Source organism: Giraffa tippelskirchi, chromosome 2 (genome assembly GCF_054371585.1).
Source record: "Giraffa tippelskirchi isolate mGirTip1 chromosome 2, T2T-mGirTip1v1.2.pri, whole genome shotgun sequence".
NCBI lineage: Eukaryota > Metazoa > Chordata > Mammalia > Artiodactyla > Giraffidae > Giraffa > Giraffa tippelskirchi.
In genome coordinates, this window is record NC_137276.1 from 134372351 (window position 1) to 134516529 (window position 144179).

The 144179-nt window shown below is 34.3% G+C and overlaps 1 protein-coding gene and 2 pseudogenes across 1 annotated transcript; all 3 read right to left on the reverse strand.

Moving 5' to 3' along the window:
• Window positions 1–7172: 7172 nt before the first annotated feature.
• SI (sucrase-isomaltase) lies at window positions 7173–109146 on the reverse strand. The gene is made up of 47 exons (XM_081572977.1): window positions 109029–109146; window positions 107707–107801; window positions 105743–105860; window positions 105336–105445; window positions 104254–104405; window positions 102898–103069; window positions 101564–101663; window positions 100349–100461; window positions 97569–97694; window positions 94965–95096; window positions 94760–94879; window positions 92797–92910; window positions 86514–86598; window positions 83404–83521; window positions 81818–81989; window positions 78827–78943; window positions 76778–76932; window positions 75755–75839; window positions 74819–74875; window positions 73955–74079; window positions 72071–72159; window positions 68977–69026; window positions 67836–68006; window positions 62806–62961; window positions 52795–53001; window positions 49356–49510; window positions 47749–47917; window positions 46040–46136; window positions 45801–45913; window positions 45589–45714; window positions 43977–44105; window positions 43149–43259; window positions 41308–41370; window positions 39261–39377; window positions 37749–37836; window positions 36649–36787; window positions 33014–33147; window positions 32061–32095; window positions 31857–31973; window positions 28791–28939; window positions 26752–26836; window positions 26613–26669; window positions 25885–26009; window positions 22683–22771; window positions 10639–10688; window positions 10002–10169; window positions 7173–7241 (listed from the first exon to the last, which is right to left on the reverse strand). Exons 1-47 carry the CDS (start codon window positions 109144–109146, stop codon window positions 7173–7175), a joined length of 5442 nt encoding a protein of 1813 aa, XP_081429103.1.
• A 15837-nt stretch (window positions 109147–124983) lies between these two features.
• On the reverse strand, window positions 124984–125664 carry LOC145539593 (zinc finger CCHC domain-containing protein 17 pseudogene; annotated as a pseudogene).
• Window positions 125665–133722: 8058 nt separating this feature from the next.
• On the reverse strand, window positions 133723–137673 carry LOC145539594 (securin pseudogene; annotated as a pseudogene).
• Window positions 137674–144179: the final 6506 nt, after the last annotated feature.

The following is a 144179-nucleotide window of genomic DNA, read 5'->3' on the forward strand; positions in this document are numbered from 1 at the left end:
ATTTCTTCTGCATCTGTTACTTTCCTTTTCTGTGTAACCTAATATATTCTAAGGTTCAGAGGATAAGGACATGGACATGTCTGGGGTGGGTATTATTCTGCCTACCACAATTGGATATAAAAAATGACCAAAGATAAAGATTTTAGCTAACTAAACCTTAACTAGATGATTATCTGATTCAGTTCACTTGCTTAGTCACGTTCGACTCTTTGGGACCCCATGAACCACAGCACACCAGGCCTCCCTGTCCATCACCAGCTCCCAGAGGTTACCCAAACTCATGTCCATTGAGTTGGTGATGCCATCGAACCATCTCATCCTCTGTTGTCCCCTTCTCCTCCTGCCCACAATCTTTCCCAGCATCAGGATCTTTTCAAATGAGTCAGTTCTTTGCATCAGATGGCCAAAGTATTGGAGTTTCAACTTCAACATCAGTCCTTCCAATGAACACCCAGGATTGATCTCCTTTAGGATGGACTGGTTATATCTCCTTGCAGTCCAAGGGACTCTCAAGAGTCTTTTCCAACAGTTCAAAAGCATCAATTCTTCTGTGCTCAGCTTTCTTTATAGTCTAACTCTCGCATCCATACATGACTACTGGAAAAACCATACCCTTGACTAGATGGACCTTTGTTGACAAAATAATGTCTCTGCTTTTTAATATACTGTCTCTGTTGGTCTTAACTTTCCTTCCAAGGAGTAAGCGTCTTTTGATTCCATGGCTGCAGTCACCATCTGCAGTAATTTTGGAATCCCACAAAATAAAGTCTGACACTGTTTCCACTGTTTCCCCATCTATTTGCCATGAACTGATGGGAACAGATGCCATGATCTTAGTTTTCCGAATGTTGAGCCTTAAGCCAACTTTTTCACTCTCTTCTTTCACTTTTATCAAGAGGCTTTTTAGTTCTTCTTCACTTTCTGCCATAAGGGTGGTGTCATCTGCATATCTGAGGTTACTGATATTTCTCCCGGCAATCTTGATTCCAGGTTGTGCTTCCTCCAGCCAAGCTTTTCTCATGATGTACTTTGCATATAAGTTAAATAAGCAGGGTGACAATATACAGCCTTGACGTACTCCTTTTCCTATTTGGAACTAGTCTTTTGTTCCATTTCCAGTTCTAACTGTTGCTTCCTGACATGCATACAGGTTTCTCAAGATGCAGATCAGGTGGTCTGGTATTCCCATCTCTTTCAGAATTTTCCACAGTTTATTGTGATCCACACAGTCAAAGGCTTTGGTATAGTCAATAAAGCAGAAATAAATGTTTTTCTGGAACTCTGTTGCTTTTTTGATGATCCAGTGAATGTTGGCAATTTGATATCTGGTTCTTCGGCCTTTTCTAAAACCAGCTTGAACAGCTGGAAATTCACAGTTCACTTATTTCTGAAGCCTGGCTTGGAGAATTTTGAGCATTACTTTACTAGCGTGTGAGATGAGTACAATTGTGCAGTAGTTTGAGCATTCTTTGGCATTGCCTTTCTTTGGGATTGGAGTGAAAACTGACCTTTTCCAGTCCTGTGGCCACTGCTGAGTTTTCCAAATTTGCTGATATATTGAGTGCAACACTTTCACAGCATCATCTTTCAGGATTTGAAATAGCTCAAATGGAATTCCATCAGTTCCACTAGCATTGTTTGTAGTGATGCTTCCTAAGGCCCACTTGACTTCACATGGTAGGATGTCTGGCTCTAGGTGAGTGTGAGTGATCACACCATTGTGATTATCTGGGTCATGAAGATATTTTTTGTACAGTTCTTCTGTGTATTCTTGCCACCTCTTCTTAATATCTTCTGCTTCTGTTAGGTCCATACCATTTCTGCCCTTTATCGAGCCCATCTTTGCATGAAATGTTCCCTTGGTATCTCTAATTTTCTTGAAGAGATCTCTAGTCTTTCCCATTCTATTGTTTTCCTCTATCTGATTACTATCTGATTACTATGATCTTATTTGAGCAAATATGCCAAATTTCCCCCCCCCAAAATATATTTGCTATGGTAATTTTTGTGATGATAGCAGTGGCAGTGTTTTGGGGGGGCTTCAATATTGTAAATATTGAATGTAGGAGGCAGTTTCCAAAGTTTTCATTTCATAACATTGTTCCTAGCAAGGAAATTTCTGTTTTTATTAAGAAAATGTCTATTTTAAAAATTAACCGTATTTGAAGAGATAAAATACAATTCTGAATTCTGTTTTACACCAATTTACAGCTTTTAGAATATGTTGAACTGAAAAAAGAAGCATTCATATTTTCAGCATGTCAAATGCAAATCTTTTCTGTGTCTTGATGTTTCAGAGGGTGACAGTGCTCCTTGGGTCAGTTAAATTTTACCACAGACATGTCTAATTATATACAGAAGCCCCTTAGTGCCAAGGTAAATAATACTGATTGCTGTTTCCTTATAATAGACATCATTTAAAATAGAAACAACGAATGTCTATGTAAAATAGTAACCATTCTTTTGGAGGAAACACATTCTTTTCTGCCACTCCTGATTCAAGCAAATGCATGCCAGAGTATCAAACCAGAATACCTTGCAGCCAAAATAGCTGAGATTCAAATCACTGTTCTGCCACTTTCATGCTGGCTGACCTTAACAGTCAGATTCCTCATTAAAAAAAGTAGAGACAATTATATAAATGTTGTGTCGTCAGGAGATTTAAAGAAAGTGAATTGATTTCTTCAAAAATGTTTATTATCTGTTCGTTGGCAGGTGCTTTTATAGGAATTGGGCATCAAAGAGGTCACATTCTGGGGGCAGGTAGACAAGCAGGTAGACAAATACACAAATAAACATTATAGTGCATTTTACGGTAAAAAAGTGCTAAAGATGAACCATTGAAGGGGGGTAGGAAGGAAAGCAGTGTGGTCAGAGATGATCTCATTGAGAAGGCAACCACTGTCAAGCATCTAAAGGAAGTGAGGGAATCAGATGTACTATTACACATAGAGAACAAGAAGTGCCCATAGAGGGACTTCCCTGGTGGTCCAGTGGTTAAGACTCCACTGTAGGGGGCTTGGGTTTGTTCCCTGGCCAGGGAACTGAAGTACTTCTTGCTCACCCGTGTTGTCCCTCAGTCGTGTCCGACTCTTTGTGTCCCCATAGACTGTAGCCTGCCAGACTCTTCTGTCCATGGAATTTTCAGTGCTATGAATACTCAAGTGGGTTGTCATATCTTACTCCATGGAGATACTGCATGCCATACCCCATGGGGGTAGGGGGTAGTGTCCATAAAGAAGAGTATGTTCAAATACCTCAAGTTAGAAGAAGCAAAGCATTTCTAGGAACACAAAGAAGATAAGTATAATTGAAGCAGGGAAAGTGAAGGATAGTGTGACAACAAGTGAGTATGGAGAACCAGAGCTATACCATATCAGAAAGGCTCATGTGAAGGCTTTATTTTCACCCTAAGAGAAAAGGGAAGCCATTGATGAGTAAGCATGATGGCAATGTAATTGTATTTGTTTTTATTAAACATGTTAGCTTTTGTAAAGAGAATGGGGGAGGGGCAAGAATTGAGGAAACAGAGGAATATAGAGTAATTAATGGACCATTATGGTATTCCAGATGAGCCATAAAAATGACTTGTACTATGTCAGGAACTAGAGAGATAAAAAGTTGAAATAAAAATTTAGGACCTAGAATCTACAGAATTTGGGGACATATTAGTTCTAGGGTATAAAGAAGAAACCACTGTCAAAGATGACCTCCTAATTTTGGCGTGAGATACTGGATGAATGGTGGAGCCATTTCCTGAAGTGAAAAGGGGTGGATGAAGAGCTAGTTTGGCAATTAAAGTGGAGTTGAGAAGTTGGGGAAGATCGTGAATTCAGATATGAAAAGTTCACATTTGCAGGGCTTGTGAGATGTCCAAGGAACTACTGAAAAGAGTTGCATACACAGGTGTGAAGCCCACATGGAGTTCTGGCCCGGAGGTTCAGATTGCTGAAGGTTGAAGCAATAAAGCACTAGAGAAGCAGAGCCATGGGGGATCAGTGAAGCTTTCACTAAGGATAACAAAATGTGGTGACGGAATATTCTGAGCAGTGGAAGGATCTGGTCATTTACTGACTGTGAAGCTAAATGCCCCAGAGAATGAGTTGGAGGTAGAGGAGTAAATACCTGTGAAAGGAAAAGGATGTAGCGAGCATTTGAGGGATATGGAATGCCTCTGAAGTTAATTTACATATTTCTGCTCTGAACCATTGCATGTTGATTTTAGAGACATCTTACTTCCAAATTCTTAAAATTTATCTTACCATAACATCTGTGTATTGATAATAGCTTTAACATTTAAATTATCACATCAGATGAAATTTAAGAGTAAATGTTTTGATTCAATGCTATTTAATCTTATTGTACTTCTAGATAATTATTTTTCTCAATTCATACACAGTGACTTCTTTGAATATTATAGCATAATATATCAGATATTTCAAGTAAGGATTTCACCTACATGAGATATAATTTTTTCCCAAACTCAGTGTTGAGAAATGAAATATTAGTTGATGATGTTATAAAGTTCACAGTGATGAAAGGATTAAAAATAAAGTAATAGATTTGTTTTTTTTTTCCAATTAACCTATTTCATTGTAATCTCATTTTAAAATAAAATGGCATGTGGTCACTACATATTATTAGTATTCAGATAAAAAGTGAAGCAATTTTCATATCCATAGTAAACACAAAATATTTACTAAAATGACATTAAAAAATGAATTACATATAAGAGAAAAAGCTTAGTCAGATGTGGCAGTAACATACATTAGGAACAAAATGTGGAAGACCTGTGTAATTCAGGAAATAATTATTTGATCAAATGGCTGATAATTTCAAGTCCTATATGACATGTCAAGTTTAAAAAGAAACAAACTTACATCCAACTACTCAGATAATTTTCAGAATTACTGTAATACCTAAAAATATAACAAGGTGCTATACAAATAGACAAGAAGCAGAAGAAAACAAATTTTATGAAAGAATAAACTTCAAATAATTTCTCCAACAATTTCATTTAAAGAAATTATAAGAAGAGAAATATTTAAATTTTGAGAAGAGAAAAAGATTTCTTTTGGACAACCCGCAACCTATAGTACTAAGTAACCATAAGATACATTGCATGCTCTCAAGAGAAACTGTGAGATTTGTTTTTTGATTAGTTTGTGACTACATTCAAGCTCTGGAGTCTAAGAGTTGTTATCTGGAAAAGTAAAACATATATAGAGTAGTAACATAATATTTCATTTCCCCTAATGTTATGCAAACTGTATCAATTTTGAAACTTGTATTCATAAAAATTTGTAATGACAAAAGATAAAAACACCACAATCTCTTTGGCAATCTTTCAACTGCTCAAAAGATGTCTCAACATTTCCTTCCTAGTTTGAACCAGAAGATCTCCCAAGGAGAGTCCTCTGTATGTAATGTGCAGTTGCTCTCACACCTTTGATGTAAGTTAATAAAAATATTAACTTCAATTAGACTATGTATATAAGTATATTTTGTTCCCTGCAGAGATCTTGGTACCAGTTAGCTTGCTCCTCCTTTAATCTTGTATTTCTTCTCATCTAGAATGACTTTCTCAAATCTATGCAATAAAAAAGCCACTTTCTTTACATTTATTCAAAATTGTATGTATGTACTTTTTTCTAATTTATCACCCACCAACCAACAGTCTATCAAAGTTTCCTTTTGTCAGCATCCTCTCCAACACATATTTCTTGTGTTTTGGATTATAGCCATCATTATCATTATGGCATCCTTGTATTCTGAGCCTTTTGGCTAAGATCAGGTGTAACATGGGGCTTCTCTGGTGGCTCAGTGGTAAAGAATCCACCGGCCAATGCAGGAGACACAAGAGATGTGGATTCAATCCCTGGGTAGGGAAGATCTCCTGGAGTAGAAATGGCAACCCACTCCACTATTGCCTGAAAAATTCCATGGACAAAGGAGCCTGGTGGGCCACTGTCCATGGGTTTGCAAAGAGTTAGACACAACTGAGCATATGACTGAGTGATTCTGAGTTACGAATTCTCTTAAATATTTCAATTATAACAACATTTAAAAATGTTTAATTAGGAAAAATTATATTGTTCCAGATATTAGTTGGTTAAGTAGATTCAAAGAAACCTAAGTGTTAAAAAATACCAATGAATATTATTTTAAATCATGAATTAGAGAGTCATTCAACCAGAATGAATGAGCTAAGGTAATTTATTCAGCTAATTAAATAAATAGATAGTAATGTGTTTTTTTTTTCTCCTATCCATAAAGGAAAGCTAGAGGAAGAAATCTGGATTTCTGCTATGGCCTGAAGCTTATGTCCCCTTCCCCCAAATTCATATGCTGAACCCCTAATTTCTGACAAGTTGGTATCTGGAGATGGCGTCTTTGGGATATATACAGTCAGGGTGGAGCCCTCATTAATGGAAATAGTGTCCTATAAGAAAAGATGTCAGAGAGCTCAGGTTCTTTCTCTTTGCTTTCTGCTATGTGGGGGCACAAGGAGAAACTGGCTGTCAGCAAAGCAGAGAGGGCTCTAACCAGACACCAAATCTGCTGGTGCCTTGATCTCAAACTTCCCAGAACTGTGAGAAATACATTTTTATTGTTAAAGCCACACAATCTATGGTAAATTCTTACAGCAACCCAAACTAAGACAATTTCCTTTTGGAAAATAAAGAAAAATGTACATTATTTATATTTTTATACATTTTATTTTTTGTTTTCTAATTAAATGTACAGAATAATAAATAATTAAATCTGATGACAATTGGTGATATGTAACTTAAATCTACTAAACATTGAAGAAAATGTCATATAAAATTACAAAATTTTTGCTTAATTTAAAAATCACCTGTTTTAATTATATCTTAGTCACACACACATGTATTTAGTAATTAGATTACAGTTTCAGGTGATACTTGGTAAAAGCAACTAGAACCATTAAATTCTACTAAATATATTTAAAAATTAAATCTAGGCCATATTAATATTATACAATTAGTATTAATATTGATGAACACACTGCAATAACTTTAGATAGATGTTATTAAAATCATATTTTACACAATATAAGAAACAAATGAAGAGGGTAAATTATAAGTATGATGGTGAAACTTAAATCCAGATGTTAATTTCTCTTTGACAACTCGGACTGATGGTGATCTTCATGACCAGTTGACTTCTATTGGTTCATCTAGAGTAACATTATTCCCTGTTAGATCAATATCTAATATCTTAAAAAAGAAAAAAACAAAAACAGTAATTAATTGTTTAATCAGAACTGTGTTTTTTTTCAACAAAAAATAATTCTATAAATAAATGCTCTATAAGTAAACACATTATAGCTTCTTTTTCTTTCTCATTTTGATGAATTTTTACTTCAGAGTTTCCAACCATTTCAGTGGTACTTCCAGCCAACCCACCCATTACACAGATGATGAAAATAAGTCTCAAAGAGGGAGAATAGCTGTCAAAACACAATTAGAAGCTGAGACTATTTGCCAGTTATTCTTATTTCTACTACTTTTCTCTTTCTCTATGACTCTTAAATTCTCAATTATAATTGCACTACAGATACCTCTACGCTTTCTGCCCTCAAATATTATACAGTCATCTACACACAGAATTTAGATTTTAGTAATATGTTTTCTTTTACATCAGTCTCAAAGGGCTTTATGCTGAATTTATTGTCAATGATTTCATTACATGTATGTTACTTTCACTGGAGAGAATCTCTATCAGACCATATAGGGACTAAGTAGGGGGGTGACTAATGAAGCAGTTGTACTTAAATAATCATCTGTAATATAATGAATTCACTAGACTTTTCCATTGCTCTGATACACTCACATGACTCTCAGTGCCTTTAGCTCAGAAAATTGGATTCAATCATCAAATATGCAAGAAAAGAAGAAGAAAATGAGCATTCCTTTACTGCTAACCAAATACCAAGTGTGTACATAGGGACATTATACAATTTATTCTTTATTAAAGCACCTTAGAATTTCCCACACTTTATAACAGAAGAGTTTAAAACGTAAAAAGTAAATAATGTTCTTAGTATCTAATGGCCAGATTTGAAACTGATCCATCTTATACCAAAACCTAACAAAATTTTTTTATGTCAAATGTGAAGAACAACCCATGCATCTCATAGCTCTTAACAGCTGCATAGATGGCAACTAGGTGTAATTGTTGCTGGGTAAATATTTTTAAAATTGCACTGATACAGCAGTTAAATCATCTTTTGTATGTAATTCCCACACCCATGAGCAAGGGTCACCAAGATAGAGAAAGAAATCGATCACTCCTTCCTTTCCCCATATATCTACAAACCTTAGAAAACAGAAGGTGTTCGTAAATATTTGTTTTATTTAAATGCACTTAGAAGGGATTGCTCCATTTTTTAGTAAAGTTAACATCTTCTTTTACAATATTGAGATTATAAAATATTAAAAAATTATTCTTAATACTTAAAATTCTTTGTGAATGTTTGATAGCAGTGGAATGAACTTTTCTTTAAATAGTGATTTTTTTTTAATGCCAAGTATTTGGTCAAAATTAACTTGAAATGATACTTGATATGTTAAAATAGCTTATTTGACATTGCTTAACTGACTGTATTTAGTTTTACAATAAAAGTTGTGAGCTTTATTTTTCACCATTGTAGTAGTAGATAAAGAACAAGAAAATAAATAAGGGAAACCATCATTCTTTAATCTCATTGAAAACTGGGTTATTTAAGAAAACCTGATTTCTAATTATGATGGATAATCATTGACTGTTTATTCTTGGGGAATTGATTTTCCCCTTCAAGCTCAGTTCCTTAGACTATCATATAAGACTACTGGACTAAATTACTGATTTCCATACTTTTCCATACAGTAAAATTTTAAGAAGAAGAAAAAAAATGAGGGTGAGGTGCTAAGTTATCAACTTTTATTTTACCATAGATGGACACAAAATACATAAAACTCTAATTTCTCAAACTCAATAGAGTTTGAAGAAATTTAATGTCAAAGTAGTAATTAAGACTTAATTATATATGAAAGGGGAAATTCTGATTGCCTATGGAATTGCAGTAATAATAGCATAGATGTTAAATTTCAACAGGATGAAATGATTTTTCAGGTACTGTTCAACTTTCACATCTTGTAAAATTTATGAAAACCTAAAATTGTGTCCAAGACACAATTATTTTCTTTTTCAGCTGTAGTCGGCCAAACAACTAGCTGTTTTGTAAATTATGTTCACTGACGTGGTCAGTTGATTAAAAAGCTAGTTGTTTTCATTCAGCTTTAAGCACAAAACAGGTATGTGTACACACACTCAAAGTTTTAGCAGTATAGATGTAGCCTTAGACTTGGAACAAACAAAACAGTTCATGGATTCTAAAATATATGTTCTTTAAAATCTACTTTTGTAGAATTTAAGATGAGAAAGAGTTTAAGAGATTATTTACCTGCATATTCTTATTTAATAGGAAAGAAAAAGAAGCACTGAAATTATTTACTCAAAGCAAAAAGCTCATTACTAGTGGCAAAGGGACTTTAACATAAGAATCCTGACTCCTTATTTAATGTTTGTATGTACTGTACGTCATAGATGCTAATAGACAATTCTATTAATTTTGAAAGGACTTTCAAGTATATTTTATCCAAGACATATTAAACGTTCAAATGTGAGCATTTTGTTTTAGAAAAGTGTTAGGTTTTGAGGCACTTGACCATAAAGGGATGAAAATAATTTAGAGATTTAATGTTAATTTTGCTTTGATTATGTCAGAACAATTATAAAATAGATTCCATTGGTTGATTTACATGACAAGTTACCAAGGATGATAATATAGAAATAGGTATGAAAGTTTAATGAAAATAAATAAATAAGGATGGTAATAGTTATAATATTTTTTTTAGGTCTAAGAAATGTAAGAGGTTCACATAGATACTTTGAATAGTTCCATTTAAAAAGAAACACTTTCTTCTGTCAATTACCTCCAGGTTTGGGTCTTCAGTAAAATTAACAGACTCTTTATTTCCGTTATGTATGAGAGTAACCTCACTAACACGCATCTTTTCTTTCCCCCATATGTGGATATATCCAAGCCTCATTTCATTTCTGTTTATGTAACCATTTTTCAGTATAGTGCTTGTCAAGATGGTCTATGAAGACAAAGAAAAAGAAATCATTTTAACCCTTCATCTAGTAAAAGCAATTAAATCTTTTGTTTTTGTTGTTTAGTTGGTAAGTCATGTCCGACTCTTTGTGATCTTATGGACTGCAGCCTGCCAGGCTCCTCTGTTCATGTGATTTCCCAGGCAAGAATACTGGAGTGGGTTGCTGTGCTCTCCTCCAGGGGATCTTCCCAACCCAGGTATTGAACCATGTCTCCTGCATTGGCAGGTGGATTCTTTACCACTGAGCCACCAAGGAAGCCCCACTAAATATTTAAAAAGCATAGATCTGTTAATCAAAATGTATCAATATTTCATAGTATACAGATTGTTTATTAGTATATTTAAAAAGAGGTATATTATATAATATATATAGTATGTAAATACAAAACATGGCATAAAACTTCAAACATTATTTGACACAATTTCATATAAATGATCTGTAATGAATACATACCTTATTTAAATTAAATTGTACCAAGGAATATAGGTCTCTTTCATAGGTGTCTATAGGGAAAAAAAAGAGTGATGTATTTGTATTTCAAAAAAATAATCTATAGTAAATACTAGCATATTTTGCTTTTCTTTCACAGTACAAAGGATACCAAATACTATCAATGTATATTTAATTCTGTCTAAGTTTACGTATCTTATTCAAACACAGTCAGAGGAGCAATGAAATATGAAGAATAAGTCATGTATCCACGTAGACAGAGTATGAAATATGAAGAATAAGTCATGTATCCACGTAGACAGAGTCCTACATGGATGGGTAGACTGATGTGTGCATGTTTGTGTGTGGGAGAGTAACTCTAGAGGAGACACAGATCTAAACACTTCTCTAGGAAGGTGGAAGAAGTGTAACAATAAACCAAATTAGATGTGATGATCATCGACACTTTCTGGCCATCTTGATGGCTGAGAAAAACAATATAAAGGAAAAAGAATATGATGGCAACTTATCCTAGTGTCATTTGAGAAAAATATTCATTGTTAGAGATGATTAACAGGACAACTGAAATCAAATGGATAAATCATAGGCTTTATATTCATCACTTTAAATTAGGTATAATCTTGCCATATTGAAAATCAATTGAAAACATAATCTTAAAGCTAAAATTTATTTAGTATCTGTCAAATTCTAAGTACTTTATCAAATGCTGTAAGAGATGTAATATTATTTTTCCTACTGTATAGAAGAGAGAAATGAGTCCCAGAGAAGTTAAATAAATAGCTCAAAGTGAAACAACTAATTAATATCAAGTCTGAACTTATGTCCAGTTTTCTCTGATTTCTATGATTGTGTTCACATGTAAAACCAAACAAACATGTGTAAGACAGAAAGGCAAAAGTAGAGTCAAAGGCATGATGAAAACAAGTATAAGGATAACATTGAAAAAGTAACAAATTTTAATTCCCTCTACCATTACACGTGCCAGCATTGTATTCATTAATTCTCTGAAAAATAAAATGCTTAATTTGAGAATAATTATGTTTATGCTAAAATTAAATTATATTCTCTGTAAACTTTTTTTCTCTATAAATAGATTAATTCATATATGACTATTTAATAATGCATTTTGAGGCAAAAAATTTACACTAATTTTAAAATACATAAATATAACAAGTTTTTAAGAGCAATTTTTAAGTACAGATCTATGAGATAAAAGATAGCAAAAGTGACAGCTATTAAGAACATATGAGCAGTTTTTTTGTTTTTAATGAATAAGAGAAAGATACCACATATAATCTTACTTCAGGGTAGACATATGTCTATTTCACTAAGATGAGTAGGACAAATTAACATTTTACTAAAGTACAACCTTATTAGCTAGAACAGTCAAAATTTACCTAATATACCCACATTTCAAAATAAGTTTATTTTGCTTCATCTTTTTTTGTTTTTTGAGAAAAATACATGTCTACAAATAAAAGTGATTGGGACAGAGGAAAGGGACCAAATAGATGATTAAATAGTTAATTCCACTAGGGAATTCTAAGTAAAAAAAAAAAAAAAAAAAAATCCTGTAAGCTAATGATCACTCAGGAAAATAGATTTGCTTAACTACAAAGTCAAACAGTCTTGCTTAGCAACAAAACCATACAATGTAAGCATGAGACATGGCCCAAAACAATAAAACAGTAGTAAAGTGAAACCCACACTCTGCTCCGTGAGATCAGTAAGTTAATGATTCCTAGGACAAGCTTTTCTGCACACACTAAAAACAAAAATATAAGGAAAAGATGACATTATACTGAAACCTGAAATAATTGACTATGCTTTAGTACGTTACCCCCTTTTTGCTCATTTCCATTGTGCTGCAACAGTCCCTGTTTGACCATGTAGGGACAAGAAAACTCCCTTCCTTGCCTGACGTGGAGGAAGAGCTGATGTTGCAAGCTTAATGTCTACTCAAGAATGAGGAAGAAGGTGGTCTTTTCTTCCTCCCCACCTCTCTTTTGATTATAAAACAGTAGCCCACTAAGTTCTCAGTGCAACACCCTCTTGCCTACCTGCTTATAAATCTCACAAGAGTCCTATTCTTGCATCTTATTAAGGATCCTCTTGCTTAATTCTTTCTGCTCTGAAACATAAAGAACTGGAGTTCCCTGGAGCCTCCTAAAACACATTTTTACAGTTTCAATAGTATTCCTTAAAGTTTAAATGTACTTAAAAGAAAAATTTATTTAGATACCTAGTTTATTGGATACATTGGCGAGCTTGCTGTAAGAGAAAACTTCTTCGAAGATTCTGATCTAATAAATCCAAAGATTCCAAGCATTTGCTATGCATTGTTGTTGCTGTTCACTTAAGAAATTTCAGAGGATTTGCTGAAACCTTTATAGTTAATTATAGCAAATATACTGAGATTGTGAAATATAACCAAAATAGTAGATATAATGGGTCAGAACAACGTTGTATGTTTGCATACAAAGAACATAGAGAAATATATGAATTCTGCTCACGTTCCAGTGATAAAACAAAAGAAAAATCTTCCATGAAACTTCAATAGAGTAAAGGTTTTGCCAAGATCTTTCATCTATATCTTAGTTTGATAGAAAGAGCTGTATAAAAAAAAAAAACTAAGAGAAGCTGTGTCTCCCTTACTGTTAAAATGAATTAACTAAATTTGCTCGAGAGTGAGATTCAAATATCCCATGATAAGCATGCAAATTATGCATAACTCAACTTTACACCCCTGGAGAATTGTAGGCAAATTCAAAGTGCCTCCCAGTGAGGAAGAAAAGCTGTAAATTTTGTAGAACCTCAGTTAATGTGTTAATGAAGTTCAGGGCTCTGAAAACATAGGGTTTTATTTAACTAATAGCAGTTGAGTTACTCACATTCTAATTTGCAAAATACTAGGAAGACTTATTTATTTATTTATTTTGAGGCTTGCTTATTACCATATGATTCTTATATCACTTTCTGATATAGATTACTTACTAATAGATTCCTATTTCTTATGGTTGTAGAATATTAACTATGATTAACCTGAAAAGATGAAAGAAAGTTGTATTTGATATTAATGAAAAATCTCTCATCTATGGATAATGTATTTAAATTGTGGTAAACTATCCTACAGCTCTACACAGATGTTAGTTGCTATGACTAAGATCCATGTCAAGAGAATGCTCAGATCCCCATCTAGGGGAACTGACACTACTAATCCTCTAACAGTGTTTATTTAACAGTGAAATAATAACCTTGGGGCATTTGACTCAAAGGCAGATTTCTGGGCCTCTCCTTAACTTAATGGAATTTGGATGGCCTTAGAATATCCATTCTTTCCAAACTACTCAGGAAGCAGGGCACACACTGCTAAAAGTTTAGCAGTTCAGTCTGATTTTGAGGAATAGCCATAGAGTAAACAAAGATTTAAATTTAAATCCTTAAACTTTTCATGTAAAAAACTGTAGAACATTAAAAAAAATAAAATAAAAAAGCAAAATCTATAGCCATAAAGCACACAGACTAAGTTTAAATATGTTTCTGAACCATCTCATGTTTTAAAGTCATCCGTTGTGCATCAATATTTGCACATGGGAACATGGCTTTTCAACTCAGCTGACCTCACACATACTGAATGTCTATTATGCAAACAGAACTGGCTAACTTCTTGAAATACAAAGATGATCAATATACCATCCCTGTCCACACAAATCTCTTTGTTATCTAGACATTGATCATAGGTATTACATATATTTAAGATAAGAAGAACATCTTTAAATATTTGTAAGTCTATTTTTAAGTTGATTCAACTATTTATTAAACTATTTTAGCTCTCAATAATATTGGCTTTTTTTTTCAATCAGCTTCCAAAGCACAATAATCGGTAACCAAAAATAATGTGAGATAATATGTATGTTATCAGTCATATTTAATCTTCTGTTAAGTAGTTAGAGGAGGAAAAAGGAGTCCAAAATAGCAATGGCTAAAAGACAAAGAAAGGAAAAAGCGCACAAAAATCAGTCAAAGGAAGGTCTGAGGACCCAGGAGTGAGAACCTCAGGTGAAGCAAACAGCCCTCCTGACTAACCTAATTTACATAGGGAAGGCTCAGGGTGTGGGAAAAAAAACACATAAAAAGAGGAGCCAAAATTGAGCCTCTGGCTTCTCTTCTCTTTGCTTCTTTTGGGTGGGCCTGCCCTCAGGTCTGCCCTCACACTTTGAGGATGTATTTTCCTTTGCTTGCCAAATAAAACTGAGCTAAAACTGAGCTGTAATACTGATCTGTAACAACAGTCCATCCGTTGCTTCAAATTTTTGCTGCGGTGAGACAGAACCAAGGAAATTACATACTACCTTGACATCTCTGGTGCTGTTTCTCGGATTTAACCTGGCTGAAACAACCTTGGCCTGGCCCCCGCAAGGCAGAGACCAAGCACAGCAGAAGCCCAACTTGGCGAAAGCTCCCATGGTGGAAGCTGAACACAAAGAAAACCCAGCACAGTGGAACTGACAGGAAGCCCAGCATGCTGGAAACCGGGACAGTAAAAACAAACTTGGCAGAAAGCTCACGTGGTTCAGTCTCACATTTCAAAAGACCCTGTTAAGGGGTTAAAGTAGAAGATCCTCGATCCTATGGCTGGAAGGACACATGGCTAACAAAATCTTAATGTTGTGGTCTGGGTGTGGGTTGGAAAAATAAATTCCAGACACGAGGCAGAATGAGAGGAGAATAAAGTTTATTAGAATGGGAGACACTGTTAGAAGAGCGGGCCAGCTCAAGGGAGAATCAACGTTGAACAGGGGTCCTTAGTCCACTTTTATACCCATGGTACAATGAGTCAGATAGGGGTCTTGTGGGTCATTTGCTGATTGGATGAGGCACATATACTGGGTGGGGGGTGGGGAAGAGTAAGGCAAATATCTTCTCGCTATGGAGTAGGAGGGGAGACAGGTTATACTGCTCAGCAGGACCTGGAATCTGTTAATAGTTACAACATGGGGGAGGGAAGGACGATAAGGGTCCTGTTTTTCCATTCCTACTTTCCAAGATCCTCCTTGGTTTTTTCTGCTCTTTTGTCCTTGGGTCACCACACTTAATTCCTTTACAATCTCTCATTTCTTGTTTGTTCAAACCCCTTGCAAACAGGCGAGCAGCAGTGTGTGCAATTGAGGGACTCTGGCAGGGGCTACTTAGTAGCTGTTGCCCAAGCAAGTGGGGGTTCTTCTGTCCTTAACCTGCTTTGTGCCAAGGATCAGGCCAATTAAAACTGTGAGCACAGGTCAGGTATTTAGCAGATTTTCCAGCAGGTTATGAAGGGGATTCCTTGGCATGATTTTCCCACTACTTTTTCCTCCTGTTCCTCAGCTCCTATCTCCATCTATGCAACTGTTTACAAAGTATTGGGAAGGTCATCATCTTTCTATTTTTGAAGGTTGTGTTTGAAACTGATTACCTAAGATTGGGACTCAAATCTACGTGGCAGAGACTCCGTGCTATGCTTAGTCAGTTGCATCTGACTGGGACTTGAGCCTAGCCAAAATGCACAGTGCCTGGTCTTAGGACCTAATGAACCTCAGGCTCTTGATGTCTTATTGCAAAAAAGTCAGTGCGAGACACAGTGATAGGTAAGAGGTGGATTTGTTTGGATTTAGAGAGGAGCACACTCCACAGGGTGTGGGCCTTCGCAGAGGGCAAGTTCCAGTGCTGTGGCCATGGAATGTGGTGTGGTTAGATTTCCTGAGCTGGGTGATTTCATATGCTAATGAGTAGGAGGATCATTCCAACAATTGGGGAACCACCCACTCCTCAGTCTTTTGACAATGCCTTGGAACAATCCTGATGCCTCTGGGTGTGTCATTTAGCTTACAGATTGAGAAGCAAGGTTTAGTTACATTTGACTTGTGTGTCATCTTGGACCCATTTGATTTTAATCAGTTCCTGTTAGGCCTTGGGCTATGTCATTCTTTCAAAGGTTGAGCCCTGCTCCCTTTGCTCCTGTTTCATCCTCTTTTCCTGAGCCCCATCAGGGCCCGCAATGTTGCCTCTACAATCTCCTGGAGGGAAAACCAGAAAATAGCTGGCCCTTGGGGGGAAATACTGTATAATATCCAATCTCTCTAGATATTCCAGCCTTCATCTTCCATGTTTCCTACAACATGTGCAACAACAGTATCTCTCAGTGAACTCGCTAGGGCTGGTGACAGGCACACAATGCCTGCTAGAAGTCTATCTGTTAGTGGCATCCCTTTAAGGGCAATTGGGCTTCCAGAGATAATGTTTGCCACTTTGGGAGTTAGCCTTGCAGGCCGTTTGTGCCCAAACCCTTACTACCTTTCTAAATTTACAAACGTACCCCCAGATCAAATCTCCACTCCACTTTTATGGAACATCTAGTCTTTTCCCTCTTACCAATTTGTTCTTAAGCCACTTACTAACTCCTACAACCAGAACCTTGCCCCCTTGTAGGCACCATTGCTCCACTCCACCTATGATTAAAATATTCTTAATGCCCCTAACAGGACCAGATAACCCAATCCTTTGTCATTACTTGTTATTACCTAAAGTGCGTCTATGACAATGAAATATTTACCATTGGAAACACCCTAAACTATGGAGGGCTAGAGGAAGAAATCAGTGACTTACATTCCCTCAGAGCAATAACAGGATAAAGCTTATGGCTATTTCCCCAGGTTCCCAGTCTCAGGCCACAGGCTTGTATTGCTTTACATCATGGTATCTATTCCCATCCATGGTGGACAAACCGGCAATGAGTTAAGATTACAACCCATTAATCCTACGCAGCACTAGTCATGCTGGATATCATGGGGATGTCCAACTCCAGCCTGGGGTCCCAGGAGGTTGATCTGCCTCAACCTGCCTAGGGATCTGGTCCCTGGGAAGTTGTCACTCCTCAGTCTGCCCAGAGATCCGCCAGTCTAGGGGTTCCAGGAGGCCGACATGCCTCAACCTGCCTGGGGATTTGATCTTCAGGAAGCTGTCATGTCTCAGCCTGTCTGGGGATCTGCACCCTGACCTGGAGAAGCCTGGCTCTCAGATTGCTACAGAACTTGGCAGAATAAGTTTCAGAAACATTCACCCCTAAGGACGTCCACCCATAAAAATAGAAGGAAGCCTATTCTTTTTTTTTTTTTCCTTCCTGTCATCACTATCTTTCAGGTGGGAAATTACCAATCCACTTCCTGACAGACACCCTTGAGATGCATCCTTGATAACCAGAAGCTGTTCAATCCTGTAACCTTAAGAAGTCGCTTAAGATTCTTTTGTGCCACTGCCTGGCCATGGTATCCTCTGGGGGATAAGGAACACTTGTCTGAGGATGGAAGTTTAAATTACAATACGATCTTGCAGCTAGACTTATTCTGCAAAAGACAAGGGAAATGGACAGAGATACCCTGTCCAAATCTTCTTCCGACTAAGCGATAAGAAGGAACTCTGTCTTAAGTATGGGATTGTTGTATACCTAAAAGTGAGCCTACTAGGCAAATGGTGTTAGGCACAGCCAACCAAGAGAAGGAAGCCCTCCCCCCCCCCCCCCATGAAGGCTCACCTCCCATGGCTCCTGAGTTGCCTGGTGCTCCTTCCTTGTATTCAAACGTGCCCCCATAGCCAGGAGCACTCCCTCCACAAAAGCCAACTTGAGTACGTCCCTTAGCTGAAACTGGAGGAGAATTCAGACCAACCCGGGTCCATAAGCCCTTCTCCCTCTTAGATCTAAGACAGATCAGACAAGACCTAGGAAGCTATACAGATGACCCAGGCAAATATACAGATACATTCCAACACGTTACCTTAGGCTTTGATCTGACGTGGAAGGACATCATGGTCATATTTAGTCAAACTTTATCTGACCCTGAGTATTCTGGGGTCTTAAAGGGAGCCTGAAGATATGCTAGGGGGCTTCACAGGTCAAGTGATAAATACCCAGTGGGGGAAACTGCGGTCCTCTCATCAGGTCCTAATTGGAATTATAATAATATATAATATGGGAATTATAACAACCCTGAGCACATCTGAGAAAGGGATCATTTTCTGATCAGTGTAAAGGCAGGACTAAAAGCAGCCCAGCAAAAAGTAATCAGCTATGCCTGATTACTCAAGAGACCAACAAGAACACCATTGCCTTTCTGGAAAGGCTAAAACAGGCCCTCCAAAAGTTTACCAATCTGGACTTAGACTCTTAAGAGGGACAGGTGATTTTAAAGGACAAATTCCTGTCCCAATGTGCATCAGACATCAGGATCAAGTTACAACAGCTACAGCAGCAGGACCCTGCTGCCTCTTTAGATGAGAAGGTCCAGACAGCCACCATATCTTTATAGCAGGAAAGGGAGAGCCAAGGCCCAGGAAAGGGAGAAAAGGAAAGAGACAAGTCATGCCCAGGTGCTGACTGCCCTCCATGGAAGCCCTACAGCAAACACCCAGTCCTTAAAGGACAAGGCAGGAGGCAAATACCTCAAATATAGACAGGTGGGACATTGGGCCAAAGTGTCCAAACCATGACAAGTCTCCTAAAATGGCTTGCTACAAATGCCATCAGTTGGGACATTGGGTGGCACTCTGACTTCAGGACCCAAGAGCCTCAAAGTCAAGCACCAAACCTTCTCTTATGATGGTCCAACAGGACTGAAACAGCCCACTCCAGCCAGCCCGCATGTCACAGATAACCACCACGGGGCTGGAGCCAAGGGTGCAATGGGATATGGCAGTAGGTCCGAGAATTCCTTGGTTGACACAGGGGCTACCTAGTCTGTCCTGATCTCCTATTCTGGAGCCTTCTCCTCCCAAACTTGTACCATTTTGTGTGCTACAGGAAAAGCAATTACAAAATGATTCACCTGAGCACTTCTTTGTTGCTGGGATGAACAAATATTTTCCCACCAGTTTCTGGTGGTCCCTGAGCATCCTACTCCCTTATTGGAAAGAGATATTTCCCTGCCTTTGAAATCTTGCAGCTATTGCAGTCCTGATAGAGGATGCTTTAAAACTCTCTTTTGAGGGCAAACTAACTATTTTTACCAGTCACCAAGTGAAACAACTCCTGAATGGGAGAGGTCATTTATGGATGTCTGATCAAAGGATCCTCAGTAGTATCAAGTAGTGATACTACTTGATCACAAGTAGTATCAAGTATCAAAGTATCAAGTAGTGCTGATGGAAAATCTAGGCCTGACTATATCCCCTTGTGAGGTTCTTAACCCAGCTACCCTCCTGCCTACCCCTGAGGGCTCTCCCCACTTTCACTCTTGCCTAGAAATTTTGGACTCCTGACAAAAACCCGAGAGGGATTGTCAGAAGATCCTCTGACCAATCCTGAGGAAATCTGGTACACTGATAGAAGCAGCTTTGTCTTGGATGGAAAAAGAAGAACTGGATATGCAGTAGCCTCCAATTTTGAGACCATAGGTGCTAAACCTTTGCCACCAGTTGCTTCAGCCCAATTAGCCGAGCTCAAACCCCTGACTTGAGCTTTAGAGCTGGGAAAAGGAAAAAGAGTAGCCATTTACACTGACTCCAAGTATGCCTTTGTGGTGCTACATGCACATGCTGCTATTTGGAAAGAAAGAGGCCGCTTGACCACCTGAGGCCCCCAATCAAATATGGTGATCAAATCCTTAGGCTCTTGAAGGCAGCCCATTTGCTCATTGAGGTTTCAGTATCCTACTGTAAAAGACATCAAAAAGGGAGCACGGAAGTGATACAAGGGAACCAAGCAGCCGATCAGGCAGCTAAAAGAGCAGCATTACAGAACAATGAACTAATAGGTGTTGCCACCTTAGAGTCGCAGACTAATTTGCCAGAAACTCCTTCGCATACTGAAGGTGAGACTCTTAAAGCAAAGAGTGAGGGCTTTCAAAAAGATCATATGGGTGGTTCCAAAAGGAGAGACTCCTTTTTCTGCCTGGGAACCTTCAATGCAAGTTGGTTAACTCCTTACATGCCACCACTCATTTAGGGGAAAAGGCCCTCCAAACATTACTAGAAAGATCCTTCAGAAGAACAGGCCTCAAAACAACTAGAAGACAAGTGGTCTCCTCTTGTCCCACTTGCCAGTTAAACAACCTCCAAGGAGCTTGAAGACCCCAGCTGGCCCAGCCTGCCCAGCGACATGGTACCTACCAGGAGAGGACTGGGACTTTACCCAGATGCCAGTTTCTCAAGGGTATAAATACCTATAAGTCATGGTAAACACATTCACAAGATGGATTGAAGGCTTTCCCGCCCAGACTGAGAAGGCTGAGGAAGTGGTAAAAAAAACTGTTCTATGAAATCATTCCGAGATTTGGTCTGCCCAGATCATTACAAAATGACAACAGGACATCATTTCCTTCTAAGGTCATCCAAGGGGTCTCTAAAGCATTGGGCATTACTTATTATCTCCATTGTGCCTGGAGGCCTCAGTCTTCAGGAAAAGTAGAAAGAGCCAAACAATTCTTAAAGTCAGCGATTAAAAAGATAACCCAGGAGACCTCCCTGGGATGGAAGGAGGCTTTACCAATAGCTCTCCTCCACACACATATTGCCTCTAAGGAACAAGTTGGTCTTAGTCGTTATGAGATGCTATACGGGAGACCATTTGTTTATTTCAATGACCTCTTCCTAGATCCAGAGGCTCAGACTCTCCAGTCTTATCCACAGCCATTGAGCAATTCCAACAAGATATATGCTTGTGGGGTATCAACCAGGACCCAAAAGATTCTCAAGAACCACCACTATATGCTCCAGGGACTCAAGCCCTAATTAAAATCTGGAAAGATGGGTCCCCAAAGGCTCAACTCCAGCCCACATGGATGGGCCCCTTCCCTTTGACACTTTCTACCCCCACAGCAGTCAAGTTAACGGGACACGACTCTTGGATGCACCACTCATGAGTCAAGCCATGGAAGAAAACTGAAGAGGACACTCCATACACCTGTGAGCCCCTGGGAGATCTCAGATACCTATTCAGGACTACAAATGAGTGCCGTTCTAATGAACAGCCCCAAATTAAGTTTCTGGGGATAAAATTTCTCAAGACAGCTCTAAAGGACCAACACAGCTTGGCAAGGGTTGTACTCCAAAATAGACAAGAGATAGATCTCCTGATCCCTGAACAAGGAGGGACTTGAGCCATCGTGTATGAGACATGTTGTTTCTGGGTAAATACCTCCAGCTAAAGTTAAAGAAAGTCTCACAATCCTCAAGAAAAACAAAACATTCAGATCTTACAGGATCTCAAAGAATGAGCTGGAAAGTTCTTGGGGTGGCTACAATCTCTCTTTGCGAATCCTTCTTCTGGTGATGGAGGATTTGGAGCTGGCTAATGCCCCTACTAATCCCTGTTGTCACAACATTGATGCTGCTTACTTACTGTCTTACTTACTGTCTTACTTACTTACTGTCAGTAAGCTACAACATGCAGTGCCAGTTCAACAAGGATATATAAAATTACGTCCGACCATGGGAAATATCATTCACCCTTAGATGGACACCATTATAAGGACTCTGAGGCTTGAGATTAGCAAGAGGTGGAGGTCAATACCCCTCACCATCCCAGCTCAGCAGGAAGTAGCCAGACATATCTCGATGGATGCCCCTATTCCCAAAGAATTGGGCCTCCCATCTCTTTAGGGGGGAATGTTAGGCAGTTAGAATAGGAAAAAGGAATCCAAAAAATACCAGTGGCTAAAAGACAAAGAAAAAGCCTGCAAAGATAGAACAAAGAAAGGTCTGAGGACCAGAGTAAGAACCTCAGGTGAAGCAAACAGCCCTCCTGGCTAGCCCAATTAACATAGGGCAGGGGAGGAGAAAAAAAACGTATAAAAAGAAGAGCCTCTGGCTTCTTTTCTCTTCTCTTTGCTTCTTTTGGGTTAGCCCACCCTCACGCTTCAAGAATGTATTTTCCTTTGCTTGCCAAATGAAACTGAGCTGTAACTGAGCTGTGTCACCAAGCTGTAACACTGGTCTGTCCATCACTTCAAATTTTTGCTGCAGTGAGGCAGAACCGAGGAAATTACACACTCCCCCGACACTCCTAAATGAACACTTACCAATAGTCTCTCCATCGTCCCAAAACAGAGATCCTTGTGCCATCTGATTATCATCTGCAGCAACAATGAGCTTCATGTAATTCTGTCGGCTGTAAAAAGAGCATAATTTTATCAACATTTATAGAGTATCATGCATTTTATTTTATGTGTCCATAAAAACACAAATAAGAATATCAATTAAGGAGAATACAAATTGTTTTAGGAAAAGAAAATAAAAGGTTTTTCCTGGCTTCCCTGCTGATTAAGATGGTGAAGAATCTGTCTGTAATGCAGAAGATCTAGGTTCAGTCCCTGGCCTGGAAAGATCCTCTGGAAAAGAGAATGGCTACCCACTCCAGTATCCTTGCCTGAAGCATTCCATGTAGAGAGGAGCCTGGTGGAATATAGTCCATGGGATCACAAAGAGTCAGACACAAGTGAGTGACTAACAAGAATAGAGAGTATATAAACCACAAAATCCTTCATATTTAATAGAAAACATCATGCATGTCTTTGATATCAAGGATTCACCTACTATAGAAAATAAGAAGTGACCTCATTTATAATTAAAACCATGTTAAGGTTATTAATATATTTATTTGCATTTTCTATGATAATTCTGTCATTGACCATTAAACATAAAGCTATTTCAGTAGCATGGTTTAATCCTTATGACTTAAGTTATCCTCATATTTCCATATATAAATAACTTAATTATCATTGGCAATTGTTAATAAGAATGTAAAGAGTAACTAGTAGAAAATTGCAAATCCTCTCCTTGGATTGAGCAATACTTACCATCTTTTGCCTACAATATGCTTATTTTTGAATTAAATATATGCTTCCATGCTCAGTATACAAATGACTTGGTTTGACAGCCTCATATTGCCATGGAAGGATTAATTATGCTTAGCTATCTGGCTTTTCTGATCACAAATGTTAAAGGCTGTACTGCTATGGAAGTCTCCTAAAATATCCAAAATATCTAGAGTTCAAATTTCCATAGCAACTTTATATTTTCCATGTAAAGATTTAAGTATGTCTCAGCAAGTATGTATATATGTAGTTCAGTTCACCGTCACTGAGTTAAAACATAAGTAGATCTTATTAGCAACATGAAAATCTGGTTTAACCTAATTTCCCAACATACTTAAAATGAGATTAAGAGAAGCTTCACAATTTTCATTCTACCCTGTATATACAGTTTACCCTTGAACAACATATATCCAAGTAACCACAGTTCCTCTGCACCCACAGATTCAGCCAATCATGCACTGAGCAGTACTGTACTATTTACTATTGAAAATATCCACATATAAGTGGATTCATGTAATTCAAACCCATGTTGTTCAAAGGTTAACTGTATACCTAAATATCTTATTTACTTTACCCATCTATGCATCTGCGCGCGCACACACACACACACACACGCACACACAGGATGGCCTCTCTAGTCCTCTTTAATAACATAAGGATTCTTCAAAGCACAACTTATAACTGGTCTCATTCACAAGACTCTTGCTTCTCATGTGCAATCATTTTTCTCCTCTTTATTTGATATCAATATAAAGTATTGGAGGAGTACTGGAGCAGGGCATGGCAACCCACTCCAGTATTCTTGCCTGAGAATCCCCATGGACAGAGGAGCCTAGCTGGCTACAGTTCATGGGGTTGCAAAGAGTCAGACACAACTGAGCGACTATCCACAGCACAAGATAAGGTATTGATAGAAATGGATCTGGATGGCTTTAGGAGATAGAAATAACCTATTCATGCTAGCTGGGGCTGTCAGCACATGGATCACCATGAGAGGAGGTATAGCAGGAGATGAGAAGAGGAATAGAACTGAGTCCTCCAGAATCTGAATATCTAATCCAGGAGTTTAACAGTGGAAATAGATTCTGTGATTGGTATCAGAGATTCATTTTTACATCAGTCATAGGAGACAGAATGGACCCACAACCTCGGGTAGATACGAAACGTCGTTGAACAAGAGGGAGATAATGTCACAAAAGCGGTCTTAGAAGATGTTCAGTTATAAATGGTAATGGATAGAAAATCTGAATTACCTTTCATCGTAAAATGAGACAAGATTGATAAAAACAGGTCTGGTTCTTCTATGGACAGCAGAGGACTTAGCAGTTTGAAAGAGTAGTGATATTGTCAATGGATATCTACCTTTCATAAGCTAAAGTGAATAAGGGAATGTGTCATAGTACTGATGGAGGAAGAAAAGGGGGACTGGAAAAGAAAGAAGGAAAGAGAAGTCTTCTGAGCATTGTTTGCTTAAAGTTCATAGAAAAGTACATTTAAAAAATATACTTTAATGAATAAAATAATACTTCTTTCCACATATCAGACTCAGAAAAAAATAATGAGTCTTAGGTGAGGCAGCCATTTAAAATACAAGACCTTTGCATGTTATCAATACCTTTGCATGTTTATACAGAAGACATTAAATTTCAGTTGTTTTTTTGGTCATGATGGAAGTCAATTTTCCATGAGTCAAGTTTCTACATATTTAAAACTGACAAGTTTTCTCCCTTCAAAGCAAATAACGGATAATTTACTCACAGTCTATTACAAAAGGTTGAGTTTCCCAAAATTTGGCATTCCTTCATTGTGACACAAACCTCCTGTATGGACATTATCCACCTGGGTCACTTGATGTCACCCACATGGGACTTGGGGGTCAAGTGAAACTGAAACAAACATGAAGCTCATATTTCTTGCTATACCATTAGTAAGTCCTTTGTCTCAGACACAGTAGTCATGAAACTGTGGCAGGCTAACCTGTAAACTTGGAAGTAGGATAAAATCTCAGACCTTTCCTGGTTCTTGACAATTCTAGCATGATGTATCTGAAAATCTAATCTGAGTTCTGTAAACACTTTGTTGTTGTGCTGTTGATCAGTTTCTAAATCGTGTCCAACTCTTTACAACTAGCCACCAGGCTCCTCTGTACTCCACTGTCTCCCCGGTGTTGCTCAATTTCATGTCCATTGAGTCGGTAATGCTCTCTAATCATCTCATCCTCTGCTGCCGCCTTCTCCATTTGTCTTCAATCTCTCCCAGCATCAGGGTCTTTTCTAATAAGTCGGCTCTTTGCATACAGGGCCAAAAAGGAGCTTCAGCAACAGTCTTTCCAATGAATATTCAAGCTCGATTTCCTTTGGAATTAACTTGCAGTTCAAGGAACTCTCAAGATTTACACTTCACTTACCTGTAAAATGTGTTGTTAGCAGGCTCTTGACATGGTAGGATGTAACCACCGCGGACATGTAGGTTTATTTCATATAAAGGAGCTGCAAATGTATGAGATGTTTCTCTGACACCAATATCTTTGCCCTGGAAATGAGACAGTTGCAAGAAAGAACAAAAGCAATAAGAGAATAATCAGCAATACTGGTACTTGAGGGGGCACATTTATAGAATCAAATAACATACTTTTTAATTTAAAAAATAATAAAACCACACACATTTATTCAGGAAGTTATGTTGTTTAAAAGATAAACAACTTTATTCCTTAGTTTATTTATAGCTTTGAAGTTAACTTACCACTATTTTTTGTAGTATGCACATGCAGAAAATACATGGGTGTTTGATGGGTCACAAAAGTTATTCCTGACTTGCCACATATATTATTCTTGGAAGGAATGCATTACTTTTAACAATCTTTTTGAATACTTAATAAAAGGCAATGACCTTTTTGTGCATAATGTACAATTTTGACATTTATTTAGTAAAATAAATCCATGACTATATAACGATCTATGGCAGAATAAATTAACTCTCTCACTGTTTGTTAATTTGATTCAGATATAATTAGCAAGAAACATCTTACTCTTTTTAACTGGAAAGGAAAACAAGTATGTTATTAATAAAAAGGCTATAATCAAGTTGTTACCCATTTCTATTTTGTCAATCCCCCAGAATTCTTTAATTACTTACTGTATGGTAATCAAACCACCGAGCATTAGGGACATAGCCTTCTACAGTGTCAACATACTGGAATTTAAAAATACAGTCATTAAAAACATATAAACCAAAGAATATTATTTTGTGAACAAAAATATATGATAAGACTTACAGGTTCCAATACGGGGGTAACCATAAATGCTGGACCCCACAGAAACTGTTTGAATATATCCCAGGTTGGTTTTTCATTAAAAAACCTGGACAAAATATATACAAAGTTAAATCAAAAAAATTGATCTCTTCTAAATACCATAAAATAATTATTAAAATCACATTTTGAAGTATGGACTTTTGTGGATTGAAATGCAAATCAAACTATAAAAGATCAAAAACAATTTCATCACTTGAAATTCAATATGTGAAAATCGCTCAGTCATGTCCAACTCTTTGTGACCCCATGGACTATACAGTCCATGGAATTTTCCAGGCCAGAATATTGGAGTGGGTAGCTGTTCCTTTCTCCAGGGGATCTTCCCAACTCAGAGATTGAACCCAGGTCTCCCACATTGCAGGCAGATTCTTTACCAGCTGAGCCACCAGAGAAGCCCCGGAATTCAATATACGGTAGTACAATATTTTATGAGTAAAGCTAGAGCATGACTAAACCTTCCGACAAAACACAGAGTTGCAATGGACGTGTAAGACCAACTGAGTGAGAAATCTCCTTTGAAGTGAACTCATATAAGTTCAAATATTAACTCTGCCTAGTACAAGATCAAAAAACAGGAAGCTAAGTTACAAACACTCTGGAAGAAAAGTGTGAGGCAGATGCGCTATAAGAATTTTTTAATTTGGTAACTGTAAAAAGAGTTTGCTTATCCTATGTCAATTAAGCTCACTGAATTGTGAATTGTGAGTTCTTAGTAGGGCAACAATCTGCATAGCTAATAACGAGGTTGGGGGATTCAGACCAGAGTTAATAGTCCAGCTGTTCTCAAAAGTTAAAATAAATAAATTTATAAAAAAAAAAAAAGTTAATAGGGAGAAGGCAAAGAGGAGAAATCTAGAAATAAAAGAGGCAAGAGATTAATAATATGTTACCAGAAATAATAAATTACTAGAGAATGACTTAAATCTAGGAAGTTTTTTTTTTCTTTTTTTTTAAGAAAGTTGGACCTTTTATCTTATTATTAGAATAGAAGGCATGTTGATCAACTTATTATTTTGGTAATTTTATCTTGGAAATTACTGCTTAATCTGAATAAATATACTCTGTGTATTTTTTACTGGTTTATGAATAGTGAAATCTAACAAATCACTTCATTTAATTACTCTGATAATATAGGGCACATAAGAAGATAAGTATATCATGATTATTTCAATTTTTTTTGTTTGTATTTGTGTTTGTTTTTTACTTTGCGTAACACCCATAAGAAATTACTTGTATTTGCATTAAAAACAGAACAAGTTAACATTTTTGCAACTATATTCATACAATTGAATTTCAAGATTTGGTTATATATCAGTTTGAGCTTTAAAGAGTAAATCCAAAACAATTTTCTTCAGAGAATGGAAGAGTTAGGCCAGTCTTCTTCAGTCAGGCATTTGTATGTGGTACATTTACTGAGTTGCAGTAAACTTCAGTCAAACAAATTATAATATAGAGATAATATTACTTATTTCCAAGAAATTTTCAAAAATACACAATGTAATAAGGTCTGTAAGTAATCTAAAACAATACCTGGTATATAGTAGTTATTTCTAAAAATTATTACTTTTTAAATACTGGTTAATGTATTTAATTTTTAATGGCACATATTAGACTGCTTTTTAGTAGATTTCCTCATGTAAATGCTTATTAATCCAGAATGTACACCAAAACAACAACAAAAAATGTTTAGTTTAAAATATTTTATATTGAAGTGAAAGTAGATTGGAAAGTCACAGTCAAGGTTGCTCAGTCATGCTGACTCTTTGCGACCCCATGGACTACACAGTTCATGGAATTCCCCAGTCCAGAATACTGAAATGGATAGCCATTCCCTTCTCCAGGGGATCTTCCGAACTCAGGGATCAAACCCAGATCTCCCACATTGCAGGTGGATTCTTTACTAGCTGAGTCACCAGGGAAAGCTCATTTTATATTGATTATTTAATAAAACAAAGAAAAGCTAATCTCTTTGTGGTAGGAAAAAGATAATGTGAACTTACTCATGCAAAAGGGGTCGGATAACAGTGCCACCATGAGCATGAATTTCATGCATCTGTGTATAGAAGTAGGGCAATAAAGTGTATCTAATATTTAGAATATCCCTTGACATTGCAGAAAAAGTTTTATTCCAGGAAGCAGGATCTTGTCTCTGAAACAAAGCAAAATGAAATAGTCATAATCTCTTGTTCTTGGTTAAATTATAATTTTCAAATACATATTTGAAGGATAAAAAGTAGGGAATAATTTAAATCACCATCATATGCTACATACATTCTTCACGAAATTCTTCTGGAGTAATATTTCTATCTCATATGATGGAAAGACAGAGCATAATATTAACACTTTAATAAGAAAATGCAAATTAAGCCCATACATGATTTCATTTAGGTTAACCTACTTAAAGAGCAGTTCATATTTGAATAGGTGACAAATACCCTTGTCAACTGTGGTGATACTCACTGCATGATGAAAAATCTAGGGGAGAAACAGAATGATATACAAAAGTCGATTGAAATAACAAGAGACATGCAAAGCCCATCACAGTAACCCTGCACACTGTGATCTCATGAGAAATGAATAAATTATGGTACTGAAGAATTAATAGTATAGGAAGAAGAGAGGATCAAATTAATATTGCATAACAAAAAAGAACATGCCCACCAAATCTGCTCTGGAATCACTCTCCAGGTAAAAAGCCTAAAATTGCTACTGGAAAGTTAAAAACTTCTAAATAATGCCATTGCTTGCTTCCCTGGTGGCTCAGTGGTAAAGAATCTGCCTGCCAATGCAGAAGACTCAAGAGATGCTGTTCAATCCCTGGGTCAGGAGGATCCCCTGGAGGAGGAAATGGCAACCCGCTTGAGTATTCCTGATTGGGAAATTGCCTGGTGGGCTATAGTCCATGGGGGTGCACAACCCATGCATATACCCAAACAATGTTATTGCACTTACTGGTTAAAAAATAATAGGGAAATTGATTACTATCTTACATTCTACTTTATATCAAGGGAACAAACAAGACTGCAGCATAACTCCAGGGGACAGCACTTTCAATGTTTTTTGTGGTTATCAACAGGAACAGAGTTTTTAAGAGTGGTATCCTATCTATGAAGATTCCAACTTTTCTAGATTTCAGTAGTAAAAGTGTTTGAATGGTGACCAATTGTTACATTGGTACATGTAGAATTGGAATAGGCAAAACCTTGAAAGTACAATGATCCAAGAACTATTAAGCTCTGTCTTATCTTACTGTTACCAGTTTCCAACTCAAGTTAAAAGAAAGAGGCAAAGACCGTTATCTGTTGCATACTGACTTTGTTGATGTTATTTCAGTTTTTACATGCTGAAAACAAGCATTTAATCCTAAACCATACATTCCTAAATTCAATTATACTACCTCATAAACTTGAGACTTCTGTTCTTCACATTTTCATTCAGAAATAATTCATTAGTTTTTCCCTCTCCAATTTCAGTCTTCAAAACTCCAGCCACATTCCCATTTGGGGTCTTTCCCTTGTTCCCCTTACTTAGAATTCATCCCCATATGTTTAAATTTGTTTCTTTCTCCAACTCAAGTCTCTGCTTTAATGCTAATGTCATTTCATCCAAGAGGACTTCCCTGAGCACCCTCTCTAAAACAGAACCCCCATAACTCTTTATCATTTTAGCTTATTCAAGTTTTCCCTCATATGACTTATTTGAACTTGCTGTTCTATATATATATATTATATATATAATATATATGTATATAAAATTGTCTATTATCTCTATCCTTCCTACATTATATAAATCATATAGCACAGGGACTTTGTAAATTATTAAATAGCAGGTTTTCAATGAATTCTTCTTGAATGAAAGAAGAATTTAAGAATTATTCAAGAATCCCTGTTCAGGATTTTATTCATTCAAGCCTCAATCTCCCAATAATACAGCTTTCTGAATTGCATTATTGACATAATGTTCTCCTGTTAAAATATTCCTATCCTATCAAGTTCTCTATTGCCCAACTTATTACAAATTATTACAAAGAATTACAAATTCTTCCAAAATGTGGCCCCATACTACCTTTAACCTTGTATATATTTTCATTTTGTAATATAAAGTTTTCCTTCTATTCTGACTAAAATCTCCCAGAGGTAACATGGAGAACTCACAACACATGATGAACTCTCCCATTCAGTTATTATGGCTAGAGCGCATCCTTAAAAGACCAGCTCCACCTACAATTCTTCCATGAGGTGCATTTTGATAATTTATCTTGTTTTCTATACTTTTTCGCTGAAAGTGAATATCACAAAATTTAGCACTTAGTTAGATACTGTCTGCAATTGTTTATACTTTTCCGTGAGCTGTGTGCTAAGTCACTTCAATCGTGCCCAATTCTTTGCAACATTATGGACCATAGCCGTCCAGGCTCCTCTGTCCATGGAATTCTTCAGGCAAGAATACTGGAGTGGGTTGTCATCCTCCTCCAGGGGATCTTCCAGCCCAAGGATTGAACTCACATTTCTTATGTCTCCTGCATTGGTGGGCAAGTTCTTTATCACTAACGCCACCAACTACCTCACTCAAAAAGTTCTTCTAGTTTAGTAAAGTATATAGTGCCACCACATGTAAATTAGTTGTCGTGATTCCCTTTTCCTTTTATTTCTTCTCTTTTATTTCTTCTCAACTCATTTTTAAATGTTTGCTGTTTAAATTTGCCCATTTCATGCATTGATACTAGTATTTTAAATGATTTTTTCTAATTATTTAGTTTGAAGTCAATTTTTTGTTGTTGTTGTTCTGTCCTGGTCTGTAAGGATTTCCAGAAGCAGTTTTTGCCCTGGCTTCTCCAAAATTATATAGAGCAGCAGTACATATGCCAGTCAACCAAGTCTTAAACCCCAAATTATAAAGAAAACCCAAATCAGAAAATTCTTAATCTGATGCGCTCAGATGCCCTCAGTAAATGTAAAGAGATTCAAAGCATTCATCTGGAAATTAGCCAGGAAGGGTAAATTCTAGTCAAAGATGCTTAAGGTTAGTGGGACAAAGGAATGAGAGTAAATACAATAATTACATACTCTAGTAAATGCACTGTTGTGATTTCTTGCATATGGATAAAATGCTCCAAGTTGCATCCAGCGGGCACAGAGCTGATATTCTGAATTGTTGAAGAAACCACAGATATCTGCTCCAGTCTAAAATACAGTTATATTTAATGAGTATTAATAGTATGTTTTTTAATATTCACAAGTGATGAAGATAAGAGGAATACAGCTACTTACATATGACATTCCAAAGAGACTAAATTCCATTATACCTAAAAATTAGAAAAGAAAATTGCAGAAATCAATATTTTGATATTTGCTTTTTTCTATTTATTTTTTCTAATACTGACCTCTAATTCAATAAAAGTTTTTCAGATTATTAATATACTTTTTATCTTTCCTTCCTATAAAATGTATCTATTTTTTTTACTTTATAGTGTTAATGACATTTATAAAAATAATACTCCTTGACTCTTTCAAGATGACACATTTAGATGACAAAACTGTTATGAACAAATTATAGTATAAGAACGTTTAACGGCTTCCTTGGTTTTATTTTTAAAATAAAAGTCTGTTTCTGTAATTATTTAGCCATAGATCTTATCATTTGAAACAAATTGAATTATCCTTATTAGATAAAATCCCCTGAGGAGTGATCATTTTCATGAAATAGAATGCATGTGAATTCCCAGCTCTTCTTTTAAAGGAATATTTCTAAACATTGATTAAGTGTTTTCCTTGAATCCCAATATAAATATAAAGAATTTTTAAGTCTATATCTGAAACTGAAAAATAATCCCTTTAACATAGTAATATTTTATTTACTCTTTATCCAAATATAGTCAGAAAACTTTCAAAATTTGTTTGAGATGTTTCATCCTTTAACATCTACAAGATATTCTTATTCCCTAGACTCTAGAATTTCTATCCATTTCTTTTCTTAGTTCTATGTTATCTTTCCCAGTTTCTGCCCTTTCACAAAAGGAAACTGAAACCAAAAGGGACAAAATTATTTTCTCAAAATAAGCTAGATCCTGCTTTCCGGCCCACTGCTTTCTCATTATGCTATTTGTCAGAGAACATGGTGCTAAGAGCATATTCAAAGAAGGACTTATAAAGTATATGAACTAGCAACAGTGAATAATACAAACTTCAAACGAATAATGAGAAAGATGGTGACTCTCACATACCAATGATAGATTTTTCCAAATTGTCCCATGTTGCATAGTTGTTTCCAAGCCAGTGTCCTGACCATCGTCCAGCAGTGGGATACGTGGAACGAGAAATAACAATTCCTCTTTTGCCAGTTGCCTTTTGCAATGCACTAATATAGATGGAGAGGAACTATGAGTTCTTATAATATATGAGCTATTTTCTTCATATATTTCTACATAGGACCACTTCATTAAACAAAAAAGTATTTTGTTTATGGTGTCTATGCTGTCTCTTGCTATAGCTAGCTCTTTACAAGTGAGTCTTCTCTCATTATACTATAAAATCCTCACAAACATGGAAGACATCTTTTTTCCCTTCCACCATTTAGCAGAGCAACATGCCTAAGTGGCCCTTTTGCTATTTTCCCAGTGAATACACGCCAACTATTGATATCATCAACTCAACTAATTATAGTGTCAGCTTTTGAATGAACTCATTTAATTCTACTTAAACATGTTCTCTTAATAAAGTTTAGGCCCTATTAGTGCTTCAACTCTTCTTATTTATAACTTGTCAACAATTAATCTCCATATCACTCTGCAGAGAATCTTTGGTATAATACTCCCGTTTTAGAGGGTAGTTTAAAGACAGCAAGGCTTCTCTAGGTCTTAAAAATAAAAAATAAAAATAGTTATTCTATTTTAAGCATAGAATTTGTCCAAAGCCAGATCTCAAGAGAATGGCTTTAAAAATTAGATCATATATTTTTCTTTTCCTCTCTTTTCAGCCTTTGAAGAACAAGTATATTGACTTTAGTATTTATTTAAAACATATGCTAGTGTTAAGAATAATGCAATACATTATCTGTATATCTCTATTATAATTAGAAATGTACCTTAAATGAAACAATCACTGTTGTATTAATTATAAAAATAATTGTTTTTTTTATTATTCAAAACAAATTGTATATGAATAGGGACTATCAAACTATATTAGAAAAATATTTCAAATTCTTAATTAGGCAGATTTGTAAACTACAGGCATGTTATCAACTATATGTAATAATTTCCTTGTTAAAGATGGATGACACAGTGTTTGTACTGATTTCTTCATACATAAAACTTCTTCAATGAAACTTTGAGATTCTGGATGTTTAAGGAATGCCTTAATCTTCTTTGTACTCCTTATACCTAATATAGTGCTTAGCATATAATTAATTTTTGAATTAATGAATATCTCAAACTTATAGGAAACTGAGAATTATGGAAACTGAAATAATGAAACTGAAAATGGTACAGTCTGAAAAACTTGAAGAAAAATATTATGTTTTTCATTCTTTCAGTTTTTCCAATGTTAAAAAGTCTTACTCTCCATCATTTGTTTAAATGTAATTTTTTATAGCCTCCTTTTACATTTGCAAGATCTTTAAATGTATAATGACTATATTTAATCTCTATAATATCTGAAAGAGAGTTCAACTCAATTTTATTCTCATATATCTGAAAAATTTAAATAGTAAGAAAGTATTTAAAAGATATAAAAAGTCTATGGCTATGTATAAATTGAGCTATTTAACTCAACATTTAAAACTTATTAATCTTTTAAACAACAAATATGGCTAAACTTTTACTGAAAGATTTTATGGACAAGAACAAAATTAACATTAAATGGATGTTCTTTTGAAAACTATACTGATATTTTCCTCATAATGCTATTTAAGAGCTGAAAATTGGATTTTAACACCCCCAAATAACTTATGACATATCATATAACAACATATCAACTATTTAGAGATTTACCTAATTTTCCCTGAATTTATTTATACAATTTTGATAGCTGTGGTAGGATAAAACTGGTTCACCTAGATATTCTAAACATTGCACAGTGTGTCAGGAACCATGCTAGATTCTGTAATGTGCTCCAGAAATTCAATTTATTGTCCTCTGTGGAAAAAAAAAATTATTTTCATTTCTCTTAAAGTACATACTTTCATCTCAAGTTATATAAGTTTTGCTAATGGGTTCACCAGTCACCTCTCAATATTTCTGTTATTTTTAATATCTATAGTTTTATGGTAAAGTGAGGTTAGGGAAGAATAGTTGTGCTCCATATTATGTTCCAGTAGGGTTAACTGAAGAAGCATTTGTCTCAATAAAAAAGCATTACTCTTAAGAAAGACATCTACTAGTTTTTCTGAATGCCCTTACATTGGGATTTTGTGAACAAATCTATAGTCAATCATTCATATAATAATATCTTAAATAATTCACCTATTCTAGGTTGAAAAGAGTTTGGTCCTGGAAATAAGATGTGTGTTTCACTAAGTGAGGAATTATTACCCACACCCTTTACTGCAAAATGCTTTTCATTCTTTTACCAACTTTAGTCATCTACTAGAGCACTGATTTTCAATCCCAGATGCTCATTACAACCATCTAGGGAATTATAAAAAATTGAGATGCTTAGGCTGCAGTTCAGACTAATTAAAATCAGAATTTATATAGTACAAAAATCTCCAATTTTGTACTATATTTAAAATAGATGACTAACAAAGGCCTACTGTATAGAACAGGGAAATCTACTTAATATTCTATATTAACCTAAATGGGAAAATAATTTGAAAAGGAATATATATATATACATATATATATGTATATATATGCATAACTGAATCACTTTGCCATACACCTATAAATAACATGTCGTTAATAAACTATACTCCAATATAAAATAAAATTTTAAAAATCTCCAGTTGATTACAATGTGTAGTTAAGAGCCAATGATCTAGAGTTGCACTGTGTAATATGGTGACCATAAGCCATATGATATTGTTTAATTTAAATTTATAAAAATTAAATAAAATTTAAAATTCTTTTCCTGAGTTACACTAACCACATTGTTCAACAACAATATTTGGCTGGTAGCTACCATATTGAACAATCCAGAATTATAGAACATTTCTATCATTGCAGTAAAATCTTTTGCACAGTGTTAATAAAGACTTGATACTTAAAGAATGGACTATGTTCCATCATTATTAGCCTCATATAAGAATTTGTTTAGTAGAGGTATTAGTGGGCTTCCCAGATGTTGTGGTGATAAAAAATTCACCTGCCAATTCAAGAGACATGGGTTCAATCCCTGGGTTGGGAAGATGCCTGGAGTGGGAAATGGTAACCCACTCCAGTATTCTTGCCTGGAAAATTCCATGGACAGACGAGCCTGGCGGGCTACAGTCCATAGGGTCGCAAAAGAGTCAGACATGACTGAGCACAAGTATGAGTATTAAAGTTTGAGAAGCTCAAAGTCAATTACATAGTTTCTTATTTGCTATTAATGGATTTAAATAGCAGATTTAGCCTAGCATTTATTAATGACATCAAACTATATATTGTTTACTCAAATATTCATTAAAAATTATTCTTTGAGCACTTACTATTCCTGAGGCATTGTGCTACTATGAGCTGAGTACATGCTCGGGAACAAAAATAAAATGATTCAGGGTCCTTTGGGAATAGGATGAAATTTAAAATAAATATACAGAGAGAGAGAGAAAACTATTCTAAGTGCTTTGAATGACCAAGTAAGGTAAGGTCAGCAGGGAAGGACTCAAAGTAGGAACATTACTATCTAAAAAATAATAGAAAGGATGATTATGAAAATTGCTTACTCAAAAGTAGGTTTCAGCTGTGACCATCCATATAGATTGTGAACATCATAATGCAAAACAGATGATCCGTCACTAAGAATCTGCTCTGTTTCCATACACATGGTTCTGATATGTAATCCATCAGTTCTTTTTGTGAGTTCTGGGGAGAATCAATGAAAAACCATTAATATGTTATAAAGTCATCTGCATTGAAGTGTGTAATCTGTAGTCATAAGCTATTTTAGTAAAACATTAATCACTGTTTGAAGAGTACTTTTTAACCAATGGTGTACTTTGTTTATGCTAATTTTAAATTAAAAACTGATCTGCAATTGTAATTGATTGCAATTACAATTGTGACTGGAAAATATGTGCAAAATTTTACTCTATTTAATAACAAAAATGTTAATAATTAACATGAATTCATAAAACCATGAAAAATGTACTCCTTAAAATCTACTATATTTTATGCATTTAGATGAGAAATACTGATTAAATAGATTTTTTTTTTTTTTTTAAAGACTCCATTTGCTAACATAAAGCCCTGGGATAAAGAGCCAGGCAAATGCTATAACAGCACTATCTCTTGATCGAATTTTTTCTCAGTTTCAGATTAAAATTTTCAGAGCTTTGCCATCACTTTAGATGTTAACCATTTATGCAGTTTACTGCCAATGTAAGAGTATGTGGATGAATGCCGAAAGACTGTACTTTTCTCTCCTAGGTCAGGGACAACCAAGAAAGTGTTGTTAACATTCTTTCACTTTTTCCTTAGTAAAGAAAAACTTAAAAAAAAAAAACTTTATAAAAGATTTAAAGATTTTACTCAAACAATATTGAGGATTCTCAAATTTGGGAAGATTCATAAGAAAATCAAAACAATCAAAGTTAGAAATGTATTCATATAAGTAAAGCATGTGTCTTGACTTTTTTTTTTTCTCAATGTAATGTTAGATGATCTAGAGGATATTGGTAATGAGCTGAGGTGTGGTCCAAATGTGTACAAATGGGTAGTGAGAATTGGGAATGTGAATCCTGTTCTCTAGATCATGAAGTATACAAACGTGATAAATAAATGATAATAACATGGTAACATCAAAGGCATAACAGCAATATTGTACCTGGGAAATAAGGTGGATAATTTAGCTCTGTATTTCTGCATTGATTAGTAGTTGTTCCATTTACAAAACTTGATGGTTCATTCATATCCTTAGAGAAAAATAAGTAAACAAAAAACAAATTTAGAGCATATCTTCTTAAAAGAACTAATTCAGAAACTCAATAAATTGAAATAGCAAATCCAAATAACAACACTTTTTTAAAAAGCAAAAATATAAGACAATCTCAACAATACTAAAGAATGTAGTTTAGCTCAGTATTTCTTAACATTTTACAGTTCATGTCTCCTTTTTTAAAATATAAAATGTCCTATTTTTCTCTGTAGATAAAACCTACATGTAAAAGTGAATTGTTTTCTGTGTTTCTAGACATAAAACTAAATTATAATAGTGTATATTCCCCCATGTTTTTCCCTCCACTTCTGCCCTGGAACTTTGTATAATTTTTTATTTTTGAACAATGGCTTGTGGTTTTTAAAACTGCAAGATACAGTTTACAAATACAGAAAACTTCAAAAAGTCTCTCTATTGAGTATACATTTTAGAATCTTACTAGGCACATATAAAGGGACCATCATATAAATATATAAATTAGTTGCCAGTTAAAGGTGAGGAGGAAATGGCAACGCACTCCAGTATTCTTGCCTGGAGAATCCCACAGACAGAGGAGCATGGTGGGCTACAGTCCATTGGGTCGCAAAGAGTTGGACACAATTTAAGCAACTAACACACATTTAAAGGTGATTCCTTTAGCATAAAAAAGTTATTTTTTTCTGGAACAAGATATAATTCTTGGGGATTATTTAATAAAATCCCTTATAGTGCACAACTTTATACATAAAATAAAACTGTATTTCCCATTAATTAAAAAAATACATACAATTTTACATCCTCAAGGCTTGTACATAATATCACCTCTATAACTTTTTTTAATTAAAAAAGTAAGCATATTAATGCAGACATGCTGAAAAATCAACAGATAAGTTCACCTACAAAAGTCTAGAGAAATATTATGTAAAATCTCCTGTATTAAATGTTTACATGTGATATAGAAAATTCATCTTTTGTTATCTCAAAATTTTATTACTAAAACTCTTATATCAACACTTTAAAGTTACACATAAAATTAGAATATTATTTAAAGGATGATTTTGCTACATCTGTAAGAGACTATGATTTCTTAAACCAAAGACTGACAGTTGAGTGTGAGATTTATTCCTATCTTGAATGAAAATAAAATAAATATTTATAAGCACTTATAAATCATTAAAGCGACTATTGTGGTTTCTTGGTCAAGTTGAAATTATTCAATTCAGAAAAAAGCAGCCAAATACTTAAATCAAATTGTTAAAACTGCATTTTAGCAGTTCTTTGCATAAGAAAGTTCTACAGAAAAAAAATGAGTGAGATAATTTCAAAGAATACTTTGCTAAGATTATTAGAATTTAGTACAATTTTTACATAATCAGAACACACTAAATAACTTAAAATATAAATTTCTCAAAGTTTACTTACAATCCACAAGCCATCAAACTTCATCTGGTTATTGTAAAAATCTATAATTTCCCTTGCCCACCACTCTGCTGTGGAATTCCTGAAGAAATCTGGAAAAGCTGCATGAGCTCTGGAAGCCTGTGAAAACAAAAATTAGGCACACATGTAGAAAGTTGTAAGAGAAATCTTATATTTCAGTAAGACATTTATCTATCATATTCATAAGTTGTGAACAAGTGATAGTAAAGGCAACTTGATCTCAACTCTAATGAATGAATCTCCGTGATCTTCCTCCAACAACCAAGTCTATGTGTGTCCTTAAATCTAAACTGAGTTTCTCATAGACAGCATATATATAATTTACAAACTGTTAGCTAGACTAAGAAAAAAGAGAAAGTTAAATAAAACCAGATATGGAAGATGAGAATTACAACTGATGCCACAGAAATAGAAAGGATGGTAAGAGGCCATGATAAATAATTACACAACAGACTGGATAACCTAGAAGAGATGGACACATTTCTAGTTTCACACAAACTAACAATATCTGATGAGTAGAGATACAAGCATCCTCAACCAAACTATTAGCAAATCACATTCAACAGCACATCAAAAGGATCATACACCATGAATAAGTGGGATTTTTCCCTGTGAGGCAAGGATTATACAACATACAAAGATCAATTACTGTGATACAGCACATCAACAGAATAAATGATAAAAATCACATGGTCATATCAATAACAGTGCTTCCCCAGTGGCTCAGTGGGTAAAGTATCTGCCTTCAACGCAAGAGCCACAGGAGACGTGGGTTTGATCCCTGGGTCAGAAAGATCTCCTGGAGAAGGAATTAGCAACCCACTCCAATATTCTTGCCTGAAAAATCCCAAGGACAGAGGAGCATGGTGGGCTACAGTCCAAAGGGTCCCAGAGTCAGACACAACTGAATGACTAAGCATATCAAGAAACAGTGCAGAAAATGTGTTTTATAAAATTCAACACTCTTTCATGATAAAAAAAAAACTCTCAACAAACTAGGAATAGAAAGAAATTACCTTAACATGATGAAGACTATATATTAAATGTCCATAGCTAATATCATACTCTTTAGGAAAACATTTTCAGTTTTTTTAGTTCAAGGTAAGACTGCTCACTCTCACCACTTCTATTTAACATAGTCCTAGCCAGAATAACTAGGCATAAATAAGGGGGAAAGAAGCATCCTAATCAGAAAATAAGAACTGGAAGTGTCTCAGTTTGTAGATGATGTAATCTTATACTTAGAAATCCCTAAGTAACACACAGACACAACTATTAGAACTAATAGGTTCAATAAAGTTGGCAGAATACAAAATCGACATGCAAAAATCAGTTACCTATCTGTACACTAACAATAAACTATTTGAAATGAAAAGTAGGAAAGTAATCCCATATATAATAGCAATAAGCAATAATAAAGTACTTAGAAATAAACTTGACTAAGGAAATAAAAGATTTGTACACTAAAAACTACAAAACATTATTGAAAGATATTTAAGAAGAAACAGACAAATATAAAGGTAACCAATGTTCATGGACTGAAATAATATTGTTAAATATCCACAGTACTGAAAGTAACCCATAGATTCAATGTAACCCCCATCAAAATCCCAATGACATATTTTACAGAAATAGAAAAAACAATCTTCCAACTTATTTGGAAGCACAAAAGTCCTTGAATAGTTCCTTAATCATAATAATCTTGAGTAAGTAGAACAAAGTTGAAGGCATCAGGTTTCCTGATTTCAAGATATATTCCAAAGCTATAGTAGTAAAAAGCATGGTCTGGGCATAAAAATAAACATATAGGCCAATGGCACAGAATAAAGAGCCCAAAAATCAATCCACACAGGTCTAGTCAACTGATCTTTGACAAGAGTGCAAGAATATGCAATGAAGAAAGTATAGTCTCTTTAGCAAATAGTGCTGGAGAAACTGGATATTCACATGCAGAACAATGAAATCACTAATTATTTAATCTAAGTGCTGAATTTCTTTTAGTTCTACAGTTAATCAATATGAAACTTACATTAACAGCTTCATCTTCAGTTAGACTTTCATCTATTGTCACATTAGGCAAATCCGGCCAAACCTACAAAAAGAGAAGAAATGAGAAACCAGTTTAAAATAAATTTAGTGTGGTATGACTTTTGTAAATAAAGTATAATAAAGTTTTATAAGCAAATAATAAAAAATAATTCCTTCAATTATTTGCTTAGCTTGTGTTTTGTCATATGTATCATTTGCAAACTATTTCCATTTTCCATATTAATCTTCCCTTTAATATTGCAAATAAAAAAAAAATCCAACCTTGGTGTAGGTAGTGATTTTGAAAACAATGCATGTAACCAAATGGTCTAGTTAACAATTAATTTGAAACACATTCACCAAATTTAATTTAATGTGATATATTAAAATTGTTTCTACACTTACTCCAGGATAACAATTGAAAAACAAAAAAATATATATTTTTATATGAAAGGAATTGAATATCTGAGTTGAATGATGCCATGCTGAGGCAAATAATCCTCTGGGTTTTCACAGTAGTACTAAAATTCTTCTCTCCACCATATTCCTACTCCAGTCCCTGCCTCTTAGCCTATCAGTGTTTCTTCTACTCCAATCACAAACATAAAACAAGGCTCAAATACAATCATGCCAAAAGCTCTGGGATTTAAATCTATGTTGTAGAAAGTAGAATCTGCAGAAGGGTAATTGCATACAAAAGATTAGTTGCTGATAGAGAATAGTGCTTAAAAGGTAGAAAAATGAGAAAATGTACAAAAATATAGAATTAAAAGAAAGCAGGAAGGAAACAATCCCTTTTAATAATCAATATTCTATACTTGCATGTTTCTTAAAACATTGTGATTTTTCACCTTTTACCACAGAATTTTTTCTATTTTACTTTTATCTTTTTATTTTGAAATACTTTCAGACTTATAGAAAAGTCACAAACAATATACCTAGGGTGTTTTTCTATACCCTTCACCATGCTTCTCTTAATAGTAATATATTTATAACCACTGTACAATTATCAAAACCAAGAAGTTAACATTAATAAAATATGACTAACTAATCTATAGGCCATGTTCGAATTTCACCACTTTTGTCACTAATGTTAATATATTGGTCTAAGACCCAAATAGACTTGCACATTGCATTTAATTACATCTCCCACTATGGAAATTATTTTCATTCTAATTATGACTAGTAGATTTTTTTCTTTACTCTTTTAAAAAAATGTATTCTATATTGGAGTAGAGTTTAACAATATTGTGTTGGTTTCAGGTATACAGTAATTATGTTATACATATACATGTATCTATTGTTTCTGAAATTCTTTTCCCATTTAGGTTTTTATAGAGTATTGAGCATCTTTACTCTTTATGTATAAGCCAAAGGAGGATATTTTCCACAATGTATTAATATACTCAGATCTGAATATTATTGTCTAAATGAAATACAATGAATTATTTTCCCTATTCAAGTAAGGAATATAAGCATAGCTTTTACAATTATACAAGATGTTTTAAAGGGAATTAAAAATATTAAATGACTTTTGTAGTATAGAATAGTGAATAACCATCTTATTAGTGGTAATTTTATAATAAAACACAAAGGTATCAAGAAATACAATAAAAAACAAATTAAAGATGAAACAAATAGTATTTGGACATATGATTATGAATTATTTCTGTTTCTAATAGTTTGGATTGAACTCATGGAGTATCTATTATTTTATTTATTAGCTATTAAATCATTATATCTCTTCTTCTGAATATGCCTCAACAGTTGCTTAATTAAGTAGAAACTTTCAATGAAATAGCACTTTTACACTTATTTTATTTCAAGCTATCAATTCAATACCTTTGCCCAACAAATATCATTTGTGTTAGGCCATTTGACAAAGACATCTTTCTCCTGTCCTCTTTCAAAGGCAGGGTAAGGCTTCGTTTCATTTCCTGAAATTGCTGGATCCTAAAATGAAAATGAAATACCAAACAGGTGTCTATGATATAGAAGTAGAATAACACTTGGGTAGCTGTTATTAAATAGTACAATTTTCCATTATTAAATTATCATTATATTGTATTATCACATAGATTGACAGATGGACTGATGGTATAAATTTTTGTGTTCTAGCTTGATTGTCTTTAAATTTTCTAGAAGGAAAATTTAAGAACTTTTGAAAATGTGTTAGCTATGATTACAAGCAAGATTACTAGTGTTTTTGTTTTGCTTTTATTTCCCCAGTGGGATTTCTGACTGCCTGGCTTGCTTCTTGTAATATATTGATGAAATATTGAATCACTAGCTTGAAGGCAAATTTTTAAACATGACAAGCGTAAGAAGTAGTCCCAGAGAATGATATGAGAATCTTATAGGAATAGAAAAATCCATCATCACTTTGTGATAGTGTCTATAAACTGAGGTCAGTTTGTAGCTTGGGTGATTATTAAGAAACAGCCTGTCTTTGACTCCCAGCTTTATTTAGTCTTAGGTCTCTAAGGATAAACCCAAGAATGAAGGTAGCCTTGTGGCTGCCCATGTAAATAAAGTGTTAAAGAAAGAAAGTTTTAGATTTGGGAGTAGAATTCAAACTTACATACTTCATTTCCTCCCTCATTCAGAAGAGAAATCTGAACAAAACTAAGATAATAAGGCTCAGCTAGAAGATAACATATAAATACTGACCAGGATAATAATGTATCTCATTCCCTCACTTCTTATTTTGTCAACAAACTGAGGAAGGTCATGGAATTCATCATCAATTGTAAAGTCTAGTTGCCTTTCCATGTAATCAATGTCTGTGTACTGAACATCCTGAAAGATATGAGAATTGTAGTGGGGTAAGAATCAGCAGAGTGAGTTCGTCACATTCTATCATGTTTATAAAAGTAATAGTAATATGAAAGTTTCAATGCTTAAGAGAATTGAGTAATGCAATATTCAAGAAATAAAAATAGCATGTATAGATGCAAAATATTCTAAGAACAAGTTCATATAAATGCTATGTTTGTTAAAAGTTCATTAAATAATAATTCTGATTTAGAAGAAAAAGTCCTTTCAAATTAGCATCTTTGGTTTTATAATTCCTAAAAGAAATAAGACACAAGAATAAAGGACTTATGAGGTCATGAAATTATACTAAATGATAACTTGGAATTTTGCACAATATACAGAAATAAATATTGCTCTATTTCTGGAAACAAAAAGCAAATATGGGATAATTTCAATTAATTCTAAAATGATAAAAGGAGAAAAATAATTATTAGTAAATTCATCAATTATTTTAAATTATTGTTTTATCATACACCAAAGTCATTTTCAAAATAATAGCCCAAGCTTAGATAAGCAAAATATTGTTTACCAGTAGATATTTACAAATATATTTACATAAATAAATGCTTTCATTGTATTATTAAATCTTTAATTTAGGCCTAAATTACTTTGAAAAATTATTTTCTGTTAAAGACAATTTCTTTTTCTAGGTATTACAAAAAATATGGACAACATAGAACTAATAATGAAAAAATCTTCTTCAAAAATTTTTTTCACTTTCATATTGCTACATCATTAACCTATACAATTAACTTCCCTATAATACTGTATTCAGGAACCATAAGTTGGATTCTACTGTATGTCCTGATGTCTTATAAATGAGACCCTACTTATTCTTCTTATAATGAGTTCTTATACACAAAGCATTCTAGATTTCAATTTTTAAATATTACCAGGAGTATACCTGAGATTCCTTAATCTTGCTAAAAAATAAAAATCGCAGGAACTAATTATTTCTGTATACTTAAAAATATTTAGTTTCCCACATATTGAGGGAAGAGGATATTCTGCAAGCCCACTGATTCTGTATGACAACTGTCATCAATTCCATGGCAAAAATCATTGTTTCACCTCAAATTGTTTTCCTGTAATTTGTCATATCAGTTGATGAAATAAGTTCCCTGGATTCTTACTCTCATTTAAAAGAAGACAATAAATGTGTTTGACTACCTATGAGACACAGAGTTTCTCAGAGAAAAGCAAGTGCATAGTGACTTGTTTAGCACAACTCACAGTCAGTCTCATAAGACTGATGAGAAAGAAGGAAAAATAATGGTATTAGCCCTTTCGTTATCCCTCTGTTAAAGACAGCAGTATAATATGATATCCAATTCATTTTGTGCTACTAACAAACTAAGCATTGCTTTTTGTCAAATGTTTAAATAATTTTAAAGTGTGTGTTTAATTATTTCATTCTGCTTTTATAGATGACATATTTAACACCTTTAAAAATTGATATACATACATAGGGGATCCGAGCAGCCACCATGTCATTATATACTTCTTCAACTTGTGAGGTATTTCTGTACCCATAACGACATAACTGGAATCCCAAAGCCCAATAAGGTGGCATGACTGGTTGGCCAATTACCTGTGAAAAAAAATTCCTTGTGAACTAAGATAAATACTTTATATTATAAAGAAAACTTTATCTCTTTTTAAAATGTACAATCATACTTCGTGGTATTGCCTTGTTGCAACTTCTGGAGATGGGCCCAAAAACATATAAAAGTCCAAGATTCCTCCAATTATGCGATATGTCAGAGCAGGCATTGGCTGAAATGTAACATCTGGAAATCCAAAATATGATTACATTTTATCTATATGTAAGTTATTATTATTTTATTTGAGTCACATAAAATATAATTTTTTAAAAAATTAAATTTTTTAAAAAATTGTTTTAAAAATTGTTTTACCCATTGCATTGCTGTTAAGTAAGAGAACTCCATGAGCATTGTTCTCATCTTCCAGAGCCATGTAATAGGGATGAAATCCATAGGAATTAAGTTTGTACTAAAATTGAAAAAATAAACATAATGTATATTTAAATAATAAGAGCATGTGAATTTTTGTCAATGTAATATTTAAATTCACTATAAGATTGAGCCTAGGAATTTAACTATTCCTTCATTGCACACCCAAACTATGACTGAATTAAAACAAACACAGTTTTTAAAAAAAATTGTTTATTATTCAAACCATTAGTGCATTAGAGTATGGGAATGAATATACAAATGTGTAACAGTCACAATTACTGCCAAATTAACTTACCTAAAGAAGCCACTAGTTTTAGAATACTTGGGTTCCTTTCCACAGATTATGTATCTTAATTTATTTATGAATTGGTAATTCTTTTTCAATAATAGAATGTTTTATTAATGATTAAATTGATCAAAGTACTCAATCTCCTTAAGTACTTAATGGGATATCTAAGTTTCTATAATATTTTATGATAATATTTTAAATTAATATATTTTTTATCTACTGAGCATTTAATTTCATTTTCAGCATCATTTTTTAATTTTTCAGAATGGAAAATCTATATGCAGGGTCATGCAATGTCAAGATTACAAAACTTATAAGTTGATGATCCCTAATCAAATTAATGTCATTGACCCACAATGAATCCTAGTAACTAAGTAGCATGTGACAGAAAATTTATATATTTAGGATCAAGGTTATATGAACCCGATAATGCCAATATTTAATGTTGAAGGGTTTTTGTTTTCTTTTTTTTTTGATTCCGCAACTAAGGATCAAACTTGTGCCCCATGCAGGGGGAGCATGGAGTTTTAACCACTGCACCACGAGGAAAGTCCCTGAAGGGTTTTAAAGAGGTAAACTTTGGTAAAATGTAGTCTTTCAAGCTGGAATAAACAAAAAACAGTGTTCATAAATTTGAACTATTGTGATACAAATAAAAATTGTATGAGCATCTTACAACAAAAAGTGGTTATGATAGTATACACATTTATAATCTCATGCTGAATATATCCTTTAAGTACACATGACATATGAAAAATGTAAGTGAACTAGTATTTTTATTAAACTGTACTTTCTATGATATATTTAGAGTAGTTATAGTTAATATTACTTGTGAGCAATATATTAAATATTCATGAAATATATACCATTAATAAGACAAAACTTTGGGGAAAGTGTCATGAGCATATAAAAATATTTCCTACACTTGTAACTAACAGTATAACCTCATAAAAATGCACAACTGCAGCTTAGGGTAACAAAGGAAAAAGTGAGAATCCAATCTTTGTCTAAGGAGTAAAAAAGAAAATTTCAAGGAGGACCTTAGCCAGTTATTTTCTAAAAGCTGTAAGTAAACATGAATTTGGCAGGGAATATTGAATCTGAACGTTCTTTCTACGCAGTTGAGAGAGTAAGCAATTGGGTCACGACCTCACTTCTCACTGTAGTCAATGATGTTATCTGATCAGTCATTTATTTTCACCTGTACTTTATTGTGACTTTTTGTTTGTTTTTCAGAAAAACACTCCAGCAGCTGTCATGATTTATAGTCCCTTTCATTGTTTCAGTATTGAAATACAGGCCAACAAAGAGATGGCTGTGTCTTGGTTGCCACTTATGGTAGTCAAATACTGGTACTTACTCCAGGGGGTTGATCTCTTGTGAACATTCCCCAAGTGTGCCAGTTCAGGTCACGCCTAAATGTTGTGTGTTCCATTTCCCCAAAACCATACACATATTCTGAAGGCAGGCGTGTAGATATTTGAATGAACTGGTTGTTAAAAGCAAAACCAGGAAGGCGAGAATCCCAACTGAAAGCAAAAGAAAACAATTTTATTCCTGTATATGCATACAGATAGTATCACAAACAATAATGGTAATTCTTTCTTAGGTGATGTGAAATCAGTAGTACTTTTCTCTGTATAGGGCTTATCATACCCAGATATAGATGGAAACAGATAATTATTTCAATGCTTTTTTGGCTAACATAACAAATATAAAAATATGTTTCACATAGTCATAATCATATTATGGCTATATGTGTGTCTTTAGATATATAACACTTTTTAAAATAAAAGCAATATAAATCTATAAATAATATATGACCTAGAAGTAATATATGTCCTAAGAATTGAAAGTCCTTCATTTTCCTGTTTCCTTGAGAGAATCAGCAAACTTTTACTACATATAGAATAAAAAGAAATCAACATCAAAATAAATAACACATAATGTATATTTTAATTTCAAACTCTATTACCATACCTAATCATTTTCTTCATCTTTTAATTTATATTTGTAAAAACATGTATTTATAAAGAAATCCAGAAGAAATATGTTACAGAGAATGTCATTTGCAGTAAGAAAATAAAAGAAGAGGAAAAGAAAGTTGGCAGGGGAAGAAAACATACTATTACAAAGAATTTGGAACATAGTCATATTTTTATATTAATGATTTTAGAAAAGTATTTGCTAAAGAACAAAGCTTCCTGAATAACAATAAATAATTTCTCTGTGCCAGGGATTTTCCACAAAATTATTTAGCTTTTTAACCTTTGGAATGAAACTCTTAATCATTTTGAAACAATATAAACATGTTTTTCTTCATTATTTGTATCCATACTGACAATACCTGAAAATATCCTGACAACATCATGTAAAGGATAGCAGGGCAAACTTAAATTACATAGAAGTATTTTGTAATAGAAAATACATGGGGGGGGTGTACTTTGCAGAACTTTTAACTAAAATAAAGGAAATAGTTTAAGAGTTAAATTTATTCATTGAACATAAAAACCATATCTATATGTATATATCTAAACTTCCTTTTATCAATTCCTGAGAGAGATAGTATTAACTTGATCAAAATCCAGAACTAAAACACTCCAATTTCAATCATTCTAATAAAATATTGATATATTTCTAAACACATTTATAGATACTTATTTTGACAACACTCATCCGGCTTTTCAACATGAGTATTTTTGCTCTCAGCTTGAACAGAAGAATGAGTGTGATATTTAATAATAAAATTTATCACATCCAAAGTGTCAATAAAATCTTAGACTAATTGTTAATGGCTCACTAACTTTAGTTTTTGAATGTTAAAATAAGCCAATTATTTAATACCTTTAAAACCACTTTTGATGTGGAGACACAGTAGCACAGTGAAGGCTGTGAAAATAATCATCCAACTTTGCCTCTTAAGCTAAAATGAAAATACCCTTCATATCAAGTAATTCAATCACTTACATAACTCTTCTTGTGCTTCTTCTTCGAATCTGAATGCCAAAAGGATTTTCCTTGATTTCAACATCATAAAGTCTAGTTTCATAAGTACTTGTTGGTGTAGTTGGAATGTTTAATGGTACTGGAACTTCATATCTCTTATTTTGAGCATCATAAATCTATTATAGAGAAATAATGAAAAGAGATATGTTTAGTTCTTAATGGTGACATATTAGGTGCTGTGCTGTGCTTAGTCCCTCAGTTGTGTCTGATTCTTTGTAACCCCATAGACTGTAGCCTGCTAGGCTCCTCTGTCCATGGGGATTCTCCAGGCAAGAATACCGGAGTGGGTTGCCATGATCTTTCCAACTCAAGAACCCAGGTCTCCCACATTGTAAGCAGATTGTTTACCATCTGAGCCACCAGGGAAGCCCAAGAATACTGGAGTGGGAAGCCTATCCTGTCTCCAGGGGAACTTCATGACCCAGGAATCAAGCTATTGTCTCCTACATGGCAGGCCGGATTCTTTACCAGCTGAGCTATCAGGGAAGCCCAACATATTTAGGTACATATCATTAAATAATTTAAATAATGCTTCAAACAAAACATTTAAATTCTTATTTACTTAATTCTTAATTTTGTATCCATGGCCGATATATCTATTTCAAATTCCATAAACATATATAGATATGTAATGAATTAAATTATGTAATGTATTTTACCAGTTTTAATGTTTTGTAACTCATTTTTCCATACAGTAAGAACTCTTAAAGAAGAGAACTTTCAGAGCTAGATATTCACTTATATGGATACACAAAATTATTTACCACTCATGGTTAGACACATTGCCTCAATATTTTTGCCTTATGTATGATTTTACAATGAATATTAATGCTAATTTACCTTCATTCACATCTTTACTTAGTACATTCTGTACAAGTGATAATGTTAGGTCAGAATATATTACAATTTGTAGATCCTTGATATCTATTGGTAAACTATTTTCCAGAATTAGTGTATTAATGAACATTCTCATTAAAATATATACTCTAATACTATGTTAAACAAAACAACATTTTTTTTTTCTCAGATTGCCATTTATTTCCTTGCTGATGAGGATAAACACTTAATTTTCTCATTTTTTTGTATTTGTCTTCTTTCATTTTAAAAGGGTGCTAAGTATTTTAGTATTTTATTCCAGATTGTATTTCTTCTGTTAAATGTCTACATATGTATGGGTTGAAATTGCTTTCCATTTGTCATATGTGAGTCAGTACCATTTCTAATAGTTTTCTTAATGGAGTTCTTCAGATGTCTTAAGTAAAAAATAACTGCTAAGTATAACTATCGATAGGCTCGATAAAGGACAGAAATGGTATGGACCTAACAGAAGCAGAAGATATTAAGAAGAGGTGGCAAGAATACACAGAAGAACTGTACAAAAAAGATCTTCACGACCCAGATAATCACGAAGGTGTGATCACTCACTTAGAGCCAGACATCCTGGAATGTGAAGTCAAGTGGGCCTTAGAAAGCATCACTACAAACAAAGCTAGTGGAGGTGATGGAATTCCAGTTGAGCTATTTCAAATCCTCAAAGATGATGCTGTGAAAGTGCTGCACTCGATATGCCAGCAAATTTGGAAAACTCAGCAGTGGCCACAGGACTGGAAAAGGTCAGTTTTCGTTCCAATCCCAAAGAAAGGCAATGCCAAAGAATGTTCAAACTACCACACAATTGCACTCATCTCACATGCTAGTAAAGTAATGCTTAAAATTCTCCAAGCCAGGCTTCAGCAATATGTGAACTGTGAACTTCCAGATGTTCAAGCTGGTTTTAGAAAAGGCAGAGGAACCAGAGATCAAATTGCCAATATCCACTGGATCATCGAAAAAGCAAGAGAATTCCAGAAAAACATCTATTTCTGCTTTATTGACTATGCCAAAGCCTTTGACTGTGTGGATCACAATAAAGTGTGGAAAATTCTAAAAGAGACGGGAATACCAGACCATCTGACCTGTCTCTTGAGAAACCTGTATGCAGGTCAGGAAGCAACAGTTAGAACCGGACATGGAACAAAAGACTGGTTCCAAATAGGAAAAGGAGTACGTCAAGGCTGTATATTGTCATCCTGCTTATTTAACTTATATGCAGAGTACATCATGAGAAACGCTGGGCTGGAAGAAACACAAGCTGGAATCAAGATTGCCGGGAGAAATATCAATAACCTCAGATATGCAGATGACAACACCCTTAGGGCAGAAAGTGAAGAAGAACTAAAGAGCCTCTTGATGAAAGTGAAAGAGGAGAGTGAAAAAGTTGGCTTAAAGCTCAACATTCAGAAAACTAAGATCATGGCATCTGGTCCCATCACTTCATGGCAAATAGACGGGGAAACAGTGGAAACAGTGTCAGACTTTATTTTTTGGGGCTCCAAAATCACTACTGATGGTGACTGCAGCCATGAAATTAAAAGACGCTTACTCCTTGGAAGGAAGGTTATGGCCAACCTAGCTAGCATATCTAAAAGCAGAGACATTACTTTGCCAACAAATGTCCATCTAGTCAAGGCTATGGTTTTTCCAGTGGTCATGTATGGATGTGAGAGTTGGACGGTGAAGAAAGCTGAGCGCCACAGAATTGATGCTTTTGAACTGTGGTGTTGGAGAAGGCTCTTGAGAGTCCCTTGGACTGCAAGGAGATCCAATCAATCCATCCTAAAGGAGATCAATCCTGGGTGTTCATTGGAAGGACTGATGTTGAAGCTGAAACTCCAATATTTTGGACACCTCATGCGAAGAATTGACTCATTGGAAAAGATCCTAATGCTGGTTAGGTTTGGGGGCAGGAGGAGAAGGGGATGACAGAGGATGAGATGGTTGGATGGCATCACTGACTCGATGGACATGGGTTTGGGTAGACTCTGGGAGTTGGTGATGGACAGAGAGGCCTGGTGTGCTGCAATTCATGGGGTCGCAAAGAGTCGGCCACGACTGAGCGACTGAACTGAACTGATAACTTTTGAAATAAATTAACTCTTTTGTATTTCTTACTGTATTGCCCATAAACTTCAGATCAGTGTTTAAAAAGAATGGAAACAATAAGGATCTTATTGTGTTTGTTTTGTCCTATTTTGTTTACTTGAATGGGACAGCCAACAGAGTCCAACTAAATGATTTATCAATTTATCAAGAATTTAAATAATTAAAAATCACCCCTATATATTTAATTAGCCCCCAAAAATAAAGTCTGACACTGTTTCCACTGTTTCCCCAGAAAGTTTTACTTATTATGCATCTAGCTATGGGCTGTGTAGGAAGACAGAAAAAGCTTTATAGAATCAAAAGATCATCAATCCAATTAATAATCCTTAATATTACTTGAAAAACCCAAGCACTTAGTCTATTTAAAAATTTTCTTGAGAGATGAATCATGCATTGTGATAGTTTATAATAAACATACCTTAAACTGCAACATATCATCTTTGTGATATTTCACCTCCACACGAAGAGATGAGATGGAATCAGAAGGTAGCTTTATTCGAGGATTTGCAGTATTCAGCTGGAGGTCAGCTGTTATACCCACTGATGAGTACTCAGTTGTGTGGACTAAATAAGAGTTGTGTTCTTTAGGAAAGTAACACTCAGGTGCTTTGGATCCTAAATGAGCCTAAAAACACAATACATGTTCATTTCAGAAATTGTAAGAATTGTAATATTTAGCTAAAAAAAACCAGAGTAGACATGTTAACCACACGTATGATTTACAAAAATTTTACATTAAAAATCTGTAAATAATTTGCATTAAATATTAATCAAAATTTTATATTATTTAGTGTAATAAAATACATTAAATAATTTATAAATTATTTAATACTAAAATGAAAGTGCAGTCATAACACAAAATATCTATCAGGCCACATGACACACTATGTACTAAAATGTTTAGAATATTTATATTTTGACTCTAAAGATAGACTAGTAGAGAAGGAAAATCAAATGTCATAGTTTTTCAATTCAGAATACAGAATGATTGTGTTGTCTCTGTAAATAATTATGTATATTACTCAGGAATTTTGATTGCAAGCTTGTTTTTACACTTTATATTGATTACTACCTTTTGTGTGTAAAATGACTCTACAAAACCCTTTAAAATGGGATGCATTTTAAAGTTCTTTTCTTTTACTTATAATCAAATTGCATTATTCCTTACTTTGTGACTGGTCTTTCTGTTGGTTAATTACATCCTGCCCAGTATTTGAAATAGGAAATGTGGCCAAAGATCAGAGCTAACTAGTTTGTATAGGGGTGGAAGCTAACACCTCTGAAAAACAAAGAAACACTATGATGCTGATGGCTAGTTGCTTTACCATAATCCATTTTCCCATCTTTCTTATTTATTAAATTAATATATTGTTGGGAGAGCAATATGCCCATGTGTATTTCTCAGTCCTTTTTAAGGAAGTTGTACATGATGTCCCAAATCTCCTTAAAAGAAAGGATATAAGATGATTAAATAAGGGTATCCTTTGCTCTTCCACCTTCCAGGCCTAAAATGCATACATGTGGTGTGTGTGTTTAGTTGCTCAGTTGTGTCCAACTCTATGCGATCCATAGACTTTAGCCTGCCAGGCTCCTCTGTCCATGGGAATTTTCCAGGCAAAAATATTGGAGTGAGTTGCCATGCCCTCTTCCAGGGGATTTTCCCAACCCAGGGATTAAACCCAGGTCTCCAACATTGCAGGTAGATTCTTTACCCTCTAAGCCACCAGGGAAACTGGAAAATCATGTACAATGGCATAGTAAAAATTGAGGATGAAAAACAAATTATAAATAGGGGACACTGACACATTGAAATTCTAGACTATTAGACCTGGGATTTTTTTTTTTTTCTGTAATTAAAAAATAAATTCTGTCTTGTTTAACCAAATCAGATTCTAGGTCTCTGACACTTTCGGCTTCAAGAAATCCTTAACTGATATAGATACTTCGGTACTCATTCCAAAGGCATGGAATTGAGTGCCAATGGAAATAGGAAATGACTGATTTTAGGAAACAGCAAAATATGTATATATCTCCCTCATAGCTATCTTTCTGCCCAGAATCCCTTCCCCTTAATCATACTATATGCTTTCACTTTATCTTTCTTGATGGTTTATCAGCATTGCTGTTTTTTGTAGTTAGGATGAAAATAAACTTACTGTTTAATTTATGGAAACTGCAGAATGCCATCTAAATCACCCCTTTCCATATAATCTGAATCTCTATGTCCCTTGCTAGCTTTCTTATACTCAGTTGATAAAACAATACTGGGTGAAAAACCTACTGTCTAAAATCTCTCAGTCATGTCCTATTCTTTGAGGCCTCATGGACTACAGCAAGCCAGGTTCCTCTCTATGTGGAATTCTCTAGGCAAGAATCCTGGAGTCGGTAGCCATTCCCTCTCCAGGGGTATCTTCCCAACCCAGGGATTGAACTCAGGTATTCGGCACTGTAGGCAGACCCTTTTCCGTCTGAGCCACCATCCTCAGAAACCATTAACTAGACCAAAACTGAGGGACATTCTACCACAAACCTTGCCAGTAATCTTCAATTATAAAAGACCAGACTCAGAAATGCTCACAATTTAGGAGAAAACAGAGATCAAATTGCCAACATCTGTTGGATCATCAAAAGAGCACCAGAGTTCCAGAAAAACATCTACATCTGCTTTATTGACTATGCCAAAGCCTTGGACTGTGTAGATTACAACAAACTGTGGAAAATACTTGAAGAGATGGGAATACCAGACCACCTGACCTGTTGCCTGAGAAATCGGTATGCAGGTCAAGAAGCAACAGTTAGAACAAGACATGACTGGTTGCAAATCAGGAAAGGAGTACATCAAGGCTGTATATTGTCTCCCTGCTTATTTAACCTATATGCAGAGTATATCATGCGAAATGCTGGGCTGGATGAAGCACCAGCTAGAATGAAGATGAGAAACCTCAGATATCAGTAACCTCAGATATGCAGATGACACCACCTTTATGGCAGAAGGTGAAGAAGAACTAAAACACTTCTTGATGAATGTGAAAGAGGGGAGTGAAAAAGCTGGTTTAAAGCTCAACATTCAAAAAACTAAGATCATGACATCTGGTCCCATCAATTCATGGCAAATAGATGGGGAATCCGTGGATACAGTGGCAGATTTTATTTTATTGGATTCCAAAATCACTGTAGATGTTGACTTGCAGCCATGAAATTAAAAGACGCTTGCTCCTTGGAAGAAAAGCTATGACCAACCTAGCAGAGACATTACTTTGCCAACAAAGGTCCATCTAGTCAAGGCTATGGTTTTTCCAGTAGTCATGTATGGATGTGAGAATTGGATTATAAAGAAAACTGAGCGCTGAAGAATTGATGCTATTGAACTGTGGTGTTTGAGAGTCCTTTGGACTGCAAGGAGATCCAACCAGTCCATCCTAAGGGAAATCAGTCCTAAATATTCATTGAAAGAACTGATACTGAAGCTGAAACTCCAATACTTTGGTCACTTGATGCAAAGAAGTGACTAATTGGAAAAGACTGTGATGTAGGGAAATATTGAAGGCTGGAGGAGAAGGGAACAACAGAGGATGAGATGGTTGGATGGCATCACTGACTCGTTGGACATGAGTTTGACTAAGCTCCAGGAGTTGGTGATGGACAGGGAAGTCTGGCGTGCTGCAGTCCATGGGATGGCATAGAGTTGGACACAAGTGAGTGACTGAACTGAATTGAACTGAGAAGATCCCTGGGTCAGGAGGATCCCCTGGAGAAGGGAATAACTACCCACCCCATTATTCTTGCTTGGAGAATTTCAGGGACAGAGGAGCCTGGCACAACAGAGTGACTAAAATGTTCACTTTCTTTCTAAATCTAAGTGCCTACAGTTGTGTGGCTGAATGTGGCTTGAAAAATGCTCACAATCATGCAGATTGCTCTCCCTTTACATAATCATGAAAGTTAGAGTGGGTCCAAAAGACACAATCATTCTATATTTGCCTAGTTCATTCACTATCACACTGCCCTGGATAGCATTTTCCTTTTGTCTTCATGAAAAATCCTCTCTATTCTCATCATCTCCTAATGATTTTCCTTATTATTTCAATATGAAAAGGAAAACAATCAGAAGAAATATCAGAATGAAACAGGAAACTACCCGACCACCTCTTTACTGCCTGTTACAAAATATGTTCTGCCTGTGCTTTTGTATAAGGAGAACCATTTCATTTGTGCACCCAGTCCCATGCCTCTTTGCCAGCAAAGACATTTCTCCTGCAATTCTCAACTTTCTGTCCTGTATCACTAATATTCCACTCATTACAGGTTATTCCCAATGGCATAAACTGATTTGATTTTTCCCATCCGGTAGCACTAGTTGTAAACATTGCATCTGCCAGTGCAGGAAACTCAAGAGATGCAGGTTCGATCCCTGGGTTGGGAAGATCTCTTGAAGAAGGAAATGGCAACCTATTCCAGTATTTTTGCCTGGAGAATCCCATGGACTGAGGAACAGGTTACAGTCCATGGGGTTGCAAAGAGTCAGATATGACTGAGGTGACTTAGCATACACACATCTTAAAGAAACTGTCACCTTGTTAATTTCTCCAATTACTGCTCTATTTTTTATGCTTTCCTTATGGGTAAATATAAAAAGCTCACCATATCCTATGTATCTAAGTTGTGACTTCAGTGTTAATGGAATCTCATTCTCACTCTGATGAGGCTTTTACTCCCAGAACTCTATCAGTATTTCTCTTGTAATCGTTACCAAAGATTTCCATGATGCCAAATCCATGCCACTTTCCAGCTCTTATCTTACTAATTTATAAGCATGATTTGCACTTGGTAATTTTCTCTGTCTTGAAATGCCTTGTTGGCTTGGCTGACAAGAACAACAATTAGATTGTTTTCAATCTAATTCATTTACAATTTATTTTCAGTCTCTTTATTGATTCCTTATCATTTCCCGGAGTCAAAGAGTTGGGTGATTCAGAGGTTTAGTTTTTGAACTTTCCCCTTTTCAAGTGCCTTCCTTTGATGATGTCATTGTATCACATAATTTAAACACTATATATATATATATATATATATTGACTCTACATTTTATATCTTACCAATGATGTAAAATTTTCAGTTTCATTAGTTTCAGTTCAGTTCAGTCACTCAGTCATGTCCAACTTTTGCAACCCCATGGACTGCAGCACCCCAGGCTTCTCTGTCCGTCACCAACTTCAAACTCATGTCCATCGAGTTGGTGATGCCATCCAATCATCTCATCTTATGCCATGCCCTTCTCCTCCTGCCTTCAATCTTTCCAAAAATCAGGGTCTTTTTCAATTAGTCAGTTCTTCACATCAGGTAACCAAAGTATTGGAGCTTCAATTTCAGCATTAGTCCTTCCAATGAATATTTAGGACTAATTTCCTTTAGGATGGACTGGATGGATCTCCTTGCAGTCCAAGGGACTTTCAAGAGTCTTCTCCAACACTACAGTTCAACAGCATCAATTCTTTACTGCTAAGCTTTCTTTACAGTCCAAATCTCGTATCCATACATGACTACTGGAAAACCATAGCCTTGACTAGATGGACCTTTGTCAGCAAAGAAATGTCTTGGCTTTTTAATATGCTGTCTAGGTTGGTCATAGCTTTTCTTTCAAGGAGGAAGCGTCTTTTAATTTCATGGCTGCAGTCATCATCTGCAGTGATTTTGGAGCTCAAGAAAGTAAAGTCTGCCATGGTTTCCACTGTTTCCCAACCTATTTGCTATGAATTGATGGGACCGGATGTCACGATCTTCGTTTTTTTAATGTTGAGTTTTAAGCCAGCATTTTCACTCTCCTCTTTCACTTTCATCAAGAAGCTCTTTAGTTCCTCTTCGCTTTCTGCCATAAGGATGGTGTCATCTACATATCTGAGGTTATTGTTATTTCTCCCAGCAATCTTGATTCCAGCTTGTGTTTCATCCAGCCTAGCACTTCACATGATGTATTCTGCATATAAGTTAAATGAGCAGGGTGACAATATACAGCCTTGATGTACTCCTTTCCCAGTTTGGAACCAGTCTTTTGTTCCATGCCTTGTTCTAACTGTTGCTTCTTGACCTGCATACAGATTTCTCAGGCGGCAGATAAGGTGGTCTGGTACTCCCATCTCTTGAAGTATTTTCCACAGTTTGTTGTGATCCACACAGTCAAAGGCTTTAGCATAGTCAATATAGCAGAAGTTGATGTTTTTTTCTGGAACTCTCTTACTTTTTCTATGATCCAAAGGATGTTGGCAAATTGATGCTGAATTTTCCAGATTAGCTATCATATTGGGTGCAGCACTTTAACAGCATCATCTTTTAGGATTTGAAATAGCTCAACTGGAATTCCATCACCTCCACTAGCTTTGTTCGTAGTGATACTTCCTAAAGCCCATTTGACTTCATATTCCAAGATGTCTGGCTCTAGGTGAGTGATCACAGCATCATGGTTTTCTAGGTTATGAAGATCTCTTTTGTATAGGTCTTTTGTGTATTCATTAGTTTATATCTCACAATTGGAAAACTTCACTTTGATTTGTATTGAGCTTCTCAATTTTAATTTGTCCAAAACATAACTCTTCCCCTCCTTATTTGTTTCCCCATAGTTTTGACAGTGTGTTACTAAACACTTTCTTTTTCTCAGCTGTTTAAGCCAAAAACTTGAAGTCATTTTTACTCTTCTCTTCTATCAAATTCCATATCCAATCAAAGAACAACACTTTCTAGCTTTATATTAAAAATATGGACAAAAGTCAATCGTGTGTGTGTGTTTAGTCACTAAGTTGTGTCTGACTCTTTGTGACCCCATGGACTGTAGCCTACCAGGTTCCTATTTCCATGGGATTTACTAGGCCAGAATACTGGAGTGGGCTGCCATTTCCTCCTCCAGGGGATCTTCCTGACTCAGGGATTGAACCTGAGTCTCCTGGGTCTCTTGCACTGGCAGACAGATTCTTTACCAATAAGACACCTGGGAAGCTCCCCACAAAGTCAAACACTTATTACTAATTCTACTGTTACCACTTTAGCTCAGTCTACCAATATTTTACTTTGTTTACTGCAGTAACCTCTTTCCTGGTCTCCCTGTCTTAAACTTCTCACAGTCTGTTCTCAACACAGAAACCATTATAATTCCATTAAGATGGAAATTTAATCTACTTATTTGTCTGTTCAAAACTCTCCAGTAGAATTCTATCTCAGACTATAAATTTTACTCCTAAAAGTGGTCTGAGTAATTGATCTGTATTATCTGTTTTCATATGTCTGTAATTTTATCTCCTGCTGTTCTTCCTTTCACTCATTCTGTTTCAGACATGATGGCCTCCTTGCTGTTTGTAGACTCTACCAGGTACATTTTTACTTCAGGTTCAATTCAGGCTAATTTATTTTCTTTCTGGAATATTATTCTTTCCTTTTTTCCTTCATCTCTATTAACAAATGCCACCTTCTCAAAGAAACCTTTTGTGCACACTAATTATAGTTACCACTGGCATCCCACATCCTCCTTTTTTGCTTTTTGTTCTCTGTAATAATTATCTAACATAAAACACAATTTTTATCTTTTAAGTTTTTAAAATATTTTTGATGTGGACTATTTTTAAAGTCTATTGAATTTGTTACAATATTATTTCTGTTTTATGCTTGGTTTTTTGGCCACAGGGCATGTGGGATCTTAACTCCCTGAAGACGAATTGAACCCACAGCCCCTGCACTGGAAGGCAATGTCTTAACCACTGGACCACCAGAAAGTCCCTAAAACAACTTTTAAGTTACCTATTTGTTTTCCCACACTGAAATATAATCTCTAACAGAGAAGAGAGTTTCGTTTATTTTGTTCTCCTAGAACAGTGCCTGGAACATAGTAGCTCTCAAGTATTTGTTAAATGAATCAATGAATAAACAGTATGGTCTAAAGAAACTTTAATTTTCTAAATTATATTTAATAAACCACTAATATTAAAGCTCTACTTATTTGACTTAAAAATCTATAAGATGTTGAATATGAAGAGTAATAGTAATGGGAAGAGAAAATTTTTCACACTTTCTTATTAGAAGTTATTGGAATATTAGTACCATCTTTTAGATTCATTTTGATAACAGAAGTGACCATGCACTGAACTCAATGGAGGTTGGGTCTGGATCTGAATGAAGAGTTGCAATTTAAAAAGAAGATACTGTAGGCATCTGTAATGAAACTTCACTATTTGTTTTTATTGATTTCAGAATCATTTCTCCTTCTCACTTGTTTTATTCGGTTCTTTCATAAACTTTCCTAATGGTAAAGATTATGCTATTTTACCAAGCAATGAAGAGGAATGAGGGCCATTTCTCTTGGGGCAGGTATTCTATGTATTCCTCATATAATCAGACACTTCTGGGAAGTTGCTGGCAGATGTGTCTAGACTTGTCTCAGTGTAATAAGACATGCATTTAATTTGTTGGTAACATGAAATTTGGAAAACTCAGCAGTGGCCACGGGACTGGAAAAGGTCAGTTTTCATTCCAATCCCAAAAAAAGACAATGCCAAAGAATGCTCAAACTACCGCACAATTGCACTCATCTCACACACTAGTAAAGTAATGCTCAAAATTCTCAAATCCAGGCTTAAGCAATACGTGAAACGTGAACTTCCAGATTTTCAAGCTGAATTTAGAAAAGGCAGAGGAACCAGAGATCAAATTGCCAACATTCGCTGCATCATCGAAAAAGCAAGAGAGTTCCAGAAAAAAACATCTATTTCTGCTTTATTGACTATGTTAAGCCTTTGACTGTGTGGATGGCAATAAACTGTGGAGAATTCTGAAAGAGATGAGAATACCAGACCACCTGACCTGCCTCTTGAGAAACCTGTATGCAGGTCAAGAAGCAACAGTTAGAACTGGACATGGAACAACAGACTGGTTCCAAATAGGAAAAGGAGTACGTCAAGGCTATATATCGTCACCCTGCCTATTTAACTTATATGCAGAGTACATCATGAAAAATGCTGGGCTGGATGAAGCGCAAGCTGAAATCAAGATTTCCGGGAGAAATATCAATAAACTCATATATGCACACGACACCACTCTTATGGCAGAAAGTGAAGAAGAACTAAGGGGCCTCTTGATGAATGTGAAAGAGGAGAGTGAAAACGTTGGCTTAAAGCTCAACATTCAGAAAACTAAGATCATGGCATCCGGTCCCATCACTTCATGGCAAATAGATGAGGAAACAGTGTCAGACATTATTTTTGGGGGCTCCAAAATCACTGCAGATGATGATTGCAGCCATGAAATTAAAAGATATTTACTCCTTGGAAGGAAAGTTATGACTAACCTAGACAGCATATTAAAAAGCAGAGACATTGCTTTGCCAACAAAGGTCCGTCTAGTCAAGGCTATGGTTTTTTCAGTAGTCATGTATGGATGTGAGAGTTGGACTATAAAGAAAGCTGAGCACCGAAGAATTGATGTTTTTGAACCGTGGTGTTGGAGAAGACTCTTGAGAGTCTCTTGGACTGCAAGGAGATCCAACCAGTCCATTCTAAAGGAAATCAGTCCTGGGTGTTCATTGGAAGGACTGATGTTGAAGCTGAAACTCCAATATTTTGGCCATCTGATGTGAAGAGCTGACTCATGTGAAAAGACCCTGGTTTGGGGAAAGATTGAAGGCAGGAGAAGGGGATGACAGAGGATGAGATGGTTCGATGACAACAACGATTCAATGGATGTGAGTTTGGGTAAACTCTGAGAGTTGGTGATGGACAGGGAGGCCTGGCATGCTGCCCTTCATGGGGTCCCAAAGAGTCGGACACGACTGAGCGACTGAACTGAACATGAAATAAATGTGTTTTTCTTTTTCTGACAAAGCCCAATTATGTAACCAAAAGCTCAGAATTTATAAAATAAAATAAGCACATGAGGGTACTCTTCTCATATACCCTTCTGTAAAAACTTCTGATACCAATGGCCATCATTGTTCTTGAAAGTTTGACCAGAATTATTGGCAGAAATTGTCACCTCTTAGTGGTGACAACCCAGTCACAACCCATCGATCGATTTCAGAAGTTTTGATAACTTGAGACAATGCTTTTGAAAGACTACTCCCTACTGGCAAAATACCTTACTGAACTAGGCTAGTCAGTCACAACCAACATCTAACAGATTGCAACAAATAGAGTTCTATTTTATTAAATAAAGTTACACTATTTCTAAAGTACCTGGAGAGCAATTTACACATACATTTAGCATAGCATGTACTAAATCATGTCTTTGGAGAATTAATTAAGATAAATTACCTATTAGAAATTCAATTTTAAATTCCAAATGCTTCTCTAGATGAATTTAGATTATATGCTGTAGAATTAAAATTCTAATATGTACAGTTTACATTGAAATGCTTATGTGAAATCCATTCATGAATAATTAAAAATCTTATTACCGTTTGCCATAAACAGCCACGTTCTTCACAGTGTTCTTTAGTTGCAGTGACTGAATCTGTATAACAAGTAAACTTTTCAACTTCCAAGAAAGTTTGATCCCATTGAACAGTAAAGTTTCCTCCAAGGGTAAATGTCAGATTGTAAATTTGTAGAATCTTTGAAGACAAGGAAAACAGTAAAGAGTATTTCTGAACACTGGATAATTCAAAAATAGTTAACATTTATAAAATGCAGCAACCCATCAGCAATTCTTCAAACCAAATCTTAATAATTTTAATGCAATACTAAAAGAAAAGAATAGATAGGAGAAAACATGTCATGCCACTGGAAAAGCTAGAACCTTAAGACAGGAAAACTATGAGAAATTACAGAATACTGATGTGAAAAACATCTTTAAATCCAGACGAGTATAATTCTCAGTTCTGCCAATAAATGCTCATGAGTATGAGGAAATATTTATCTTGCTTTAGCTTCAATTTCCTCCCTCTGTAAAATGAGATTAACAAATAAATAATATGTGAAGTTTAAAACACATGCAATGCTTGGGGCACAAGGCTTGTAATATCAGGTATGAAAGAAATATTAATTTCTTCTATGAAGACACAATTGACACTGTGGTTGATTTGGAGGCTGCCCAAGTCAAATTTACTGCTAACAATATTTGAGGTACAAGTTAGGAAATAATATGGCAATACACAAAAAGAAAAAAATGAGAGGATAGTGTTTTATATATACATATACATATATATATAATAGTGTATTGAAGTGTATACACACACAGATATATATATATACAAACTTATATATATACATATGAGCTTTCCAGGTGTGCTTCTGATAAAGAATCTGCCTGCCAATTCAGGAGACATAAGAGATGTGGTTTCGACCCCTGGGTAGGGAAGATTCCCTGGAGGAGGAAAAAGAAACCCACTCCAGTATTCTTGCCTGGAGAATCCCATGGAGAGAGGAGCCTGGAGGTTTACAGCCTATAGGGTCTCAAAGAGTTGGACATGACTGAAGTGACTTAGGAGGCATACACACACATATATGCATATACACAATATATGTATGGGCTTCCCTAGTGACTCAGTCAGTAAAGAATTCACCTGCAATGCAGGAAACCTGGAGTTGATCCCTCAGTTGGGAAGATCCCCTGGAGGAGGGCATGGCAACCCATTCCAGCATTCTTGCCTGGAGAATCCCCATGGACAGAGGAGCCTGGTGGGCTGCAGTCCATTTGGTCACAAAGAGTTGGACACAACTGAGCAACCAAGCGCACACAATATATGCATATGTATACATAATGTATACGTGTATACAAAAATAATAGTATATTGTAATGCGTATATATATATACACACATATATATGTGTGTGTGTATATATATATATATATATAAAATAGTGTATTGGAGTGTATACTATATATTCCATAAACATGGAGTATACATATGTATATTCCATATACTATTATTTTCATTGTTGTTGTTGTTGCTGTTTAGTCACTCACTCATGTCCAACTCTTAGCGACCCCATGGACTAGACTTCCCTGTCTTTCACCATCTCCTGGAGCTTGCTCACACTCATGTCCTTTGAGTCTGTAATGCCATCCAACTATCTCATTCTTTGCTGTCCCCTTCTCCTCCTGCCTTTTATCTTTCCCTGCAAAAGATCTTTTCCAATGAGTCAGCTCTTCACATCAGGTAGCCAAAGTATTGGAAGTTCAGCTTCAGCACCAGTCTTTCCAATGAATATTTAGGGTTGATTTCCTTTAGGATTGACTGGTTGGATCTCCTTGCAGTCCAAGGGATTCTCAAGAGTCTTTTCCAATACCACAGTTCAAAATCATCAATTCTTCAACATTCAGTTTTCTTTATTGTCCAACTCACACATCCGTACATGACTACTGGAAAAATAAAAGCTTTGACTACATAGACTTTTGTTGGCAAAGTAACATCTCTGCTTCTTAATACGCTGTCTAGCTTTGTCATAGCTTTTCTTCCAAGGAGCAAGCATTTTTTAATTTCATGGCTGTAGTCACTGTCCACATGATTTTGGAACCCAGAAAATAAAGTCTGTCACTGTTTCCATTGTTTCTCCATCTATATGCCTTGAGGTGATGGGACCAGATGCCATGATCTTAGTTTTTTGAATGTTGAGTTTTTGCAAACTTTTTGACTCTCCTTTCTCATCTTCATCAGTAGGCTCTTTAGTTCTTCACTTTCTGCCATAAGGATGGTGTCATCTGCATATCTTAGTTTATTGATATTTCTTCTTTCAGTCTTGATTCCAGCTTGTGATTCATTCAACTTGGCATTTCACATGATGTACTCTGCATATAAGTTAAATAAGCAGGGTGACAATATACAACCTTGATGCACTTCTTTCCCAATTTTGAATCAATCTGTTGTTCGAGTTTGCTTCTAACAGCTGCCTCTTGACCTGCATACAGATTTCTCAGGAGGCAGGTAAGGTGGTCTGATATTCCCATCTCTTTAAGAATTTTCCACGGCTTGTCATCCACACAAAGGCTTTTCTGTATTGAATGAATAAAAGTAGATGTTTTTCTAGAATTCTCTTGCTTTTTCCTTAATCCAACAGATGTTAGCAATTTGATCTCTGATTCCTCTGCTTTTTCTAAATCCAGTCTATACATCTGGTAATTCTCTGGTTATGTACTGTTGAAGTGTAGCAGGGAGGATTGTAGTTTGAACATTCTTTGCCATTACCCTTCTTCCAGATTGGAATGAAAACTGACCTTTTCCAGTCTTGTGGCCATTGCTGAGTTTCCCAAATTTTCTGGCATATTGAATGCAGCACTTTCACAGCATTATCTTTTAAGATCTGAAATAGCTCAACTGGAATTTCATCATCTCTTAAGATCTGAAATAGCTCAACTGGAATTTCATCATCTCCACTAGCTTTGTTCCTAGTGATGCTTCCTAAGGCCCATTTGACTTCTTACTCCAGGATGTTTGGCTCCAGATGGATGAACATACCATTGTGCTTATCTAGGTCATTAAGATCTTTTTTATATTGTTCTTCTGTGTATTCTTGCCACCTCTTCTTAATCTCTTCTCCTTCTGTTAGCTCCATACCGTTTCTGTCCTTTATTGTGCCCATCTTTGCATGAAATGCTTTTCTCCTTTGCCTTTCACTTCTCTTTTCAGCTATTTGTAAGACCTCCTCAGACAACCATTTTGCCTTTTGAATTTCTTTTTATTGGGTATGGTTTTGATCACTGCCTCCTCTAAGATGTTCTGACAAAATATGGTGCACTGGAGAAGGGAATGGCAAATCATTTCAGCATTCTTGCATTGAGAATCCCATGAATGTATTTTCATTGTTGCAATATTTCAATTTTTTGTTTGGTTATCGTTTATGACAGTGACAAAATTTACCCCAATTTCATCTGTATAGGTTATTTTTTTATCCTTCATAGCTCTAATTTTAGAGAAGGCAATGGCAACCCACTCCAGTACTCTTGTCTGGAGAATCCCATGGATGGAGGAGTCTGGTACCCTGCAGTCCATGGGGTCGTGAAGAGTCAGACACGACTGAGAGACTTCACTTTCACTTTTCATTTTCATGCATTGGAGAAGGAAATGGCAACCTACTCCAGTGTTCTTGCCTGGAGAATCCCAGGGACAGCAGAGCCTGGTGGGCTGCCGTCTATGGGATCGCACAGAGTCGGACAAAACTGAAGCGACTTAGCAGCAGCAGCAGCTCTAATTTAGAAATAAAAAGTCAAGTAATATTAGTCCAAGCTCAGAAGAATTAGAAGGATGTACCTCCAAGTGTCTTTGTAAATCTTTGTTGTTGTTTAATTGATAAATCATGTCCAACTCTTTTGTGACTCCATGGGCTATAGCCTGCCAGGCTCCTCTATCCATGGGATTTCCCAGCAAGAATACTAGAATGGGTTACCATTACCTTCTGCAGGGAAATGTCCCAACCCAAGAATCAAACCCTTGTCCCCTGCACTGGCAGGAGTATTCTTTACTGCTGAGTCACCAAGCCCTCATAAATCTCTACATTAGCATAAAGCTAGAAATAAATATGAACTGAAATTGTAAATACCATATAATAAAATGATTTTGTACTGTGCCCCCTTATAATCTTTACTAGACTCATAAAATTCTCAATAAGCCTGCATTGTTTAATGTATATTGATGAGTTCTTATAGTCACAGGAATATATATTTTATAGTACATTTACTAAATAAAAAAACATTCAACCAATACATATTTTATGGAAATTCCTACATGGAAAACTCTGGGCTAGAGGGCTTAGGAGCTAGACAAAAACACTCCAAAATCATGTTCTATATCTTAATTTAGAATTTATGCTAACATTACTAATATTTAGGATTATAGAAATGGTAGGAAAGTAAATGCCAATAAAAATCACTTCTATGTTTTAAATTATTTTGTCTGACATAGTTAAGCGACATTATGATTAAATATTTCATTTTACATATGAGGAAGCTGAGATATTAATCTATTGTGTTTAAATGAACAAACTGCAGGGCTAGAATTTGAACCTAGTTCTGCTACTTCGTTACCCTCTCTAGTACATTTGTCAAAGGAGGAAAGAATGAGGATAAGAAAGGGACCACTAGAAGGGAAGAGTGTTAACAAAAATTTGAAAAAGAATATTGATACAATATGTTGAGGACAAAGAGAGCTCATGAAAGGAGAACTGGGGAAAACTGAAGAAACGAATTCAGTCAGTAAGTTAAGGAGTCTTAAATGAGAAGTTAAAACATTTACATTTTTTATTGTATGCAGTAGGTAAATTAGAAAAATGGAATAAAAAAATATTAGGAAGGCAGAGATAAGTGATATCCAAGATTAAATTAAATAGAGAGGGAGTAGTATGAATTCAAATGACCTAAAATGGAATATTGCCAGCAAAAGGAAAATAAAATTAGAAATGTAATGAATAAAAAAAATCACCAAGAGCTTGAATGATTATATGTTAAATATAACAGAATATGACACTAAAATATTTTAAGAGATTGTATTTACCTGGTTGGAAGCATCATAACTGAAATTGTAGTGAGCTCTCAGTGGTTGATTATCTTCTATCACTGAAACTTCTGTAACAGTGTCTATCAACCCAAGGACTTTTATAGTCTCAAATGCTAAAGCAGTTCCTTCTGGGTATGATGAATGCATACATGTGATATCTAGCTTGTTCTGAAAATATATATATATATGTATTACATATCAAGTAGAAGGTCACTGGATACAAATCAGAAATAACAATACAAGTGTATTTATAACAAACTGATTAAATCTTATAGTTCTAAATATATATAAATTAGAGTCTATTTACTAAATAAAGACAATTAACCAACACATATGTTTTATGAAAATTGCTAAGTGAAAAACTCTGGACCAAAGGGTGTAAGAATTGGATAAAATTCTAAGAAAATATTTTGAATCTCACATAATTTAGAATTCATTTACACTGATATCATTAATAATTTAGTATTTAATTATATACTTATAATAAGAAAATAACTAATCATCTATCCCTTCATTTTCAATGGCTCTTCACACTCAAGTACCCTATATAAATATACTTATTAGTGACTCTTTAAAATTTTTTTGTATACATGCCATAAAATTATTTTCAGAGATAAATTATGCAAGATGCAAATCATGTATATCCATTCTCATTCTAGCCCTAATGTTGGTGAAGAACAACTTAGCTTTAACAAAAAAAAATATATGAAGAAATCTAACATCTACAAGAAGCATTGATACTAATTATTCAAAATTTAACCTGTGCAAAGCGTTTTCATTTTCACCCCAAATCCATAACAGTCACTGCTGTGATTGGTATATTAAAACAATGTCAAATATGCCGAGATTATTTTCCTAGGATCTGCTTAAACAAGATATAGTGCTTACAAGAAGTCTGATGATTTTGCGTATAAACTTCATCATCAGAAACTCATCTATTATATTGAAATATACAATTATATTGAACCATAAAAATTTAAGGTGATTCATATACAATTTAATAATTTAAATTAAACAATTTATTTCATTTCTTTCCATTGATCTTTGGAGAGAAATGCAACATCTTTCCAAGAAAAGGCACAATCTAGACATTAGCAAGCTGTTATATCTAACTAATGTGTCCAAGGAGAATGCTTACATTAGAAACTGAAAATGTATATAAAATGTAGTTGCCCTTTTGGATGGTATCTGTAATGGGGGAAAAATAAGTTATTAGATCAAAATTAATGTCAAATTCTCATTTTATTATTACAGTTAGACAAGACAGGAAAATTTTTTAAAATAAGTATTATTTATTAAGCAAATTAAATAAATTATTTTCATTAAACTTCTTAATTATCTTTAAATAAAATAACTTTGGTAGTTTATTTTCCCAGGAAGTAAAGGTAATGAATGCATCTTTGCCCAGTTGGATTTTTCAGACTGCTAAAACAGTTCTAGAAATTCAGAAAATGCAAACTTAAAGTAAAATATATATAATTATAACTGTTATTTTGAATGATATTTTATCTCTCTCTAGTAAACTGTGTAACAGGCAGTTTATCTTGAGAAGACGTGGGACACCACAATATTGTTTTGCATCTTTCAATTTTTTTTTCATTATCTGAAGAAGGACTGAATGTGGAGACATAGTATAGATTCAAGTACACTTTAATGAGAAAAATGGAAAAGAATAATTATTTTCTGCATCATATATGAAACATAGCATTTTTATCAACATGTTTCTTTAACAGAAAACTATAGATTATAACTAAAATATTTGGGAGAAAATAGAGTGGAAAATATAAAGGGAATCCTAAGATTTATATAGACTACTTTGAGTAACATTAATTTACTTAAAATTTTAATCCTAGGGAATAAAATTAAAATTAGAATCTGAATTTAAGGTTATTTTGCTGTTTTGTGTATTTGACTGATTATTCAGAAAATTCTGATTTTAACTTTTCAACACACTTAAGTATATAGTCATCATATTAGATGACTGATTAAATCATAACTCCATATTTTTAACCATCCTATATGAAGTAAATTATAATTAATTTATTTTTTATTGAAGGATAATTGCTTTACAGAATTTTGCTGTTTTCTGTCAAATCTCAACATGAATCAGCCGTAGGTAAATTTTTGCTAGTAGAAAAAATGTAATGAACTTGGAAACAAATAATTTGAGATATAAGAATAACCTTAAAATCAAGTCTCATGTGCTACCAATAGAGGTATTATCTCAACAACATTCTTTACCTGATGATTACAAACAGTTTATTAATGTTTCTGCTGAAATCCACTGTTACTGAATTTCTATGTAATAAATGTTTGGAATCTATACTCAAGTCAGAGTTTACCTTAGTATGCTTAGACTCTAACATATTTGAGTAAGAAAGAAAAGTCTGGTGTGCTAAAGTAGAATGGAAAATGAAGAGCAGTAAGGAACAATTTGTGTGAGAGTGCATGTGTGTGTGTGTAAAATCTACAGGACATGGTGAGTGCTCTGGATGTTGGTAAAGACTGTGGCTCCTGAATATAATGGTGAATTGTTAGAGGGTTTTAAGCAGAGAGGTAAGCAGAAAGAGATAATATGAATCATTTTCTAAAGGGCTTACTCTGTCTGCTGGTTGTAAAGAGAGTATTAAAAGAGGGGGCTGACAAGAGCCATCAACCTAAAGACCAGTTAGGGAGCTATCTCAGTAATTAGAATGAAAAGTAGTGATGATGATAATGGTGGAGTTGATAAGATATCTAGATCAAGATGGAACCAAAAGAGATTCCTAGGTAAGAGTGAACTGTAAACCTGTTGGCATCTTATAGAGATGAAGTTACCATCAACTGACAAGTGGAAGACAATGCATTTAGTGGAGCAGATAAACTGTGGTAATTTACATATACACAGGCAGATAAGACTTCAAAAAGAACAGAACTTTTTCAAAGATTTCATATTTTTCAAATTGTAAGAGAACACACCAATACATAGACTATTTCTTGGAGTTAAGTTAGAGATATTGGATGCTTCATATACTATAATGAGCTTCCCAGGTGGCTCAGTGGTAAAGAATCTGCCTGCTAATGCAGGAGACACAAGAGATGCAGGTTTGATCCCTGGGTTGGGAAGATCCCTTGGAGGAGGAAATGGCAACTCAGTATTCTTGCCTCAAAAATCCAATGGACAGAGGACCCTGATGGGCTAGAGTCCATGGGGTTGCAAAAGGGTTGGACACGACTGAGCACCCAGGCGGGCCATATACTATAAAACATCTGAGAAGTAGTGAGCTATAATAGAAGGTAAACTATAATTTTTATACACACATATATAAAACAAATATCTAAGAGCCCTCTATTAAAAAATGAGATTAAAATACCTTAAATTTATGAGAGTGGTTGTAATTGACTAAGTAAATCCAAACAGATTAATTTTCTATAGTATAACTTAATATTAGAAAACATGGTTCTATTTTTATTCCCTTGGTGTACTGAATTCTCAACTTTTGGGCTGATTGAATAGAAGATATTTAATAATTGAAATAAATGATGACATTTATATGGTAAAATCCTTATCTCAAATAATTTGACATGAACTAAATATTTTTATTTAAGTATAGCTGATTTACAACACTTCAGGTAAAGTGATTCAGTTAAACATATATACATATATATATATATATACATATATATATATATGTATATTTCTTTTTTGGATTCTTTTCCATTCCAGTTCATTAAAAGATACTGAATATAGTTCCCTGTGCTATATAGTAGGTCCTTGTTGTTTATATAATTTATATATACTATTGTGTATCTGTTAATCCCAAATTACCAATTTTTCCCTCCTTCCTACATTAATTGAGTAAACTTTAATGTTGGTTTTCTTTTACAGTAATAAAATTTTAGTTTTAACCACTATAATCATCTAAGATAGTTGAAAATAGGATGCAATTTATACATCTGTGAACTTATTAACTATTTTAATTTTTATTCAATAATCTAGTAAATAAAGGTATCTACACTTGTCAAAGGTTTTTACAATAAACCAAAAGAGAAAACTAAATGTTGTAATTAAATATACCTAATTTAAATAACAATGCTAAATTCCATAAAGTTACCTAAACTCTTAAGATAGATAGAAAAACAAATTAAAAATGAAAACTTGTGACATTTTTAACTGAATGTAATTTCATAATAAAAGCAAAACTTCCCATCATCAAAATAAACATTTAAAAGCATATCACTTTGAAACTTACCTTTAGTTTCTCCATCATCCCAGAAAAAGTCTCCTTTTGCTGTGTTATTATCATTTAATGCAACTATAAGTCCTAGAGGGTTCTTTCGGCTGTTAAATAAGTTTGGGTGTATGTATGATTAAAATAAATTTATAATAGTGAAATACCCTATAAATAAATCCATTTCAACATAAGGATTTGTAGGATTTCTGCACAAGAACATTGATATTAATAAAATTCATGTCTATATTTATTAATAATTTATCAATGAGAAAAATAATTTATATACTTGGAAAATAAATGAAAGAAATAAATACAATAAATATAGTATGGAATTTCTTGGAGGCTAAGACCCCACCATCAAAATTGAAACAGTAAAATAATATTTCAATTCAAATAACAAAATTAAATATATCTTATGAAATACCATATTCAACATGCATTTGCCACAAACATATTAACCCTGAATTGCAATGCATCAAGGTTACAAAATGATGAAAAAAACTATAAAATAAACTTTTAAATGCCTAGTAGAATATCTAATAATCATACAAATGAAGCTAATTATACTATGTGAAATGAAATGTGATTAATTTTTTTTAGTTTTATGTTACTATTGGTTTCTAAACTTAAAATGAGGCTATATAGTCCAGTTAACTGCTCTACACAAAATATATTCTTTCCAGCATGCACCCATCAGAGTGTATGTTTCTCTCATTTGATACATCTCTAGAGTATAACTAATGATTTTGAGAACATAATCATGAAACATTGACAATATGAAAATAATTCTAGGAAACAAACCTAATTACATGACTGACTAGTTTAATTCATTCACTCATGAATTTGTTTCTTCAACAAATACCTAGGGAAAACCAGGAGCTTATCCCATAATAGGGCTTCCCTGATAGCTCAGTTGGTAAAGAATCCACCTGCAAGGCAGGAGAGCCGGGTTCGATTCCTGGGTCAGGAAGATCCCCCAAGGCTACCCACTCCAGTATTCTGGCCTAGAGAATTCCATGGATTGTATAGTCCATGGAGTCACAAAGAGTCGGACATGACTGAGTGACTTTTACTTTCCCTTTCTTTCACTTTCATTCCATAATAGGGTGACACTATCGGTATGTGAACTAAAACGGTGAAAAGTTGGGTCCCTGATTTCATGGAGTATATAGTTGAGGAGAATAGACATAATATATATAAGAACGAGTAAAAATATAATTCCGTATATTCTTAATGCTCTGAAGAAAATACAGCAGGGTAAGGAACATAGAGTGACTATCTGTTGAGGTGGTGTAGAACATGGGGAAATGTGTAGATGCAATATGACACATTCTGTCCATATACCCAGAATGAATTTTGCAAGATGAAGTACCAGAAATTTCAAGTTTCTTCCTTTTTCTAAGTAATTCTAAAATTTATTCTTACTGAACAACTTAATTTCTATCTCATTCTTTACCTATACAGAAATATCTACCTCATTTATTGACTTAAAATATTTTAGCTGAAAAACAATCATTTTGACATTTATGTACTGAAAATCCAAACAGGTAACAACTGACACTTTAATCAAATATATAACATTTAATATTTCATCATTTAGTAATAATCATCAATTAACTTTACTTATATATATTCTTTACAGAAATAAGTCAGTACAGTTTTGACACAGTAGATAAAGTTCTAATCTAATTATGCTCTTTTTTTAATCAAGAAGTTTGTTGTAATGTATTAATACATAATATGATTCCTCTTTTATAACTATGATAGTTGTATGGAAGAATCCCTTGCATTAAATAACTTCTGGTTAAAAAGCTAAACATCAATTATTGATTTTTAATAAATACGTGAAACATTATATATTAAATTATAGTTCAGATTTCAGTTAATGCCTTTTAATTTTACCTTGTTGTTGTAGTTACAGCAGGTTGTTGAAAGGGGATAATGTAACCACCTCTAAGATGTAATCCTATTTTGTCTGCTGGAAGCTGCATATCAACACGTTGTTTTCTCCATGGCCTTTTTACACCCTAATATTTGGAAAATAAAAAGATCTTTTCATTATTGCAAAGACTTTAAGCCCATTTCACAAGAATTACACATAGAATTTACACAGAGAAATAATTCTTATTATGAGCCATTCATGTCATTTTAGTGAATAGTAACATGTTGTTTTCTAACTTTTAAAGAAACTTCTTTAGTTTACTGAAGAAATTTGGCTAAAAATAAATTTAGTTTTACAAAAAAAATAAACATAGAGAAATCCATTTCCTTTCTACAATAATTAACAATATTCTTAATTAGTACTATTTTTATTCTTTGTTTTTGGTTAAAGTTAACCAGGTCTCTTGAAAGGATCAAAAAAAAGAAAACATTGTTTCTTATAAAAAATAAAGGGTCTGCCTAACAAATATAAGTCCACTGCAAAATACTTCCCTTTAAAATACATAATTTTTCTGGAAGAATATGTAAATAGGAAAAGTATTAAAATAATTTACCAATTCTTCTTAAAGTTACTCTTGACCTTTTATTTCTACAATTTGAGATGGATAACTCTTTACACTAAATAATATACTTCATATTAATCATGTGCAACAGAACATATACCTGCTCACATGTAAGAAAATGTATACCTGTACAGACTTTTATGCATTATTAAAATCTGAAATTGTTACATTTTAGAATAATAACAGAAATGCTGTTCAGTTCCCATCTATAGATGTTGGACAATATATACTTTTGATCTATTATTATATTAGGTTTACTTACAGTTTCAAAGTCATACCAAGTAGCATCAGGGATGTATGCACTCACTATTTCTGCTCCCTAAAATAAAGCAAGATAATTTATATGTGGAGAAGGAAATGGCAACCCATTCCAATATTCTCACTTGGAAAATCCCATGGACAGAGAAGCCTGGTGGGCTATAGATTCCATGGGGTTGCAAAGAGTCAGACACAACTTAGCAACTAAACAACAACAATTTATATGTAGATATATATTTTTTACTTCAATATGTAACAGAAGAGTCACATCAAATGTTGTCAGATTTTCATAGTGAAGTGAAAAACTTCCTATGTTACACTACAATATTTTCTATATATAACAAAAGGCTATTTTAATAGTTTTAGATAATTTCATAATATAAAATATTCCAAAAGCAAAGACGAAATAAATTTAAGTGGCAACTAAAAAAATGGATGCATATATTTGTATCATTATCATCTGCATGGTAAGTGTGAATGCGAACACATTCATTTCTATATATTTCCATGACATACCAATTTTTAAGTAACAGGCAAAATCCAAATATTTCATTCCACTGTTTTTTCAACATTTTCATATGATCCATTGGTTTTCAAGTTCTCCTTCATTAACAGTATAGCAAAATTCCAATGTCTATGACTACATGAATGACAGTTATTTGTTACTATTATAAGATTTGATATGTTTCATAAATAAAGCTTTCTTTTGTGGAAGAATAAGAATTTTACCCAATTTCTTTCCCCAGTATGTATTATATACTTGAAAAGCATAAATCTACTTATAACTTTTCAAAATTTCTTCTATGTTTTAGAATTTAATTAAACACTTATTAGCTTGAAGCAGTGTAGTGAGTAACACTTATTACCCAGATGTTTTGTAATTTAGTGAGGATCTGATTACACAAAATTCCCTTAAAAATTTATTAAAATTGTATCCTACCTGTTTCAAGACAGGGGTGATAAGTAATGAGGGGCCCCATAAGAACTGAGTATCCTCAATCCAGCTATTAGTATCCTCATAAAACCTAAGAACAATGACAATGTTTACAATATAAAAATAAAAAAATGTTAATCCAAATACTTCATTTCATTATCTTTTAAGTTTTTCCCTGGTTATAATCATTGTCTTTAATTTTGCTTGATATGTCAAATTGACTTGATATGTAATTTTGAATCTATAGTTACTAATGCATCCTTATGGTACACCTGACACTCAAGAAAAAGAAACATAAAAAGGAAAGGAGAAAGTGAAGAAACATGGGAGAGAGGAAATTACTTCATTTTGAACTCAAAAAAAAAGTCTATCATATATGATAAATAAACAACTATAAAAATTAAAAAAAACTATAATAAACAACTATTCTGCTTAATTCATTTTTTTCCTATAAAATAGGTTCATGAACTATCAGAAATCCTTCATATTCTACTTTCATCCTTTTTATACTTTTTCCTTATAAACTTCCATTTTGACTTGGACTTGAAGGGATCTTTAGTCATTTCTTGAGGAATGACCTTGTTTTGGTCAAGAAATACAAAGACAAGCACAATTCATTGTTTTATAACTATACTATATGTGATTTATATTTAGATAATTTTCACAATATACATGATTATGTTTTAATATTTGCTTATTTATTTAATGATATTTAATATTTTATTTAATAAATAATATTAAATGATATTTAATACATGTTTTAATATTACTTACTGATATACTTACTCTAATATATCCTACATATTTCTCTCCTTTTAAGTTCTATACAATTATCACATTTCTAGATTGAACTTGTCCATTTCACCAAATTAATTATATTTACTACTACATTCCATATTTCACCAAATCATTTACATAAATGTCAAGAAAAGCACCAGAAATCCACATGACATCTTGATCTACTCATTAATTTTTTATTATTTGTCTGATATTATTTGAAAGACTGAAATTCTTGAACATAGTACTCACTCATGAAGAAAAGGCCTTGCTACTGTTTCTCCAAACACATGGGCCTTATAAAATAGAGTATAAAGGAAAGGTAACAAGGCATAGCGAATATTCAAATAGTGTTTTGATGATTTAACCAAAAGAGAATCCTGTCCAAAAAATGCTGGATCCTGATGCTGTGGGATAAACAGAGAAATTGAAATAAGAAAGTTGAAATATGAATAAAAATTAAAACATAAGTATTTAATCTATTTTTGAAAACCAAAATGTGTACTTTTTAGCCTGCTTATAAAAAGTCGAGATGACTCCTATTCATCATTGAAGTATTTGAATTTCTAGTTTTTATGTTTTCATTTGGATATATATATTAATTAAACTTGATTTTAAAGTGGACATTTCCCTTTTGAATATACATTCTTGGAGAAGATAGAACATATTTTAACAAAGTATTCTTCATTTCTATTATTTGTGGTAGATTGAATTATTGGTCTCAATTTTCATGCCTCCTTGTACCCACAATTTCTGTTATATAACTCTTCCTATCTACCTCTAACAGTGGAATGTATTTCCCCACTATTTGACTTTGTGCTCAGCTACATGATATATTCTGACCAATGTAGTGTTAGGACATGTGACCCCTTCATGTAAGGGCTTGAAACATGCTTGGATTGCCTAAGGATTTGCTGCCTTGCACCTTGTCACTTGCTATTAGAACAATAAGCTCAAACAGTCTGCAAACCAAGGGACACAAAGAACAGAGCCAGCTGGTCAGCCTGTAGGCTTGCAACCTGAAGGACAGCCTTCTTGCTGAGCCCGAGCTCGCTTAGTTGACTGTTTCAGCCAAGGTGTAATAATGTAAGCAAACCTGCTTAGATTTCCTGAAACCAGCTACTGCCTCCCTGGATACACCATCATGTTTATGCCAAAGTCACATTTTCATTTGGATGCTCCCAGAAAATCAATGAGCTTGGTGGGATATATAGGACCCATACCAGGGAGATACAGGACTTTCCCAGTGGTCAACTTTGCCTTGAGGACTCCCTATTGGATGAGCCAAAATTTCCTTTGAACTGGGCTTAGAATATAACTCTTTATCAAACCTCCTTCTTTGCCTTCATCTGCATCAGATTTAGGCCTGAACTGTGATCTGAAGGCTCTCTCCACTTCCTCCTTCTTCTCCTTTATCCACCACAAGTATTTCAGCAATAAATTGCTAATGTTTCTAACTCTGCCTTGGCATCTGTTTTTTGGAGGACATAAATGAACACAAAGTATAATTTAATTCACATGAGGGTCTCCTAAGAACACAAATTTCTTGAAGCATCACTTAGGTGGATTAGGAAATAATGACTATCCAGTTTATACTTTTTACTTCTGTGCTGTCATGCTTCCTTCCAGGCTGAGCTCTGAGTGGCTGTCCTTCTCAAAGAGAATTAAGCTCCACTGTGTGTACAGTGAATAATTTCTTAACCAGTATGCACTTCATTGACTTAATGGTTTCACCGAATTTTCTCATTCCCTCTAAGAAATAAGCCTATGAGAGCCCATAGCTCAGGGTGGTAGATTAACCTCCCACCAGTTCAGATGCATGTTTACTAAGTGTTAGTTTTATTTTTTCCCCACCTGCCATTACAGTTTTACTTATTAAAGAAAAATTATGGACCCAAACTACTTTGCAAGTGTCTTTAATTTCTTGTGTATCTTTAATAAAAGAAAAATGATAAATCCTTAAGAATATATTCTATTTTTATGAAAGAAAAGTTACCTGGAACTTATTATTAGAATGTAAGAATTCAGACTCAAAAAGCTTTGTCATTAACTTAAAATATTGTGATTTCCCACATGTGTATATGTGTTAGGTTTAAAATATTTATGCAATACTTTCATGATTTCCTTATTTGGTCATATCTTTATATACAAAATACAGACCTTGAGAAGATGACTTCCAACTCTTCTTTGTGAATTATACCACAGACTTTCAGACCAGATCTCTATACATATACATTTAAGTACATTGCTAAAAATAGGATTATGTTTTATTTTGAAACATGGAGAACAAGAGGCATTTACCTGATATCCATCAGCATTATGGTTTCTGGCATATGGATAAAAAGCTCCAAGTTGCATCCACCTTCTGCAAAGCTCTTCTGTGGTCTCAGCCACAAACCCACAGATATCTGCTCCAACCTAAATAACATATATATCTATTATTTATATTGTAAAGATTCTCAAATTTCCCAGGGCATCACATTTATACAACTGATTAATCTGTACCAACTTACAGTCTTTATTTAACTGTCTTCTTACTACTCTTCCTTGGTCTAGCTGATTTTGGATTTTTGCCACATACTTGCCTCTAATTCAATGTATAAAGCTGAAACTGAGTTATTAAAATGTGTGGCTTCTTAATCCAAAACTCACTACCTGTGATTTGACTTTCCCTATTTATATTACTGTAGGAGTAAAAGAGTAAAACTATTGCCAGATGTATGATCACATATAATTGCACTTTTTGTCCCTCAAGAACTCTGCAGAAAAAATGACTATACTTAATTTACTATCAGTATTTAATGTTTACAAGAATTTCATTGTTTTTATAAGTGGTATATATGTATCTATAAACAACATATAATACTATTTTGCATTCTTATTGCCTTTATATAAATGACATGTATGCGTTACACTGCATTTCACTTTTCTTCTCAAAGAATTATTTTTGTGAGATTCAATTAGGTTCATATGGCTGCAGTTCTCTATTGTATGGAATCCCATTACTATAAAATATGCTTGTATGAAGTGTGTACATAAGTTTCTTTGTGAATATATATGTATATAAGACTACATTCCTGACTTATTGGAAAAGTATATTTTTTAAATCAAAACTAGTTGTAACTATTTATAATAAGTACAGTCACAGTACAGAAATGTTCCCACTTGCTTCATTTTCTTGCTGATTTCTGATACTTTAAGGCTTTTAATTTTTATCACCTATAATTTTAAATGCATCGCATCAAAGTTTTTACTTGCACTTCTCTGATTACTAGGAATGTTGAAAATTTTTTCACATTTTTTTAGTCCGTATGTATTTCTCTTTCTATAGAATTGTTTGATATATCCTTTGCTGATTTTTCTACTGTTTTTACCTTTTACAGATTTATAGTAGGTTCTTTAAATTAAATATTAATCATTTATTACTTATATGAATTGAAAATATAATTTTCCAGTAGTAGGAAACATTTTATTTTAATTTTTAAAATAGACATTAGATGAACAGAAATTTTCATTTTGTAACCAAATTTATTTCTTTATTAGTTGTGCCTCTGTGCTCTAAGAAATTCAACTCTTAACCTTACATCATAAACTTACTCACTTATATTTTCTTCTATGATGCTTAGCATTTACTTTTCATACATAGGTTGTGTATTATTTGAGACAGAGAGTCATTTTATTTTATATTTTAAATGGAAAATCAATTGTCCATATGAATGGCTGATACTTTCTTCACCGAGCTACAGTGATAGTGCTACATTAAACAAATTTCTATTAATGTATGGACCCATGTACTATTTTGCAATGTTAACTTATTTGATTATTCACAGTTAAGTATCATTGCATTATGTTACTATTTTAGCTAATAGGGCAAAATCCATGTGCTGTTTTCTATGTCTTTAAAATGTATTGTCTTCCACATGAAATTTAGAGTAACTTTATACATTCTTCAAATTATCTTTGTAGTTTAAAATAGAATGTCACTGAATCTAGATAACAGTTTTGGGAGAAAGCATATTTCTATGAAACTTATTACCCATCAACATGGTGTATCTTTAATTTACTAAGTTACTACAATTTCTCTCAAGAAGTCCCACACTTAGCTTGAATATTTACTCCTGTTTATTGCTTATTAGTTAGTTGCCATACTATACATAACACCTTATCTTGGAATACATTGTAACATTGCTTATTTTTTCTTTTTGTTTGGACAAAACTTGCCATATATTGGTCTATTTTATTCAAAATTTCAGAGTCACCTTTTTATTTTGACATTTGTTTCTCTGAAGACATTGCTTTCATTGCATTCTCCTGTTATTTTCATTACCTATATATTTAGATTTATTCTGTTTTTCTTATTCTTAATTTGTGTACTTCACTAATTAATATTAAAAACTTCTTTGTTTATAATCTAAGCATTTAAGGCTAAAATTTTTCTTCTAAATACCAATTTGTCTGATGTCCAAATTTCTGATATGAAGTACAATAGTTTGCATTCAATTCTATGGTTTCTCTCCCTCATTTCCATTCATTTTATTTTGGTGAATCAAACGGTAATGTGTTTATTTTACTTTCCAAATTCAAGATGGTGTGTGTGTGTGTGTGTATGTGTGTGTGTGGTAGCTCTTGTGTTTTGTTTTGGTTTGTTTCTGGTTTTCATTTTGTTCAATACATATGAAAGAATAAATGAATCACTATAATTTTATAAATATTTTGCATTTATTTTGTTATGTAATGATGCTCTTTAGTGTTGAATATCAACACTGCATAGTACTTTTTTTGCTTGATATAGAGACTTACCTGATTTCTTACATTTGGAATAGCCTATATAAATTTTCTCTGCTTTAAACATTTGAAACATTTCTGTCATCTTTTCTCTTTTAAATAGAAGAAACGGCTTTATTATCTTTTTAACCTAAACTGAGAATCTAGAGAATTTCGAATATATCTAGACTTTTGATATTTACTTTTTTAATAATGCCAAGTTTGGATTTTTCTTTATGGTATTCTCTGGTGCTTTTGTATTTATTACATAAGATTTTTCTGTGCTTTGTTTATATTGACTTTTGTTTTAGGAATTAGTATGATTTGACTGAATTTTGTTCATTCTCTCTTTACACTCTATGTTATAGACACCATCCACAATCTTATTTTTCTCATACATTCTCTAGGAATAGAAATTGAAATTTTCTGTCATATACCTTTAATCATTTAACTGAAAATCATTAAGATGACAATATTACAAAATTTGTAATTACAGTGTTTATGAATAATATTGTAAAAACTACTTACCAAAGGTATTCCAAACAAACCAAACTCCAGCATTCCTGTAATAGACCATTCCATTTGTTCCCAAGAAGCAGTATTGTCTCCTAACCAATGTGCAGAATGGCTTCCAGATCCAGCAAAAGTTGATCGGGTGAGAATAAAGCTTCTTTTATTAGGAAAAACTTTTTCTATAGCTCTAAAAACAAAATCAAATTAATAAATAACATATATTTTAAAATAATATTGATATGATAAATTCTAAAATATTAATTTCAAGGCATATATTAGCTTTTAGAGCCAAGCTATAATAGTTGCAACTATTTTATCAATATTTTATATTAACTTTGCATTTAGATATTAATATATACTTAGTAAAATACATTCAGATCAAGCATAGAAAAGAAATCTAGAAATGATTCAGACTTTGAATAATTTTCTTTACCAAATTAAACATGGGTTTTCTGCACCCAGAAAACAAATTAATATTTGTTTTTGAAATATGTGATCTAAGCTCATTAAAAATATCTTTATAATAAAAAATACAATAGTCCAAACTTGAACCCAAAACACATTTTTTGTGACTCAGTGATGCTAATCATACATTAGTGTTTATATTTTCAAATATTATCTAGCAATGTTGATATAAAACTTATATGCTTGCAAAGCATTTTATTTTGTTTTTAGAATTTCATCATCCACAATACTAGCATTATTCATCTCACCTCTATTAGTACCTGAATGTTGTTGACAAATTTTTGCATAATTGGAAAATAATCATAAAAAAGATAATAAAAATTTAATTCAGTAGATTACATTAATTAAAATATAATAGTATTCTGAGGTGCTTTTTAAAAATTACCTTTATATGAACTATAATGTTCTTTCTTTCTAGAATTTATTTACTTATACTCTATGATATATAATGCTCTCAAGTGAAGTAAACACTATAAAGATAGCATATACAATTTTGATATTGTGGTATGCTTTGGGACCAAATATGGTTTAGAATTAAAACTTGATCACAGTTGCTTAGTTATGAGAAAATTTAAAATTTATTGATCCAGAATTTGTTTTTTACTTACTATTACATTATAGGTCCTTATACAATGCTTGAAAAATAGGCAATCAATATATGATTATCTCCTTTCTTTGCTTTGTATCATGCTACTTTTTTACACACAAGCAAACACATTCTATTAGAGAATTACTTGTGAGATACTACACAGAAAACCACATTTTAAATGAAACACTCTTTTTAAAAAAATAATGACTTGTTCAAATAGCATCATTGTCTTAGGCCAGTTATGAGATCCATGCTTAAAACACATGTTCAGAGACACCAAGCTGAATCAAAATTTAGAAGGATAATTTCAGTCTAAGAATTAAAAAAAGGATCACAGTTAAGTACATATATCCTGTTCTTGATAATTAAGTTTCAAATATGTGAATATTTAATAAAAGAGGTGATGTTTTTATGCCCTAATTTTTCACAATGAAAATATTATCTTTCTTTGCTTTCCTACACTTGTTATTATCCACACTATGTAAATTACCAAATATATTTCTAGACAATAAATATTAGAGAGTTTTCTGAGTGAAATTGCACTTACTTCTCTGTGGCTATAGACATACTATACCCATAGAGGCTGTGAACATCATACTGTTTCCCCCAGTATTGCATAGCATCCATGCAAATTGTTTTGGAATACATGAGTTTGTCAAGAATATCTTAGAAAAAAATATAAGAAATAATTTTGTAAGAAATATTTTGCCATTTTAAGCTTCATAATTCTTAAGTGATGTGCTATGTAATGCCATATGTAATTAAAAAATAATGAAAGACATCACTTTATGCTAAGTTTCAATTGAGTCTCCACCCTTTATTCTCATTAATTGACCATTATATTTGCACTTAAAGTAATACATATTATGTTTCTTAACTTCAGTAATAAATAAATTCATGGAAAAAACAGACTTTAACAGGTATATAGAAATATATACATCTGTATTGTAAATCATATAATTATAGCCCTATTGGAAAATTGTATAATTTTTTTAAATATAACCTAATTCCACACATGTAGACTTGTTACACAACAGCAAATCATTTAAATATGATTTTCAGTTTTTATTGTGTTTTAATTTGCAGACTTATGTGGCATTGTAATAATTATTGCTGTCTTTCTTCAGATGTCCTTATTAAAATCTATTCCCCTAAGAGCACTTATTGGTCTTTATGTTAAATTTTTTACCAGTTTTAATGGTGAAAATGTGTTTTTTAAAATAGGTGAGAAGAAGCTATTCACATTTGTTATTGTTGTTGTTTAGTCACTAAGTCATGTCCAACTTTTTTGAGACTTCACAGACTGTAGCCTACCAGGTTTCTCTGTTCATGTGATTTCCCAGGTAAATGCTGGAATTGCTATTTCCTTCTCCAGGGTATCTTTCTGATCCAGGGATTGAAGCTATGCCTCTAGCATTTACAGGTGGATGACTTACCACCAACTCCCGAGGGAAGTCCAACTATTCATAATAGCTACATTTAATAATGGCAAAGGAGAAAAAGAAAGATATACCCATCTGAATGCAGAGTTCCAAAGAATAGCAAGGAGAGATAAGAAAGCCTTCCTCAGTAATCAATGCAAAGAAATAGAGGAAAACAATAGAATGGGAAAAACTAGAGATCTCTTCAAGAAAATTAGAGATACCAAGGGAATATTTCATGCAGAGATGGCACAATAAAGGACAGAAATGGTATGGACTTAACAGAAGCAGAAGATATTAGGAAGAGGTGGCAAGAATACACAGAAGAACTATATAAAAAAGGTCTTCACAACCCAGATAATCATGATGATGTGCTCACTCACTCAGAGCCAGACATCCAGGAATACAAAGTGAAGTGGGCCTTAGGAAGCATCACTATGAACAAAGCTAGTGGAGGTGATGGAATTCCAGTTGAGCTATTTCAAATCTTAAAAGATGATGCTGTGAAAGTGTTACACTCAATATGCCAGTAAATTTGGAAAACTTAGCAGTGGCTACAGGACTGGAAAAGGTCATTCCAATCCCATTTCAATCCTTCATTCCAATTCCAAAGAAAGATAATGCCAAAGAATGTTCAAACTACTGCACAAATGCACTCATTTCACACATAAGCAAAATAATGCTCAAAATTCTCCAAGCCAGCCTTCAACAGTACCTGAGCTATGAGCTTCCATATGTTCAAGCTGAATTTAAAAAAGGCAGAGGAACCAGAGACCAGATTCCCAACATCCTTTGGATCTCTGAAAAAACAAGAGAGTTCCAGAAAAAATCTACTTCTGCTTTATTGACTATGCCAAAGCCTGTGACTGTGTGGATCACAATATACTGTGGAAAATTCTTCAAGAGATGAGAATACTGGGCCACCTGACCTGCCTCCTGAGAAATCTGTATGCAGGTCAAGAAGCAACAGTTAGAACTGGACATGTTACAACAGACTGGCTCCAAACTGAGAAACAGGTACGTCAAGGCTGTATATTGTCACCCTGCTTATTTAACTTATATGCAGAATACATCATGAGAAATGCTGAACTGGATGAAACACAAGCTGGAATCAAGATTGCTGGGAGAAATATCAATAACATCACATATGCAGATGACATCACCCTTATGGCAGAAAGCAAGGAAGGACTAAAGACCTCTTGATGAAAGTGAAAGACAAGAGTGAAAAAGTTGGCTTAAAACTCAATATTCAAAAAACTAAAATCATGGCATATGGTCCCATTACTTAATGACAAATAGATGGGGAAAGAGTTGAAACAGTGACAGACTTTCTTTTGGGGGGGCTCCAAAATCACTGCAGATGGTGATTGCAGCCACAAAATTAAAAGATGCATGCTCCTTGGAAGTAAATTTATGACCAACTGAGACAGCTTATTAAAAAGCAGAAACATTAGTTTGCCAACAAAGGTCCGTCTAGTCAAACTATGGTTTTTCCAGTAGTCATGCATGGATGTGAAAGTTGGACTATAAAGAAAGCTGAGCGCCAAAGAATTGATGCTTTTGGACTGTGGTGTTGGAGAAGACTCTTGAGAGTCCCTTAGACTGCAAGGAGATTCAACCAGTCCATCCTAAAGGAAATCAGTCCTGAATTGGAAGTCCTGATGCTGAAGCTGAAACCGCAGTACTTTGGCCACCTGATGCAAAGAACTGACTCATTTGAAAAGACCCTGATGCTTCAATGGGAAAGACTGAAGGCAGGAGGAGAAGGGAACAGCAGAGGATGTGATGGTTGGATTGCATCCCTGACTCAGTGGATATGAGTTTGAGTAAACTCCGGGAGTTGGTGATGGACAGGGAGGCCTGGTGTGCTGTAGTCCATGGGGTCACAAAGAGTAGGACGCGACTGAGTGACTGAACTGAACTGCATAATGACACAGCAATACAGCATAGTGCTCAAGGAAAAAAAATATCATTTAAATTATGATTTCAAACAAATTTTATTTCTTTCATTTATCATTTAATCATGGGCAATTCATCAGTTTTAAAGACAACATATCCAAAATTTTAAAATGTGCTCTTTTCCTTAGGCGTAAATATTTTGGCCAAAAATAAACACTGCAGTTATTTCAGGGTCTCAAAATTATATCAACATCTGTAATTTAGAAATGTATGCTTGAATTTACAGTAAATAAATAGAGTTTTTTTCTATCAACTATAGGAGATAAATGAAATTTACCGGGAGTAAAAGGTGGATAATTCAGGTTGTTAGCATCGCATCCTTTCTTTGAACCTTGAACAAAGCTGGAAACTTCATTCATGTCCTGAATGGATATAAGATAAAGAACAGCAGATTTTAAGTAGTTGTAAAGCTCCATCTAGTCAAGGCTATGGTTTTTCCAGTAGTCATGTATGGATGTGAGAGTTGGACGGTGAATAAAGCTGAGCACCGAACAATTGGTGCTTTTGAACTGTGGTGTTGGAGAAGACTCTTGAGAGTCCCTTGGACTGCAAGAAGATCCAACCAGTCCATCCTAAAGGAGATCAGTCCTGGGTGTTCATTGGAAGGACTGATGTTGAAGCGAAAACTCCAATACTTTGGCCACGTCATGCAAAGAGTTGACTCATTGGAAAAGACCCTGATGCTGGGAAGGTTTAGGGGCAGGAGGAGAAGGGGATGACAGAGGATGAGATGGCTGGATGGCATCACCAACTCGATGGACACAGGTTTGGGTAGACTCCGGGAGCTGGTGATGGACAGGGAGGCCTGGCATGCTGCGATTCATGGGGTTGCAAAGAGTCGGACACAACTGAGCGACTGAACTGAACTGAACTGAAATCATATTTGCAGAAGGTCTCTATTTATTTGTAAATATTTTATCAAGAATGACCATGACATTCTTCTACTCCCAGAAGACAAATATAACCTACCAATCTACAAACAAGGTTGTTTAACTATTCTCACTACTTGATTCTACTTCTAGTATGAACAAGTTACTATAGTGAGAAAAAATATTACCTGTGTTTGCATAAATGTATATACCAGATAACAGAGATATCTTGATGGGATTAAAGGATTATATACAACCAAAATTTATTTGATTTACCTTGTTTAAACTACATGTAAAGCATTAATCATATTACATTAAATGTATTAAGCAACTGTCTTTTAAAATAACTGTAGTGTTCTTCTCACTGAACTTATTGTTATACTTATTTCCAGCACATTCATTTATTTAGCATAGTTTATTAATTTCAGCTGGCATTTATCTAGTTTCTATTGTGAGCCTTGCTAGCAGCTAGATACAGCATGTTTTGCCTGGGCTTCCCTGGTGGCTCAGAGGGTAAACAATCGGCTTGCAATTCAGGAAACCTGGGTTCGATCCCTGGGTTGGGAAAATCCCCTGGAGAAGGGAATGGCAACTCACTCCAGTACTCTTGCCTGGAAAATCCCATGGACAGAGGAGCCTGGTGGGCTACAGTCCACAGGGTCGCAGAGTCAGACATGACTGAGTGACTAACACCACTACTACCGTTTCATGAGAGAGTGAAAATACAAAAAAGGTGAATAGCATTTTAGTATTCTAATAAAAATGGCTATGACCTTATTGAAAAGCTGGAAGAGTTTCAGGGAACCCTAGAGCTGCTGGACCACATTATAAGAACCAGTGATCTAGATACCTTTTGGATTCAGAACTGTGGGGTATTGTGTCTATGGATTTTCTTGCTTTGTAAACTGAGGCCTCAATATTGTCTTCCTATTTACTAATTCTATGTCCACAAACAGTTGAGTAAAATCTTTGGACTAAAAAAGATAATTCATATAAAATCATTCATAACATGCTCAAGAAATGTGTCTTTCTCCTTCTCTGTTAATGCACCAAACTTCTATATATTTTTGAGTCTTACTTCCCACATCTCTACAAAATATTGTTTCTGCTCTCACAAAGATGTCAGACTCAGTCAATTCCCTTGTTAATTTGGTTTTCCTCAGAAGAAGCATATTTCTTCATTATTCTTCCCTTCTTCAGTCTACATGATGCTCAGATGGAATTAATGTAAAAAATTAAGGCCATTCAGGGAGAAGATATAATTTCTCATTTTGATACACATCTTTGTTTTCTTAAGAGCCACAAAGGAAAACAATTAAGTAGTTATTCTAAAGTATACCTTGGGGTTATTTTACTGAAATTACCTAATATATTCAATTTTGCTGTCATATGTCCAGTAAAATTAATACAAAGAGATACTATAGTTGATCAGGCAATAATTGTAGATAAACATAAATATTTTTTCTTCTTGATTGCACAAATTGAATTAAATTTAAACATAGCATCAAGTACTGAAATTCATAAATGGAACTGAGTTGTATTATTTTAAATTTTAAGTCTTTTTCTAAAATATTTTATTAACTCTTGTGTATAATATCACTGGAGAAATGTAAGAGCAAACATTTAACTCTGATGTTAACGTTATTCTACTTGAACTGTGTATTTGAAAACTTGCAATAAAATTGCAGCATTCACTCAAAATATACTTTATCTTATTCAATTTAAGAGTAAATAAATTAATTTAATAAATATAGTATAATAATACAATAACTTAGAGTGAAATTTAATCATTTACATGATTTTAACTATATTCCACAAAAAATGGATAGCATTTGATGTTTGATTATTTTCAATTAAAGTGTCTTATCTATTTGGCAAGATTCTATTATTAATAAGCTAAACTTACTACTCATAATTTGAAGGAATTGATTTGTATTTCTTTTAATGTATTTTGTATTTTTGTTTTTTCAGAATTCTGAAAATACTTTTCTCTAACATATTCAAATGATTTAAGTGATGTTACATTTATATAATGTCACGTAAAAAGTGAATTTGATTAGCATTTTCAACATTAGAGTCAGATTGAAAGTTTTGTAAGTTTTGAGGCAAAGAACTCAGTGAATTGATAGTAAGATGTACTCCTACAGATTTTCAGGTATCATTAAAATCATCTCAAGTCTAGTAATGACTATTTATAGAAATTGGCAATGGCATTTTTAAGGGTACTTTATAAAGTCCATTGAAAATTGTATAATAATCTGGTGACATTGTATAACTTCACATTTAAACGAAATCCAAATGAAGTGAAGTGAAATCACTCAGTCGTGTCTGACTTTTTGCAACCCTATGGACTTTAGCTTATCAGGCTCCCCCATCCATGGGATTTTCCAGGCAAGAGTACTGGAGTGGGTTGCCCTTTACTTCTCCAGAAATCTAAATGAAAATACCCTTATTTTCAAAGAAATTTAAATAATCAATTTTTTCTAAGAATCTTATGAAATGTCGAGAGAACATATCCAATTAAGCTTTTAGTTATTTGGGATACATTGAAGGTGTTTGGATATATTTTCTAGATGAATTTTAAGTTTCCCAACACTATATATTAAATTATTAGACTTCTTTATGGGAAAACTCAGTTGTTCAGATTTTAAAGAATAAAACCATAATAACAATGTGATTACAAAAATATGCCTATTTTTAATCAGAAAAAAATGGAAATGTTCTTTGAATTTCAAAAATATTGACTAATACTTTTATTTGCAAATCACAGTTTTAGTCTGAATTGTACCAGATGCAGTTGGCTCTTATTTCTAAAATATTAGATTATCTTAAGAATGATATAAAAAAATAATTCACCTGTAATGTATGCTTATATGCAAAAAATCTATTTTTCTGTTTCAATTAAGCTCATAACATTTTCTGAAGTGATTTTAACACTTAAAATTAAAAATTAAATTAAATTAAAAATCTACTAAATTATAAAATTATACAAATATTTTAAAATTTGACATGAAAATAACTTTTCATGAGTTAAATAATACTCCTTTACTATATATTCATTGTCAGAAAAATTAATCTGAATAAAATAAAAAAAGTAGAGAAACAACTAGCACTAGAATTTGGCAGTTATTTAGGTAAGAGCTGGAAACAGAATATCCACTACATAAACCAAATGTATGGTGGTGCTAATCATAAAGAACCTGCTTGTCAATGCAGGAGACTTAGGAAAACTGGGTTTTATCTCTGGATTGGAAAGATCCCCTGGAGGAGGGTGTGGCAACCCACTCCAGTAGTCTTGCCTGAAGAAGCCCACGGACAGAGGAGCTTGGAAGAGTACAGTCCATAGGGTTGCAAAGAGTTGGACAAGCCTGAAGCAACTCAGCATACACACGAACAGAGTATATATGAATTTGGTGATATTTAATGAGCTTTGAAATCATACTGGTTATCATGTTGTGTTTTGGGTTGTTCTTTTTTTTTTTTAATTAGTCAAAATGCTTCTGTGTTAGTGTCATAACTACTCTGACTTGCTCAGATGCTCTTCTTCCCATCCCTCCCTCTCTTTGGATATGAATCAAGTATTTCAGTCTTCAATAGACTTGGGAAATGGAGTATTTTCTCTTTATTAGCACAGTCAAATTCTCTTGTACTATGTCTAAATGTCATTTATACTTGTAACTCTGATCAAATGGACTCAAATTGTTTCCTATGCAATAAAAAGAAAGAAAGAAAGGAAAAGAAAGGAAAGAAGGAAAGAAGGTACTTCTAATTTAAATAAAGCAATTGAAATTGGAGCTAGAATTGAAAACAAAACTCAAGAGCAGATTGCATTTTTTTTTTTTTTGGTCATTTCTACTAGCATTGAGTGTTGTTGATTCTATCAGGAATTGTGGCTACAAAAGGAAATAAAGAATTGAGGTAGGATTGATGGTGACAAGTATGGTCAAGGATTCCCTACACTCCTTTTGTCTTCATCATAAGGAAGACTTCAATAGAATAAAGTGAAATAAATCATTAGCAAAAGGGATTTAAAAATATAGGAAGCAAATTGCACAGAAGAGAAAGAAAAATCCACATGGGAGGACTGATACTGACTGGAGTAAGAGCCACTTCATCAATTGAAAATGAAGAAAAAGAGGAGGGATGCTGGCTTTTGATGGGTTGGGGTGGGAAGTGGAGACAGTTCATGTCATAGTCTTCAATTATCTCTATAAAGGAGAAAGACAGGTCCTCTCTATAGATAAGAGCTGTTAGTAAAATGGAGTATTCACTAAGGATAAATGGAAATTTAACTGATAAAAAGACAAAAGAGAGGATTGCTAGATGACAGTATGTCTTATGAGTTTGGCGGTGAAATTGTAGTTATCTTACCAATAACTGTGTTGTGTGGAGCATCTGATAATTTGAAATTTTATTAAAAAGACAGAAAGTAAATCATGAAAATAAAATGTCAGCAGCTAGGTATCATCATTGCAATCTCACTAATTTTCTGTCAAATAACTAAATGCCTCTCCATCTTCATTCTGTTATCATCATAAGAATTCTGAAGGTCATGCTAATCTTTTAGTCAACTCTATGTTGTCATGATGGTGAAAAATAAACACCTGTAATTGATTGGGTAAATAAATGATTAGATGAATAATTTAATAATGACTGAATTAATAGTGAAAATTTCAGGAAAGTGGAGATGCTGTGACCTCAAAAAATTTAGCTATTCCTAGATATCCATTATTTCTCCTTTCAAAATTTTGTACAGCTGTAATAACTTTGTAAAACATGGCTGATGTTCTGCATCTGAAATTATTAGATGTTTTTTTCCTGAAATACAGAATTCTCGGATTACCAAGTAATTTCATTCCCCAAATGTTATTATAGTTTTATAGTCTGCCAGGCTCCTCTGTCCATTCAGGCAAGAATACTGGAGTGGGTTGCCAATTCCTTCTCCAGGGAATCTTCCCAACACAGGAATCAGACCTGTGTCTCCTGAATTGCAGGTAGTTTCTTTACCACTGAGCCACCATGGAAGCCAAGTATCTTAAACAAAAGACACTAAATCATTGACTATAATCATTATTATTTTAAATAATAAACCTACCAACAGGCATCAGTAGCTACAGATTTAAACATTAGTGTTTTCCTTTAATAACTTTACCAGTAAACATACGATTTTGTCTGTTTATTGTTGTCATCTGTCTTGAGATAAAACACTTAACTTATTGCTAATATTGATTTGTTCTACTTATAACTTATTAAAAGAAAGTTTCTAAAGGATAAGAGCTTGTTCAAGCCCATGTTGCTGCAATTGTTTAACTACTGCAGCCATTAGTAAATGTTTTTGAAATTGCACTACACATTTTGTTAAATGTTTCAACTTAAATTATTAGTCATAAAAATATAACCCTTCAGTTACAGAAATAAACTTTATTCTGTAAAGAATATTATTAGATAATAAAAATCCCAATTAATAGTTTTTAGTTTGTATTCTTTTTCTGACCCATGAACATGACGGGTATTTATGCATTCTAGAAAAATGACAGATATTTATACATTCTAGAAAAATGATAACATTATTTTATGCTTAATACATTATAAAGTACATCTTGTTGAACTTATAATTATTTTATAAGTAATTATTGGAAAAATAATTCTATGTTCATTGTCCAAAATCACAAGTCTAAAATAACTACTTACAATCCAAAGTCCATCATAATTCACTTGTTGATGAAAAAGGTAGCATTCATTCGCCCACCATTCTACACAACTTGGATTTGTGAAATCAGGGTATACTGTTAATCCTGGCCATACCTGGAAGAACAGATTATTTCCATATATACAAAATTAAAAGAAAACATAAATAATGGAAATTCAGACTGAGTGAAGAGGAAGAGTAAAAAAATTCTTAAAGTTATGGCATTGTACTTCGTTAGGTATATGTGATCCATGGACCACCTATATTTACAATAGTCTTAGATCTACCTGAAAGCACAGACATAGTCACTGTCTGATAAAAGAAATTACATTAGTGCATTTTCAAAGGCATATGTTTCCAAGAAATTTAAGCTAAAAGGTTCTTTGTGTATTTATTTATATTTGTGTGTGTGCTTAGTCATTCAATTATGATGTTCTTGGGACTACTTTGACTGCTTTTAATTATTACTTCATTAAATCTTCACTAGAACTTTGGGAACTAGGTGCTATTTTTACCATCTCTTTACAGATGAGGTAAGTAGTATAATTAAACACATTTTGCTGATGAAAGAAGTGATGAACAGAGGAGCTTTTCAAAGTCACTTGCTAATAAGTAGTACAGAAGGAATCTCACATCCAATCACATATCCAGGCAATCTCATATCCAATTCCATGCTGTTAAACACTAGATATACTACACTGCCTCTTTATGATTTATGCTTCTTCATATTATTTTACTTACCATGTAAAATAATGACATTCAGCAAGATAAATTCAATTTCAGATGTATTGTTTTATATTCAAAATGCATATTAGCTATCAGATCTGTCCATATTCAATAGGACAGGTCTTGGTAGTGGTTTAGACGCACAGTCATGTCCGACTCTTGCAACCCTATGGACTGTAGCCTGCCAGGCTCCTCTGTCCTTGGGATTCTCCAGGCAAGAATACTGGAGTGGGTAACCATTTCCTTCTCCAGAGGATCCTCCTGACCCTGGGATTGAACCCGGGTCTCGGCAGATTCTTTACCGACTCAGTTACCAGGGAAGCACTGGTACAGGTCTTAACAAAATGTATTTTTTAAGATATTAATGACATTATGGGGAGGAATATTGGGTTTTGTTTCCTATTGGAGCTCATAATTAAGAAAATTTTCATCAGAAATTTTAACTTTGGTTAATGTGATTTAAAAAAAAGTGATGGTTAGTATAGTCTTTATTGTTGTAAATAAATTTATTTAGTCTTACTGTTATCTTATTTAGTCTTTATTGTTGTAAATAAAACTATAATAAATATGTTCCTATAAGTTAATATTTTCCCCTGTTTCATTTCCCTTGACTAAATTACAGAATTGGAATTATCAGATCAACGTATCTACACATTATGATTTTTGGTATGTCTTATAAAGCTGTCTCTAGAAGAATATTTATTTTGATTAAAAATTATGCCTTTGGGAGCTAGGCATTTTCTTAACACTGCTCTTTATTAGTTCTGTAATATGAGGAAAGTTAAAATTGGAAAAGAAAATTTAAACATTAAAACCATCTCAAATTGTTTTTTTTTCAAATGTAAAGTATTAAAAATAATTTTAATTATAGGTATCTAACAATTTTATTGTAAAGATGTACATCATAAATCTTATTATTCAACATGTAAGTACTCAATTTATACATGCAATTATTTTACATCAAATTATGAGAATTGCTGTAATCAAAGTATTTATCATATTTTTATAATTAATTTCATTGCTTATATCACTGAAAATTATCTGCCTTCCTACAAAAACTGTTTTAAAGATAATTGAATATTTACCCTAAAGCTTCTCTATGCAATTAAAATAGCAAATCCAGATTTGAAAGCAAGCAAATTTTCTGAGACACACACATACACACACAAACTCAGAAACACTTGTTGTTGTACAATAGAAAATCCGAGCCACACAAATTTAATGAATATCATAATTTACCTCTCCAATAATTGCTGTAGTCCCATCTGACTCATTTACCCACACCTTTTGGGCAGTTCCCCTATCATAGGATTCATATGCTGTCCCATTCACACGTTTCTCTATGGAAACGGCAGGGTCCTAATAATAGAGAGAAGAAACTAGAAAATCAATTAATTTTCAAATGTGTAAATACTAAAAATTAATACATACGTTCAGTTATTACCAAGATGATGACATATTTCTGCCCATGGGCATGCAAATCATGAACAAATTCTGGGAGGCCATTAAATGCAACTTGATCATAAGTAAATATTTTCTTGTCTTCCATATAGTCAATATCGGTGATTTGTGTATCCTAAAAATTAGCAGAATATATTTCAATAGAAAGTACCGAAAGAATCCTCTAATCACTTCAACCTTAAAGTCCAAAGAATTTCTATTATAAATTTAATCATTAAAAGATAAATGAACTTAGATCTCTTTTATTTCACTAAAGACACAATGATATGGCTTATAAAGCTAGTTTTTCTAATGATTATTCACATTTGTTTCAGTGATGATCACTAGGTATGTATTATGTTATATACACATGTATATGTACATATATGGGCTCACTGTATAAAAAACAAAAATCTTTACATTAAATAAAATACATAAAATTTTATTACATTAAAAATATACAAACTCTAAAAGTATATTTTTAAAAAGATATAATTTTGTTCATACTTCAACATGTGTTCTATTCTAGTATAACTCATAATCAGTTCTCAAAATTCAGGTAAACCTGGGCATTGTGTATGGACATAAAGTATACTTCATCATTAATAAGCAGCTTAATAATATATATTTATATTTGGCAGACAGCTATGAAAAGAAGAGTAGTGAAAAGCAAAGGAGAAAAGGAAAGATATACCCATTAGAATGCAGAGTTCCAAAGAAGAGCAAGGAGAGATAAGAAAACCTTCCTTAGTAATCAATGTCAAGAAATAGGGGAAAACAATAGAATGGGAAAAACTACAGATCTCTTCAAGAAAATTAGAGATACCAAAGGAATATTTCATGCAAAGATGGGCACAATAAAGGACAGAAATGGTATAGACCTAACAGAAGCAGAAGATATTAAGAAGAGGTGGCAAAAATACACAGAAGAACTATACAAAAAAGATCTTCACAACCCAGATAATCATGATGGAGTGATCACTCACCTAAAGCCAGACATCCTGGAACGCGAAGTTAAGTGGGCCTTAGGAAGCATCACTACGAAAAAAACTAGTGGAGATGGTGGAATTCCAGTTGAGATATTTCAAATCCTTAAAGATGATGTGTGAAAGTGCTACGTTCAATATGTCAGCAAATTTGGAAAACTTAGCAGTGGCCACAGGACTGGTAAAGATCAGTTTTCATTCCAATCCCAAAGAAAGGCAATGCCAAAGAATGCCCAAACTACTGTACAATTGTACTCATCTCACACACTAGTAAAGTAATGCTCAAAATTCTCCAAGCCAAGCTTCAACAGTACATGAACTATGAACTTCCAGATGTTCAAGTTGGATTTAAACGCAGGGGAATCAGAGATCAACTTGCCAACATCTGCTGGATCATCGAAAAAGCAAGAGAGTACCAGGAAAACATCTATTTCTGCCTTATTAACTATGCCAAAGCCTTTGGCTGTGTGGATCACAATCAACTGTGAAAAATTCTGGAAAAGATAGGAATACCAGACCACCTGACCTGCCTCTTGAGAAATCTGTATGCAAGTCAGGAAGCAACAGTTAGAATTGGACATGGAACAACAGACTGGTTCCAAATAGGAAAAGGAGTACATTAAGGCTGAATATTGTCACCCTCTTTATTTAACTTATATACAGAGTACATCATGAGAAATGCTGGACTGGATGAAGCATAAGCTGGAATCAAGATTGCTGGGAGAAATATCAATAACCGTAGATATGCAGGTGACACCATCCTTATGGCAGATAGCAAAGAAAAACTAAATAACCTCTTGATGAAAGTGAAAGAGGAAAGTGAAAAAATTGATTTAAAAAACATTCAGAAAACTAAGATCATGGTGTCCGGTCCCAGCACTTCATGGCAGATAGATGGGGAAACAGTGGAAACAATGGCAGACTTTATTTTTCTGGGCTCCAAAATCACTGCAGATGGTGACTGCAGCCATGAAATTAAAGGACGTATGCTCCCTGGAAGAAAAGTTATTACCAACCTAGGTAGCATATTAAAATGTAGAGACATTACTTTGCCAACAAAGGTCCATCTAGACAAAGCTATGGTTTTCCCAGTAGCCATGCATAGATGTGAGAGTTGGACTATAAAGAAAGCTGAGCACCAAAGAATTGATGCTTTTGAACTGTGATATTGGAGAAGACTCTTGAGAGTCCCTTGGACTGAAAGGAGATCCAACCAGTCCATCCTAAAGGAAATCAGTCCTGAATATTCATTGGAAGACCTGATGCTGAAGCTGAAACCTCAATACTTTGGCCACCTGATGTAAAGAACTGACTCATTGAAAAAGACCCTGATGCTAGGAAAGATGGAAGGTGGAGAAGGAGATAACAGAGGATGACATGGTTGGATGGTATCACCGACTCAATGGACATGAGTTTGAATAAACCCCAGGAGTTGGTGATGGACAGGGAGGCTTGGCGTGCTGCAGTACATGGGTTCGCAAAGAGTTGGTCACGATTGAGTGACTGAACTGAACTGAACTAATATTTGGCAAATATGGTAATCCTGACAATGTCCTTCATTTATTATTATGTGAACATATTTAACTTTATATATATTCCCACAAACCCTTCATCCTACTTACAAATGGTATGCCAGCTTTCCGATTTCTTTGTACCACTTCTTTCACTACATCAAGTGTCTTGTAATTCCAGCGACTCAGCTGGAATCCAAGATTCCAATAAGCTGGCATTGCTGGTCGTCCAATGAGCTTGAAGTAAATGGATATTCAATTACTTTCAATAATAAACATTAGAAACTAATATTAATATGCTTTTAATTGTTGCATCTCTAGTATCAATTTGAGTTTAACTACATATTTTAAACAAAGATTTTGTAGTATCTGCATTCTAAAATGGATAGTCTCTTAGACTTGTGTTATGTAACACTTAGTAATTTTATGTTCAGTCACTCATCTTTTATTTTGTGTTAAAATATCAGAAAGGTAGCACTTTGAAAAGTAGCATTTATAAAAGTGCATTTTGCTGTGCATGAAAAGTTAAAGAAGAGAACAAAAGGATAGCATTAAAGAGATTAGAGAACAAGAAAATTGTCCCACCACACTCCCACTTCCTGTAGCAACAAAATGAATGAATGATAACATGTAAGAAAAGGAAGTTAAAAGTATACAATTCCTATTCTGTTACATTTTGGCACTTATTTCTCTCCTAGTTTGCAAAAATATTAATAAAATACATGCCTACAAGGCTCCCCACAAAGTATTTCATAAGGTACTTTTGATAGTCACATGTAAAAAGGCCTTGGTTTCTTCCTTCCCCCAAGGACCGAATAGGCCCTTCTCCTCCCACTCTCTGGTAGCCCGAGGAGGCTCAGTGCACAGTTGCAGCAGACCACCAGTGTCTTATCACAACAACAGAGCACAGGATTTTGCACATGGATATATGAGTGCGACTGATATTAATCTTTTCACTAAAAACGAAGTATTAGGTTATATTAAAACAAATAACTTTATATGGCATAATGGCTTTTCTTTCGTTAAGGTATACATTTTAGGGGAAAGAACTGTGATTTCATCATGTACGTCTAAAAACTACTATTTAAAAATACTAATGTTGGGTCATTGTATTCTCTTCAATTTAAGCATTAAATTTATCTTTTAAAACTTGGTATCAAATAAAATTCCACCAAAACTCAGTATGTTTACACTCTTCATAAACATATTATGTTCCACAAAATTTTAAAGATTTAGACATGTGATTGAAATTTCTGTGTGTGTATGTTATACATATCACATAATTTATTTTCATAAAAGTATATAAAATAGGTGTTGCTATATATTATATTAATGTATGTACTATTCATCTTATACTTTATATGTATATATCATCTTTAAAACATAAAAAATGATCTGGTCATTCAAACACATTAAAGTTTTCAATTTTGACATCCTGGCACCATTAATGAGTTAGTTTGTACAGAAAGGATAGTTTGTTCTTCTTCAAACAAGAAATAGTTACTTTTGCCTATTCTCTACCTAATTTGTGCCCCCATTGAAATTCAGCACTGATTAATAATGCTATATCTACACTTCTTTTTTTTTAATTTAAATTCAAGGTTTTGCAAGTCTACCCACAAAATGATGCATGCAAATGGATAACTGTATTATTAATGCACGAATGTTGCATTGACATGTCAAACATGACTCAAGTTCAGGTAGTGCTAACCACAGACTTTACTCAGCATGTAATAGACAACTATCCCAACTAATATTTCACAAACCAAATCTTAAACTCTTTCAAAAATGTGCTGTCCCCTGTTTTGATGGTGGGATAACCATACACAATAACCATGATTCCATATTATAGAGACTGTAAATTTTGTGTGCATTTCTGAAATTCACATTTACGAATGGCAATTTGGGAATTGCAAGACTTTGTAAATTATTCAATTAAGTAAAACTCTAGCTACTGTTAGTTCAGATTTTTAGATCATAACTAAATTTTTTGATAGCAATTCTCTTTTGAGATTATTCTAGGAAATGGGAATTATATGTCAAAAGATTTATCAATAAAACAAGATTTAAAAAATAGGCATGATTCTTAAATTTTATGTCTACAAAAATGATTTATTTTTCATGATAACACCAAGATTTATATATGCTAATAGTCACAGAATAACGATTTACATGGGAGAAACATTTAGAATCAGGTTCAAAATAAGTCCTGAGTTCTTCATCTTTCTAAAGTCCTTCTTGGGCTCAGGTACAATAGCATGTTTATTTAATAGGTAAATGAAAGTTGTTTAGATAGTGTGTTTAAGGTGTAAGACTTCAGACTATGTTTTCAAAATCTGCCCTTCTGAGTGTAAGAGCCAGTTTTACTGGGATTTACCTACTGTAGATTAAAAGCAAGTGTCACTAGCCCTTTTTTAAACTCAGTTGCCTCCAGAATTCTTATCAAATGAAGATAAGATACCCCGTTTTGTTTTATCCCATCAAACAAGGTCATGATTTAATATGTAACATCTCAAAGAAATCCAAATACTGAACTCAGCTGCCTGGAAGCAAGAAACATTTTGTTATCAGAAATATAGACATCTAAACATACCTAGGTGTCATTGTACAAGAAAAAGAAAAATAAAAAGTATCTTCTCATATCTGAAAAATGGTAAGGTATAAAAATATATTCAGCTCAGACATGGGTTTGGGTGGACTCCGGGAGTTGGTGATGGACAGGGAGGCCTGGAGTGCTGCGGTTCATGGGGTCGCAAAGAGTCGGACACGACTGAGCAATTGAACTGAACTGAACTGAAGAGACCTCCAATATCTTAGCTAAAATCATTTCAATAAGTTAGATGAAAAAAAAGTATGGTAGAAAAAAATTTGAAAATAGACCTGCAACACACCTCTTGATACTGTTGAACTACTTGTTCTGGTGTATCTCCCAGAAAGATATAAAAGTCCAGAATTCCACCTATAACTCGGTAAGTTACTATTGGAGTAGGTTGGATGAAAATCTCTACAAAACAAAAATTGGAAAAACATATGTATATAGTAAAAATGTACATAATGAGAAAATAATTGCAATGTCTACTTAAAGTACTTCACATTAATCACATAATTTTAGAGTCTTTTTAATTATTAATAAAAATATGATATTTAAGATAAGAATACAGGAGGAAAGTGGAATGCCACCATATATGAGGTTTATGATAGGTTATTCCAGATATTCCTTTTACAGATGTTGGCAAAAGCTCCCTTAGAAACTGCTTAGCAGGGGATAGAGGATCAGTCCTTTTACAATAAAAAATATTTCTTTTTGAAATTGCATCTCAATTAGTTATTTTAATTGAAGATTCTGTGAAAGATCATATCACATGTTGATTTATATAAAATAAAACTATGAAGGTTTGAATTTTTCTATATGTTAAACATAGTAGTTTTCTGGATAACCGTATGGAGCACTGCTCTTGCTGGAAGATTATTATTTTTGTAGTTTTGTTTTAAATTATCACTGACTCATCTATCAAATATAGATATTGCATTATTCACAACATTAGAAAATAAAAGGTTCTAAATTACTTGAGTTATGATAAACTGAAATATGATTCTTCTCTCTTTTTATCCCCATATAGACCTTTGTTTTTTTTAATCTGCAGGGCATATGAACATATCTTAACAATCAAGGCTATGGGAATGGGAATAGTCATTTACATGGATACATTTGATGTTTCTCTGGAGGGAAATGGAAGTGCCTGTATATCATAATATAGCATACTTCCCCCAAAACAGAAGCACAGACACACAAAAATCCATATCTCAGGCTCCTTTGTCCATGGAATTCTCCAGGGAAGGATACTGGAGTGGGTAGCCATTCCCTTCTCCAGGGGATCTTCCCAAACCAGGGTTCAAACTCAGGTCTCTTGCATTGCAGGCAAATTCTTTACCTGAGACACAAAGGAAGCCCTCACTAACTATAAAACCTGCTTATAATAATTTCACATTCTAAATCACTAACAACAAAGTTTACTCTGCTATAATATATCTATGATTGGAATAAATAAAGCAGTTAAAACATTTCAAGTCTCATTTTAACATATTATCAGATAAATTACTCTTACCCATTGCATTGCTGTTCATTAAGAAAACACCAAATGACTTTCCGGAAATATCCTCAATGCACATGAAGAATGTTTGATGGCCATATAAATTATTATTATTCTATAAGGCATACATTTGAAAATTAAAACTTAAAATACATTTAAAATAAAAAGTATACTTAAATGGCTTTTATGTATTCCTATCTTTTTCTGTAATTTACTCCTTATATTCTATAATAATTTTCTCTACTATATACCATATGAAACACTGTAGCACAAAAGGCATTGAACTTATTTTACTTATTAATACATTAAGATATAAGTATATAACTATACAGTATGCCATTAATAGATTATTTAACTTTCTTTTATGTTTTATGATGATTAAATGAGTTTTAATAAGCCATTCAATAACTATATTTCAACTGAAAAATAAGCTATCTGTGATAGGGTAATGGCATATTTATATATCATGTCTCATGTACGCCCCAAGGTATTGCCAGGAATTCCAAGATGACATCCACTTCATATAACTTTTTCAGTATAGATGTTGAGAGCTGATGAGTAGCAAAATTTATTAATATTTTTGTACCAGATGAGGAACTTTAAAACAACTGACTTATTCATTTCAGTAGCACTGGAATTTTAAAAATCAGTAACATTTTACTCAAAGCAATCATGAATCAATTTATAAAAGTTTTTTTAATGCTATTGTATTTGTCATAAAAAACTACATACTCTTGAAATGCAGAAATATATATACACAAATAATAACTGTGATGGTGTCATAACAAAATATGAATAAAGTATTAGAAAGTAAAGATTAATACTGCATGGAAGAGTTTGGGAAATTTTCTTATGAGGTGAGATCAAATGAGCTATCAATGATGTGTATAAGTAACAAACTTCTTGTGAAAATAAGTGAACCTAAGAAAGATTATCACGTTATGGAAGAGGAAAAAGTAGGTATAGATGCGGACATGATGTCCATTAGATAGACAGCACATATACAAAGCCATGTCGAACATGGTAAGTGTTTGGAAGTGTTCTTATGTAATAACTAGTCCTAGATAGTGTAAGTACAAGAGTAACTGAAAAGTGACTGATAAAATATAAAAGTAAAAAGTCAAAGGAAAACATTCATAAATTGGAAGTATCTTTTAAAATATTCATAAAATCTGTTGTTCACTTATTTAGTTAATTTAGGACTTTGATATGAATCCTCACCCCTGAAGTAAAGAAGCTTCTGGAATATATATCACTGACAACAAAAAAAATGATGGTTTCAAAAATACTAGAATTATCTCCTGTCAATTATAATTATTTTATTTATAACAAGAAAGATAGTTCCTTACATCACCAGGAAGTTGATCCCTAGTAAAAATTGGCCATGTTTTCCAATATAAATCATGACGAAATCTCTTATGAATATGTTCCCCGAGACCATAAATGTATTCACTGGGAAGTCTGGCTGAGATCTGTAAATACTGGTCAGAGTATACCAGGGGACCAATGCTGGTGTCAAACCTATAGCATGAAATAAATAAAAGTGCTAAAAATATATAAAATGCTCTACTAAATATGGATCTATGTTATCATCCAGAATATTTCATTTTAAATATGTCAGTCTTTAGCTGTGATTACTTCTTAGGAACACATGAATTGTACCATAATTCTTGTTAATTTTATCAACACAATTTGCTTCAACATCAACAATATGATTGGTTCTTCACACGCATTTCTCTCCTTTTATCTTCATTACAATACTAAAGCACAACCACTATTATAAATTTCATTTCACAAATGGCACAATTTGGACATATTTTTTTATGTTTTCAAGGTAACAAACTGGTAGGCAGAAGAGCCAAATTTCAAACACAATTTGACTTTCTTCAGAGACAGAGTTTTAAAATATAGTACTATACTGGTTTCTAGACCTCTATACATGTATTAAAATTAAGTTCAAAATCATTTTTCCTGAAAAAGAAGGTTGCATGTTTTATATATATATATATCAAATATAAACCATGAGAAATGTCAAATAGCATTTCTTTTGTTATTTAACATAAAATCAACTTCAAGTTATTAAAATATATTTAATTAAAGTAATTGCTGAGATTAAGTCCTGATAATCATCCAATTAACCTTTCTTGGAAATTCAAAAGCAGCAATATTGAAAATTACTAACTTTTTTGCCAGAAATGTCCCTCAAAATACATTTATAATGAAGGCATTCAGATAATGTTTAAATTATTATATATGGCTATTTAAATTTATTATGTGTAAATTTATTCAATTAATTTCATACACATACATGAAGAATCCTCTAACACTATGGAAATGTGTCCCTCTCTGAATATTAACTATTTGATCCTACCAATTGAAAGAGAATATGATAGATAACTAGGAAAACACATATAAGGTTTTTTAGGCATGCAAAATATATGCAAGGCTAAAATTGTATCAGTGGTGCTCTTCATTTCTTTTGTTGGCCAATTCTATACCTTCCATTCATATTCTGGTACATTTGATCCATAAGAAATTAAAGCTTCTTTGATATTATAATATTTAAAAACATGTACACTCACCCTTTTTTGGAAGGAAATTTATTCTTTCTGAAAACACCCTAAAAATGAGAATTTTGTGGTTCTAATTGTACAATAAAATTGACCAACTATTTAAACTTACATAAATATAAGATAATTACTTACAAAATTTTATTATTGCTTTTTCTAGAAATTTTAATGCTAAATGGATCATGTATAACCTCCACATTATACAGTGGATCAGAAGCCGCAGTTCCACTAAATTCTTTTACAAACTGATGAGGAACTTCATATCTTCTATTATTTGGATCAGTAATCTGCAAAGATTTTTTTAAATTAGCATTATTTGATTCAAAACTGTTACTGAATTTTTCAGTTCTGAAATCGGTATTAAATGCAAGTTCAAAATACAAAACAATAAATTTAATGATTTTATAGATGTTATTAATCTAGTCATGAACTTAACTTTAACATTGTTGAATGGCTCTGCAAAGAATTAATTGTAAATACTGTTAAGGAATTAATAGAATTAGTTAATTATAAAGGTACTATAGCAAATAAAATTTTTATTGACCAATATAAAAATCATGAGACTATTATTAAATATTGATTCTTAAATAGTAGATTTTTGTGAATTTAATTATTAATTATCCATGAAGTATCTTGATGATCACTCACTAACAAGTCCTGAAAGTATTTTGAATTTTGTTTTAAAAAAACAATGTTTGTGAAATTGTTGCTAAAAGGCATTGTACAAAGGATATATTGTTTTTACTGCCAATCCAAAAGACCATACTAGCAAACAATTTGGTAAAGAAAGCAGAAATTAGTTTATTTAAAATCATGACTAGAAGTGATACCAGTAAAAAGAACTAGTGAGTATGTCACACTTACATAGAACAATTAACAGCTTCCTTAAATTGAATTCTAAACTAATCTTTTATCACAGTCTGTAGTTCAATAACAAAAATTACTAAAGTTTATTGAGTGTTAATTCTTGTCAGGACACTGTATCAAATATTTTATGCTGACCATATTATTAAATTCTCTAAAAGCTACCGCCAGAGGAACTAGTTTTTGTGTTCTATCTGAGTAGAAGGCTCAGAGAAGTGGAGTAACTAGTCCAATAAGTTCTTTTCTTTGGAATAGACATTTATTAAGAGGGAAAATGTCTTGGTGGGTTACAGGGTATATTCATAACATGCTCTTCAGTATTAACTCTTCTTTAGGAAACTCAAAAACCAAACCTTGAACCGCACACGATTGCGTGTCTGATTTTGAGTTGTGAGGAGAACTCTGTTAATGTCATTTCCAAAGAGTGTAGGTGAAGCTTTCCTTTTTAATTTGGCTTCAAGTCCTTAAAGAAAAAAAAAAAAATTGTATGAATTATGGTTTTGTTTATAATGATTAGTAATCACTAAATATTTTCATATTTTTTCTAATTTTATTGTAGGTCTCGCAAATAACCTTTTTCTTTTTAAATTTGAAAGATAGAATCATGAAAAAAATAAGTTTAACATACCAAATTTGAACATTCTTGTGTACATGTTCCTATTTGATTTTATTTAAGATATTTTTCCAAAGAAAAAATTTAAATATACTTTTTTTATTCAACTTAAAATATGTTGAATCACCAGGATAGAATACTTCTCACCAGCATTTGTTGATGTTACTTTCTCAGCATTATAGCCGTGGTTATTTACGAAGAAGCACCAAGGAATAACAGAATCATTCCATGGCCTCCAGCAGCAACCTCGAGCTGCACAAAGTGTCTGATAAAACATTTATTAAAGGAATCATAGGATTAGTACTGTTATCATATGTGTTGGCCTCTAATTTTTAAACATTCACTCATTCCAATAATTGAATGAATATTTTAAAAAACTTATTTTTTAAAAAATGTAATGTACTAAAATATCATTTATTCTTTTGTTCCTTTCACTTTGAAGAAATGTAAATATTTGATGAATTGAATTACATCAGAGATTGATGCTCTGAGTTGTGATTTATCAAATTTACATATGAATACACATTATTGTAAGGTCATGTTATTTTCAAGATTCCTGCCCTCCAGATAACTAGCTATAGTCTGCTCTGTTGCCATGTAGTCAGTGCAGAAGAACTAAAATATTTATTGTGTACCAATTATGTATCAAATTGCAAGTGAGGCTATAAAGAAGATATGGTCCTAAATTTAAGCCTAGGTAAAATGTTTAAGGTCATTATTTCCAGATAATTATTAGTTTGATATGATTTAATCTATTTAAACTAGTTCATATGTTAGTGGTTGCAACTAGTGGCTGCCATTACATCTAATGCATAAAGTAAAATAATAAATTCTCCTTAATTTTATGATCTATATGGAAAGAGTACATGAAGGGAAAGAAAAATTATACATGTTTATAGTAAAATTTGAGTCACATGGTGATGCTGTGTGTTAACAATGGTATAATAAAAAATCTACTTAATATTTAAGTTTAATAGTATAACACAGTTTCATAATTTGAATACTTGTGAGCTTTTTTTCTTGGCTATTTGCCTTGAAAAATTTTTTTAAAAATCTGCATGTTTACCAGTTAATGGTACACCTGTTAAATTCTCTCCCATTTTTTACATCAAATTAAAGTGGCATCAGGTACACATATACACAGGGGCTTCCCAGGTGGCTCAATGGTAAAGAATCTGCCTGTAAATGCCGGAACCACAGGAGATGCAGGTTCAATCCTGGATTGGGAAGATCCCCTAGAGGAGGAAATGGCAATCCACTCCAGTATTCTTGCCTAGAGAATCCCATGGATAGAGGAGCCTAGCAGGCTACAGTCCATGGAGTCGTGAAGAGTCAGACACATCTGAGCTACTGAGCACATGCACACACACACACACACGCACACACACATACACATGCATACATGTGTATAACACATGATAGTTCAATGGGAACTGAGCATTTTAGAGGGTCATTACCTAACAGAATCTAAAGTATGCGTGACTTTTGATATAAACATCACAAAATGGGAATACACACACACACACACACACACACCTTCACTCATTGACCTTTTAATCCCATACAAGTTATAATGACAGAGGAAGAGTCAATTTAGGGTTAAGTGAATCCATTTAGTTACACTTAATTTTCTCCAGTTGAATTCCTTCTCCCCAAATAATAAAAAAAAATAAATGGTTTTAAAAATTAAAAAATAGTTAAAAGAATCAATGTTACTTTATTTTCCACAGATTCTTCTTGTTAATGTCATCATCACAAACACTTTAATAGAGTGTAGATATTATTTCTCAAAAGTTCTATATTTATCAAAGGTTATACTTTTTAAGCAGTAGTTTAAGAGGATAGAATTTCATGAAGAATTATAAATTTAACAATAGATTTTTAAGTATGGAAAAATATTAACTTGCTAATTTGAATTGAAGTACAGAAAAGCAGGCTCAGTAATTTCCATTATCTCTCATCTGTTCATACATAAATAAAAAGAAATGTGGCCTAATTAATGGCTATATTTTTTAAAATATGGAATATATCCAATATTGAATAATTATCTTAATATAATTATCATACTATATATCTATTCATAAAAAATATGAAAAACTTTAGTTGCAGACCTGTGTGGGAGATCGTTCTGGAATGCAGTTTATTCTCTGATTGATAGGATCGTTCAGTACACTCGGGCATGTGCCTCGGGTTGAATCACTGATTTCTGAGAAAGAAACAGGTCAATAAAACAAAACAGTTTTTAATTTGCTTTTCAAATTTTCAAGTAACAAATACATTGAAAGTATACACAAATATATATATAATGAAAATTAAACTTAACGTAAAAAAACCCTGCAAATTCAAGTCCTAATTACCAAAAGGAAATAATCCAAACAATATTTAAAACTGTATAAAGCCCTTTGACTGTTCCTTAAGAGAATCAAAGCACATTCATAGAAGGTCTTAAAAGGTACACTCAAAAGGAAACAAAATGTTTCCTGCACCACACTCACAAACTGTTTTAGAGATAAAGAAAGAAGATAGAGAAACATGTATAGGGAATATATATGGGGAGAGGATGCAGAGAAGGAGACAAGAATTAGAGAAGAAAAAAGGTTAGGAGGAAGAAGATACTTAAATAGAAGAGAAAGAAGAGAATAGCAAAAAAAAAAGCAAAATCCAAACTCCATATAATAGAGAGGGACTTTCTAGCAACCAGAGATGGGGAAGATAAATTTGATTGTTTCATTATGTAGCAAGCTTTCAGTTTACTAGAAGATGATAAAACAAGACAAGAGCCAGCAGAAAACACTAACTATTGTTAGACTAGAAGATAATTTGCAATATATTTTCTTCTTCTGATTTAATCAGGAGAGAATGAAGAGGAAAGAAAAAGTAGATCGGTGGATGAAAGTAGCATGCATCAACTCTAAATTAGTATATAAATATTCAGGAAAAATGATAAACACTTTAAGCCTATTTCACCCTCTGTTTCTCTCATATGACCTCACTCTAAAAAAAAAAAAAAAAAGTCTATGACAAAGAGGTTATCCCCTTAAATTTCCTAACCCCACTTGCAAGTGTCTGAAAGCTAGAGCAAAACCCGACTAATGAGATTTCCTGCTAGTGAGAAGAACCTCACTGGTAACTATAGAAGATTACTGCGCTGTTTATTTATATCTTGTTTCTTTTGCCTATTGGCTAGTTCTTAAGCAATACAATGTGGGGAAGGCCATTAATATCAAAGCATATAGATTTTTTAATTGCAATGACACTTCATTGAAATACCTGTAATATAATTGCTAGAAAAGTTGGAGTAACTATAACTTACCTGAGATCTTTCTTCAAATATTTCATCTCATATAGATTACTTTTCAAGATCCATAAGTATTATGGAGTAAACTTTATCTCAGCCTCACTATAATGTATAAGTATTTTCAATATTATTTACCTTCAACAGCAGGTGTCTTAGTTGCTAAAACAGCAACTAGGGCGATAGCTATTATTGTAACTATAGCAAAGAGGACAATCAGAGTAATTTCTAATCCAGAAAATTTCTTCTTTGCCATCTAAAGAAAGAAAAAGAATATACATTTGAAATGTAGAATATACAACTACAATAAGTGACCATAATTATCATAAAATTACATATTTTTTCTACTAAGCATAACGCAAGCAGATCTGCAGACAGCTCTAACAGTTTACAATCTAAAATAACGCACATTTGTAAAAGGGTAAACAACACATGAAATTTCAAGTAAAAAGACAGAATTACCAATGAACATTATCGTAGTACACTAAAATGAAAATATGAAAGGAAGAAGATCTCCAAGAGGGATTAGTTGCTCTCTCATTTTAGAGCATTTTTCAAGTCAAAGAAAGCTTATACTTGTACTGTATTCCTTAATTCCACAACAACTGTATGAAGGAGATGTTGCTATTTTATGAACTTCAAGCTTAGAGAAAATATTAGTTTTTCAAAGTCAAAAAAACCCAGTTCTTCCTACTATAACTATTGCTCTGCAATTCCCGCACTGCTTTCTTATAAGAATATTATGGAAAAGAATTTAAATATATAAATATGGGGCAGATAAAATAAATATAAACATATAAAAGAATACAAATATAAAATGCTGTAGAAAATACATATATACAAGACACATACACACATACACACACATATATATATATGCTGTATATTTAGGAGTTGTTGCTTAAAAAAAGCATTTAAACTACATGATTGCCAAGTTCTGCTCTCAAATAGCAAAATACACCAGACTCTCAAATCAAAAATTTATTTATTTCAGATAACATTATGTATTTGAGTTACCATCCAGAGGTGCCTAAATGTAGATAGGGAAGAGCTCTTCTCTAGTAATTATCTTTAAGTCTATTTGTTTAACTTAGTTTTGATCATAATCTATCTCTCCTTGTTTTTAAGCTTTCATGATTTTTCTATATTTTATGTTGCTATATGTTTTAATTCAATGGAATACACCTAGATAGAAATTGAGAATTTTCACAGTAAGTGCTCTTATAAATTGCTGGTTTTAAAATCAAATTTTCTTTTTGCCCTCTTATACTCGCCCTTTCTCCTCTATCTATGTCAGTTCATATACTGAGTTGTCCCAATCTAAAAACTTTTTTTCTCTAGTCCATATCTTTCTACCACAATAAATCACTCAACAAGTCTTGCTGATTCTATCTCCAGAATAGTTTCAGAATTTTACCCTATCCCCAACAATGAAATATTTTTTCTGGATCACATGTCTTAGTACATGCTGTTTAATCTTTCTTCAATTCTTCCACACCTGCTCTTCTAGTTCCAATTTATGCCCAGTTCAAATACTATGTCATCTGTGAAAGTTTTCTTACGTTTAGAAGCAGAGTTAAATCTATTCTCTTCCCATTTTACAACAGTATATAGTATATCTATTGCAATTATTTAAGCACGTGTTCATTTCCTCCATTGTATTGTTACATTCCTAATAGCAAGAATCATGAAAGCAGTTCAGATCCTAACATCAAATAAGTATTAGCTCAATTTTAAAAATATACCTTATGATTGAAAATTTAAAGACTAGCATTCGATTTTAGCTTATAATTTCCCATTATAGATATGTAAGCTGTTTACTGCATCGGTAATCTTCAGAGAACTTGAATGAATGTAAGCTAAATTTAAATAAAGCAACGTGATCTAAAAGGCTGTTTAGAAAATGAAACCCGGTTGCTCAATGTCATGTAAGAAACAATAGAAATGCATTTAATGTTTAACTTGAAATAAATTTAACTCTCACACAAAGTAATTTCATTTTGAGATCAAGAAGCCAATAAAAAGGATTGTTCTTTTCTTTTGTTAAGGGAAATCTAAAAAAATATATATATATATTGTCATGAAGCTAACCCTCTTTAATTTAAATAAATCAGAACAAAAATGTACCAAAGTTACAGTAACAATAAATCAGAACAAAATAATAACAAAATAATAAATCAGAACAAAAATGTACCAAAATTAAATTATTTATATGAATATTTATAAATGATCAGTATTAAAATTGTTCATAAGCTGTAGGTGATAATTACAGTAATTGTATTTTGGATTGCAGTAATTTTAAGCAAAATATTTTGGGAGAAATTATATACTAATGCCCTTTCTCTGTATATTTAGTTTCTAAATGAGTAATACTCACTACTAATTTTAAAGATCACTAATGACTGATCTTTAAAAAAATTAGCTGGAAAAGATTTAGGTGTTTTATAAATGTAGCATTCTATTCTGCATATATTTTTAAGTATATATTTATCATGCCTACAGTATTTCTCTAAATTTCAAAATATGTTTTATCTTTATTTTCATCTATACAGAGCAATTCAACTAAACTTGTTATCATTCTACTTGGGTCTGACACTTTTAATGAATAGCTGGGAAAAGAAAATATTCTTCTATCTTTAAAACATTTTAGAAATGTTTTTTCCTGTTTTAGTACAAGGGGCTATACATTTAATATGGAAAATGAAAATATGTTATCATTGCTATTTTAAACAATTGAAGATAGACAGGAATATTGCTAACATGAATTAAAGGAACACACAATTACTTGGATACTCAAATGTAACAAAGAAATACGATAGGTAGATTTACCTTATTTCGTAGTCAGTTCTTTCTGCTCTGCTGTACCAGAGTTGAGTAAGGCTGCCAAAGTAATGATCAGGGAAAACTGCTCAGCTATAAATTGAGCTACTCATAAAGTTTTATTACACTCTCACCAGCCTATCAGTATTTAATAAACTTCTGTTCAATGTGCAATCATAAAAAAAACTTAACCCTGAAAACTGTTGTGTAAATCTCTCTCAGGGAATCTAGGTTAATTAATAATTGTGCTCTCACATAGTCTTTGATTTCTGGAAGCTATGAACTAGCCTAAGAACATAAAAGTACTTATTTATACTGTTTATTTCCCTTTTCAAAATTGTATTTCTTTTACCATACAGATGCTGTTTCATTTACTGTTTTATATCATTGTGTGAAATTTAAACTCTCACTGGAAAGTTGAAACATACTTGTAAGCTAGGATTTGAAAAACACTTGTAGGAACTGACAATTATCAGATAATATTTCATAAAAGGCAATGATTAAATAAGTTATCTCCTGTATCTTGTTATTAAACTTAAAGTTGAAGAACTAACAAAATCCATAAGAATGAAGTGTAAAAGTATAGATATATAAATAAATAGTACAAAAATAAAATCAACATTTTATTTATTTATTACTTATAGCACTGCTTTTATTATCAAATATTATTGCATAAACACTTAACTTTTCATACAAAAAAAATAGGATATCAATTATTACACTATTGGTGTACGCTAAAATAATGTTTAAGGGCAAAGGACTTGAAACAAGAGCCCTGTGTACACATACCAGCTGTAACACATATGTCTGAGAAACTCTGGACATATTTGTTAATTTTTTTCAAGCCTTAGTCTCTTTATCTACAAATTAGAAATAAAAACACTTACCCATAGGGTCATTATAAGAATTATATGTGCTCACATAGTCCATTATAATTATTACAGCTCTGCTACCACAGAGTACAATTTGACTCTGAAATGGTTAGTACGAGTTCTTCATGTAGTCAGGGCACTACATCTTCAAAGGAATTTATATTAAAATAATGTGGTCACACAGAGTAGAGTAACTAGTTTCTTGAGGCATCCTGAATGTGAGTTTAAACAGAAACAGTAAAAGAAGTGTACTCATGGATTACTCATAAGACCTGGGGAGATATAAAGGAGAACTTCCAGGACATAAATAGCAGTGATATGGAAATAAGATTAAAGTGATTTCCTCTCAATTCACAAAGCATATAATTATTTAAGGGGAAAATCTCATTGAATCAATTTAAATCTTCTAGAACCAAGAGGTGAGCGGAACAAGGTCACAGGAAATAAGGTTGACATACAAAGGTCGATCATGCTCCTATAAAACAGAAATGAAGATTGGACAATGAAACTAAAATACAGACATACAGGTAGATAGAAAAAAGAGATATACATATTTAGAGAGATATAAATGAATGGGGCGTCCCAGGTGGGCCTTAACTTCTCTTCCAGACTCTAATTAGTCTAATTTTCTTCTCTCTTTCCCTAAAATATTCATCAACTACTCCCCAGCAAAATAATGCAACTTGTTTTAATCCCAGTGCAGTATTCTGATAGCACCTACTGCCTGGAGATGGAGATATAAACTTCTTAACTTTATATTTACACTCTAAATTTTGTGTTTGCCATTGCTTCTGACATCCCCAGTCAACCCACTCTCCTGCCATAACTATCTGTTAAGATCTACTTTCTCCAAGCCAGGCTTCAGCAATATGTGAACCGTGAACATCCAAATGTTCAAGCTGGTTTTAGAAAAGGCAGAGGAACCAGAGATCAAATTACTAATATCCGCTGGATCATCAAAAAAGCAAGAGAATTCCAGAAAAACATCTATTTCTGCTTTATTGACTATGCCAAAGCCTTTGACTGTGTGGATCACAATAAACTGTGGAAAATTCTTAAGGAGATGGGAATACCAGACCATCTGACCTGTCTCTTGAGAAACCTGTATGCAGGTCAGGAAGCAACAGTTAGAACTGGACATGGAACAAAAGACTGGTTCCAAATAGGAAAAGGAGTACGTCAAGGCTGTATATTGTCACCCTGCTTATTTAACTTATATGCAGAGGACATCATGAGAAATGCTGGGCTGGAAGAAACACAAGCCGGAATCAAGATTGCCAGGAGAAGTATCAATAACCTCAGATATGCAGATGACACCACCCTTATGGCAGAAAGTGAAGAAGAACTAAAGAGCCTCTTGATGAAAGTAGAAGAAGAGAGTGAAAAAGTTGGCTTAAAGCTCAATGTTCAGAAAACTAAGATCATGGCATCTGGTCCCATCACTTCATGGGAAATAGATGGGGAAACAGTGGAAACAGTGTCAAACTTTATTTTTTTTTGCTCCAAAATCACTGGAGATGGTGATTGCAGCCATGAAATTAAAAGACGCTTACTCCTTGGAAGGAAGGTTATGGTCAACCTAGATAGCATATTTAAAAGCGGAGACATTACTTTGCCAACAAAAGTCCGTCTAGTCAAGGCTATGGTTTTTCCAGTGGTCATGTATGGATGTGAGAGTTGGACGGTGAAGAAAGCTTAGAGTTGAAGAATTGATGCTTTTGAACTGTGGTGTTGGAGAAGACTCTTGTGAGTCCCTTGGACTGCAAGGAGATCCAACCAGTCCATCCTAAAGGCAATCCGTCCTGGGTGTTCATTGGAAGGACTGATGTTGAAGCTGAAACTCCAATTCTTTGGCCATCTGATGGGAAGAGTTGACTCATTGGAAAAGACCCTGATGCTGGGAAAGATTGAGGGCAGGAAGAGAAGGGGACAACAGAGGATGAGATGGCTGCATGGCATCATCAACTCAATGGACATGGGTTTGGTTGGACTCAGGGAGTTGGTGATGGACAGGGAGGCCTAGCATGCTGTGGTTCATGGGGTCGCAGAGTCGGACATGACTGACCGACTGAACTGAACTAAACTTGTCCTCAGGAGCATTAGTTAATGTCTCCCCATTCCCCTTCATAGCAGTGCATTTTAAAATTGTGTTACAGTACTGCTTTAGCTTATATATTACCACTATCCATGCTTCCTTAGGGCTTCCCTAATAGCTCAGTTGGAAACGAGTCTCCCTGCAATGCAGGAGACCCAGGATTGATTCCTGGCTCGGGAAGATCCCCTGGAGAAGGAAAGTGCCACCCACTCTAGTATTCTTACCTGGAGGATCCCAAGGACAGAGATGCCTGGCAGGCTACAGTCTACTACAGAGTCAGACATGACTAAGCACATACAGCACAGCATGCTTGATTATACTGCCCACATGAGACTGAGCACACTTAGCAAGGACAATGACTTCTTCACTTAATTCACAACACTACACACAACATTTTATGGAGCAAGATATAGCAGTGACTGTAAATTGTATATCTATATCAGTCTTCCCTTGTCAAAGTTCAACAGCAAAAAGCCATCAGGAACATGACTGGATTCAAACAAGGAAGGGCATGGTGTCTCAGACAAAGTTGGCAGTGTTTATTATAGAATTTGTACTTACACAGTGTGTGTGTATGCATGCATGTTCAATCTTGTTCAACTCCTTGTGACCCCATATACTGACCCAGGGTTTGAACCCAGGTCTCCTGCATTGACAGGCAGATTCTTATATTAAGCCTTATATTAAGTGACTTACATTAAGTAGACTTATATTAAGTGACTTTTATTAAGTTATAATATAATATAATATATGCCATGCCATGCTAAGTCTCTTCAGTCATGTCCGACTCTTTGCAACTCTATGGACTGTATCCTGCTAGGCTCCTCTCTCCATGGGATTCTCCAGGCAAGAATACTGGAGTGGGTTGCCAGTGCCCTTCTCCAGGGAATCCTCCAGACACAGGGATTGAACCTATGTCTCCTGCGGCTCCTGCATTGTAGGTAGATTCTTTACCACTGAGCCACTGGGGAAGTCCCAATATAATATATACATATATATAAAATATAAGTTACCTGGACTTATACTGTGCATACTAAATCGCTTAAGTCATGTTTGACTCTTTGCAACCCTATGGACTCTAACCCTCTAGTCTTCTCTGTCTATGGGATTCTCCAGGCCAGAATACTGCAGTGGGTTGTGATACCCTCCTCCAGGGGATCTTCCTGACCTAGGGATTGAACCCATGTCTCTTAGTCGCCTGCGCTGGCAGGTGGTTTCTTTCCCACTAGCACCACCTGGGAAGCCCGAACTTATATTAAATGACTATTAAAAAGAAATTAGAGAAGAGGGAAGAACTATGTCTGGATTGGATAATGTCCAGAAGTGAAGAGAATTCAGTAATTAAGAATCTTAATCCTGGTACAGGAGATGAAAAGAACAAAGTGGAGCTGGAGAACATCACTGGTAATATACTCAAAAGTCAATTTTTGCAACAATACAGCCTACTTAAAAACACTGTTTATCAGTCTTACCAGCAGCAGAGTCAATTTTTCAGTTTGTCTTTTTTCTGTTTTCTTCTTGTAAGGCAGAGAGTCCCCTAAATTTAATAAAGTACACACATATCTATCTACAGACTACATTTTCCAATCTCTCAGATGTTAATTTTGATGATGTAACTAAATTATATTAATAATGAGATGAGACCAGAATTCATGAATGCAACTTTCACATTACAATTTTAAGAAGAAACTGCTTGCCCCCAACATCCTCCATTTAATTCTTTCTATGAGCCAGACATATTGGTTCTGTAAGCCAGCTTTGATCATGTATCCCCAGTAGACAAGAAGTTAGGAGAGATTTAAACTCCTGGATCACCTTGTGGACCAGAAGAACCTATCCATCCTGGATCATTAAATTTCCTCTAAAATGTTAAATGGGAGAAAAATAATCTGTCTGCTTTAAATCACTGAAGGTTTGAGCATCTTTATTAGAGCACTTTATACACATCTAATACATATAGTAAGAATAGACATTTGCTACTGGATTATAAATTCTAATGATAAAATGTTAAGAATATCCACTGTAAATCAAAAGGTTGCTAGTTGGGTTATGTGCACTATCTGTGACCTCCTTTGGCCTTCAATTGTGTGGCTTGCCAAATATTTTCCCAAATCAGGAAACTATATGCATACATATGCATAAACATCTAGAACTAATAGATAATAAAATATTAAAGGGACTAACAGAATCACTACAAATGATTTCCAAATTGAAATAAAAATTCATTATTACTTTATTACTCATGCTTTGCTATTTTGGGGGGAAAGATTTTGTATCTATCAAATTTGCACTCTTGAAATGTGAACAGTGATTTGAATGGGAAGGGCTGGGTCATTTTGAATTAAGTTCTTGAAGAACTAGTAAGTTAATTTTCAAAATAAGTCACTTAGGACTTTCCTGGTAGTACAGTGGATAAGAATCTGCCCTGCAATGCAGGGGACATGGGTTCGATCCCTGGTCCAGGAAGATTCCACAGCATGTGGAACAACTAAGCTCATGTGCCACAACTCTAGATTCCACAACTTGCAACTACTGAGCCAATGTGCTGCAACTACTGAAACCCACACAGGTAGAGCCCATGCCACATACAAGAGAGGACACCATAATGAGAATCCTCCACACCACAACAAAGAGTATCCCCACTCACCAGGATAAGAGAGAGCCAGTGCATAGCATAAAGATCCAGAGTAGCCAAAGAAAAGTAAAAATAAATTTTAAAAAATGTCATTCAATCATCACTGGAAAAAATTGGCACGATAGATTGTTATCTAGTAAGTTCCAATCATATGATAGTAAAATATATTTTGTCTGTGTAATACCAGTCTATGGCAGTTGACATAAAATGGAATAACTAATAAAAATGAATGCCTGAGAGTAATCTAATTATTATTGTATTTATTGCAAATATCATTGAAATGATATAAATATCAAAATGATATTTGGTTTATGAAAACTTAATTAATAACTTTTTTGACCCTATTTCCATATTTTGATTCTAGGCAACCTTTTGTAGGAAAAAGCACTTTTTGATTATGGAATATTCATTCATATTTAAGTAAACAGACTATGATTTATTTTGAATGGCTACTAACGTATATTTTCCTGAAATAGTAGTTTCATGCATAACAGTAAAGAAAAATAAAAATAAAGTGACTAGAGGATGTTCTAAGATGAATCCAATCCCCTTAGCACTGAAAGATTTACTCACTTTAAATAAATATTTACTAGAGACTTAAAGTCATTTTTCTTTGGCAAATAAAATAAGAACACTGACGCCTTCTTAGAAACCAACTTTCTAAACCTTTCTGAAGTAATTTCTACATTAAGAATAATCAGTAAAATTGGGTAGAACTCTATGTATAATTCTGTGAAGGTTTCAACAATAACAGTAAGTTTTCAATAACATATGGACTAAACACTTCAGTTTCTTATTTCCTCACCCATAATGTAATTCATGGAATATTTATTAGCTAGCAATTACTAATAGGGAATTTTAAATAAATTTAAATATAAATTATTTGAAGGTAATGAAGTAGCCCTTATGATTGAGCATCTCCAAGATGTAACCTTTTTATACTTTCAGTTAAAATTACATCAGATATTTTCCAATATTCATTTTAGTATTCACCCATATCAGAAATAGTTTCATGAAACATAAGTTTTAGGAGGAAAATATAGACTCAAGGCTCATTTAACTCATAAGTTTTCCAAGACGGTGAGCAACCATTGAACTAAGAAATTCTGCTCAACTCTAATACTCACATTCACTAAATTCTGAGATTTTTATGACCATTCTAATCCAGTGATACATTACCATATGCCAGCTTTGCATTAAGAAGGATAAAGTGATGAATGGTACTCCCATTTCTGTGCTCACTGCCTCATAAAGTATGTGAGACTTTGCACTAGGTACAAAAGTCTTAAGTTATGAAACTGTTTATGACATAATAGGAAAATTGTCTAATTAAAATGAGAAAACAAATCAGAGTTAAAACATTTTATATTATTAGCAAACTTCTCTGATGCTTTCAGAATACATAAAACAGGCTTACAATACAAATACTGTAATTATTTCCCCCAGAATGTCTGAGAATCTATACCTACAATATAAAGTCAAACTAATAGTTGGGGTTAATTTTAGGTTTGGACTACATTACTTGAATTATATTAACAGAAATTCTAATCCAAGAAAAATACATGTGTTGTATGTTACCTATAATATACATATCTGATTAAGTGTTCCACTCTTTCCCAAGTAGCACAGGAAAACAACTCAAAATACATAATGCTTTGGAGAGCCACAAGGTTGCCAGCACAAAACTGAAAACTTGCACCAAGACATACTTTATCAGCTTCTTCCATGAACACTGAGTTGCTGAGGAATTCTATTTTATGACAGGTCAATTTTAACAATATGATTTCTCAAAAAAAAAAATGTTTATTTATACTTCAGAATGTGGACTTCTGCCTGGAATATAGAAATCTGGAAAGGTCATAATGATATCAATTTTAAAACAACAAAAAGTCACTTAACCTGCAAAACCACAACTTTTCTTGAATTCATTGGTAACAGATAAGATTAATAACTTTAAATTGAAGGTAGAAGACTGTAAGGAGATATAGAACACAGTTGCTTAACCAAATTACATGGACACCAATGTCACACAAGCCAGTAAGGAAAATTCAGTTAAAAGTTGTACTGAATTGCTAGAGGTTGAATGTGACTCATATGAAAGTAACCCTGAAAGCCAAAGAAAAGGAATGTTTGTACCTATTCACAGACTCTTTTTAAAAGATTCTTTTTAATGTGGGCCATTTTTTAAGTGCCCCCCCCTTTTTATAAACTTCTAATTTTGTGTTGGAGTACAGATGGGGAAACAGTGGAAACAGTGTCAGACTTTATTTTGGGGGGCTCCAAAATCACTGCAGATGGTGATTGCAGCCATAAAATTAAAAGACGCTTACTCCTTGGAAGGAAGGTTATGACCAACCTAGACAGCACATTTAAAAGCAGAGACATTACTTTGCCAACAAAGGTCCGTCTAGTCAAGGCTACGGTTTTACCAGTAGTCATGTATGGAAGTGAGAGTTGGACGAAGAGGGCTGAGCGCCAAAGAATTGATGCTTTTGAACTGTGGTATTGGAGAAGACTCTTGAGAGTCCCTTGGACTGCAAGAAGATCCAACCAGTCCATCCTAAAGGAGATCAGTCCTGGGTGTTCATTGGAAGGACTGATGTTGAAGCTGAAACTCCAATACTTTAGCCACCTCATGTGAAGAGTTGACCCATTGGAAAAGACTTTAATGTTGGTAAGGATTGGGGGCAGGAGGAAAAGGGGACAACAGAGGATGAGATGCCTGGATGGCATCACCGACTCGTTGGACATGGGTTTGAGTGGACTCCGGGAGTTGGTGATGGACAGGGAGGCCTGGTGTGCTGCGATTCATGGGATTGCAAAGGGTCGTACACGACTGAGCGACTGAACTGAACTGAACAGCTGATTAACAATGTAATAGTTTCAGGTGGACAGCAAAGGGACTCAACAACAAGTATACATGTATCCATTCTCCTACAAAGTCCCCTCCTATCCAGGCTGCCACATAGCATTGAGTAGATTTCCCTATGCTACACAGTAGGACCTCGTTGGCTATCCATTTTAAATATAGCAATGTGTACATGCTGATCCCAAACTTCCTATCTAAACCTTCCGCCTGTCCTTTCCCCCTGGCAACCATGAGTTAGTTCTGTAAGTCTGTAAGTCTGTTTCTGTAAATAAGTTCATTTATATTTCTTTTTAGTTTATGCATATAAAGGATATCATATGATATTTCTCCTTCTCTGACTTACTTCACTTAGTATAACAATCTCTAGGCCTATTCATGTTGATGCAAATGGAATTATTTCATTCTTCTTTAATGGCTGAGCAATATCCCACTGTATATACTTACCACATCTTCTTTTCAATTCCTCTGTCAATGGACAATAAATGACTTTTCTTCTGCTGAAATGTTTTCCTTCTAAACCCACTTCCATTCAGTTCAGTTCAATTCAGTCGCTCAGTTGTGTCCGACTCTGAGACTTCATGGACTACAGCACGCCAGGCCTCCCTGTCCATCATCAACTCCCGGAGCTTACTCAAATTCATGTCCATTGAGTTGGTGATGACATCCAACCATCTCCTCATCTCCTCCTCTGTCGTCCCTTTCTGCTCCCACCCTCAATCTTTCCCAGCATCAGGGTATTTTTGAATGAGTCAGTTCTTCGCATCAGGTGGCCAAAGTATTGGAGTTTCAGCTTCAACATCAGCCCTTCCAATGAATATTCAGAACTGATTTCCTTTAGGACGGACTGGTTGGATCTCCTTGAAGTCCAAGGGACTCTCAAGTGTCTTCTCCAACACCATAATTCAAAAACATCAATTCTTTGGTGCTCAGCTTTCTTTTTAGTCCACCTATCACATCCATACATGATGTGTATGGAAAAACCATAGCTTTGACTAGATGGACCTTTGTTGGCAAAGTAATGTCTCTGCTTTTTAATATACTGTCTAGGTTGGTCATAACTTTTCTTCCAAGGAGCAAGCATCTTTTAATTTCATGGCTGCAGTCACCATCTGCAGTGATTTTGGAGCCCTCAAAAATAGTCTATCACTGTTCCCATTCCATTAAGTGGCTTCTTTTTATTTTTTATCATGAACAGTGGCTTCCCTGGTGGCTCAGCTGGTAAAGAATACACCTGCAATGCAGGAGACTTGGTTAGATTCCTGGGTTGGGAAGATCCCCTGGAGAAGGGAAAGGCTACTCACTCCAGTATTTTGGCTTAGAGAATTCCATGGATTGTATATAGTCCCTGGGGTCACAAAGAGTCGGGCACAACTGAGCGACTTTCACTTTCATCATGAATGGATGTTGAATTTTATCAAATGCTTTTCCTGCTTCTCTTGAGATGATCGTGTGGTTTTTATCTTTTCTTTTGTTGATGTAGTATATCACATTGATTGATTTGTCTATGCTGAACCATCCTTGTGATCCTGGGATGAATCCAACCTGATCATGATGTATGATCTTTTCTATGTATTGTTGGCTTTGGTTTGCTAATATCTTGTTGAGAATTTTTTTGCTTCTATATTCATCAAAGATTTTGGACTGTGATTTTTTGGTAGTTTCCTTGTCTGGTTCTGGTATCAGATATCTTGTTTGGGACCCTGAATGTTTCCTGTACCTAGATATCTGTTTCCTTCTTTAGCTTTGAGAAGTTTCCATTCATAATTTCTTCAAATACACTTTCAGTCTCCTGTTTTCTTTCTTTTCCTTCCAAGATTCTTATTATGTGTAGATTGACATGCTTTCTATTATCCCACAGGTAACTTATATTGCTTCCATTTTTTTTTTCGTTCGGTATTCTGTCTCTTGTCCTGATTGAGTGATTTCCATTATTCTATCTTTTAGATGACATTTGTTTTTATGCATGATTCATTGTGCTATTCACTGCCTTTAGCTCAGCTTTTCAATTGGTGAGTGAGTTTTCTAACATTTCTTGGTTCCTCTTTATAATTTCTAGTTTGTTTAACAGTAACTTTCATTTCTATCAATAGCCTTTCTTAATTCCTTCCTTATTTTCATTATTCCTTTTTGAACTTGGTATCTATTAGACTGAAGAGGTCTGTTTCTTTTTTTTCTTTTTTGAAAGTTAAAAAGAGTCGGGATTGATTTGTCTTTTTTTAAAACTTTAAATTTTTAATTTTGCATTAAGATATAGCTGATTAACAATGTTCTGGCAGTTTCAGGTATACAGTGAAGGGATTTAGCCATGCATATACATGTATCCCCTCTCCCCCAAACCCCCCTTCCATTGTTTGTTCTTTCAGGGGAATTATCTTGATCTTTTAATTGGGAGTGGTTCCTCTGCTTCTTCATTTTACTTGTATTTCTTCTACTCCCTGGATTTAGGATCAACGATTATCTACTGCGGTCTTTACTCAATGTGTGCTGATTGTTACGTCATTGCTAGCAGATGTGACTGGTGTTGAGAGACTGAACTGGATACTGAGCAGGTCTCTTCTTTGTTCTGTGGTTATCACCGCGGTATCAGGGGTTCAGCCTGCCTCCTAGTTGTTAGCATAGCAGCCCTCAGATCCATTCTGAGCTGCAGTGTGAGATAGGTGGGACTGGGGCACTCCCACTGGCAGAGGAGCCTCTGAGAATTCCTTTCCCAGAGCTGTCCACTGAGGAGTGCGCTCTGTGGCGCTGCCTGTGTGCGCTCACAAAGTACACTGTTGTTGGCACTGCCATTGGCCTCACCTCCACTGCTGAAATGCAGGCAATCTGCCCTGGATTCCCTCAGGTTGCTGTGTTCACAAAGCTGCCAGCACGGATCCTTGGGTGCCAATCCGTTGAAGAAGTCAGGAACCAAGAACACAGTATCTGGACCTGCTGCGGGAGCACTGGAAGCAACCCAGACACTGGTCCTGTTTCTGTGTGCACACTCCCGGCAAAGCCCACAGATGCTGAGGCTGGACCCATCCCAGACACTGGAGTACCTGTTGTCTTGCTGGCAGAGCTCATAGAGGCAGCAACAAGAAAGTGGCGGCTATGGTGGATCTAGCCCTTTCCTCGCTTGTGTATCAATAGAGGGATTTCAATGGCAGTACATGCCCGCTGTACTGTGAGCATGTCAAAAGTGAGTCTGCTATGGTGGGCCCTGGCCCTCCCTCCTTGCAAGCCTTAGTGGGGACACTTTGCATCTGTGATGGGGCCGTGCTTCCTCCATGTACACCTGCCCGCCACGCCCCATCCAACCCCTTGTGGACCATATCACACTCCAGCTACTTCAGGTTGTTTCTGCACAGCCAACCCCAGTCCTCTGAAGCCCAGGATTCAGCACCCAGACCCTGCATGTACCAGCAGGTGCATATATGGGCTGAGGGTTTCAGTGAGGTAGCATGGATTCTCTGTGCCCTCTGCCACCCCACCTAGACTTTGTCCTACAACTGGATCACCTCTGTGGTTCACTGTTGAGTCTCTGCCCCAATTATGGCTACCCTAGATCCAGTGCCAGGCTGTAATGTGGAATAACCAGGGCCTGAGCATTAACTTGGCTTAGGCTAAGGTGTGTGATTGGACAGTGACCTCTTTTTACCCTTCCTGGCGTGCCAGTGTGCATATGCTCTTTATGAGTGGAATCCAAGATTCTTACTGGCATTCTGTTGGTCTCAGTGGCCTCCAAAGAGACAAGATGATTTGTTTCTAAATCTCTGTTCTTTATAAAGATGCTTATATACTTTCTGGATAACCAGCCCCTTTTCTTTACCTCAGTTCTATCATTCTACTGCTAATATGCCCACTGATGTCTACTAACAATTACATTAAATTTTGCAGTTAGGGTAACTGAAATGTACAAAATGGAGCAGACATTGAATAAGAGGATTACTATTTGAGCATTTTATAGATTAGAAAGACTACTGATATTGGTCATATATGACTGGGATAACATCAGAAACAAGAACTGCATGCACAGCTTATACTGAGTAGAGATATTAACAGTCAAATCTATTGACATGGACCAAATAATGAGAGGTTTTAATTTTTAGTACCAGGAATTTAAGCAGAAAACTGAAATGGAACCAGCTGACTCACACTGAAGTAAATACAAAGTAAACCAATGATTTTGTCTTGAGATGTCTGGTTCAGTGGTCTGACGGAATGTCACAAACAAGCTAAGTCACTGCAAACAATGGTTTCCTGGCTGTGACCACCAGCTGTCACTTCTAACATAGCAGAATCATCTTAGGGGGATGGAAGAAGTGAGCACCACATCTTACCATGTTCTCCCTCATACTTCCAGTCTCCCTCTTCCCCTGTGCTGGATGTAGCAGAGACCATCCACCAATCAGGCCAGGGTAGGTAGGCCAACAGGGAGGGGCCAATCACTCTGTTCAACTATAGCCAGACTCACCCCTACAGCAGTTCCTGTGGCTCTAGCCTAGACTCCTGTACAAGAATCTGGCTCTGGAAGTGGCAGCTGGAGAGGGTAATAAGACCTCTTGTTGAATGAAATTGGGTGAATGAATGGGTGAGCTGCAGGGGTCACTTGCAAAGGGATCAAGAGTGATAAGGAAACAACTCATTCAGGCATATGCTTTTGATACCTAACTCCTAAACTTGCCTGTGGCACAAAGGATGCCATCTCCCATGGGAGATAAGAGGGTAGGAGGCCATATTCTCAATACTGAGTCTTTCTAGGAGCCAGGGCTTCAAACCACAGGCTCCTGGTTCCTTCTCTCAACCACCCCCTCTACTCTCCACTCTCACTCCTTGTGCTTCTTCTTCTTTGTCTTCTTCTTTGCTGACTTACTGTCCTTTGATGTGTGCCTGTGTCACTCTCAGAGTCTGAGCTGTCAGAGTCAGATGACTTCCTATCTCTATATTTATTTTTCTCCTTTCTTTTTCTAGAAGAATTTCTCGTGGGGTCAGGCTTTTCAAACTCTGCTGACTTTGTCTTTTCCTTCTCCTCTTCCTCATAGGATAGTACTTGGTCCCACCTTGTTGCATGAAACAATCCTTTGCAAAGTGGCCTTTACAGCCATACTTCTTGCAGGTAGTGTTCAGGACAGCCTCACGGGTGATCTTCTGCCCAGTGTAATCCTGGAAGGACCACCTCCACCTCTCTTCTTGCTCAATGATAACGTTGTTGGGATCAAGGTCCATCCCAGTCCCTTAGTTGACAACCTTCATGGAGAAGGATAATTTTATCCTATCATTTTTTGTCTCTCGGACAATAAGCTTCACCCACACTTTGTCTCAAACATCTACTATCTCAGAGGGCTTATCCACGCGATAGGATGACATGTGAGTTCAAATCAGACCTTGCTTCTGGCAGCCTAGAATTTTGATAAAGGCTCCATAGTCTGTGACTTAGCAACATCTCCTTGGAAAATAGTGTAGAGAGCAGACAAATTCTCCATGGTCTCGGATCTTCCTGAATTCATCATTAATGTTCTATGGCTCCTCCATTTCTCTTCTGCTAAAGCTAATCGAAGTGTTTCGGTGTCAGCCTCTGGTCTTCCCCTTACAGCATCAATGACAGATTTTTAATCACACAGAACTACCTCTCGTCCCTAAAGTATAATTCCAGAAATCAAGAATGGAAACCCATTACCCCAAAATATTGTATTTACTTCCTTAAATCATAATTTTCTTGCTTTCAAGGTCAGCTGTAGGACACAAACAAATGAAAGAAAAGAAACAAAAAATAAAGCTGGATGTAGGAAGGTATAAATTTAAATAATCCCATTTTATATATGTTTTGTTGTAGTAGTTAATATCTAAATTTATAAAGAGTTTGCAATTAAATCAGATTAGATTATATTTTGAGTACTCTGTTGGTCACTTTGTGCAACAAAAGGAGGGAGTACATGCTATTTGTTTGAAGAATATCTGTCCTACTCTTGCAACAACATCAACACTCAAGTTAATACCAACAAGCCCAAGTGAATTGCTTTTGAAATGTCATGAGCCTACATTTCTCTTTCAAAGCCACTAACAGAAAAAGAATTTTAAGAAAAACCACCAAAAGAAGATAAATCTGCAAAGGAAAATGACTAAAAGTCATGTAATATAGAAAAAATAGCATTCAAAACAGAAAAATATGATCATAAAAATCATTTAATAACTGAAAATGTACAATGTTATGTAAATCTAGGTTGCTTTCTATAAAAAATAATTTATTGATTGAAATAAAATTCATTACTTGAAATATTTTGAATATTTCAGGTTGTTTTCTAGTTACCTTGATCTTAAGGAAAAAGGAATTTATATTTAAAAACTAGTTCCCACAAACAACGACTTCAAAGATAAAACACTTTAATATTATAATAACATCCAGAAGAGTTATTGGAGCAAATTGTTGAAGTAAGGTAAAACAGCTGGCATTATGGAATAAAAATAATTTCCAGTAAAGAAGAGAAAACGAAGGGAGTTCATATATACTAAGCCCTGGTATAAAGCACTGTGTTACCCTTATCTCATTATTTTATTTTCCCCCTCCCCCTGAAAAATGAACACTGCTCTAGAGTTACAGGTGTGGAAGGCAAGGTTCAATGACACAGTCAGTGAAAGAGCTAGAGATTTCTATCTCCAAAGGCCATGTTCTTTGCATGAAAGCATAAATATCTGGAGTTTAGCCTATCATATATTTTAACCAGTAAATAACAATTTCATGCCCACTATAGTCATGAATAATCTCCTCAGCACTATCTGAATCACCAGGGTGAAGTCCCAGAGTTCATCAGATCATTTTTATTTATAAATATATAAACTTGATAGTGAGAGTGTACATGCAGGAATCACGTCTTGCAGCAGTGTCTAGTTTCCAATGAGGCACTTGGCCAAAGATACTTTGTTTTTCTCTTAACCATGGAGACTGGAAATGTGGAAAGGGGGCAAAATTTTTTGAATTAAGTAGATATTGAAAAATGCACATAAAAGATAAAAATTGTTACATGTCCAGGGGTCTCTGTACAATCTTAAGTGTATCTAAGACTCCTTAACCATCTCCAGAAATTCTGAAATAATCCATATATAGATAAGTCTGTGATACCAAATCAGTTCAGTTCAGTCGCTCAGTCCTGTCTGACTCTTGGGGACCCCATGGACTGCAGCATGCCAGGCTTCCCTGTCCATCATCAACTCCTGGAGCTTGCTCAAACTCATGTCTATCAAGTTGGTGATGCCATCCAACCATCTCATCCTCTGTCATCCCCTTTTCCTCCTGCCTTCATCTTTCCCAGGATCAGAGTCTTTTCAAATGAGTCAGTTCTTTGCATCAGGTGGCCCAAGTATTGGAGTTTCAGCTTCAGCATCAGTCCTTCCAGGACTGATTTCCTTTAGGACAGACTGGTTGGATCTTCTTGCAATCCAAGGGACTGTCAAGAGTCTTCTTCAACACCACAGTTCATAAGCATCAATTCTTTAGTGCTCAGATTTCTTTATAGTCCAACTCTCACATCCATACATGCATGACTACTGGAAAAACCATAGCTTTGACTAAACAGACCTTTGTTGGCAAAGTAAGATCTTTGCTTTTTAATATCCTGTCTAGGTCATAGCTTTTCTTCCAAGGAGCAAGCGTTTTTTAATTTCATGGCTGCAGTCACCATCTGCAGTGATTTTGGAGCCCAAGAAAATAAAGTCTGTCACTCTTTCCATTGTTTCTCCATTTATTTGCAATGGATACCAAATAGAAGCTATAATATTTACTTTAATGATTAATTCTTCCAAAGAAATGACCAAAAGTGTACCACTGTGACATTCAAAATTGTAGCATTCAAGATTTTTCATAGACAGCTCTTCCCTTTGCTGACTACCCTTTCTCTTTATCCTGAATCATTACCTAAATCTTGCTTATGGAAATTGCACTAAAATAAACATTTAACTCAACAACTGAATATGGTCAAATCAGTACATTACTGCTTCTAAGGTAACTCAAATGCTTAGAAATTATTACAGTATCTCTCTGATATGTGCTTAGTAATTTGGTTAACAGAGGGCAGATAGCTCTTTAAACAATTTATAAAATGCTGTTAAAAAATTCTGGACCTTAATATTTGCTTCAAATCTATGGAGAAATAAAAGATTATTCCATAAACAGTGTTAGAAAAAGAGGGTAGTCACCTGGAGAAAAATCGTATGTTGCATTTTTACCTCAACTTTTCTCCAAAATTGAACTCATATGTCAGGATTTATAAGAGGGAAAAAAGCAAGAAGCAAAATAGTGTGCATAATATGCAGCATGAACATATATTACAATCTGAAAACAAAAAACATTCTACTGAAAATCATATATATTTATATTTATGTTATATATGGTACATATATGCACTATACACACCCACCCATATGCACACACCAGGTATTATTTCTAGAGTCTTTTCCTTTTTACTCTGGCTGAACTTCATGAGGCATTCATTTTGGAAGGCTGCTTGGTCCAGAAGAAAGAACTAGAATCAGAATTAGTAGCTCTGTATACAAGTCTCAGCTTTGACGTTTCCTGACCATATAATCTTGGGTAAGTACTCAAACCTCTTTGTCTCCCCTTACCTCAAGTATAAAAGCAAAGATTTAAAAAACTTATTGTCATAAAAGTCAGTGTGTCCTAATAAGTCAAGTCAGGGGTTTTGAGGCTACAAACCTAAGTCTAAGGGTTTGCTTTGTTATTTCTTGGTTTGGGGTCCTTGAAAAGTCACTTAAGCCATTTACACTTAATTTTCACAACCAATACCGAGGATAATATCTATCTCCTAGTGGTGGCAATAAAAACAATGAGCCTCAGAAAATGTAAATGATTTGTTCAGAGATGTAAGATAGTGACAGACAGAAAAGTCTACATCTGTTTTCTGATTAATTTTAACCTATTCACAACATTGGCTACTCAGGTGGCTCACTGGTAAAGAATCTGCCTGCTAAGCAGGAAACCCAGGCTCAATTCCTGGGTCGGGACAATCCCCTGGAGGGGGAAATGGCAACCCACTCCAGTATTGCTGCCTGGAAAATCCCATAATAGAGGAGTCTAGTGGGCTACAGTCCATGGGCTCATAAGAGAGACAAACACAACTTAGCGACTAAACAACAACAAATTCACAACATTGTAGAGCATATTTTCAAACAAAATTTCCTTGATAGCAATATAAAAAGATAAGGACACACATAAATTTTCTTAAATTGCTCTAGATTATCATGAATATTACAGTTATAATTGTATAACTAAGAAGATTCTTACATACTTTGGGGATTCACAATATATTGACTTCAGAGTTTCTTATTAACATTTAACTGCCTTTAAAGCAGTGAAAAGTTGAAACATCATATCATTAATTTTTATGACATATTTTCTATCTCTTTGAGAAGAAATATTATTTAGAAAAATAATTTGAAAATTAAAATATGCAGGATTTATTTTTGTATTGGATTTTTGTGAGAGAGAAGGATTTGGAGGTAAGCTTCAGGATAACGAAACATAAATGGCACAGCACACACTGGAAATTGGTATTAATAACTTGAATATATTTTAGCTTTGGTTAATAGCATATGTCCTTTTCTACACATTCTTTAAATTCAACTTGTTTTGGAATATTTGAAATAATTTTAATATTTGCTTTTCTCAAATTAAAACAGTACAACAAATGCTATATAATAAACATGATTCTGGCTGTAGAACACTGACAACTCACAGTCAATCTGGCTAAGAAACTGTACACTAATTAACACAAACAGTTATCTTGAAGAACTCATATTTAGAGCATCAATGTGAAATGTATCCAATGCCAAAGTCAAATTTAAGGCTATCAAATAGTTTTGTTGTTTAAGTGTTTCCTTTGGTTATGACATTTTTCCCACTACCATCACATTCAACTAGTAAATTTATTTTATCAGGATGAGTTACACTTCATCCTTACTATCTAAAAGATATATTTTCACATACATAAACGTCAGTCAAAAAATCAATGTCAAATTATGGAAACTCATTTGAATAAAGAGAGGAAACTAAAGGGAGTAGATGACAGTACCATATGCCCATAATTGCTAAAATAAAATAAAAGTTTGAAAGCCTAATTGATACACAGAAAAACATAATTAAATAGTATTATTAAAGATAAGAGTAGAAAAAAGTCTTAGTACACTATTTTTCTTTTTTTCAATTCGTTAGCTGTTCTGCATGTCTGACTCTTTGCAACCCCATGGACTATAGCCCTACAGGCTCCTCTGTCCATGGGATTTTCCAGGCAAGTATACTGGAATGAGTTGCCATTTTCTTCTCTAGGAGATCTTCCCCACCCAGGGGCTGAACCTGGGTCTCCCTGCATTGCAGGCAAATTCTTTACCAACTGAGCCACCAGGGAAGCCCAGATAGTACACTATAGTGAACTACAGAAGAAATTCTTTCCATTCAGGTAAAAGATGTTTTAAGTAAAAGACTATGAAGTGAAATAAACAGCACTACAAGGTGGTTAATAGACGCTTGTTTAAGGACCAAGTAAATAATCATAATACATTCCTTACTTCCAAGCTCTACCCGGAATTTAGAAACAAGTATTTGAAAAAAACATGTCAAGATCTTTGAGTGTTCTTCGTCACTGAGTTAGAACATATTCTTAATCACTGAACCTATGCAATAATTAATGATAAAACACAGATCAAGAATATGTACTTATTGAATCAAGGACATTGTCAAATTTACTTTCATTTTTATGCAAATATAAATGAAATAAAGCCATAAATTAAACGGTTGTTAGCAGTGTGTTTTGACTTTGTATAGGCTTGCTGGGTAAAGATCTGACTTTTATGATGCTTCATAGTATTTACCCTCTATCACATATTCAGTCCACAACTTCTAGAATAAATATGTCTTTTGGAAAAGGCAATGGCACCCCACTCCAGTACTCTTGCCTGGGAAACCCCACAGACGGAGGAGCCTGGTAGGCTGCAGCCCATGGGCTTGCGAAGAGTCAGACACAACTGAGTGACTCCACTTTCACTTTTCACTTTCATGCACTGGAGAAGGAAATGGCAACTCACTCCAATATTCAATGCCTGGAGAATCCCAGGGACGAAGGAGCCTGGTGGGCTGCCGTCTATGGGGTCACACAGAATCGGACACAACTGAAGCGACTTAGCAGCAGCAGCAGCAGCAAAATATCCTAAATTAACTGTAAAGTGTAGGAGTTACATAATTTACAGAAATAACAAAGCAATATACATGACATTCTGTGGTTTCATCAAACATGCCTAAAAGTAAGATAAAAAGCATTGTGGTTATGACTTATAAAGATGCTTTCCACAGCATTGTTTACTTCCTTTGTCAAAACTGTTGGGACTGTCGTTGTTTTTTTTTTAATAGAGAAAACTCAAATGTAGTTATTAGATGTTATGCCTTCCAGGATAATGTCTTCAAGTATGGAACTTCAAATGAAGACTTAAAGAAGGCCGTGTAAGAGTATCATGAAAATTAATTTGCTTATAGAGAGACTTAAGCAATCAGATCTGAAGACATTCATACTATCACAATAGCCAAACTATCAGAAGATAGTTGATAAAAGCAGATGTCCCAAGCCATTCTCTGAGGCTTTCTGCTATTGAGGTTTAAGAAAAATCAATAGGAAAATTAATTTCAATTGGCAAAGAGTAAAAGATATTTCCTCACAACATTAATACGTACCAAGTATTTCATCACTGAAACTGCATAGACAAAACTCATTCAAATGTTCACTTAAAATGGGGACATTTTATCACATGTAAGTTTCCTCTTAAAAAGCTACATTTAAAAAGTTTATAGAGATTGTAGAAATACTGTGAATAAGAATCTGAGACTCACTCATATATGGTAGCCAGGGTCATGAACTCCTTTCAGATTCAGTCATGTGAGAGAGTCCTTTCCTAGGCAGGTTGATAAGAAGCCTAGGGGTCCCCAAGGAGGGAGGGGTCTGGAATTCTCAAGGAGGAAGAAAGGACAAACTTTTTTTTTCTTTTCTCTCTACCTTCCTTAGGATTATATAACAATAATGTATCCTGCCTGAGGACCGTCTCTGGATTAAACTTTCTGGCTAATTCTGTTATCTTAAAATGTAAATTATGGGAGTAGGTCTGTCTTTACAAGGATTGTATAACAATAATGTATCCTGCCTGAGAACAGTCTCTGGATTAAACTCTCTGGATTCTAATTCTGTTATCTTAAAATGTAAATTATGGGAGTAGGTCTGTCTTTACAAAGATTATATAACAATAATATATCCTGCCTGAGGACAGTCTCTGGATTAATCCTGGCTAATCCTGTTATTTTAGAGTATATAACTCCACTGCTAACACTAGCAAGGGGTACTCTTTCTGCCCCCTTCTGATGCCTATGTCAGAAGCTTTCTCTATCCCTTTTATACTTTAATAAACTTTATTACACAAAAGCTCTGAGCAATCAAGCCTCGTCTCTGGCCCTGGATTGAATTCTTCTCTGGAGGCCAAGAATCCCGGTGTCTTTTCGTGATTTAGCAAACAACCTTTCACGTGAAGACTTTGACAAACATTCCTTCTAACCGAACATTAATACTGTTTTAGTATTCACCAGATGTGTGTGGTCATAAAAATGCCTGTTCAGAGTCCACACATAGATTTTAGGACCTATCAAATCTGTATGTTTAACAACTTTATGACATGGTTCCTAGAATTTGCACATTTGGAAGACAGGATTTTTGTTTCCCCAGTCCTGCTTAATAATTACTTTAATACTCAGTTTTTCAAGCAAAATTCTTTCAGCTTTAGTTTCTATTACTCGGTGAAATGTCCACAGTTTTACGGAGTTCTGCTTTCCAGAATTCCAAATATCAGGGTATGCACTGACGACATCCTAATCAAGAATTCAAAAAAGAATAAATACAATAAAAGGGTAAAGATCTTCTACTTTGGTCCATTACATAAGGTAATGGAGTGAAAGGAAAGAAAAATAAGGCATTGGCACTTCCAATGTCACCTTCCTAGTTATAAAGGCAATAAGGCTATGTACTTTGCTCAAAAACAAAGAAAAAGCTTCAAGCAATTTAAAAGCAATTTAATATCTTGAAACAAAACATAAGCACAAACCAAAAAGGATTTTATAATTTCACTGGTGCTAGTGGTGCTCAGTCACTCAGTTGTGTCTAACTGTTTGCAACCCTATGGACTGCAGCCTGCTAGGCTCCTCTGTCCATGAAATTCTGCAGTCAAGCATACTGGAGTGGTTAGCTATTCCCTTTTCTAGGGGATCTTTCTGACCCAGGGATTGAACCTGGGCCTCCTGCATTGCAGACAAATTCTTTACTGTCTGAGCCACCAGGGAAACTATGTATGTGTGTGTATGTGTATATATATACATATATGTATATATACATACATGGACTATATACCCTATAGGGTATATAAGGGTCAAACAGAGTCGGACACGACTGAGCAACTTTCACAAAAAAATATATATATTCCTACCAGGGAAGCCTAATAAGTCTTTTTTTTTTTTTTTTTAGGAAGAGTCTGTTAAACAAAGAATTGCTTTATTAATACAAACTATTAATACATACCCAAACTATAAAGTGCTAAGAAATTTAAATATCTAAGTCATAGCAAACAGGTGGCAATTCAACATCCAGAGTTGACAGAATGCTTGAGGGAGACTGCAGCAGATTAGACTCCCACAGCGGAAGAGGCATCTTCAGAGGCGAAGGGGGGCCCACGTGAAACAGCTCCTCAAGCTCCCTCTCCTCATCAAGGATCATGAGAGGCACTCCATTCAAGGGGAAGTATGTGATCTGGTGCTCCTCAGGCAGGTCAAAACTCTCAAAATCTAATGGATTGAAGGGAAAGAATTTTTCTATTTCTGGGTAGGTGTCATCTGAGGCAGGAACAGAATTTTTTGCTTTAACAGTCTTCTCAGCCATCTTTTTGGTAGAGAAAGTTGTCTGTTTCTGTTTGAGCAGTCCATTAGTCTTAACTGATTTTTCTGTAGCTCTGTTGATAGTTCCCAAAGCCTTTCTGGCAGTTTTTGGTAAAGCTTGTGGGGCATCAAGCATTTTTGTCAACATGTGTGTTGAAACCTGAGATCTTCCATTTAAAGCTTTGACTGAAGGCGCAGACCCCAGGTTCAGCCGTTCTTAGGAGACACATGGGTGCCTGGTACATATATATATGCATAAGTATATATATATATATATATATATATATACTATTCCTCCTTCTCTCTCTTCCTTCTCTCCATCTATCCACACACAGAAGTAGTTTTCTAAGAGTATTCCCTAGCTGGCAAAACTGGTGGTAAGGAAGAAATAAGGAGAGAAGGGGTCTTATTAATATATATGTAAGAAGAGTGATGTAGAATTTTAATGTGATCACAAATATTAATGTTTTTGAAACTGGGGAAAAGAAACTAAGGAGTAACAATACATCATTTTGTTGAAATTTTTTTATTCTTTATCTGTTTTACATAATATTCTGCTTCCTGCCTATCATTGTTGAATTTCCTCTCTCTCCTTGATTCCTGACTTTTCATTCTACTTCACACTTTCTTCCTTCTTGGATTTATTAATCCATATATAATATGATTGCTTTCTCTTCAGGTGAACAGTTGATCCAGTTTTTACAGGTATGTACTTTAAATATTTTGGAGGACAAGATTTGACATAAAATAGATATCACTTAATAACAAGCTGTATTGTAATTGCATTTACCTCTACTTGTTTTAAACTGATCTTTGTCCAGTACAAAAATCCTATGATAACCATCCATAAAAATTATAAGATAGCACACACAATTTCAGGGTCAGCTTTTCTGCACGTGAATGAAAACACATGCTCTTATGAGGCATATACATTAAGTAAAACCCAAGATTTAGAATACAAATACTCTTGGTATATAAGTCTGTTAAACTTTGCAAGGGAAAGATAAATATTTCATTTATTCAATTTGTTCTTGCCTTTAAAAGACAAACACTTTTGAGAATGGCTGACAAAGAAGAACATCAAGCACTTGTTTTTGTGGAAATTGATGCTCTGTGAAGCCATTTACTAAAGAGCACCTTGATTGCCTGAAAGAGTCAATGTATCTCATAAAGAGAGGTTTCCAGGAAGCACAAAGAAGGTCTAGTACATTTACACAGTGCCATTTTTTAAAATAGGCTAAATAATTTGTTAACATGGTTTTTCTTTCAAAACATTTTGAAAACAGAAGACTTTTAAAGTTGAATAATCATTTTAGCAAGGTGAATCTTTCAGAGATAACAAAAAAATCTCGGGAGATTCAATTAAAATTATGACAAAGTACAAATTAAAAATTGAGCACATACTCCAGTATGAATGCTTCCACATATCTAAGACATAATTCTGAAGAAACTTACATAATAAAGCTATCATTTCTTAGACAATGTCATTTCATGATATTACAGACTTTTTTATCATGCTTATTTTTTTATTAAAATTATAAATTTACTTTCTCTTTCACAATGGTTTTAGTCATCAGTTTTAATTTTGATACTCTCTTAAGTCTCAGAAAATATATACATATGTACAATATAAATAGTAGGTATGTATTTGTGTATATATAATAGGTATACAGGTATATGTGAGTAGATAAAATAATCATATAGGTATGTGGGTATGTACAGTAGGCATATAAGTATGCAGGGGGTAATGTGTGTGTGTGTGTGTGTGAATGTATTGATAGGGACTTTGTTTTGACTCCACATCCTGTAAAATTTAAGTCCTCAATAAGTAGGTAATTAATGACTTAAGTTCCAAAATTTAGTATTAAACTTAAACTGTAAAATCTTTTTGTATCCTTGAAAATATACTATTCAACTTCAAGATAATCCACCACAAACAACCATCTTTCAAAGTGTCCTTCATAAGCTGTTTTTCACAGGATGTTATAAACAATAATATTGCAATATTATCATTCAAGTAAACATTTTCATAAACTTTTGTGCATATAATGGCACTATTATATGAAACAAAAACAATATAAGGCTAAAAAATGTGATTCATTTATTCAAAAAAGTGTGCTCCCAAGCACTGCTCTAGGAACCAGGAATAAAAAATAAGACAGATATGATCCATGTTTTGATAGAAATTCATCTATCAAATTAACAAGACTATGAAATTATTTACATAATGATACAACACTTAGTCATATTCCATCTTGTGATAGAGGTGTTTTAAATTAGATAAACATTCACAGAATTAACCTAGAATGAAAGAGCTATAAAGATATTACTAAGTATACACTAAGATTTTACTAAGTAATATATTAAGATTTTACTGAGATATCGTCTAGTTTTATCTTTTTATGTGTCAGGGATTTTACATGGTCTCAAATCCCTGACCTCAGCACCTGGAGATCAGGCTACTGATCAATACAAACCTCATCATCTCCCCTCCTGCCATCAGAAGATACATTCTCTGCTAAACACCAAGGAATGTTATAAATCTCTCTAAACAATTGCTCTCATACTGCCTTGTTTCACTTCTCCCCTAATCCTCACAGTCTTCCTTTCATGCCTATAAACTTCCAGTTTCCTCAGTATTTTTAAACTATTGGCAAAGCAGAAATCCTGAGAGAATCCTACTGACTGCCTATCATGTGTCTAAACTGGGAAAGCATGACTTCTAGAGAGGTTCATCTGAAGGGCTGAATCTAGGGTGACACATAAAGTTAGGCACGTTGCTCTCAATAAGTCACACCCACTCCCTCTCCCTAAGGCCACATTCAGAAGTCTCATTGTAATGGGAATAATTCTCTGATCTCCAAGATGAGCTGTCTGTAAGGATACTTCATCATTCTATGTCGAATGAGCTTTCTCACTCAAGTACTACATAATCCTAAACGCAATGAGTAAACATTAAATGAGACAGGGGAGTAACAAAGTCACGTTTGAGTTTTAGAAAACCCTCTAAATGCATGTAAGGGAGATACTCTGAATAGTATACAGCTGAAGGTTATGGTGGCAACTCAAGAGAAGGATGTTTGCTTGGATCTAGATAGTGACTGTGAGCATGAAGAAAAGTGCCAGATCTGAAGTAGGAAGACAAAGTCCTTGCTGTGACCTAAAAAGCTGAAGCCGGTATGACTAAAAGAATATTTTTTTCTTGCCCTGAGGAAGTTGACTTCTAGCAGAGTGCTAAGGAAAACAAAAAAGTAAAAATACCTACCTTAGAAAGTGAGTAGTGCGTTGAACAAAGAAAAAAGTAAATCAAGTGTCATGGATCGCAAAGGTGGGGATAAGGGTTGTATAATGAAATATCCTGGTCAGATGATGCATCTTCTAGAACAGGTGATTTAGGTAACACCTCAAGGCAGTAAGGAATTGAACCACAGGCAAACTGAAGCAAATACGGTGGGCAGCGGGACAGGAGGCGACAGACAACGTAAGCAAGGACACTGACCCAGTGTGGAAGGGATGACCAGAGCACGAGAGCTCTGCGGAGAGGCTGCATGGGGCCTGGGGGCTCTGCCCTCCATGGTTGCTAGCCAGCCTCCGCTCTCGCCTCCCTCCCTGGATGGGCCCGAGCCAGGAGAAGCACAGGTGCCAGTCCCGGGGCCCCATCACCTTTGACCTCCATCCGGGTACCTGGGGGCCCCCTGAGTTCCCGCCTCCACTTGCAGGACCTGTGGAGCCTCCTTCCCTGCCCACCTGGTGCTGCTGTTGAGGTGAGCGAGACCGGGCAGCTCTGGAGGAAAGAGACTGGAGGGGTTGGAGGTAGGCCTGAGGTCCACACGGGGTCCCTGCGGTGAGGACAGAGCTGAGGATGGGAAGGCGAGAGCTGGCTCCCGCTCCTCAGGACTGGCCTCCTCCTCTGAGGAAGCCTGTGCGATGGCTAGAGCTGCGCAAGTCGAGTAAGTGTGGGGCTTGGCCTGTGGGCCCTGGTAGACAATTATGGGATTTCGGCTTTTCCTTGAGACAAGCGGGAACCACTCAGTTTTGAGCAGAGAAGTAACACTATCCACTAACTTCTGTTTAATGAGGCTCCTGGCTCTTGTGTGGGTATTGCTGATAGAAGTGGAGACGTTTGTTGTGAGAACTAAGCATCATTTGGTGATGTGTCCCAGGATAGTAGTGATGAAGGTGGTGAGAAGTGGATTCTGGAGGTAGGGATGTAGATAGAGATTTTTGTAAATGGAAGAGGCAGCAGGAAAGAAGCAAGGATCTGTTTATGTGTTTCATTCTCTTTAAGCCCCCTCCCTGGCACCAGTTCTCAAGTTAGGTGTGTTCTATCACCACCTTCTTTTCCTATGCGCTTTTGTTCTTTTCCTCATTGGTGATGTTAAACAAACCAAGTATAGTTTAAACCTCAGCTTTGAAGAGAGTGAAATATGTTTACTTTCTTTGGGCTTTCTTCTCAGTCACAACATTCAATTGTAAGTCCCCAGAAATCAGCAGAGACCAGGATGCATAGAGTCAAACACAGCCTTTCTCAGGTTAAGGTTGTGTTCCTTCCATTAATACATTTATTTGGTGTGTTATGAATTAGGTGCATTCAGTCCCTGGGAAGAAGGTTGAAAACACATCATCAGATTTTTTTTTTTTTAATGTTTTGAATGGTTTAATGATTATCATTTATTTTGAAATTTCCAATAGTCTGATAGAGAAAATATATGATTTTTCTATTTATCAAAAGTGATCACATCTTTAAATAAAATGAAGAAACATTTTATCATTATTTGGTGTCATCTGATTCTTTTCATTCTCCCATACAATGCAACTATTTAAGACCGTTTATAATAATTTATGTGTTGCAATTGCTTTTTTCTTTTAAATATAGTGGGAGTGACTTCTTTGTTTCACTTGAAAGAAGAAACTTTTGGTGGTGGACTGAGTGTCCAGGGAAGGGAAGGAGAGAGTTAGGGATTTATTATTTATTGACACTCTTTAGTTTTAGATTGGGCTTTCCTGATAGCTTAGTTGTTAAAGAATCTGCTTGCAACGCAGGAGACACTGGTTCTGTAGATTCATATGTAAGTTGTAAGAAATGATATAGAAATATCTCATGTATTCTTTACCTAGTTTCCTTTATGGTAACATTTTGAAAAAAATTATGGTACAATATCACAACAAAGATATTTATATTGATACAGTCAAGATGCAGAACATATCCATAGCTACAGGGATTCTGTTTGTTGTTCTTTTATGTACTGTGCTGGGCTGTCATGCCCAACTCTTCATGATCCCATGGACTATACCCGCCAGGTTCCTCTGTCCATGGGATTTTTACTAGCAAGAATACTGGCCATTTCCTCTTCCAGGAGATCTTCCAGACCCAGGAATCAAACCCGCGTCTCCTGCATCTCCTGCACTAGTAGGCAGATTCTTTACCACTGCATCACCTGGGAAGCCCTGTGTTCTTTTGCAGCCATACCCAATCTGCTCCAAGTGGCCATCTTCTTCTAAATCCTAGCAACTACTCATCAGTTTTCCATTTATATATAATTTTGTCATTTCAAGAATGTTAACATAAATGGAATTATAGATTAACTTACCTTTTAGGATTGGCTTTTTTCACTCAACATATTTCTCTGGAGATTTATCCAAGTTGTGTGCATTAGTAGCTCTTTTTTTATTTCTGAGTAATTTTGCATGGTATAGATATTCCACAGCTACTTTAATTGTTCACCAGTTGAACATCTGGGTCATTTCCAGTGTTTAGGCTATTACCAATAAAGCTGATATAAAATATTTATATACAGGTTTTGTTGTGAACATACATGTTCATTTCTCTAGGATAAATGTCCAAGAGTGCAATTTCTGAGTAGTATGGTAGTTGCAATTTTAGTTTTATAAAAACTGAAAAAATTTTTGGAGTGACTGTACCATTTTACATTCTTATCAGCAGTGTATGAGTTATCCAGTTTCTCTGAATCCTTACCAGTATTTGGTGCTGTCACTATTATTTTATTTTAGGCATTCTGGTAACTAATATCTCATGGTGGTTTTAATTTACATTTCTTAAATGATGTTGAACATGCATGTACTTCTTTGCCATCTGTATGTCCTCATTAGTGAAAAGTCTCTTCTGCTCATTTTCTGATTGGATTATTTGTTTTTATTATTATTATTATCACTGAGTTTTGAGTCTTCTTTATACATTCTAAACACTTGACCTTTGTTGCTGGTACTTCCAGTGCTATGTTGAATGAGTGATGAGAGTGGATATCCTTATCTTGTTCTCTGTAGATTTAAGCATTTACTCTTTGGCTATTAAATATAATGTTAGCTATAGTTGTTTTTTTTTTTTTTTGGTGGTGGATGCTCTGCAAGCTTATTCTTATTTTTATCATATATGGATGTTAAAATTTGCCAAAAGCTTTTACTGTATATGTTGATACAAGCATGTTGAGGTAAGGAGTAGATAGGCCCCAGTCTGAACAGCTGCAAATGCTGATGCTTTGAGATGGGATACTAATGAGAGCATTGAGCCCCGGGCTGGGTGCATTCTTGTGGATTTCCCAGCCCAACACATGCACAGAGAAGCCCTTCAGTCTAGGGGAAGGACAAATGGAGGAAGAAGATGTCAGCTGTAATCCATATTGGCTGAGATACATGCACACTCCAGGACCAAATATGGAGATGACTGGCCAGAGACAACCTGGAAAACTATCACATGTAAGCACCCTAAGTCACCCTCATAACATGTAAGTCATTCAGAGCCCACCTATGTTCTTTCACTGGTACTTTGCTCCCAATAAACACTTTTATCTTTTTCACAATTTTGGTTTCTTCACTGAATTCTTTCTTCAAAGAGACAAGAACCAAGGTCTTTCTTCCATCTTTTCACTGCCAGAATCAATATGAATTTTAACTTCTGTAATCTGTTGATATGGTAGATTACACTGATTTATGTTCAAATACTGACCAAGCTTTGCATATGTGGAATAAACTATACTTGATTATTTCTAATTCTTTTAATTACTGTTGGATTCTACTTGCTGATAATCTGTTAAGGATCTCAGCCTCTGTATACATGAGGAATGTATGTTTGTAGTTTTCTTTTTTGAGGGTACTGACTTTTTGCCTTATTTTGATATTTAAGTAGTACTAGTTTCATAAAATGAATTGGACATTTTTATAATCTTTTATATTTTTTTGAATTTGTGTTCATTCTTTTTTGGTAGAATTCTCCGGTGAGGCCCTTTGGACCTGGGTATTTCTTTTTGGGGATGTTCAAAATTGTGAACTCAGTTTCTTTAATATTCATAGTGCTACTTAAATTACCTATTTCATATTAAATGAATTTTGAGAGCTCGTGTTTCTTTTTTTTTTTGAAGAATTGCTCCATTTCTTCCTTGTGTCAAATCCACATGTGTAAAGTTGTTCACAGTATTTCCTTGTTATTATTGTGATGCCTGAAGTGTCTATTGTGATATTCTCGATTTCATTCTTGATATTAGTAATCTGCATCTTTTTTTTTTCCAGTTTTGCTAGAGGTTTGTCCAATTTTAATATCTTTTCAAGGAACCAGCTCTTTCTTCTCTTCATTGATACTTCTATATTGTCTTCTGTTTTCAACTAAATTTAAATATTGCTCTTATTTTTACTATGTCCATCCTTCTGCTTGCTTTGGGTTTATATTTGTCTTCTTTTCCTAGTTTTTTAAGATTAGACTTAGATTATTGATTTGTGATATTTCTTTTCTAATATATACACTTAGTGCTATAAGCTTTCCTCTCTTCATTGCTTTAGATTTGTCCCATAAATTTGATATGTTGTATTTGTATTTTCATTCAGTTCATTAAAAAAAGAAATTCCCTTGAGACTTTCTCCTTGGCACATGGATTATTTAGAATTGTGTTCTTTAGTTTCTAAGACTTTGGAGATTTATCTGGTATCTTTCTACTACTGATTTCTGGTTTTAGTTCATTGTGATCAGAAAATGCACTCATGATTTCTGCTCTTTATATTTGTTTATTTACCAGAATATGGCCTGTCTTGGTGTATATTCTGAAGGGGGACATGAAAAGAATGTATACTGCTGTTGTTCAGTGAAGTGTTGCATAAATTTTAATTAGATCCAGTTGGTGTGGTACAGAGTTTATATATCCTTACTGATTTTTTTGTCTAGTTGTTCTATCAATTGTTGAGCAAAGATGGTTGAAATAGCTATAATTGTAGGTTTTTCTATTTCTACTTTTAGTTTTACTTACTTTTGCTTCATATATTTTGCAGCTTCATTGTTTGATGCATATTTATTTAGGATTGTTGGAATTGCTGTATTTTCTTTTTGAATTGACCTTAATAAATAATGTCCCTCTCTGTCCTTGTTAGTTTTATTTTCTCTGAAGTTGATTTATTTTGATACATCGCAACTCTCACTTTGCTTTAATTAGTGTTTATATGATACATATTTTTCCATTCTTATACTTCCAACTTTTTATACATGAAATGATTTTCTTATAGATAGCATATAGTTGGGCTATAGTTTTTAATAAAATCTGTCTTTGTCTTTTAATTGGTGTATTTATACCACTTACAGCACATTTAATATGTTAAGGCTTAAACCTGCCTTTTTCTCCTATTTGTGTTTTTTCTTTTGAATGTATCTTTCTAGTTATTTTGAGCATATCTTTGTATAGTTTTTCTTAATTGATTTCTTAACTGTATATATTGTACTATATATACATATGTATTATCACAGTCAGTTGGAGTCATTATTTTATAAAATTTTGTGAAGTATGGAAAACTCATTTCTCTATATATCCTTTTGTGATTGTTTTAAATACTTTTTCTACATGCATTTGGAACCACATAGGACAGTCTTATGATATTTGCTTTAATATTCAAACTTAAAATATTCAGGAGTAAATGGGAAATTTGTTCCATTTACCCATATTTTGCTTACCATCCATGTTCTTTTTTCCTACCAGTTGTTTCAAGGTTCCTTATTTTATCATTTCCTTTCTGCTTAGAAAACTTTCTTTAGCTAGTTTTTTAGGGGAGATCTTTTGATGACAAATTCTCTTAGTTTTTCCTCATTGGAGAGTGTTTTGATTTCCCTTTCATTTCTGAAGTATATTTTTGTTGGATATAAGATGCTGAATGACGGTTCCTTCCTGTTGTGCCCATTTCTTTTGTCTTCTTGGTTCTGATAGGAAATAGTCTGTCATTTGAATTGTTTTTCCCTTACAGATATAGTATCATTTTTCTCTGACTGATTTCAGGATATTTTCTTTGTTTTCAGCTTTCATCTTAATTATGCTGTATCCTGATGTGGATTCCCTTAGGTTTCTCCTGTTTGCGGTTATTATTTCTAGAGTCCATAGGTTCATATCTCTTGTCATATTTGTAAAATTCCCAGTTGTTATTTCTTCAAGTATTTCTTCAGCACTGCCCTGGTTTCTCTCCATCCGCAACTATGATGGCAAAAATACCAGATCTTTTATTATAGTCCAACAGGTGTCTGGGGTTTTGGATTTTTCCCCATCCTATTTTTAATTAGCTCAGATAGACAATTTTTATTGTTCTGTCTTCCATGTTACTGATTCTTTCTTTTGCATCTTTCTTCAGAAATTTTCATTTGGAGGTTCTTTATATGCTTTGTGTCTTTACCAAAACTTTCTATTTGGTTTCTAAGTCTTTATAATTTTTTTTTTTAATTTTTCAAGAGTGATCTTAAATGCTTGTTGAAATACTTTTACCATGTCAGCTTAACAATCTTTGTGAGACAGTTGTGAGCCAACATCTCAGTGTTGGCATCTATTGATTGTCTCTTTCATTTAGTTGGAAATCTTCCTGGCAGTTGGATGATGAATGGTTTGTGATTGAAACCTGATTATTTAGTATTATATTGTGAGACCTTACATCTTACTTAAATCTTCTGTTTTAATTGGCTTTATTTGACACTTCTTGCTTCATTGGGGAAAATAAGAGTACCTTCTCATTACTACTAGATAGAGGTAGAAGTCCAGTTTTCCCTACTTGGTCTGCGTTGACACATGAGGGGAAGGATTC

Coding starts and splice junctions, on each gene's coding strand:
- SI (XM_081572977.1), bottom strand. CDS start 109,146: ATGGCAAAGAAGAAATTTTCTGGATTAGAAATTACTCTGATTGTCCTC. Junction 103,070..104,253: donor AAAAGCAATAATAAAATTTT/GTAAGTAATTAT, acceptor TTCATGCTATAG/GTTTGACACCAGCATTGGTC. Junction 78,944..81,817: donor GTTTGTTTGGAATACCTTTG/GTAAGTAGTTTT, acceptor TATGTTATTTAG/GTTGGAGCAGATATCTGTGG.